Source organism: Trichosurus vulpecula, chromosome 6 (genome assembly GCF_011100635.1).
Source record: "Trichosurus vulpecula isolate mTriVul1 chromosome 6, mTriVul1.pri, whole genome shotgun sequence".
In the NCBI taxonomy this organism is placed as follows: Eukaryota; Metazoa; Chordata; class Mammalia; order Diprotodontia; family Phalangeridae; genus Trichosurus; species Trichosurus vulpecula.
In genome coordinates this window covers 259,722,806-259,866,984 of record NC_050578.1, presented here as the reverse complement: position 1 = coordinate 259,866,984, position 144,179 = coordinate 259,722,806, and the positions used below count along the sequence as shown (strand labels likewise).

General features: G+C 38.4%; 7 protein-coding genes and 5 pseudogenes across 7 annotated transcripts; 2 read left to right on the top strand and 10 right to left on the bottom strand.

The window, feature by feature from the left end:
* The first annotated feature begins 13,241 nt into the window (after positions 1–13,241).
* On the top strand, positions 13,242–14,171 carry LOC118853459 (olfactory receptor 4X2-like). The gene has a single exon (XM_036763566.1). It carries the CDS (start codon positions 13,242–13,244, stop codon positions 14,169–14,171), a length of 930 nt encoding a protein of 309 aa, XP_036619461.1.
* An 8,640-nt stretch (positions 14,172–22,811) lies between these two features.
* LOC118853458 (olfactory receptor 4B1-like) lies at positions 22,812–23,741 on the bottom strand. The gene has a single exon (XM_036763565.1). The coding sequence runs from the start codon at positions 23,739–23,741 to the stop codon at positions 22,812–22,814; it is 930 nt and encodes a 309-aa protein (XP_036619460.1).
* A 26,963-nt stretch (positions 23,742–50,704) lies between these two features.
* LOC118854970 lies at positions 50,705–51,628 on the bottom strand (annotated as a pseudogene).
* Positions 51,629–59,743: 8,115 nt separating this feature from the next.
* Positions 59,744–60,673, bottom strand: LOC118854169 (olfactory receptor 4B1-like). Its single transcript, XM_036764507.1, has one exon. It carries the CDS (start codon positions 60,671–60,673, stop codon positions 59,744–59,746), a length of 930 nt encoding a protein of 309 aa, XP_036620402.1.
* A 9,405-nt stretch (positions 60,674–70,078) lies between these two features.
* Positions 70,079–71,012, top strand: LOC118854557 (annotated as a pseudogene).
* A 6,847-nt stretch (positions 71,013–77,859) lies between these two features.
* On the bottom strand, positions 77,860–78,789 carry LOC118854255 (olfactory receptor 4B1-like). The gene has a single exon (XM_036764605.1). The coding sequence runs from the start codon at positions 78,787–78,789 to the stop codon at positions 77,860–77,862; it is 930 nt and encodes a 309-aa protein (XP_036620500.1).
* A 6,339-nt stretch (positions 78,790–85,128) lies between these two features.
* On the bottom strand, positions 85,129–86,055 carry LOC118854455 (annotated as a pseudogene).
* Positions 86,056–95,594: 9,539 nt separating this feature from the next.
* LOC118854207 (olfactory receptor 4B1-like) lies at positions 95,595–96,524 on the bottom strand. The gene has a single exon (XM_036764551.1). The coding sequence runs from the start codon at positions 96,522–96,524 to the stop codon at positions 95,595–95,597; it is 930 nt and encodes a 309-aa protein (XP_036620446.1).
* A 9,598-nt stretch (positions 96,525–106,122) lies between these two features.
* Positions 106,123–107,344, bottom strand: LOC118854077 (annotated as a pseudogene).
* Positions 107,345–107,574: 230 nt separating this feature from the next.
* On the bottom strand, positions 107,575–108,499 carry LOC118855466 (annotated as a pseudogene).
* Positions 108,500–115,468: 6,969 nt separating this feature from the next.
* On the bottom strand, positions 115,469–116,398 carry LOC118854159 (olfactory receptor 4B1-like). Its single transcript, XM_036764497.1, has one exon. The coding sequence runs from the start codon at positions 116,396–116,398 to the stop codon at positions 115,469–115,471; it is 930 nt and encodes a 309-aa protein (XP_036620392.1).
* A 24,197-nt stretch (positions 116,399–140,595) lies between these two features.
* LOC118854969 (olfactory receptor 4B1-like) lies at positions 140,596–141,525 on the bottom strand. The gene has a single exon (XM_036765133.1). It carries the CDS (start codon positions 141,523–141,525, stop codon positions 140,596–140,598), a length of 930 nt encoding a protein of 309 aa, XP_036621028.1.
* Between the last annotated feature and the right edge of the window lie 2,654 nt (positions 141,526–144,179).

Sequence of the window (144,179 nt, the reverse complement as noted above, 5' to 3'; positions counted from 1 at the left end):
TCCTGTCACTTAGAGTGCCCCTTCCCAGAAAAAGGCTCTGACACTTGACACAGATGAATAGGGTTCAATCCTGGCAGATTGTGACACCTAAAAGGGAGTACCAACCTACTCTTCCTTCTTGTGAGTTTTTATGCCCTCACTCTAGAATGCTACTCCAGGTATAGCTATAAAACAAAGCATACCAGTGTCTCATACCCATAATTTCCTTTGTAGGATGACTGAGGGGCAGCTAGATGGCTCAGTGATTAGAGTTTGAAGCTAGAAAGACCTGAGTTCAAATCCAGCCTCGGATACTTACTAGCTGTGTGACCCTGGGCAAGTCACTTAACCTCTGTTTGCCTTATTCCACTGGAGAAGAAAATGACAAACCACTCCACTATCTTTGCCAGGAAAAAAATAACCATGGACAGGATGGTCACAAAGAGTTGGACAAGGCTGGGTGACTGAACAAGGACTGCCGAACAGATACTTCACATTCACCTCAAATGTGTACTAAATAGGAAATGCACAAGTGCAAATATATTGGGCAGCCAGGCATGGATCTCTAGTCCATTCAGTTTCAAGATGAGTCTATCTGTGGCCATCTCCTCTGAGAAATTGTGTAGTTGCAGAAAACATCTCTCCATGAGGAGCCAGCACCAACTGAGGAACCTAAGAACTCTCAAACACATGAGGTCATGGCCAAGGCTGGAAATGTCTTTTTCTCAAGATCAGTATTTGATGACCTGTGCTCTGGGAAATTACCCCAGTGCAGAAGAGGCAACCAACTACTGGAGGCTCCATCTCAGCCTCATCTAGGCAAGCATAGGTTCTCATTGCCATGTGATAAAGTGGGCCCCACCATTGTTGCTTGGGAGGGGAAGCAGGACAGGAATTTCTTCCTCCTCCTTCTGGAGTCCAAGGGGAAGCTGGCAAAGGGCTTATGCCAAGAAAGGGTAGCCTGAACAACTGAGGTGAAGCCTTTCGATAGTTCTTATAGTCTATTGATGGAAGAGGAGCCTCCAAAAGAGTTTGTTCCCCATGATGCTCAGTGGCCAATACTCATTGACACAATTCTGTGATATGCATTTATATGAGGCCCAATCAGCAGTTTCTGCATCAAACAAAAATGCCTATTCCTCAGAAAGAGGCCAGTAAACACATCCATCTGAATGGAGTCAGAGCATGCTCCATAAGATCACCTCTGTTATATGAAAGAGACTGCTATAAGGCACATTCCATGCTTCCATTTAGAAAAATATTTCCTGAAATATTGACACACTATATCCCACTAGACTAGTGTAGTGTTTTCTTATACTTTTCAAAGTACTTTTACATTTATTAGCTTACATTTAATTCATTTAATTAATACAATTAATTTTATTACATTTAATTAGCCTCTCAGAACAACTCTGTAAGGTGGTATTGTTCATTCTTTTTTCAGACATGTCTAACCCTTCATGACCTCATTTAGGGTTTTCTTGACAAAGATACTGGAGTGGTTTGCCATTTCCATCTCCAGCTCATATTACAAATGAGGAAATTGAGGCAAACAAAGTTAAATGACTTGTCTAGGGTCACACAGGTAGTATCTGAGGCTGGATTTGAACTGATGAGAATAAGTCTTGCTAATTCCAGGCCTAACATTTTATCCACTGTGCCACCTAGCTGCCCCTTGCCCTATAAGTTAGTGGTTTCCAAACTTTATGTAACATCCCTTGTCCTGCCTTTTTAGCAACATAACAACAACAACATGGTGCCTCATGCATATTTTTCATAAAATACGAAATGTAAAAAATTTCTCAGCTAGTATTTTATTCAAATAGAATTTAAACATTAAAATTGTGTAACACAAATATTAAACAAAAACGAAAGGGGATATTTAATATTTTTTAAAATATTAAATCTTAATTTTATTATTAACATGACTAGAAGGATTTTTCAGCCCAAATCTTCCCCAAACACGATATCATTGATGATAACACAATTCATAACCATCTTTTAACCACCGATTGAGATCATTATTTTTGCCTTTCTAGAAGATGCAGTGGTAAACTCCATCTCACATAAAAAAAAGATGTTTTGAAGACAAGTAAAATTTGTCTCAATTTTTTAAGTAAAGAATTCTGTATCCACCCATAGCCAAAACATAAGAAGATTATCAGGCTCAAATGCTGGTTTCAACATGGCAGTCATAAGAAACATCTATTCACTATTCTAGTTCCAGTGGATTGACTCGTACAATCATGTTTCAGTCTACCAACAAGATTCTATTAAGCACCTATTATGTATCAGGCATGACGCTACAACCTGAAATTTGCCCTTGGAAATTTGGCATTCATTTTTTAAAATGCCTTTAAAAATAAAGGAAGAATACTTTCTGTAGACAACTCAAGTGACTAATAAGCAGGTTACATCATTTTTCATCTATTTCATTTTCAGGGCACGTATTTTAAAATGGGGAAGAAAGAACATCAAAATATTATTTTATAAACTTATTCCTGGCCCTAATTTTTTATATAAATTCAGTCTTACCTTTCTGCATTGGAGTATAAACTTGATAACCTTGAATGAATTCGCATAGATTTTCAGGTTTTCAAAATATCCACTCGATATGCAGGTTTCACAGGACATAATGTTGAAAATTGGGGTGATTTCTTCCTTGTTGTCATTACTAAGGAAAGCAGCCATTTCTTTTTTTAGTTCAAATAACCTTTGAAGCACTTTAACATAAGAAAGCCAGCATGTATTTTGTATCCATATCATTACACAGTTTTGCAGTTTTTCTTTTCATGGGATGCTTTGAATACTCTTGCAGCAACCTTTAAAACTCATCTATAACTCACATTTCTCAGTATAAATGATTATCTATGAAGCATGCAATGTATCCAAGTTATAAGAATCATATTTTCAGTTGGTACATAAAGACCTGCATTTCTCCCTGATATCACCTGAACCCACCAATACAAAGTCCATCTCAATTCTCCTATATTACATCATTTTGACTCTCAAATGCATCAATTATATTAGAATTTTCTCTTGATGCAGCATTGCCATCAATGGGTTTACAAAGTAATAGATTTTCCTTAGCACCCTATATTCAAGCTGGCAGTGAGGAGAAGTGAATCTATTTCCCAATAGAGTTATCCCTTCCACACTGTGAGGGTTAAGGCCCTGTCACTCAAGCAATCTGGAAAATCCACATAAAATGTTTTGTCCTCCTTTTGTACAGAAAAGTCTGAATTTTTTCTTTTATGGAGTGTTTACAGTACCTTATCATAAAATTTGGGTTGGTATTATACAATACTATACATATACATTTCATGTATATATTATATATATATATATATTTACAAGTGTATGTGTGTATATGTATATACAATTGTATGAATATATGTATCCACATATATATACACATAAAATATCTTTAATTTAAAATTTGTAAAGCACTTTATGCATATTTTCTCAATTTATTGTATAGAGAAAAGGAAGCCAGAAATATAATATGGTCCAGGTGTACCAGGAAGTGCAGGACATAAAATGCTATACTGTTGCAACAATTTGGCTAGCAGCTGTCATGGGGGTGAAAGACCAACACAAGCCCAACAACAAGAATGCTGCCAGCACAGATTCTTTGATCTGCTTTACTATGGAAAGTAATGTTAAGGGATTAATAATCTCAGTTTAATCAAACATACAAATATCCTTCATTTAGTTCAGGGAAAAAGCCAGCACCCTGAACTTCAGAGAAAATACAGACAAATCACAAACATCAACAGACAGACCCTGTCTAATTCAAATCTCAATGCACAGTCACTAGGGTTTAACAAAGTCCCAACATCCGGGTTCACAAGCTGCAGAGCTCTTAACTATAGCTGCCCAGAGTATCTACATCAACGCACTTCCAAAAATGAGAGCCCCCAAGCAAATAGCTCTGTTCTCTTTTTTTATACGCTCTTTAGCCATCATCAAACATCATCTGGGTGACCAGAACCCGTCCCCTTAGGACACTGAGGGCTTCACGCCCACATAGGCTTAGTACCTAGTAGATAGGGGTGTGGGCCTGGGGTTTAGCACCTAGCAAGACTCAATCAAAGACACCCAACTTAGTTGATATGACATACACCTGAGCCAGGAAGCCCTGACTTTGAATCCTGATGCTGACTCCTGCTATGCAAATCAATTAACCTCTCTCAGCAACAATTCCCTCATCTGTAAAGTGGGGACAGTAATAGCACCTACGTCACAGGTTTGTTGTGAGGTTTAAATGATATTATATATAATGGTATATACAATACATATTAAATGATATAATATATAAAGTATATTCAAGTATACTCATAATAATGAGGATAATAGTGATAGTTGATGTTTATAAAGAATATTAAGATTTTCAAAATGCTTTATCTCATATTTTACATTGTCTCATTTGATATTCACAACTCTAGGAAGTAGATAGTGCCTGTGTTAATTACTACTGTTTTATAGGTGAGAAAACTGCAGTTAGCATGGCTGACTTGTCTGCGGTCTCTCAGTAAGTGCTGGAGATGGGATATGAAGCCAGGTTATCCCCTGGCCCCAAGCACATTACACCACACGGCCACACTATTGCTTATCTTTCTTGATCCATTTGTTTTCACTCAAATACTTCTAAGTACACATCCCCATTCTAGTTCCTGGATTTCCTCACAAGGATGTATCTTCTTAACAGCGCTGTTCCATCTTGTGTACCTTTTATTAGTTCTGTTCCTTTTGAGAAGTATCACCCCACCAGATTGAAATTCTAGACCTAGGTTCTATTCTACCAAGTGCCAGGGATGATCTGTAAGACCAAATTTGTCTTCCTTCATTGGGATCTCTAATTCGCTTTGTTACTCATACTTTGTGCATTTCTACATGAACATCTAAAGCCATGGATTTTATTGCTGGCTTCTTTTTTAGATTTTTCCCTTTAGAATTTCTGACTCTCTCTTCTCCTTACTACATCATAGGTATTTTCTAAAGTATCTACCTTAGTAGATATTTATAGATAATTTTCTCTTCCTCCCTGACTTTCCATCTAAAGCTCTCTAATTCAGGCCTTTAAATTAACTCAATATTTTTCCCCAGCCTTTAGGAGATGCCTTCCATGACTCCATCATTCCTCTGTTTTAAGCCACGGTACAGAAATCCAAACTCTGTGCTAACATCTTTCTTGCCAACTTCCCAGTCCCCAGATCTTATTCTCCTCTCTGAGCAGCAATTATGAAAATGCCGCCTATGCCCCCAAGCTGCCAAGGCAGCTGGGTAATGTCATGGCTAGAGCACAGGGCCTGAAGTCAGGAAGGCCTGAATCCAAATCCAGCCAAAGACCTTTGTTAGTTATATGACCCTGGGCAGATCAGTTCAGTTCAGTTTGCCTTATTTTCATTGATTTTAAAATGGTGCTGCAATATCTCTCCATCGCCTCTCAGATATACAGCCTAAGAAGACTACTAATCTCTATGTTATTGACGGCAGGTCCCAAAATACCAATTTCAGTATTCCCTCAGCAGACTCATTAATGACTACTGCTGTCGTTCCTTCCTCTGGATCATACTGGATGATTTCTCATGCTTTGGCTCTCAACAGGAGTCAACTCTAAGAGCAGAAAAGTGAGAAGTGATGGAGAGCCTCCAAAGACATGTCAGACCAGATAGTTACATTCCACTTCTGGTGACTCATATGGGTACAAATATATATCCAGAAGAAATTTAGGAAGTGTTGTTAGGGACCAGAAATTTCTTGGTAAGAAAAAACATCTTGATTGGGGGAGGAGGGCAAGCTTTCATGAGCCGCCTACTATATGCCAGGTGCTGTATAGATATTTTCTCATTTGATCTTCACAAAAACCCTGGGAGGTAGGTATGAAAAAGGGTTTTTAATGAAAATCACTGTAAAAACAAAATAATATTGATCAGTGACTGAAAAAGAATGGTGAGCAGCAGTGTTATAAATGACACTACATTTTGAGAAACTTTTCACTGAGAACTAAACCTCCCATCATAATGATAATATTGTTTTTATTAATATTACTTTATAAGTCAAATATAAAAATTAATAATTTTACAAATAAATATCTGTACATATCAGATTTTATTACATGATTTAGATTGTTATAAAGATTATAATATTTCTTAAATCTGTTTGAATGAAATATAAGCTAAGAAAATTCTTTGCATAGCTTATTTTATAAAAAGCATTAAGAAGATGCAGTTTTTGAGAGAGAGAGACAGAGACAGAGGCAGACAGAGAGAGAATATCATACCAAAATGTTGGTAAGTGCTGCTTTCTGGGGCTCTGAGTATCCATTAGGATCGTGGATGTGAATGTCCTTTGAAAAGTGAAATAAAGTGTTACATCCATATAATTGGAAATACTGTATCATTATTTCAGGGAACACATTTCTAAAGGAAAGTCTATGGGTAGTGTTCCTTATGAACAATGCTCTCTTATATCAGCATTAGATGGGACCTTAGGGGAGCAGACCTCCATATGTAACTTGACGATGGCAAAGACCAGAAATTTATTAACAAGCAGTAAAAGAACAATGACCTTGGAAGCAAGAGAATAAGGTTCTAGACCCCATACCTGCCACTAACTTTCTGTGTGCCTTGCAAAAGGTCAGTTTACTACTCTGGGTCTCAATCTCCTTCTCTTTACAAAACAGGGCTTAGGGTCAACCATTCCTCAAACAGGAAATCACACCCTCTGGGAACCTAATAAGGACTTGTTTTCCTTATACATTTTCTTCTTGGCATCTAAGGTAATCAAGGGACATGTTTTGATATTTCTTCATAAATTACTAAAATTGTTGAGTCTCTCTCACTAATCAACCAATTAGCTTTGAGCCCCCACTCCTGTTCATTAAGTACTGCTTACTGAAATAGAGAAGCCTTTCCCCATAATTTTTCTTTTTAGCCCTGGCTCTTTTTCTGTGTGTGTCTCTCTCTGGCTCCATCTCTGACTCTCCATCTCTCTGTCTCAGTATCTCTTTCTGTCTCTGTCTCTATGTCTCTCTCTCTCTCTCTCCTTCTCCCTTCCTCTCTCTCTCTCTCTCTCTCTCTCTCTCACACACACACACACACACACACACACACACACACACACACACACACCTACCTCAAACCCCTATAGGAATCCTGGCTTAGGGAATAGAAAACCAGTCACAGAACCAGAAAGGCATGAGTTCAAGTATCTCCTCAAATATAAACTGACTGTGAACATAGACAATTTTCTTAATCTCTCTAAGGGTCAGAGAAGGTGTCAACCTTCACTGGTAGAAGAAGTCTTCTCTTCTGAGAATTTCCTATACCAATGAAATTGTAGGTCTAGCTCCTATCTTTTTAATACTGTTTTTTCCCAATTAAATGTAAAGACAATTTTAACATTTATTTTTTTTAATTTTAAGTTCCAAATTTTTCTCCCTCCCTCCTTCACTTTCCGCCTCCCTAAGATGGTAAGCAATTTGATGTAGGTTATATATGTGCAATCATATAAAAGATATTTCCATATTAGTCATGTGAAAGAAGAAAAAAAGGAAAAAACATGGAAAAATAAAGTAAAAAATAATACTCTTCAATCTGCATTCAGACACCACTAGCTCTTTTTCTGGAGGTGGATAGCATTTTTCATCATTGTTTTGCTGAGAATAACTAAGTCATTCACATATGTTCATCGCACAATATTTCCGTTACTGTGTACAATGTTCTACTGTTTCTGCTCCCTTTATTTTGCATCTATTAATGTAAATCTTTTCTAGTTTTTCTGAAATTTGACTGCTCATCAAAAAGTATTCTATTATTTATATACCACAACTTGTTCAGCCATTCCCCAATTGATGGGCATTCTCTCAATTTCCAGTTCTTTGCCACCACAAAAAAATGCAGCTATAAAAAATTTTGTACAAGAAGGTCATTTTCTCCTTTTTATTGATCCAAACATTCTAGAAAGTAATTTGGAAGTGTGAAAAAAGGCAATCAAATTGTGCATACCCTTGGACCCAGCAATACCACTGCTAAGTCTATATCCCAAAGGGATTAAAGTCTATATCCCAAAGAGGGAGGGAGGGAGAAAAATTTGGAACTCAAAATTTTAGCCCCAAAAAAGGAATGTTTAAAACTATCTTTATGTGTAATTTAAAAAAATACTATTAAGGAAAAAACTAAAATAAAACAGAATAGTTGGATCAATTCACATCTCTACCAACAGTGCATTAGTGTCCCAGTTCTCCAACATCCACTCTAACATTTCTCATTTTTCTTTTCTATAATATTAGCCAATCTGATAGGTATGAGGGGGTACCTCAGAGTTGTTTTAATTTTGCAGCCTCTATTTTAACTTCCTAAGCTTAACGAACCATTAAAATTACTGTCTATACAATTCGTTAACACTGTAGCAAACAAAAGTACAAATACTTATAATGTATCGGGGTGAGGGCCAAAGTCATCTTTCTGTCTCTACAAGTATTAACTTTTCAATTCTGGAAACAGGTTGCCAACATTTGTTTATCTCAAAAATTCTCTTTGTGTTTCTTTTCAAGCCTCACCTTGCAAAGAAACATAAAAAGAATACTTGAGAAGATTTAAACTCATTCTTCTCAAGAAACAAATTGTCTTGGTCCTTGCTCTGTGTTCTCTTATGGTTTCCCTCAAGCCATCACAGTTTGTCCATGTTTACAGCTAAGCTGTGAGTGTCCCAAAACTCCATTAAAGATGTCCTAACAGTCCCATAAGTCTCTATGTCAGAGACTATTGAAACTGGTTTCCATTTAAAATCACCGTGTTGGACTAATCTAGGGGTTCTTAACCTGTGGTCCAAGAACTTTTTTTAATATTTTGCTATTTCAACGTAATTGGTTTCCTTTGTTATGCTACGAATTGTATTTTATTCATTTAAAAACATTCTGAGAAGGGGTCCATGGGCTTTACCAGATTACATAAGAGGTTTGTGAAAAAACAAATTGGTTAGGAACCCCTGAAATAAAAACTCTGCAAGGTACCTTCTCCCCAATCCCCACCAACTTGAGCATTTAGAGTGTCCAGTGAAGATTGTGTGCTGTCACCACTCATTTATGACTAAAGGGCAATATCTACTATGTTTTCTCCAAGTGTTTGTGTTTGTACAAGAATGTGAACGGTGCCTGATAAAAGGCAGGGGTTTTTTATTTGATCAATCAGGCCAAAGGTTCCTACCTCTGAGTTTAGTTTAGTCTACTGGGGAAAGTCCCCTGACAGGAGAGACTAGGAAGCTTCAGGGACCTCAATTCCCTGATTCAGTTTTCCAGCAGATAAACACTGGGCTTCTCAGTTTAGAAGGCTTTTCCCAACCATCCAATTGACTGGTGGGTTGCAGAACAAGGTGGGCCAAAAGTTGGATGACTAACTCCCCTTCACTCCTCACCTTTGATCTCAGAGAAGAAGAAAAGTTGTCTTGGCATAATCCACATACTTTCTCACAATTCTATATGTAGCTGGAACCTTCAGGCATCATAGCAAATTTCCCTGTTGCTTACTAAGAAAAAGAGGAAGCCTATTTTCAACAGAACGCAGGTAATATGGACAATAAGAAAATTGGGGAGGGTTGATTTGTAGCTAACTGGTATCAGCTATTTCTTAAGACCCTTCATTCCCATGAGAAAGTATATTACTTGACTATGTTTATTTTTCATTTTTATTTTATGTTTTTTTTCTTTTTTAGTTGCATGGAAAATGAGAGGGGAAAAACATTTAATAGTCGAAAAACTAAACATTTAAGTATTATAAAAGATCTTTCTTCTAAGAAAATCACTGCACATGACCAGGTGTTCTCAGATCACACATCTCTGAGAAGGATTTTTAAGAGAAAGGAAAGGAAAAAACTCGGGTGGTTCAGTTCATCTGATTCTGGGAAGGTGAAGAGATTGACTCCCTTTCCACTGCTCTGACTAGAAACAATAACCAAGAACATTAATTAAAGCCTTTTTTCTAGTTCTTGGTTTATTAATGACTTAATAGCCAGACATAACATCCTCGTTCTCTATGAAATTAATTTTAAGCCTTCCTGACATCTCAGTAAGGAAACTGGTTTCCCTGGTTCCTGTTTATTGGTATAGGAAAGAAGTTGTGAGACCTGTTCTGTAATTGCTGCTTCATGTAGCATTGGCTATATTATGTGGCTTAGTAGCAAATCATCTGCATTTTGAGGTAGAAGTTCTGGGTTAGAATCCAACCTCTGCACCTTACTACCCATGTGACCTTAGACTTTCACTTCTCTGGGCAGTTTCCTCTCAGTAAAGTGTAAGCTCCCATATGGTAGGGACTGTTTCATCCTTGCTTTGTCTTCCTGGCCCCTAATATAGCAGCATCTTCAACACAACAGGTACTTAGTCAGTTGTGGAATTAAATTGAACCTATGCAATGAGAGGATTGGATGACATGTTCCCTCCTGGTTTGGATTATTCAAATGGTTTACAGATGTTAATAGGTTCATAGATTCAGCCTGAGACACCTCATCTACTTTTTCCAAATTTCCTGACAGCTCCTTAAGCTAAAATGTGATATGAGGTATTTTGAAACTGCCCCTCCTCCAGCCACGATTTCTGTGATTCAGAGAAGGTAGAGAATATGAAGTGAGACTAAGAATTAAGAGCTTCCTGTGCCTGGTCCTCTGAATCACCTATATTTGTTGTTTCTTCTTCTTTGTCTGCCCTTGGCCTTTCTGAGCTCCCACTGGAGTGGGTGGAATCTCATTTGTGTTATGAGCCCAACTGTGATGAAGAATGTAATTAAGGTTTGATGTCAGGAAAAACTTCTTAAATATATAGAAAAGGGATTCTTCATGACGTGTGTGTGTGTGCGTGTGTGTGTGTGTGTGTGTCACAAATCCCTTAGGCAGTCTACTGAAGGCTATAGAAAGCTTCTCAGAATAATGTTTTTAAATACATAAGATTATTATTAAAAATAAAATATTAGGATTGCATTATATTGAAATACAGTTACCAAAGATTCCAGGTTTGAAATACCTACTTTGAAGTGATCTACAAGAATAGTCAACTGTGGCAGGCAGTTGAGGATGGCTCTCCATCACCATAGGTCTTTAAGCAGAGACTTGTTAGGCATTGTTAGTAAGGATTCTTCATCTCAGATGGGTTAGACTAAATAGCCACTGTGCTCCCTTGTAACTATTCAATTCTGTGCTTCTGCAAGGCAGCTCCAGAATAGCCCTGGTTATAAATTTACAGGTCTTGTATTCAACTTCTGGCACTCTGGCTTGCTTCTCTCTACAGCCATTAGACTGTGAACCCCTTGAAAAGAGAGACTGCCTTTTGCCTTTTATTGTATCCGAGCACTTAGCACAGTTCCTGGAACATAGTAGGTGCTTAATAGATACTTAATGACTGACCTCTCTGGGCCTTAGGTTCCTCATGTTTGGTAATGTCCCTTAAAACTCTAAAGCTTACTAGCCTTGAGTTCAGCAAATCTTCTTACCTCTGAGGCATAGCTGAGACCAGAAACAGTCCTTATTAACTCCCAGTGACTGAGTATCAAGAGGAAGAAAATAACTCTAATTTCCAGATGCTCGGGAAGTCAGAAGTTACACCAGGCAGGGTAGACCATGCTGCTTCTTGGGTAGCTAATTAGGAGAAGTGGAGCAAGCTGAGTGGCCAGGTTTAAGGTCAACCTTTCATTGCCTGAATCACTTTACTTTTTTCAGGTGTTTTGCATGGTCAGGACCCAAGAGGCTTTTCTCACTGGGGCTTTGGGGATTGACAGAGAAATCAGCTAGGGGAAAGTTTTCAAAAAAGATCTATTGACATATAATTGTATTGTGTGATCATTTCTACTCAGCTCTGGAAGGAAATTAATCACCAAGCATGTATTAAGCACCTAGGAGGAGTCTGGTTTGTTGCTTTGTTTTTGTTTTAACTTCGCCAAGAATTCAATCTCACCAGCAATGTGTTCCTGGCTAAATGGAGATGTTGACGTATTTGTTTATATAACTGTTCTCTCCCAACTATACTTGGCTCTGTAAAAGCAAAGAGAGTTTTCAGCTCTGAAAAAACCCAGGGGTTCCATGACCTTGAGGAGAGTGAGAAAAAGTAACGTCTTGCTAGGTCCCCCTTGTACACATGGGAACTGAATTGCTTTGGATGAAGTCTTATGTGGATGTGGTTTATCCCAAATCTCATAATAAAAGAGGTCCTACTACATTTATACAATAACAACATTATAATGAAAAGCAACTTTGAAAGACTTGAGATCTCTGACCCATGCAATATCAAACCGTGATTCCAGAGGACCAACAACAAAGCACGTTACATACTTCCTTCCAGAGAGGTGATGGACTCAAGATGCAGAATAAGGTATACATTTTTTGACATAGCCAATATGACTATGTTTGACCATGTAAATTCACTACAAGGAATTCATTTTTCTTTTTAATTGTTCAGTTGGAGGCGAGAGACAATAGATGGGAGAGTAAATAAAATCCTGTTAATTGAAGTATTTTATACATACAAACACACATATATGTATATGTATGTCCCCATATACATATGTGTGTGAATGTATAATCCTCCAGAAGTTCCTTAAGGGCAAGAAATATTTTTTGTTTCTCATGTTTTTTTTTCTGTCTTTACTGCCTAGCGTAATGTATTATACATAGGAGGTCCTTAAGGAATACTTGCTGAATTGAATTTTCTGTGCCTCATTTCTGCTGGTCATAAAATAAGGGATTGAACTAGTTGGTCCCTGAGGTGACTTCCAAATGCTCTGGTTCTATGACAATGGCATTTAATCTCAAAGACTGGATTTCTTCTTTTGTACCATTTCACAGGATCCTCTCCTGGCAAACCATCTGTGCTTTGTGACTACCAGAGGACAGTAGTTCCATCAAAAGGAGCAGGAGAAGAGAATTAAAAGCCATAGACCAGGGTACAGTTAGTAAGTCTCCCAAGTGCTACAGCTCTGGCTGATTCTTCTTCATTTCTTATTCTCTTGAATCTTCCTGACCAACCCCTATCTCAATGATGACATTGCTTTTGGATCTGAAATCAGTACTCCATCTGACCCTGTATTGTTAACGATCATTGGTTGGCTTGGTTTTTATTTATTGCCTGATGAATTTGCCCTTGCACTTACCCTGCTGGCCATTCTATATACAATCAGTGAGATTGCCTTTGACCACAATTCTGATTTAAAGCTTGGACTATTGAGTAATGAGTCTCAAAGAACTCTTGTCCCCGGACCCTTGACCCTGAAATCATGGTACAGACCTGCAATGTGACAGAATTCATTTTTCTAGGACTCTTTCCCAAACAAGAAGTTCAGAGAGTTTGCTTTGTGGTGTTTCTGCTTATGTATGTGGCTATAGTGCTGGGGAATTCCCTCATAGTGTTAACCATCAAAGCCAGCAAAGGCCTTAGCTCCCCTATGTATTTATTCCTCAGTAATCTCTCCTTTGTGGAGATCTGTTATTCCTCCACCACATCCCCCAAACTCATTGTGGATTTGCTTGCTGAAAGGAAAACGATCTCCCTAGAGGGCTGTATCACACAGCTATTCTTCATTCATTTCTTTGGTGGTATTGAGATCTTCCTACTCACAGTGATGGCCTATGACAGGTGTGTGGCCATATGTAAACCTCTACACTATATGACAATCATGAACCAGCGGATGTGTGGCTTCTTGCTGGGGGTGGCCTGGATGGGTGGCTTCCTCCACTCAATTGCCCAAATTCTCCTCATGTTCCATTTACCCTTCTGTGGTCCCAATGTGATTGACCACTATTTTTGTGACTTGCTCCCTCTGCTAGAACTTGCCTGCACTGACACTTACTTAATAGGCCAGCTCATTGTGATTAATGGTGGAAGCCTTTCACTGATCAGTTTTGGGGTTCTCCTTACCTCTTATGTTGTCATCCTGGTACACCTGAGGGGGTACAGCAAGGAGGGACGTCAAAAGGCCCTCTCCACCTGTGCCTCACACATTACTGTGGTTGTCTTATTCTTTGGGCCCTGCATCTTCATCTATATAAGGCCCACCACCACATTTTCTGTTGACAAAATGGTGGCCGTATTCTATACAATCATCACTCCTCTTCTGAATCCAGTGATCTACTCCTTGAGAAATGCTGAAGTGAAGAATGCCATGAGGAAGCTGTGGGTCAGGGCACTGAAACAAGATGAGAAATGAAGGAGGTGAAATAGGACCTGTAGAATTACCTTCTCCTGAATCAGAATGGGAGGAAGTGGAAAAGGTAGCGTGAATTCAGAGCACTAGATAGCAGTTCCTAACAATAACCTTCTAGAAATGCTTTAAATAAAGTATCTGCCTTCCTGTTCTTTATTGTTTCCATCACAATTTCATCCTCTGTATGTCATGACTAGTTGGGGTTTGTTGTGTTGTTGTTGCTGTTTGTTTTATATTTTGGTCTGCACCGCTGCATTCTTCAATGGAGAGCATGATTGATATGGACACCTCCTCCAATAGGGCAGTTGAAAGTTTGATTGACTTTCTCAGAGTCAAAAGTCAGGATATATCCAAGATGACACTTGAAATTACATATTCCTGACTCTGAGGCTGCTTCTCTACCATGTCAAGTGCCTCTAAACTTACATGAAGTTGTGTGTGTACTTAACACTACTTGTACTAGTATCAATTTTCTTGAATATTCTGGTTCCAGTAAAGTCTACTGAGTAGGGTGATCATTTAGGTCAGGGCTGTCCAAAACACAGGCCGTGTGCCCCCATGAGGCCTGCCTGTGTCCACCACAAACACAAAAATTGACACAAATGCTTTAGTTAAAGCATTTATATCAATTTCCAAGCCCATAGTAAACACAGGTGGGCCTCATAAAATCACTCTGTGGGCCCACGGGCTGCACTTTGGACAACTCTGATCTAGTTTATTGAATGTATGGAGTTAGGCAAATCACTTAACCTCCCTAGATCCCACTCCCTTCATCTGTAAAATGGCACACACACACACACACACACACACACACACACACATTTTATTGTGAAGATCAAATGGAATTATATATAAAAGCTTTGAAAAGTGCAATAAAAGTTGCAGGAAGACTATGAACTGATTCAAAGAGAAATAAGAACTTGGAAAATGGTATACCCAATGATTATAGTTGTGTAAATGGAAGAACATCAGCCAAAATAGCTTCAAACTGAACCCTTTGTGACTATAAGGATCAAACGTAGCCCTGAAGAAGAGCCTGGAGAAGGCACCTTCCTCCCTGCTTTAAAGAATCGAGGGATAAAGGGGATGATATACTGCATGTGCTGGGAGACTTGCTTGATGTCTTGCTTAGTTCTGCTCATCTGATGTTTTTTCTTTCTTTTTCATTCTTTGTTATGAGAAATGGCTCTCCAGGTGGGGAAGCTGAGAAAAAATGAGAAATGAAGGGAATGCAAAGAGAAAAGATACCAATAAAAGATTTTATACCATGGAATGTAATTGTTTTTCTTGTGTTAGAGGTATGATAGAAAAGGCTACATCCTGTATACACTCAAAGGATCTGTTATATCTCTAACCAATGGGAGAAACTCAACTCATTAGATGATGCTGTGTGGGATGGATTTTACGAATCCAAAAATTAACAACAGAGGCATCTCAAGGTGAAAGTAGAAAGGAAAATTTATTACGATCCTGCAGGAAAGGGCCACCCGGACATCGAGAGGACTTGGGGGTCCTCTCAGTGTCAGAGCGCACTGGACACAGAAAATTGGGGTGTTTATATAGGTCCCTAATCGCAATTCCCCCTCCCAACCTCCTTCCTCTCAGCTTGCAGACGTAAGCTTTGAGGGTACAATCTAGACGCGATAAATCTACCCAGGGGCAAACAGTATAGTTATTTTTACAAGCAGGCCACAGTCATAAACTTCCCACCATTCTTGCTTCATTCTACTATCAATCTCAAGGTAGTAAATCTGTCTTAAATGACAATGACGATTAAACAAACAGTTCGGTTATCGGTGACAGGCAGGAATTAGTTGTTAGTTACCTAATCCTGCACATCTATATTGCACCTGGCTTTTCGGCTTTCCATCCATTCTTCCCCAAACAGAGGTTCTCTTATCTTGGGGTCAATGTACAGGGGGTGAGTGTCCTGTGTCCTATCCTTATCCTCAGAGAATTTTATAGTTGCTGACTTATTCACCTCAACCCTTCTTTCTTCCAGGCCTCTCGCCATTAGGTAAATACACAGGACCTGTTCTTAACCTCGGGGGCCTACGGTCACTAGCTAAGCTTGTGGAGGGGAAAATATCTAAGTAGAGAAATGGGACTCACTATCCTACTTATTTCTATTTATTTAATTTGTTCCCTTTTATGAGAGGTCTTCACTCGTCCCACACAATGCCACTCATTGTATTATCCCCACTCTTCTTGTAAATGAGCTTCAAAGGCTCCAACAAGTAAAAGTCTATTTGTAGGTCAGAGAAAACAAAGAGTACTCCTATAAAGGGTCAAGGAAAAAGTGGAAACCTGGAAAATAGCAAGCCTTCTCCTGGAGCCTGGTAAAGCCTTTGTATTTTATAGTCATGCCTCCAATCTCAAGCCTCTCCTTTGTTCTATGGATCTTATTGATCTCTGTACCTCATAAGAGTTTAGTCAGCAATCAGAAACACAAATATGACTCTCTCATCCTCATCACTGCATGATGAATTAGATTAAGAAGAATTCATAGAATGATATCCTCTAATCTTCAGTTTTCAAATACTTAACTAAAGTATGTAGCTAGTACGGTAGATGGAGTATTGGACCTGAGTTCAAATCCTGTCTTAAACACAAGCTATATGAACCTGGGCAAGCCACTGCTCTCAGACTCAGTTTCCTTATCTGTAAAATTAGGAATGAAAATAGCACCTACCTCGCAGGTTTGTTTTGAGGATCAAATGAAATGATACAGATAAAGTACTCTGCAAATCTTAAATCACTATGTAAGTGCTAGCTGTCACATTGTCTGCTCTCCACTCTTTTCTAGCATTTTCCATGAGCCTAGAAGTTTGAGAAAATATACCACTTTTCCTTCATTTTTGTGCAACCCACATGAACATCTGAACCTGTTATGCCCTGCCCCCCCTCCACTTTCTCCATCTTGCCCCAGCTCACCCCACTGTTTTTACTCCCATCTCCACGGATCCCACTGTTTGTGTTCCCTTCTCCATGGAAATACCTGCCTCAGCTTGTCCCACTGTTTATGTTCCCATCTCCATGGAAATCAAATTGTATTCTTTCCCTTTAAGTACTCTTTCTCTTCCCTTGCTCAGGGCTGTTCAATTTGAGTAATTACTCAGAACAGTCGCGCATTTGAATAAATCCACATCTAAATTTATATCCTGGTCATACTTGCTTTTTTCGGCACAACAAACCCAAATGGACAGGGTTATTCAAAGTCTTGAGGTTGCTTACAGGTACAATAAGAAGCAGGGAAATTCAAGCAGGCCTCTTGTGTCATCATGCCTTACAAAGAGGAAAAAATTAAAATGTCTTTTTTATACTTCATAATTTTTATCATGATGTCCAAATCTTTAATTTTACTGATAATGAAACTGAAGTTCAGGGTGGTTAGGTGACTTGCCTAACATCACACAAGTAATGTATAAGTGGCAGAACAAGGATCTGAACCCAGATATTGTGACTCCAAATCCATTATGACCACTATATCCACCATTCAATCCACACTGGATCATGCATATCATTGATATCCTGGATCCACTGAAATCAGAATGAGAAAAAAAAATCAAATTTGGGGGAATTCAAGGGTTAATAGAAAGACAAGGGTTAATATAAAGACTAGGGTGTGGTAGGTTTGAGGAGGCAAGGCACATTGTTAATGATGACTTGTAATAAAGTAATGTCATAGGGAGCCTCAGATAGATGACAAGTATAGGTAATGGGCTGATATTGTATTGAAAGTGATGACAAATCAGTAGCCTGAGGATTGTATTCAGATGCACCCATGCAAAGTCAGAATCTTACTCCAATTCCTCATCTCAGGCAGGAGGAAATCATTAGTTCTTTCTTATCAAACATGCCAGTGGAGAATAGATCCTACCAAGCTAGAAAAGTTTAGCATATGGGCTCAGTAATGGATATATTCCATCTAAGGACAAGCCTCACTAATTGTAGAAATATGTATTTCCAGAAGGTTGGGAAATGCATACCATGGGATGGAGAACAGGCCATGAAGACCATCTACTAAAGAATAGGACTGGAGTGTGATTGGTGGGAGGGAGGTCCCTACACTGATGAAATCCCAAATTTTTGATTCACTTCAGTATCTGTCCTGTGAATTTCCCATTCTGCATTGTTAAAAAAATTGCTCCTCTGTGTATACTTAAAGATAGGAGCCAAAGCAACATAGAGAAAACATGTAGCAGAGAGAATTCATTAATCTGTTGGGAGGTTGCCATTTTTATAAGACTCTAATCACTGAATCATGTATTGGGAAAAACTATAGGGGGGTGACTTGGGAAATTTTAAAAAACACACTTAGTTTAAACTAAAGGTATTGTATTATCTTTATTCAGTTCTCTGAATCTTAGAAAGGGACTTTCTTTTCTAGTCATAGATTCCTCATTTATAACATGGGGCAAGTCAGAGAGTATTGGATTTAGAATCAAAGGTTCTGGATTGAAGTCGCCAGGTCTCTGCTTCCTGCCTGTGTGATCTATCACTTAAACCCCTTGGGTCTCAGTTTCCTCATCTGAAAAATGAAGGAATTCAGCTGGATGGCATCTAAGTTCCCATCCGAGCCTAAATCTTTGATCACGAGAATTTAGTATTCTGGATGAACTTGTCAAGTCAGTAATAATTGTTAAGACTCCCATTCACATTAAACATTATAGTTTCAAAAGTTTTCTTGTAGTACCTCTGTCAGGTAGGTAGTAGAATTATAGAAGAGGGATTTTTGATCTGTTTGTCCATGGACAAAGGCAATGTACATGAAATGCAAAACATGGAAGTCGCAGAGATGTGGATTTAGGCTTGATATAAAGAAAAAGCTGCCTAATAAATACAGCTGTTCAAAAATGAAATAGATTACCTAAGGAGATGGTGGGATTGCTTTCTACAGCAGTACCATCTCAGGGAGGTAACAAGGTGGTAGCAGTGGTCACAACTTTAAATAGTAACCTCAGTCTCTGTTTAATGATTGTGTAAGCTATCAATGTGTAAAGTATTATTAGTTAGGGGTAATTTATAAAAAATTTTAAAATGCCTAAAGACTTCTTCACATATTTTTTGTTATACCAGAAGCAAGTGAGACACGCCACAGAGTATAAGTTTTGAATGGAGAAGTTTATTAGCCAGCGGTCATTCGGGGAAATTCCCAAATCAAATGACCACGTTTGAAGCGAGAGGGTAGTTTATATAGATAATACAGGATTCGGTGCTTAATTATCTCTTGAAGTTTACATATGTTATTTTGCAGACTCAGCAAGCCTGTGTTATTTCACTTTTTATGACCATGATACATTAGAGGAACCTCCTGAATAGATTGTAAATACAACATATCAGATAGTTGACAAAGTGTCAATTGGAATTACAACCCAGGATCTCTGTCTCCAACTTTTGCCATAACTCTTGAAGCTAGGAAGGCTCAAGATATGGTAAAAGTCATATAATTCAAGATAATGTCTAGAGCCAAGGCTTCCATCCTTAATGGCCATGGACAGACCAAGAGATGTTTTAGCTCAGTCTGTTGACATAAGATAGAGGCATCTCTGAGCCCACTCTGCCAGAGGAAGGTCGTTAGGCATTAGACCTTTTACCTGGCAATTAGCTCACATTCCTTAAAAGAGTCTTAGGGGCCCAGGCCCCTTGCCAAACGGCAGGAACTCAGTCTGTTTTTTATATGCAGACTGGAGTTTGCAATTAGGGGCTGGGGGCAGGGTTTTTAGCAATAGCTGGCTACTCAGGTATCACATTTGGCATTTCTAAAGCACATGATCCTTTTGTTTTTCTTATTTTAATTGATCTTTTGTTTTTCCCTTGCCTTTATTTCTGACTACTTTATTTCTCTTTACTCAAAAGAGCTGTCTCTTACAGCAAAGATTTTTTTTAAAAAAAAATAAAGAGAAATCTTCAATGTATTGTTCACTCTCCTTACGTTATGGTCGTTGTGGTGCTTATTCTTTTCCTGGTTCTTCTTGCTTTACCTTGTATCAGTTCATATAAGCCTTCCCATACTTCTCTGTATTCTTCATAGTCTTTCAGCACAATAACATTCTATTACATTCATGTGATGACAACTTGTATATACATTCCCTAATTGTTGGACATCAAATTTACTTCCAATTATTTGCTGACACAAAAAGTGCTGGGATGACTATTGTGGTGTATATAAGATATTTCTAAATTTAATCTCCTCTGGTGTATGCCTCGAAGTGGGGTGGTACAGCATTCAGTTCTAAGAGCAAAACAATTTAATATGTCTGACAATCAGAAAGTATTTTAACTTAGGAGGTTGTCAAAGCATTAATTATTTCATTGGAAGTTATTACATCACAAGGAATCTCTTTTCTAGGCTGAAATATTCCAAACAACATTCTGCTGAAAATAGGGCCCACATTTGGGCTCACTGTAGACTCACAATGTTTGAGTTGCATGGGATGCTTGAGATCATCTCCAGTTTACTAGGCTGAGATCCAAGGACAAGAAACAATCTGCCATTCTGAAATCCTTATGTAAAAATATAGGATACTTAAGGTCGGAAGACTGGTTCTCAAAATAGCCTCTCTCTTCTTTTTCTTTAAACATATCTTTAGTTGACTGACCAAAGCATATTTCAGACTGCAGCACAGTGGCTCTGGGAGAGCTCACCAAATCTCCCAAGTATTATCATTGACCCATTCAGCTGAAATGTGACTCTAGACACATTGGTACTGGGGCAGATTTGCGGCAGATACATTAAGTGGAAAAAACTACAAGGTGAAAATATGAGTAAGACCTGGTGAGATGAACACCTGGAAATCTCATTTTGGCTTTCAAATGCAGCCATTTTTACTTGGAATTGGCTGAGAGGGGAAATTTAGACTACTGAGATGCCATTTTAGGTGTCACCTTTCCGAACAGAATGATGTTTTAAAGAGTGGACCATTGTTTTTAAAAATAACACCTTTAAATGTATGTTCTTGCTCTTGTAAGCATTTCAAGGTTTATATGTTAAAACAAATATATTTTATAAAATGGAAGTTGTTTTTTAATTTATTGACTTCATTGGGGGGAAGTGTTGAACCCCATTTTATTATATATTATAAATATATTATATGATAACATATTATTAGTATTATAATATAATATGTACTATTATATATTAAATATTATATATAATTAGGTTTAATATCTGCGGGAGAATGGAGCTTTGTTACCAGTGTCTCACAACAAACAGACTTGTAGAGAAGGGTCACATTTAGTTTCATGTATATTTAATGGCATAATTTCAGAAATTAAAAGACAGCCCAATGTTAAAAATATAGACATCTAATAAGGAATTCATTGTATAAACTATCATTGAACAAAGGTTAAAGTGTTAAGAACATCTGGTCATGAAAGATTCCATGGCCCGAGTGTATTCCAGGATGTGATTATGTCGGTCATTGATATGTCCAAGGCTCCAAAGTTCCTTTGATGTACTGACTTCTGCTTTTGGTCATTGACTCACTGGCCCTGGTGTGACAGCCCCTTCATCTTAAGGAAGGAAAAATAAGTTCCAGAAATGAAACTCTTGTGTAACAAAAATGAGTACTCAAGCAAAACAAATCAATATTTTGATTCTTATTTAGGGGAAAGGATTTTATGGGTAGTGATAAATATGAAGAAACAATGAACATAAAAAATTTTCAAGATGCACAAAAGAAAGCACAAATTAATACAGAAAATACAAAAATAAAGCAGTGCTGCTACCAACTTGTTAAACTGTATATGTGTATATTTAATTTCTATTATGAAATTTTTAAATATATACATTAAAGAATAATTCTACATAATGGAAGTCCACATTTTCTTATGCAATTATCTTTCTTTTTCTTATAATATTGAAATATATGTTTGCTGATAATTGTAAATAATTATAAAGAGAATTTTTTAAAAAAATATATTGATGAAAGAAGTCTAGTCATCAGGAAAAGAATAAAAAAGTACATCTTTGGGGGAAAAGGTGGGGACTTGTAGAGTTTCTGTGTTTCCTCTACATGTAAGACTACCCTAGAGTAGAAGGTAGTTGCCCTCTTCCTACAACATTGCATGAAATTCAAACATCAATCAGTGAAATTCTGCTCTCACTGCAACACTACAAAGGGAGGGAGGTATCCTGATTCCTAACCACTTTAGGTTAGTGACAACTTCAGGGCCTGCATTTATTTTTATGACTGCTATTTACTTCTCTCTAAATATGTATGCACAAAGTGAATTTTGGTCTTTCCGTCTTAGCTTCCTGGATGATGAATGGCACAGAGTAGACTTGTCATAAATGTTTGTTTGTTGAATGATTGAGAGGTCAAGCCTAGATTTAGACCTGGAAATGACCATCTTGCCCAACGTCACTATCTTATAGGTGATAAGATCAAAACTCAGAGAGGTTACATGGATGACGCTGGGTCACTCAAGCAGTCCTGGTTTTGGTCAGGACTCAAAAGAAGAGACTTTGACTCTAAACCCAACTCTCTGTTACCATATCTAGGTTCACACATGATGCTTATAAAGATGCAGACAAATTCCTTGCATAAGTTTGTTTCTGCTTCTTCTGTAGCAACTCCAGAATCAAATTCAAAATAATCACTACCACCAAAGTCACAATTCATTTTTATATACACATCTTCATTCCCCTCCCAAGCTTACTTTCTTCCTCCACAACATCTTCACAGCAATCTTCACTTCTGCATTTCTCAAGGTATAAATAATGGGGTTCAACATTGGAGTAATCATTGTGTAGAACACAGCCACATGTTTGTCTTCACTGAAGGTGGAAGAGGGCCGCAAGTACAGAAAGATTGCAGGACCAAAGAATAAAATGACAACAGTGATGTGGGAGGCACAGGTGGAGAGGGCCTTGCGTCTCCCCTCTGCTGACTGGTTTCTCAAGTGAACCAAGATGACAACATAAGAAGAAATTAAAAAGACAAATAAAATCACACCGATTAAACCACCACTGGCAAACACAATAATTCCTGCGACAAAAGTATCAGTACAGGCAAGCTTGAACAACGGATGGAGGTCACAGAAGTAATGGTCAATCACATGGGGACCACAGAAGGGCAATTGCACAGTGACTAGAAGCTGAACCACAGAGTGGAACACGCCCCCTAGCCAGGAGCTAAACACCAGCACATGACACACAGGACGGCTCATGAGGGTCATGTAGTGCAGAGGTTTACAGATGGCCACATACCGGTCATAGGCCATCACTGTGAGCAGGAGGATCTCAGCAACTCCAAAGAAATGGAAGAAAAAGATCTGAGTCATGCAGCCATCAAAAGAGATGGTTTTATTTTCAACCAACAGGCCAGAAATGAACTTAGGAACAGTAGTAGAGGAGTAACAGATCTCTACTAAGGACAGGTGGCTAAGAAAGAAGTACATGGGGGAGCTCAGGCTCTTGCTAGTGTTGACAGTTAAGATGATGAGGCCATTGCCCAACATTGTGGCCATGTACACAGGAAGAAACACCACAAAAGAAACTATCTGTGCTTCTCGATCCTGGAAGAGTCCTGTGAATATAAACTGGGTCACATTGTTTGTAACAGCCATGGAATCCAATCATGTCATATCAACTCTAAAGAAGTTCAATAGCCCTGAAATAAAACAGAAGCTATTAAGATGGTTTCCTGCAACAAGGACAACAAATGGATGGATGGATGGATGAATGGATGGATGGATGGATGGATCAATGGATAAATTGATACATAAATGCATGGATGCATGAAGGCATAGATTGATGGATGATGAATGGATGGATGGGTGGATGCAGGGATGGATGGACGAAAAGGTATTTACTAAGTGCTTCCTACGTGAAAACATCTGTGGTAAGTTCTAGGATTAGAACAGAATAGCAATACAGTCCCTGCTCTCAAGGAACTCACTTTCTAATATGGTAAGATAACATATAGCAAGTTTTTTAAGGTATTTGAAAGTCAGGTACTTCAAAGTACTAAATGAGAAGGGTGAATAAAATTTATAATATTTCATCTGACTATAAAAATTAAAAAGTTATACTAACATGAAAAAGTTGAATTTGAATCAGGAAATAATAAAAAAGAAACAAAAGCAATTTATATATTTAAAGAAACCATGGTGAGGACCAAAAAAATAAAGAGACCAGTGAGAATGAAAAGTATATGGATAAAAAATAATAGTCACTATTAAAAATGACTTTGTTTAGAAATTGGTTTGCAAAATATATTGCACACACTATCTTGTTTGATCTTCAAAACAACCTTATGAGTTACTACAAGTAACTCATTATGAATTACTAAAGTATTAATTTGTCTATTTTATATCTCAATGAAGCAATAAACATTTATTAAGTACCTTGGTTGTGTCAGGAACATTAGACCTATGAAATCAAAGGATGAAATCTATGAGTAAGGTGAAATTTAGAGAAGTCACACACCTGGTGACTTCTGAAGGCTGACCTTGAACTCAAGCAGCTTCTGACATCAAAGCCAGTGTTCTTTCCATCATATCACACTGAATAAATATATGGACACTCAATGATATGGCAACAAAAATGGAAAAGTTACCTGGACTGCAAAAAGATTGAAAGAGAAAACCCTCCTCAGTGGGACTCTTCAATAACCTGTTAAAGATAATGTGCCAAACAGAAAGATAAAGGAGATATTAGAAACATGAACAGAATATTAGAAAGACTGGTTATTTTTCAGTCATGTCTGACTGTTCATTAGCCCATTTGGGGTTTTCTCAGCAGACACTGGAATAGTTTTTCATTTCCTTCTCCAGCTCATTGTACACATGAGGAAACTGAAGCAAACAGGATAAAGTGACTCCTCCAGGGTCACAAAGCTAGCAAGTATCTGAGACCAGATTTGAATTCAGATCTTTTTAACTCCAGTCCTGGTGCTCTAACCACTGCATCAGTAGAAGAATAACTGACTGGATCATAGGATCATAAATGCAGCGCTGGAAGGGACCACGGAGATCACCCAATCCAACTATTTCATATTATTGTTAGGAAACTAAGACCCAAGGAGACAACGGTAGGTGACTTACCTAATGTCACAATGTCAAATTCAGCTTCTCTCACTCTGGAGAGAGATCTTCCCTAAGTGCAATGCTAAGTGTCAGGGAACTTAGTTTCAATTCAAAAAACACAGGGAACATTTACAAAATTGATCACAGGGGGGCGGAGCCAAGATGGCCTCATGAAAGCAGCATGTTACCGGAACTCTCTCACAAGTTCTGTCAGATTCCTATAAAAAAAAAAGTGAATTTGAGTAGATTTGAGAGAGTTAGAAACTGTGAGCAGTCTGAGTGGGGCAAATTTCCAAGCCAGGAGAGTCTGAAAGGCTGAAGGAATGAATCTGTAGGCTTGAAGAGCACTCGGTGTACGGAGCTGCTCCAGACACCACCAAAGCTGAAGCGGCCAAGAAAATCCATGTGGGAAACAGGCTGGGAGAAAACTGGGGGCCGAAAACTGGCGGAGATCCCCAGGCCTCCCAACACAGGATGGCTGTCTGTGGAAGTGACGAGAGGCAGCACAACGCCACCAGCCATGAGACACAAACTCCCAAGGCTTGCAGCCCAAAGGTATGAAACCTGGATTCTTGATTTTCAGGGAGACATAATGGCCAGGTAAATAGCTCTAATCCCTCCCCTCCCCACCCAGAGAATTTCTCAGAAAAAAAAATACTGGAAGAGAGGAGACAGAAGTGGGGCTTCAGTGGTCGAGTAGTGGGAGATCCTGAGTCCCAGAGGGGCAGAGCCATCAGGGTTCAACACCGGGATCCCAGACGTACTCTTGCTCCCCCAGGGGAAGTGCCAGACACCAGCTCAAACAACAAAGAGCTGAGACCATTGCTGAAGAGCAACAGTGCTGGAGAACAACCCTAGGGGAACAGACTTCAGGCAGGCAGACCCCTCCCCCACACCTCAGGAAACTGAAGGCTATAATTCACAAAGCCAATAACTAGACTCACAATCCCCAGAATAAGAAACCTGGGACAGAGAGCCCTGAGACCCAAATGCAGAAATTTATTGTAAAGCCAGGAAAAGGCTAACCAACATGAAGAAGAACACGAAAAAAACCGGGAACCATTGATTCTTTTTATGGAGACAGACATGATCAAAACACCAATTTGGAAGAGGATAGCAATGACACTATACCCACATCTGATACCTCAAAAGGGAATGTGAACTGATCTCAAGCCCAAAAAGCATTACTGGAAGAGCTAAAAGAGGATTTTAAAAACCAAATTAGGGAGGTAAAAGAAAAATGGAAAAAATGGAAAAAAATCCACTGACGAAATCAAGTCCCTAAAGAATAAAATTGGTGAAATGGCTACAGATATTCAGAATCTAAATAGAAAAAATGACACCCTGAGAGGTAAAATCAACCAATTGGAAAAGGAGACTCAAAAGCAAAATGAAGACAATAACTCATTAAAAATTAGAGTTGAGGAAGTGGAAGCTAATGACTCTATCAGAAATCAAGAAGTAGTAAAACAAAATGTAAAGAATGAAAAAATAGGAAAAAATGTGAAATATCTGATTGGAAAAACAACTGACCTGGAAAATAGATCCAGGAGAGACAATTTAAGAGTTATTGGTCTACCAGAAAACCTCAATGAAAAAAAGAGCCTTGACAGTATCTTCGAAGAAATTATCAAAGATAACTGCCCAGAGGTCCTAGAACCAGAGGGCAAAATAGTTGTTGAAAGAATCCACCAATAACTCCTTGAAAGAGATCCCAAACTGAAAACACCAAGAAATATTATAGCCAAATTTCGGAATTACAAAGTCAAGGAGAAAATACTGCAAGCAGCCAAAAAGAAACAATTCAAATATCGTGGAACCACAGTCAGGATCACACGGGATCTCTCAGCTTCTACATTAAAAGACAGGAGAAATTGGAATATGATATTCCGAAGGGCAAAGGAGCTGGGACTACAACCAAGGATCAACTACCCAGCAAAACTAAGCATAATTTTTCAGGCAAGGAGATAGCCATTCAATGAAATAAGGGAATTCCAGACCTTCCTGATGAAAAGGCCAGAACTCAATGGAAAATTTGATCTCCAAATACAAAACTCAAGAGTGACATAAAAAGGGAAGCAGGGGAAAACCCCAACAAACCTTATTAATCAATAAGGGCAAATTATTTGCATCTTTATATAGGATTATATCATCTTATGTATGTTTATATATATGTCAATCTTGAGAATAGTATAGCTATTATGACAATTTAAAGGGATACACATAGATTGTGAATGTCTGTATAAAATAACTGATATAAGGATAAAAAACATAATTAAAAGATGTAAAGGGAGGGCTATGAGAGACGAGGTAAGGAGGTAGTAAATTACACCAAATGAAGAGGCACAAAAACACATTTTAGTAGAGGGAAAGAAGGGAGGGAGAAGAGCAGTATTTGATCTTTACTCTCATCTGATCTGGTTCAAGAAGAGAATAACATACCCTGATAAATATAGAAATCTAACTCGTCCTACAGGAAGTAGGAGCAGAAAGGGGAAAAAAGGGAGGGGGTGGTCAGAAGGGAGGGGAGAAGTAGCAAGTGGGAAATGGTAAGATAAGGAAGGGGAATAAAGAGGGAGGGTAAACTGAGGAAGGTGGCGGTCAAAAGCAAAACTTTGTTGAGGAGGGGAAGGGGAAAGGGACAAATAAAAGCATAAACAGGGAGAAATAGGATGGAGAAAAACACACAGATAGAAATCATAACTGTGAATGTGAATGGGATGAACTCTCCCATAAAACAGAAGCAGATAGCAGAATGGATTAAAAACCATAATCCTACAATATGCTGTTTACAAGAAACACATTTGAAACAGGGAGATACACACAGGGTAAAGGTAAAAGGCTGGAGTAAAATATATCGCACCTCAGCTAAAGTAAAAAAGCAGATGTAGCAATCCTAATCTCAGACAAAGCAAAAGTAAAGATAGATTTAATTAAAAGAGATAAGGAAGGACACTACATCCTGCTAAAAGGCACCATAAACAATGAAGCAATATCATTGTTTAACATATGTGCACCAAGTGTTATGGCATACAAATTCTTAGAGGAGAGGTTAAGGGAGTTACAGGAAAAAATAGACAGCAAAACTATAATATTGGGAGGACTCAGCCTTCCCCTTTCTGAACTTGATAAATCTAGCCTCAAAATAAATAAGAAAGAAGTTAAGGAGGTGAACAGAATTTTAGAAAAGGCAGATAGGATAGGCCTCTGGAGAAAACTAAACAGGGATAAAAAGGAATATACTTTCTTCTTAGCAGTATATGGCACATACTCAAAAACTGACCATGTACTAGGGCATAAAAACCTCACAATCCAGTGCAGAAAGACAGAAGTAGTCAAAGCATCCTTTTCAGATCATGATGCAATAAAAATTATTGGTAACAAAGAACCATGGAAAAATAAGCTAAAAATTAATCAGAAACTAAATAATCTAATTCTAAAGAATGAGTGGGCCAAAGAACAAATCAGAGAAAAAATTAATAACTTCATTTTCATTATGTTAAATTGAAATTTTTTTGAACAAAAAAGCCAATGCAACAAAGATTAGGAGGGAAGCAGAAAATTGGGAGAAATTCTTTACAACTAGTGTCTCTGATAAAGGCCTCATTTCTAAAATATACAGGGAACTGAGCCAAATATATAGGAATACAAGTCATTCCCCAATTGAGAAATGGTCAAAGGATATGAACAGGAAGTTTTCAGAGGAAGAAATTAAAGATATCTTTAGGCATATGAAAAATTCTCAAAATCACTACTGATCAGAGAAATGCAAATCAAAACAACTCTTAGATACCACATCTCTCCGTTCAGATTGGCTAAAATAACAAAACAGGAAAATGATAAATGCTGGAGAGGATGTGGGAAAATTGGAACATTATTACATTGCTGGTGGAGTTGTGAACTGATCCAGCCATTTTGGAGAGCAATTTGGAACTATGCCCAAAGGGCTATAAAAATGTTCATACCTTTTGACCCAGCAATACCACTTCTAGGGTTGTATCCCAAAGAGATCACACAAGTGGGAAAAGGACCCATATGTACAAAAATATTTATAGTGGCTCTTTTTGTGGTAGCTAAGAATTGGAAATCAAAGGGATGCCCATCAACTGAGGAATGGCTGAACAAGCTGTGGTATATGAAGGTAATAGAATACTATTGTGCTATAAGGAATGGGGATGATATGGACTTCATAACAACCTGGAAAAGCCTACACCACATAATGCTGAGTGAGCAGAGCAAAGCCAGGAGAACATTATACACAACCACAGATATACAGATTCTGTGAGGACTAACCCTGACAGACTTTGCTTTTCTCAGCAACACAAGGTACAAAGACAACACCAAAGGACTCACGATGGAGAATGTTAACTACATCCAGAGAAAGAACTATGAAGTATGAATGCAGATTGAAGCACACTTCATGCTCGCCTTTTTCCCCCCTTTTTTTCCTCTCTTTTGTTTTTGCTTTTGGGTGGATTTTTTTGTTCTGTTTCTTCTTTCTCATGATTCATTCCATTGGTCATGATTCTTCTCCACAACTTGACTAGTGTGTAAATTAATTCTATGTGAAGTTATATGTGGAAGTTATATGGGATTCCATGCTGTCTTGGGGAGGGAGGTGGGGAGGGAGGGAAGAAAATCTGGAACTCAAAATTATGTTGAACCAAGTGTTGTAAACTAAAAATAAAAAAAATTAATATTAAAAAAATATCAAAAATTAAAAAAACAAAATTGATCACACTTTAGTCCAAATAAAGAATTTACCAAAAAAGACAGAAAAGCAAAACTTGAAATGCAACTGTTACTAACCATAATTTAAATTTTAAAAAATAACCAAAAAGTGAATTGTGATCAAAAGGCAGAAGCCCCGATGGAGACTGTTGAGAAAGCTTTGATTTATTTCTAATTACTTTTGTAATACTGAGCTATATTTGAAATCCTCATATAAATTCAACTTGACCATAAAGACTGTGTGTGTGTCTCCCTCTCTCTGTCTCTCTTTCTCTTTCTGTCTTTCTCTCTCTATCTCTCTCTTCACTTTTTCTGATTTGTGGATCAGAACCACATACACTTACAAGTCAATCCTATTGGGTATTTGAAAACAAAAACTCTTCAAACCTAGAGAAGGAAAGTACTTGACCTGAAGATCTAACACCATTAAAGGAGGTAGGGGTGTGCTAGCAAATGTCTAACTGGCTCTCAGAAATCTCTAACGGACTATCTAGCTTAGTATCTACTTTTGACATTTTCTCAATCACTTTCTTAAGTCTAAACATTCAACAAAACAATAAATCAAGTTTTGTAACATTTTGCAGTCTCTACCAACTTCTGAGGTAGAACTGCTCACACTGAAATTTAACAATAGGTTCTTCACAGAGTGAGACCTGGTCATAGCACCCACCTGCAGGAGAGTAAGAACCTTTATCTCCACTTAACAAGTGATCCAAGGATAGGCATGGGCCACTCTTGAACTAGAAGCAAAACTGATCATCTATTATAACAAAAAAAATCCTTCCAATTCTCTAATGATCAGAAAAATGCTAATGAAAATAACCTTGAAATTCTCCCTTTACACGCATCAAAATGCCAAAGGGGATAAAAATGATCAAAGTAAATGCTAGTTTGGCTGTGATTAAAAAACAAATCAGCCACATTGTTCCACTTTTGGCTGACCTCTGGATTGGTTCACACTTTTTGGAAAGCAACAGGACATTGTGCCACAATAGAAGCTACAAATCCAGGTTAGCTACCCAGAAAATGTTTTCAAAAAAGGAAGTAGAAACAAGCAAGACAATGAATATGTCTTGAACACAGATGAGTCCCAATTAGTAGAAGTAATGGATCCCATAATGTGATCTCATTATTCAAATTTGCACTATGTCATAAATACATGTAAAATATAGAGAACGGTTCCAACCTATATATCAAAAACAGTAGTATAACTTCTGTATTGAGTTTAAATGGCAGCAAAAAATAGAAATTGTTGTTCTCATAATAATTTTACAACCTCTTTACCTTTCCTTGTTCATTGTCAATAGCATTTTTTCTTTCCTCTCAACACTAAAATTGAAGGGAGGGAGAATTGGGTTGGAGTTTAACAAAAAAAATGGACTCAAAAAGTATTTGACATATTGAATGACAAAAAAGACTGAATGGAATTTAGAAAGAATTAAGAGTTGTCAGTGGTAGTCAGACTTTTTTAAGGAGTGAGAGACGAGATGGACAGCCAAGAAGATCCTCTGGTGCACTCAAGATTTTTTTAAAGAACTAGAGGAAGATCTTTAGTGCTTCCAGTAGATCCTCCATGGGAAGGGGAGGAGGAAGAGGGAGTGAATTGGGGGATGACAAGAATCACAGGAGATGAGAAAATGAAGGAGACATGAGAGATTCCTTCCTTGTTATGAATCTATTTCTTGTAAATAAATGGTTTTATACCTGACATTCAACAAAAAAGATATTTTACTTTGATACATGCATACACACATTCCCTGCTTACTTGTATTTTGTGTTGATCAATTCTAAAAATGTTGTGATTTAAACTGATACATATATTAATATGTGTTTGTATACATACATGTGTGTGTATATATGTGTGAATAATATATATAGTGCACAGCCTATATACATATATAAACAAAATAAATATATTAGATAATTATAGCCTTTGCAAAGATAAAGCTATAGGGCCATTGGAATAGTAGTAGGTGATTCAATGTAATTAAACTCAAAAAACATTTATTAGGCATCTATTATATGGAGGGACATCATGCCAGGGGTTAAGATTGGAAATTTTATTTTAAAACAGTCCATATTTCCAAGGAGTTTACATTTCATTAGAGGCAATGATACTAGTTTCAGGTGATAGTGCTCTGAGGATTAGAAGACTAAGATCCTCACAATTTCCCTTAACTGGTGGCACAAAGGAGATGGAAAACGAGAAGAGGAAAATGAGGTGACCTGACAGCCCTCTCCTTCTTACTTTATTTTCCCTCCCTTCTCAATCTTCTGTGCGTATAGTTTCTCCCACCACTTCCCCTTTCTTAAAGGATACAAACAGACACTTCTCAACTTTCACAATACATCTTCCCACCAAAGAAAGACCTGGGAATTTAAAATGAGTCAGTGTCTGAGAAGGCTATCTCTAGGGTCATCTTTCCTGGCCTTTAAACTTCAGGTCTCTGAAGAGAGATCACAGGTAGCCACGAAAGAATAAAACCAAGAGACCTTTCAAAGCATATCTAAGATGAACATTTCACATTTCTAACAAAGACCGGGCATGAAAAAGGGCTGTGTGAGAAGTGGTTTTTCCATATTCACCCACTGAGACAGAAGTGAATCAACACTGGCCAACTTAAGAAAATATAACCAACAAAAAGTCCTTATTCTCAGGAATCCTAGCCAGTTGATTCTGAAAGTCCTTTGGACCCAAGGAACATTCAATCCCTAAGAGTCAGCAAGTCTTCTTCAGGCATAATGTTATCTTGAGACAGTGTGGAATTCAAGATAACTTTCCAAAGATGAGGAGAACCAAAGGATGGACTCAGGACTCTACATGATCAGAAAGGATCAAGGGCTTATAGGCAGGCTGTGAAATGCAAACAGTGGAGCACTGGGCTGTGCCTTCCCTCTACTATCATCCCCTGAAAAAGTTGAGAAAAATCTAACCTTTTTAAACATATATGCGATATTATATATTAGACATACATAATATATATTCTGTATGTTATCATTTATCATATGTATTTTTAAATATATTATATATTAGGCTAGACATATATAATAATATATTATGCATAATATATGATGTAATACATTATATTTTAGACACATGTAAGTATTTATTAGCCCACAATAGGCTAAATATGTTAGCCATTATGGAAAGTCAAGGAAGAATCATAGAATAATAGAATTTCAGAGTTGGAATTGATATGAGAACGTACATTGTTAGAACTTAGAAAGAACTGAGAATACACAATGTCAGAGTTGTGATTGTCCTTAAAATGCTGGAAATAGAAAGAGATTTAAGAGTCAGTCAGCCAGTCAACATACATTTACTGAAACTTAATATGCCAAATGTTGCCTTAAGTTCTGGAGATACAAAGAAAGGCCAAAAGAAAACGTACTTACTGGCAAAGAGCTCACGTTCTAACAACGGAAATGATATGAAACAACTATGTATAAATAACCTATATATAAGAGATATCAGAGAAAACCAATAAAGGAAAAGTACTAAAGAGGGGATTAGGAAGGCTTCTTATAAGAGGTGGGATTTATCTGGTATTGAAAGAAAGTCAAGAAATGGAAATGAGGAAGAAGAGAAAACCAAGGAAGGGGGACAGCTTGTGAAAATGTCCATAGTTGGGAAATAGTGTGTCTTGTTTAAGGAATAGTGAGGAGGCCCATATCATTGTAGCAGTGAAGATATGGAAGGGAATGAGATATAGGAAGGAGTGAGGTTACTGAGGACTTTAAAAGACAAGCAGGAGATACTATATTTGATCCTGGAGATACAAGGAACCCTGAGTCAGAGGTGGAGGAGTGACATGATCAGACCTTCACTTTAAGAGGACCAGTTTCATAGCTGAGCAAAAGATGGACTGGGGCAGGGAGGCCCACCAAAAGTTTACTCAATAGTGTAACTATGATGTAATGAGGGACTGCACCATGGAAGTGACTGTGTCAGAGAAGAAAGTGAAGAATATATACAGGAATGTTATAAAGATAGAAGAAATAGGACTTAACAAATGATTGGATATGGGTGGTAAGAGATAATGAGAAGTTAAGGATGGCACCTAGACTATAAGCCTGAGTAACTGAGAGGATGGGGATGCCATCAAGAGAAATGGGAAATTGAACAAGAGAGGAGGGTTTTAAGAGGGAAAATTAGGGGTTCCTCTATGGACATGTTGACTTTAAAGTATCTATTGGATACCCAGGGTGAGATATCCAAGAGGAGGTTGAAGATGCAAAATGGGTGTCATGAGAGATACCAGGGTTGGATACATAAGTATAGGAATCATATGCATAGAGATTAACTTAATGAATTGAAGATGATGAGATCCATAAATGAAGTAGTACAGAGAAGATGAGAGAAGGATGATGGACAAAGCTTTGGGAAAGGCCCATGGTTAATGCTCATGACCTGCATGAAGATCCCACAGTGCAGAATGAGGAATGGACCTTAAAACCTTGACCACAGAATTCAGTGGTGCAGGGGACATATAATATAAAACATTCATTATAATAACTATAAAAACTTGAAGATGACCTAGTCCAATATTTCATTTGACCAAAGAAAATAAATGAGACCCAGAAAGAAGAAACTTGCTCTAGGCCCCCTACCTATTTAGCATCAACAACCATACTAGAACCTGTCTCTCCATTCAATGCTCTTTCCACTACACAGTCTTACCTTCCCCATGGCATCAACTTTGTTATTCTCATTGTTCCATCACAGTTTATAACTTGCCTTCACCCACACCAAATCTCAAGGTAATCCATGATCTCTAAAAACAAGCAAACTGTGTCCTGCTGGCAGGTAAGTCATTCAGAGACCAGTTCAAGATTACATAGCCAATCCTTTTGTCCCTTCCCCTGGAAAGAGAAAAGAATTATGAAAGGCAACAAAGCCACAGTTACTCACATAGTATGACAACAGAGATTCACCTGCATGATTTCAATGCTGAGGTGCTCCTAACCTTATAAAATGCAGTAACCCAGGAGCTAAGATCAGGAAATCAAATTCTCTGGGGTCTTCTTTGGCTCCCTTAGGAGAGAACTGTGCCAAAGAAATAATGACTTGGAGAAAGGTGGAATGCCTGCTTAAATTATTTATTCAGCGGTCTGAGTCTTCACACCTTTCTAGAGGAACACTTGTAGGTGTCTCTGTGGCAGGTAGAGTTGACTGACCAGTACTAGATCCTTTCTACTCCTTCCTCTCAAGTGATTTAATTAGCTATACCCTGTTACACTTACCCTGCTTTTCTAGTTTTTCAGTCATTTCAGTAATGTCTAACTCTTTGTGACCCCATTTGGGGTTTTTCATTAGTTTTCCATTTCCTTCTCCAGCTCATTTTTACAGATGAGGAACTGAGGCAAAGGTAAGTAACTTGTCCAGGATCACACAAATAGTAAGTGTCTGAGACCTGATTTGACCTAAGAAAGATAAGTCTTTCTGACTTCAGACAGGCACTCTTTCCACTGGATGCCTTAGCTTGCTTAACCTGGAGGAAATATAATAGCATTCAAGGCACATGTGGCCCCTTCCTATATTATTTTATGGAATTCGTATTGGACAAAAAGTTGTTAATATTATCACAATGGTTCAGAGCCCTCACTTAGGATAATCCCTAATGATATTTTGTTCTCAACCCTGATTTTAAGTTTTGTTTATTCATTGATCGTTCCTGATTTATATTTATTTGAGACAAAATCAAGATTCAGGAAATACTAAGATAAAGGAAGCAAGTAAAATATATTATAATACCAGTTATAGGATAGGAAAAGGATGGAGGAATAGTGGGTAAAGACAGACCTTATAGAATTTCCTGTAACTTCTTGGAGCCAAAATCTCAGAGTAAGAAATAAGTCATTCCCACCCTCCTTTACTGACCTCTAAAAACACAGAAAATATCACCACAGGAAAATTCCTGCAACAGCTGAGTCAGCAGAAAGACAGGGTGCAACAGTATTGAAACTTGGGAAACTTGTAGGGTTAACAGGAAAGGTCCCTCTCACTCTGGTGGAAAGGGACTAGTACGGGACAGGAACCATCCCAGCAAACCAGTGGCAAGCCCCACATCACCAAACCAGGGGAAGATCTTGAGCCCCAGTGTGGTGGATTAGGCAAGCACCAACACCAGTATCCCCCCATCCCCTGAGTGCCTTGACACAGACAGTAGAATCAGTAGACTCCAGACTGAAATCCACCACATGCACCAGCAGGTGTCCCCCACCAGCCAAACCTCCCAGTCCTTCAGTACCATTCCAGGAGGCACAAATCCAGGCAGACAGGCATCAGGCACTAGCTTCAAAGCAGCCCTGATGAACAGGCATCCTCCAAGGGCCAGAACTTCCACCCCCACCCTGAGAGCCTCAGCATTGCTGTCCTCAGCTAAGCACCAGGGAAGCTGACAGACCCCTTGACCACCTGGTGCCAGCACCTGAATGCCCAACACACAAAGCCATTGACCAGGTCCATGGCCCCCAACACAAGAAGCTTGGGTCAGTGCCGCTTCTGCTCCAGCAGGGGAGCTCAACTTTAAAATCCAAGAAATAAGCAAACACCATGAACAAAAAGCAGAAACAGACAATGAACATATATTCTTACTGTGCGGACAGGGAGGATCAAAGCAAATTCAGAAGAGGAGAACATTGTCAATATACCAACATCTGAAATCTCAAAGAAGAATAGGAACTGGTCTCAAGCCCCAAAAGCCTTCTTGGAAGATCACAAGAAGGATTTTAGAAGTCAAATAAGAGAAGCAGAAGAAAAATTGGGAAAAATGAAAGGAATGCAAAAGAGAGTCAATAACTTGGAAAAGGAAGGACAAAAATGGATTGTAGAAAACAAATCCTTAAAAAATACAATTGGCCAAACGGGAGGAAAAGTACACAGAAGAATATAACTTCTTAAAAGTAATATGCCCACATGGAAAAGGAGGCACAAAAACTCCCTAAAGAGAACTCCTTAAAAGGTAGAATGGGCCACATGCAAAAGGAGGAACAAATTATAATTGAAGAAAACAATTAAAAATTTGAATTGGGCTAGTGGAAGCTAATGACTCTTTGAGACAGCAAGAAACAATCAAACAAAATCAAAAGAATGAAAAAAAAATAGAAGAAAACATAAAATGCCCCATTAGAAAAACAATAAACCTGGAAAATAGATCCAGGAGAGATAATTTTAACATTATTGTTCTACCTGAAAGTCATGACGACAAAAAGAGCCTGGACAACATCTTCCACAAAATAAGCAAGGGAAATGGGCCTTAGGTGCTAGAACCAGAAGGTAGAATAATGATCAAAATAATACACCAATCACTTCCTGAAAGAGATCCCAAACTGGAAATGTCAAGGAATGTTGTAGCCAAATTCCAAAATTTCCAGGTCAAAAAGAAAAGACTGCAAGCAGCCACAAAGAAACAATTTAAATGTCATGGAACCACAGTGAGGATTATGCAGGACTTTCTACAATAAAAAATCAGAGGACTTGGAATACAATATCCCATAAGGCAAAGGAGTTTGGATTGAAAGCAAGGATCAACTACACATCAAAATTGAGCACAATCTTTCAGGAGAGGAGATAGACATTCAGTGAAATAGGGGACTTCCAAACCTTCCTATGGAAAAGAACAGAGCTCAGCAGAAAATTTGATCTTCAAATACAAGACTCAGGAGAGGCATAAAAAGGTAAACAGGAAAGAAGAAAACATGTTATTCAATAAGGGCAAACTGTTTACATCCCTACAGAGAAAGAATATACTTGTAACTCTTGAGAACTGTATCTTTGTTACAACATTTAAAACAGGTGTACATAGACAGAGGGTGTGGGTATAAGTTGACTTTGATGTGATGATAAAAAATCTAATTAAGTGGCAAAAAGGGATTAGTTTGGGACATGAAGAAAACAGGAGGCAGAAGAGGGCAAATTAAACCAAATGAAGAGGCACAAAGACCTATTACAGTAGAGTGAAAGAAGGGTGGGATATGCATATTCTTTGACCCTTACTCTCATCAGATTGGCTAAAAGAGTGAATAACATGATCAGTTAGGTATAGAAACCTAACTTACCCTATAGGAAGTAGGAGGGGAAAGGGGAAAGAAAATGGAGGGCTGGACAGAAGGAAAAGAAGAAGTAGTAAAGGAGAAGGGGAAGAAAAGGGAAGAGGCTTAGAGAAGGGAGGGCAGATTGAGGGAGGTGGTGGTTGACAGCAAAACTCTAGTGAGGGAAAGGGAGAAAAGAAAGAGTAAAATATAAATGGGGTGGGGGGAATAGGATGGAGAGAAAGACAGAGATTGTAATCAAAACTGTGGATGTGAATGGGATGAACTCTTCCATAAAAGACAAGCAGATAGCAGAGTGGATTGAAAACCATAATCCTAAAATTTATTGCTTACAAGAAACACATTTGAAGTGGAGGAATACACACAGAGTGAAAGTAAAAGGCTACAGCAGAATATAGTATGCTTTAGCTAAGGAAAAAAGAGCAGGGGTAGCAGTCCTGATCTCAAACAAATAAAAGGCAAAAGCAGATCTAATTTAAAGAGCTAAGGAAGGAAACTACATCCCGCTAAAAGGTACCATAGAAAATGAAGTAATATCATTAAGAAACATATATGCACCAAATGGTATAGCATCTAGATCCTTAGAAGAGAAGTTAAGGGAGTTTCAGAAAGAAACAGACAGCAAAACTATACTAGTGGGAGACCTCAACCTCCCCCTCTCTAAATTAGACAAATCTAACCACAAAATAAATACGAAGGGAGTTAAAGAGACAAATAGAATTTTTGAAAAGTTACACATGATTGACCTCTAGAGAAAACTGAATGGGGATAGAAAAGAATATACCTTTTTCCAATTGGTATATGGCACCTACACAAAAATTGACCACATATTAGGGCATGAAGAATTCACAATCCCATGCAGAAAGGCAGAAATTTTAAAGGCATTATTTCTACATCATGATGCAATAAAATTTACATGTAAAAAAGTTCCATGGAAAGACAGACTCCAAGTTGATTGGAAACTAAATAAACTAATCCTAAAGAATATGTGGGTCAAACATCAAATCCTAGAAACATAACATCATACAAGAGAATAACAATAACGAGACAACATGCCAAAACTTATGGGCTGTAGCACAAGTGGTTCTTAGGGGAAGTTTTATATCTCTAAATGTTTCCCCGAATAAAAAAAGAGAAAGAGGGGATTGATGAATTGGGCATGCAACTAAAAAAAGCTAGAAAAAGAACAAATTTTAAAATCTTCAATTAAATATCAAATTAGAAATTCTAAAAACCAAAGGAGAGGTTAATAAAATTGAAATTAAGAAAACTATTGAACTAATAAATAAAACTAAGAGCTGGTTTTAGGGAAAAAAATAAACTAGATAAACCTTGGTTTATTTGATCTTAAAAAGAAAGAAGAAAACCAAATTATTACTATCAAAAATTAAAAAGGTGAATTCACAATCAATGAAGAGGAAATCAAAACAATGATTCAGGAGCAATTTTGCCCAACTTTATGCCAATAAATTTGACAATCTAAGTGAATTGGATGAATAGTTACAAAAATATAATTGCCCAGAGTAGCATAGGAGGAAATAAAATACTTAAATAACCCCATTTCAGAAAAAGAAATTGAACAAGTCATCAATGAACTCCCTAAGAAAAAAATCTCCAGAGCCATATGGATTTACAAGTGAATTCTATCAAGCATTTAAGAAGCAATTAATTCTAATACTATATAAACTATTTGGGGAAAATAGGCACATAACCTGTCCTACCAAATTCTTTTTATGATACAGATATGGTGCTGATACCTAAACTGGGAAGATCAAAACAGAGAAGGAAAATTATAGGCCGATTTCCCCAACGAATATAGATGCAAGAATTTTATAGAAAATATTAGCAAAGAGATCACAGCAACTCATCTCAAGTATAATATACTATGACCAGGTAGGATTTATACCAGGAATGCAAAGTTAGTTCAATATTAGGTAAACTATCAGCATAATTGACCGTATCAACAGCAAAACTCACAGAAGTCATACATTTTCTGAATAGACACAGAAAAAGCTTTTGACAAAATACATCTATTCCTGTTAAAAACACTAGAAATCATAGGAATAAAGGAAGTCTTCCTAAAATGATAAGTAGCATCTACCTAAAACCAACAGCAAGCATTATATGTAATGGGAATAAGCCAGAAGCATTTCCAATAAGATTGGGGGTGAAACAAGGATGTCCATTATCACTCTCGTTATTCAACATTGTACTAGAAGTGTTAGCTTTAGCAAAAAGAGAAGGAAAAAATGAAAGAATTAGAATATGCAAAGAAGAAAGAAAGCTATCACTATGTGCAGATGATACAATGGTATATACATAGAGAATTCTAGAGAAGCGAGTAAAAAAATACATGAGATGATAATCAAATTTAGTAAAGTTGCAAGATATAAAATAAAGCCACAAAATCATCAGACTTTCTATATATTACTAACAAAGCCCAACAACAAGAGATAGAAAGAGAAATCCCGTTTAAAGTTGCTGCAGGAGGGGTGGAGCCAAGATGGCGGCTAGAAAGCTGGGACTCACGTGAGCTCCCCCCTCAGGTTCCTCCAAAAACCTATAAAAAATGGCTCTGAACAAATACTAGAGCTGTAGAACCCATGGAATAGCAGAGGGAAACAGGTCTCCAGCCCAGAACAGCCTGGATGGTCGCTGGATGGTCTATCCCACGGAGCTGGGAGTGAAGGGGAACAGAGGCAAGCGTGGGCTCTGCCCGGACAAACCAGACCAGGAGCCAGGAGGAACAGGCCCTAGCACCCTGAAACAGTGAGCAGTGGCACTTACCAGACTTCTCAACCCACAAACACCAAAGATAACAGAGGTTAGTGGGAAAAGCTGCAGGGAGTGAAAGGAGTTCATGGTTGGGCCACAACCCCAGGCCGGGGAGGTGGTGCAGCTCTGAGGACAGAACTACAGCTACAGTTACTTCTGGCCCCAGGACAACCTGGTGGGAGGAATTAAGGGGCAGATCAGAGCGGGAGTGCAGAGCCTGCTTAAGATCTGAGTCCAGTCCGGACTGGCAGTTCTTGAGGGAGGAGAAGTGCTGGTGCAGCAGAACTTGCAGTGTAGCTTGCTGTGTAGAAATAGCTCTGAAAACAACAGCACAGCCCCTCAAGCTTGGGACAAAGTACTCTCTACTCTACAAGCAGTCATACCCCAAAGAAAAACTCAAGAGTCAAGTACTTGCCTGGGCACATGGCCAGGCAGTGAAAACGGACTCAGATTGAGACTCAGACTTTGGAATCTTTCTTTGGTGACAAAGAAGACTAAAACATACAGCCAGAAGAAGTCAAAAAAGTCAAAGAGCCTACATCAAAAGCCTCCAAGAAAAACATGAACTGGCCTCAGGCCATGGAAGAGCTCAAAAAGGAGTTGGAAAAGCAAGTTAGAGAAGTAGAGGAAAAATTGGGAAGAGAAATGAGAGTGCTCTAAGAACACCACGAAAAACAAGTCAATGACTTGCTAAAGGACACCCAAAAAAATACTAAAGAAAATAACACCTTGAACGATAGACTAACTCAAAAGGCAAAAGACTTCCAAAAAGCCAATGAGAAGAATGCCTTGAAAGGCAGAATTAGCCAAATGGAAAAGGGGGTCCAAAAGATCACTGAAGAAAATACTACCTTAAAAATTGAATTGGAGCAAGTGGAAGCCAGTGACTTTATGAGAAATCAAGATATTACAAAACAGAACCAAAGGAATGAAAAAATGGAAGATAATGTGAAATACCTCATTGGAAAAATGACTGACCTGGAAAATGGATGCACGAGAGATAATGTAAAAATTATTGGACTACCTGAAAGCCGTGGTCAAAAAAAGAGCCTAGATATCTCTTTCAAGAAATTATCAAGGAAAACTTCCCTGATATTCTAGAGCCAGAGGGCAAAATAGAAATTGAAAGAATCCACCAATTGCTTCCTGCCAAAGATCCCAAAAAAGGAAACTCCTAGGCATGTTGTCACCAAATTCCAGAGTTCCCAGGTCAAGGAGCAAATACTGCAAGCAGCCAGAAAGAAACAATTTGAGTATTGTGGAAACACAATCAGGATCACACAAGATCTAGCAGCTTCTACATTAAGGAATCAAAGGGGTGTGGAATATGATATTCCGGAGGTCAATGGAGCTAGGATTAAAACCAAGAATCACCTACCCAGCAAAACTGAGTATCGTGCTCCAAGACAAAATACAGATTTTCAATAAAATAGAGGACTTTTAAGCTTTCTCAGTGAAAAGACCAGAGGCGAATAGAAAATTTGACTTTCAAACACAAGAATGAAGGGAAGCATGAAAAGGTAATCAAGAAAGAGAAATCACAAGAGACTTACTAAAGTTGAAATGTTTTGTTTACATTCCTACATGGTAAGATGATGTGTATAATTCATGAGACCTCAGTACTGGGTAGCTGAAGGGAATATACATATACATATATATATATATATATATATATATATATATATATATATATACATATATATACATAGAGACAGAGAGACAGAGAGAAAAAGAGAGGGGGGGGCACAGAGTGAGTTGAATATGAAGGGACAATATCTAAAAAAATAGAATCAAATTAAGGGATGAGATAGAAATATATCAAGGGAGGGAGAAAGGGGGAGACAGAATGGGATTAATTATCTCACATAAAAGTGGCAAGGAAAAGCAGTTCTGTTGGGAGGGTGGGGGGCAGGTGAGAGGGAATGAGTGAATCTTGCTCTTATCGGATTTGACCTGGGGAGGGAATACCATACACACTCATCCGGGTATCTTACCCCACAGGAAAGAAGGAGGAAGGAGATAAAAAGGGGGGACAATAGAAGGGAGGGCAGATAGGGGGAGGAGGTAATCAAAAGCAAGCACTTTTGAAAAGGGACAGGGTCAAGGGACAAAACTGGATAAAGGGGTATAGGATGGGAAGGAGGAAAATATGGTTAGTCTTTCACAACACGAGTATTGTGGAAGGGTTTTGCATAATGATACACATGTGGCCTATGTTGAATTGCTTGTCTTCTTAGAAGGGTGGGTGGAGAGGGAAGAGGGGAGAGAATTTGGAACTCAAAGTTTTAAAAGCAGATGTTCAAAAAAAAAGTTGTTGCATGCAACTAGGAAGTAAGATATACAGGCAATGGGGCATAAAAATCTATCTTGCCCTACAAGAAAGTAAGGGAAAAGGGGATGGGGGGGGGGAGTCAGGTGACAGAAGGGAGGGTTGACTGGGGAACAGGGCAATCAGAATATATTCCATCTTGAAGTGGGGGGAATGATAGAAATGGGGAGAAATTTGTAATTCAAACTCTTGTGAAAATTAATACTGAAAAATAAAAATATTAAATTGATAAAAAAGGAAGGCTATAAATAAAAAAAAATAAAGTTGCTGCAGACATTATAAAATATTTGGGACTCTCCCTGCCAAAACAAACCTAAGAACTATATGAACACAATTACAAAACATTCTTCACACAAACAAAGTCACATCTAAATAATTAGAAAAACACCAGTTGCTCATGGGTAGGCTGAGGTAATATAATAAAAGTGACAACTCTGTCTTAATTAATTTCTTATTCAATGCCATTCAAATCAAACTACCAAAAAATAAATTATAAAACTAGAAAAAATGATCACAAAATTCATCTGGAAGAACAAAAGGGATCATATCAAGGGAACTAATAAAAAGAAATGAAAGGGAAGGTCACCTAGCCATAACAGATCTTAAATTGTATTATAAAGCAGCAATCAAAGAAATAGAATGGTGGATCCATGGAATAGGTTAGGTACACAAGACATAATAGTCAATGACTATAGGAAGCTACTGTTTGATAGGCCCAAAGACTCCAGCTTCTGGGATAGAAACTATTTGACAAAAACTTCTGGGAAAACTGGAAAATAGTATGACAGAAACTAGGCATAGACCAACATCTCACACCCTATACCAAGATAAAGTCCAAATGGGTACATGATTTAGATATAAAACCTGATACTACAAGCAAACTAGGAGAGCAAAGAATAGTTTACCTCTCAGACCTATGGAGAAGTGAAGAATTTATGACCAAACAAGAGATAGAGAACATTATGAAGTACAAAATAGATGATTCTGATTACATTAAATTAAAAAGTTTTTCCACAAAGCCAATGCAATCAAGATTAGAAGGGAAACAGAAAGCTGGGAAACAATTTTTACAGCCACTGTCTCTTATAATGTCCTTATTTCTAAAAAATAGAGAGAAATGAGTCACATTTAGAAAAATACTAGTCATTCCCAGAATGATAAATGGTCAAAGGATATGATTAGGCAGTTTTCAGAAGAAATTAAATTTATCTATAGACGTATGAAAAAATGCTCTGGATCACTTGATGAGAGAAATGCAAATCAAAACAACTCTGAGGTACCACATCACACCTATCAGATTGGCTAACATGACAAAACAGGATAATGATAAATTTTGGAGCAGATGTGGGAAAATTAGAATGCTGATACATTGTTGGTGGAGTGCTGAACTGATCCACCCATTCTGAAGAGCAAATTGGGATTATGCCCAGAGGGCTATAAAACTGCATATCTGTTGCAACAAGTCAGCTAGCAGCTGCTGTGGGGGTGAAAGCCCAAGAAAAGCCCAACAACTAGAACACTGCCAGCACAGGCTCTTTGGATCTGTTTTACTAAGGAAAGCAATGTTAAGGGGTTAACAATCTTATTTCAATCCAACATACAATATACAGAGTGGTTGGCCCCAACCCCAGGTGCAGAGGAGGTGATGCTGTGCTTCAGCTGTTTCCAGAGCTCCAGTTGTGGTTGCTTTGGGCCCCAGGCCCACCAGGTGGGAGTAATTAAGCAGCAAATCAGAGCAGAAGTGCAAAGCCTGCTTTGCCCTGCTTGGATCTGGGTTGCCATCATTGTTGTCAGTTCTTGAGGGTGGGGGAGCACTGCTGTGGCTGAGCTTGCTGTGTAGAAGTAGCTCTAAAAGTAGTACAGCCCCTAAAGCTTAGGACAAAGCACTCTCTACAAGCAGTCATACCCTGACAAAAAGCTCAAAGGTCATGTAGGTGGCTGGGAACATGGCCAGGCAGCAAAAAAGAACACAGACTCAGACTCAGATTCAAACTCTAGGATCTTTTTGGTGACAAAGAAGATAAAAACATACAGCCAGAAGAAGTCAACGAAGTCAAAGAGCCTACATCAAAAACCTCCCAAAAAAATATGAATTGGTCTCAGGCCATGGAAGACCTCAAAAAGGACTTGGAAAAGCAAGTAAGAGAAGTAGAGGAAAAATTGGGAAAAGAAATGAAAGTGATGCAAGAAAATCATGAAAAACAAATCAATGACTTGCTAAAGGAGACCAAAAAAAATACCGAAGAAAATAACACCTTAAAAAATCGACTGACTCAAATGGCAAAAGAGCTCCAAAAAGCCAATGAGGAGAAGAATGCCTTGAAAGGCAGAATTAGCCAAATGGAAAAGGAGGTCCAAAAGAACACTGAAGAAAATACTACATTAAAAATTAGATTGGAGCAAGTGGAAGCTAGTGACTTTATGAGAAATCAAGATATTATAAAAAAGAACCAAAGGAATGAAAAAAATGGAAGAAAATGTGAAATATCTCATTGGAAAAACCACTGACCTGGAAAAAAGATCCAGGAGAGAGAATTTAAAAATTATACCTGAAAGCCATGTTCAAAAAAATAGCCTAGACATCATCTTTCAAGAAATTATCAAGAAAAACTGCCCTAGTACTCTAGAACCAGGGGATAAAATAGTAATTGAAAGAACCCACTGATTGCCTCCTGGAAAAGATCCCAAAAAGAAAACCCCTAGGAATATTGTTGCCAAATTCCAGAGTTCCCAGGTCAAGGAGCAAATACTGCAAGCAGCCAGAAAGAAACAATTTGAGTATTGTGGAAACACAATCAAAATCACACAAGATCTAGCAGCTTCCCTATTAAGGGATCAAAGGGCTTGGAATATGATATTCTGGAGGTCAATGGAGCTAGGATTAAAACCAAGAATCACCTACCCAGCAAAACTGAGTATAATGCCCCAAGGCAAAAAATGGATTTTCAATAAAATAGAAGACTTTCAAGCTTTCTCAGTGAAAAGAGCAGAGCTGAATAGAAAATCTGACTTTCAAATACACAAATCAAGGGCAGCTCAGCAGCGCAGCACATACAGCACTGGCCCTGGAGACAGGATGACCTGAGTTCAAATCCAGCCTCAGATATTTGACACACTTACTAGCTGTGTGACCTTGGGCAAGTCACTTAACCCCAATTGTCCTGCCTTCCCCCACTCAAAAAAAAAAAAGAGAAGCATGAAAAGGTAAACAAGAAAGAGAAATCATAAGGGAATCACAAAAGTTGAACAGTTTTCTTTACATTCCTACGTGAAAACATAATGTGTGTAATTCATGAGACCTTTCTCACTATTAGGGGAGTTGAAGGGAATATGGACAGAGGGCACAAGATGAGCTGAATATGAAGGGATGATATCTTAAAAAATGAAATAAATTTAAAGGGTGAGAGAGGAATATACTGAGAGAGGGAGAATGGATGAGATATAATGGGGTAAATTATCTCACATAAAAATGGCAAGAAGAAGCCGTTCAGTTGGAAGGGAAGAGGAGGCAGTTGAGGGGGAATGAGTGAATCCTGCTTTCATCAGATTTGACTTGAGGAGGGAATAACATACACACTCAACTGGTTATCTTACCCCACAGGAAAGGAGGGTGAAGGAGATAAAAAAGGGGGGGATGATAGAAGGGAGGGCAGATGGGGGAGGAGGTAATCAAAAGCAAACACTTTTGAAAAGGGACAGGGTCAAGGGAGAAAATTGAATAAAGGAGGACAGGATAGGAGGGAGCAAAATAAAGTTAGTCTTTCACAACATGACTGTTATGGAAGGGTTTGGCATAATGATGCATGTGTTTCCTATGTTGAACTGCTTGCCTTCTTAGGGAGGGTGGGTAGGAAGGAAAAGGGGGAGAGAATTTGGAACTCAAAGTTTTAAAAGCAGATGCTCAAAAAAAATGTTGTTTTTGCATGCAACTGGGAAATAGATATACAGGTAATGGGGCATAGAAATGTATCTTGCCATACAAGAAAATAAGGGAAGAGAGGATGGGGTGGGGGAGTGGGGTAATAGAAGGAGGGCTGACTGGGGAATGGGCAATCAGAATATATGCCATCTTGGAGTGGTGGGGAGGATAGAAATGGGGGGAAATTTATAACTCAAAATCTTGTGGAAATCAGTGCTGAAAACTAAAAATATATAATAATAGAAAAAGGAGGAGGAAGAGGAGGAGGAGGAGGTGGAGGAGGAGGGAAGAAGAAGAAGAAGAAGAAGAAGAAGAAGAAGAAGAAGAAGAAGAAGAAGAAGAAGAAGAAGAAGAAGAAGAAGAAGAAGAAGAAGAAGAAGAAGAAGAAGAAGAAGAAGAAGAAGAAGAAGAAGAAGAAGAAGAGAAATGAGCAGATGAACTTCAGAAAAACATGGAAAGACTTGTATGAACCGATATTGAGAGAAATGAGCAAAACCAGAAGAATATTGCACAGAGTAACAGCATCATTGTGCAATGACTAAATTTCATAGACTTGGCTCTTCTCAGCAATGCAAGGGTCTAAGACAACTACAAAAGATTCATGACAGAAAATGCTGTCCAAATCCAGAGAAAGAACTGTGAAGTCTGAATGCAGATCGAAACACACTATCTCATCTCTTTTTGTTGTAGGTTTGTTTTCTGTCTTCTTTCTTATAGTTCCTCCCATTGGTTGTAATACTTCTTTACAATATGACTAATGTGAAAATATGTTTGATATTAATGTATGGGTAGAGCCTATACCAAACTGCATGCCATCTTGGGGAGGGGGAGGGGAGAAAATTGAAAACTCAAAAGCTGGTGGAAGTGAATGTTGAAAACTAAAAGATAATTAATTTTAAAAAATGTTTAAGCATCCCTGGATGGGTGGAAAAAAAGAAAGCACCTGCCATTCTGAAATCATTATTATGTAAAAATACAGTATACTTAAGAAAATGGGTTCTGAAAATAGAACCTCTCTTGGGGAATGGCTGAACAAGTCATGGTATATGACTGTAATAGAATACTATTGTTCCAGAAGAAATGGCAAGCAGGTGGATTTCAGAAAAACCTGGAAAGACTTAGATGAACTGATGCTGAGTGAAATGAGCGGAACCAGAACTGTTGTACACAGTAAGAGTAACATTGTGCAATGAGTTACTCTTTTAGACTTAGCTCTTCTGAGCAATGCAAGGATCAAAGACAATTCCAAAAGATGTATGATGAGAAATACCCTATGCCATCCACATCCGGAGAAAGGAATGTGGAGTCTGAGTGAAGATAGAAGCATACTATTTTCTCTTTTTAATTTTTTGCTTTTTCTTTCTCATGGTTTTTCTCTTTTGCTCTGATTCTTCTTTTACAACATGACAAAGCTGGAAATATGTTTAAGATAATTGAATATGTATAGCCTGTATGAGATTGCATGCCAACTTGGAAATGGGGGATGGAAAGGAGGAGGACAAAATTTAGAACTTAAAATCTTGTAAAAGTCAATGTGGAAAACTAAAACTAAGTAAATAAATTTAAAATAATTTTTTAAATAGCCTCTAAATCTTTTTTTGAAACATATCTTTACTTGACTAACCAAAGCATGTTTCAGGGTGCAGTGAAGGGACTCTAGGAGAGCTCATTGGGTCTCCCAGGTATTGTTATTGACACACTCAACTGAGATGTGACTCTACATACCTTGGTATTGGGGCAGATTTGGGACAGATGCATTAAGTGAAATAAAGCACAGGATGCAAATATGAGTAGGACCTTGTGAGATGAGCAGCTAGAAACCTCATTTTGCCTTTCAAAGGCAGCCATATTACTTGACTGAGAGGGGAAATTTAGACTACTGTGATGCCATTGTAGCTGTCACTTTTCTCACCATAACTATGTTTTAAAGAGTGGATGTTTGAGTTTAAAAATAATACTTTTAACTGTATTTTCTGGTTTTTGGAAGCATTTCAAAATTCATAAGAAGATGAAATTTTTTTATAAACTTAAAAGTTTTTTAATTTATTGACTTCATTTGGGGAAAAGAACTCTGTTATATTATAAAATTGCATAATATATAATAATGCATTACACATTATAAACATATTATATAATATGTTAGAAGTATTATAAATATTATGTTATGTTACATTATATATTGAATATTATCAATAATGGGGTTCAAGATCTGAGTGGGTGTGGAGCTCTGGTACCAGTGTCTCACAACAAACAGACTTACAAAGAAAGATTGCATTTAGTTTCATGTATATTTAATGGCATAATTTCAGAAATACAAAGAAAGAACCATGTTTTAAAAAATAATTTTATCTAATAAGATAATCATTGTGTAAACTATCACTGAACAGAAATTGAATAACTAAGAACATCTGGCCATGAAAGAATTCATGGCCCAAGTGTATTCTAAAACCTGACTGTGCTGGTCATTGAAAAGTCCAAGGCTCTAAAATTCCTTTGCTGTACTGACTTCTGCTTTTGGTGACTCACTCACTCACTCACTCACTCACTGGCCCTGGGATGACAGCCTCTTAACTTTGAGGAAGGAAAAATAAGTTCCAGAAAAAAACTCTTGTGTAACAAAAATGAGTAGTCAAGAAAAAAATAAACATATTAATTTTTATTTAGGGGCAGGGGTTTATGGGTAGTGATAGATATGAAGAAACAAAAAAACATCAATAAAGTATTTTGTGCACAAAAGAAAGCAAAATGAATACAGAAAAATACGAAACTAAAGCAACCATGTTACTATCTTGTTAAATTATATATGTATATAGGTGTGTTTAATTTCAGTTATGGAATTTTTTCATATTCATATTAAAGAATAATTCTACGTAATGGAAATCCACATTTTCTTATACAATCCTCGTCCTTTTTCTTTAAATATTGAAATATGTTTGGTGATAATTATAAAGTTCACAATAAAAAAAGGTAATTTTTTATAAGATTGATGAAAGAAGTCCAAACAACAGGAAAATACCATCAAAGTATATCTTCTGCGGAGAAGATGGGGACTTCCTAGTGTCTCTAGAACTACACCATGGTAGCATTTGTTTTTTTTTCCTCTAAATGTAAGACCAGCCCACAATAGGAGGAAATTGACCTCTTTCTAAAACATTGCACGAAATTCGTACAGTGGGGGGTGAGGAGAGGCTCATACTGCAGTACTATGAAGGGAGGAGAGCATCCTGGTTCCTCCACTCTTAATGACCGATTCAATGCCTGCATTTATTTCCATATCTTGTGTTTACATCTCCATAAACATGTATGAAGCAAGGGAATTTTGGTCTCGCATGCTAGCTTCCAGGATGATGACTGGCACAGAGCAGACGTCATAAATGTTTGTTTGTTGAATGATTGAAAGGTCAGGCCTAGATTCAGAGTTGGATAAAACCATCTTCCCCAAAGCCAATATCTTATAGGTGATAAAACTGAAATCCATACAGGTTACATACACATACTCAAGTAGTCCAGGTTTTTGTCATGACTCTAAATCCAAGACTGTTACAGTGTCCAATTTCACACATGCCAATTTTAAAGACACAGATGAACTCCTTGAATAAGTTTATTTCTGCTTCTTCTGCAGCCATTCCAGAATCAAATTCAAAATAACCACTATCACCAAGCTCACAATTCACTTTTATATGCACATCTTCATTAACCTCCCAAGCCCACTTTCTTCCTCCACAACCTCTTCAAAGCAATTTTCACTATTGCATTTCTCAAAGCATGAGTAATAGGGTTCAACATTGGAGTAATCATTGTGTAGAACACAGCCACAAGTCTGTCTTCACTGAAGGTGGAAGAGGGCCGCAAGTACAGAAAGGTGGCAGGACCAAAGAATAAGAGGACAACAGTGATGTGGGACGCACAAGTGGAGAGGGCCTTGCATCTCCCCTCTGCTGACTGGTTTCTCAAGTGAACCAAGATGACAACATAAGGAGAAATTAAAAAGACGAATAAAATCACACCGATTAAACCACTAATGACAAACACAAAAATCCCTGCCACAAAAATATCAGTACAGGTAAGCTTGAACGAGGGATGGAGGTCACAGAAATAATGGTCAATCACATGGGAACCACAGAAGGGCAATTGCACAGTGATGAGAATCTGAACCACAGAATGGAACATGCCCCCTAGCCAGGAGCTAAACACCAGCACATGACACACAGGACAGCTCATGAGGGTCATGTAGTGGAGGGGTTTACAGATGGCCACATACCGGTCATAGGCCATCACTGTGAGCAGGAGGATCTCAGCACCTCCAAAGAAATGGAAGAAAAAGATCTGGGTCATGCAGACGTCCAAAGAGATGATTTTATTCTCAGCCAATAAACCAGAAATGAACTTAAGAACAATAGTAGAGGAGAAAAAATCTCTACTAAGGACAGGTAGCTAAGGAAGAAGTACGTAGTGGAGCTCAGGCTCTTGCTAGTGTTGACAATTAAGATGATGAGGCCATTGCCCAACATCATGGCCATGTACATGGAAAGAAACACCAAAAAAAAGTCTCTGTATTTCTTGATCCTGGAAAAGACCCGTGAATATAAACTGGGTCACGTTGTTTGTAACAGCCATGGAATCCAACCACGTCATATCAACTCTAAAGTAGTTCAATAGCCCTGAAATAAGACAAAAGAAGATAAGGCCACTGTAACTATTAACATTGTTTACTATTAAAAGAACAACAAATGGCTGGATGGATGGATGGACAGATGGATGGATGATCAATGGAATGATGGATCAATGGATCAATGGATAGATAAAAAGATAGATACATTTATGCATGGATGCATTGATGCATGAAAGCATGGATTAATGCATGCATGGGTAGATGAACTAATGGATGGATGGGTCAAAAGCTACCTATTAAGTGCTTACTGTGTGCAAATTTCTGCGGTAAATTCTAGGACAAGAATAAAATAGAAAAACAGTCCCTGCTCTCAAGGAACTCACATTGTAGTCAGGGGAGATAAGATATAGCAAACTCTTTTGTGTTTAATTTAATTTATTTAATACATTTAGTTTTCAGCATTGATTTTCACAAGAGTTTGAATTACAATTTTTCTCCCCATTTCTACCCTCCCCTCCACTCCAAGATGGTGTATATTCTGGTTGCCCCATTACCCAGTCAGCCCTCCCTTCTGTCACCCCACTCCCCTCCCATCCCTTTTTCCCTTACTTTCTTGTAGGGCAAGATAAATTTCTAGGCCCCATTGCCTGTGTATCCTATTTTCTAGCTGCATGCAAAAACATTTTTTTGTTTTTAAAACTTTGAATTCCAAATTCTCTCCCCTCTTCCCTTCCCACCCATCCTCCCTAAGAGGTCAAGCAATTCAACATAGGCCACATGCGTATCACTATGTATAACCCTTCCACAATACTCATGTTGTGAAAGACTAACTATATTTTGCTTCTTCCTAACCTCTCCCCCTTTATTGAATTTTCTCCCTTGACCCTGTACCTTTTCAAAAGTGCTTGTTTTTATAACCTCCTCCCCCATCTGCCCTCCCTTCTATCATCCGCCCTTTTTTATCTTCTTCCTCCTTCTTTCCTGTGGGGTAAGATACCCAACCGAGTGTGTATGGTATTCCCTCCTAAGGTCAAATCTGATGAGAGCAAGATTCACTCATTCCCCTTCACCTGCCTTCTCTTCTCCTCCTACAGAACTGCTTTTTCTTGCCACTTTTATGTGAGATAATTTACCCCATTCTATCTCTCCCTTTCTCCTTCTGTCAATATATTCCTTTCTCATCCCTTAATTTGATTTATTTCTTTTGGATATCATCCCTTCATCTTCAACTCACCCTGTGCCCACTCTCTCTCTCTCTCTCTCTCTCTCTCTCTCTCTCTCTCTCTCTCCCTCTCTCTGTATATATATATATATATATATATATATATATATACACACACACACATATGTGTATATATATATATATATATATATACACGCATATTCCCTTCAGCTACCCTAATACTGAGGTCTCACGAATCAAACACATCATCTTTCCATGTAGGAATGTAAAGAAAACAGTTCAACTTTAGTAAGTCCGTTGAGATTTCTTTTTCTTGTTCTTTTTCCATGCTTCTCTTGATTCTTGTGTTTGAAAGTCAAATTTTCTATTCAGTTCTGGTCTTTTCACTGAGAAAGCTTGAAAGTCCTCTATCTTATTGAAAATCCATTTTTTGCCTTGGAGCATGATACTCAGTTTTGCTGGGTAGGTGATTCTTGGTTTTAATCCTAGCTCCATTGACCTCCAGAATATCGTATTCCAAGCCCTTCGATCTCTTAAGGTAGAAGCTACTAGATCTTGGCTTATTCTGAGTGTGTTTCCAGAATACTCAAATTGTTTCTTTCTGGCTGCTTGCAGTATTTTCTCCTTGATCTGGGAGCTCTGGAATTTGGTGACAATATTCCTAGGAGATTTCTTTTTGGGATCTATTTGAGGAGGCGATCGGTGGAATCTTTCAAATTTATTTTGCCCTGTGGCTCTAGAATATCAGGCCAGTTCTCCTTGATAATTTCTTGAAAGATGATATCTAGGCTCTTTTTTTGATCATGGCTTTCAGGTAGTCCAATGATTTTTAAATTATCTCTCCTGGATCTATTTTCCAGGTCAGGGGTTTTTCCAATGAGATATTTCACATTGTCTTCCACTTTTTCATTCCTTTGGTTCTGTTTTATAATATCTTGATTTCTCATCAAGTCACTAGCTTCCACTTGCTCCAATTTAATTTTTAAGGTGGTATTTTCTCCAGTGGTCTTTTGGACCTCCTTTTCCATTTGGCTAATTCTGCCTTTCAAGGCATTCTTCTCCTCATTGGCTTTTTGGAGCTCTTTTGCCATTTGAGTTAGTCGATTTTTTAAGCTGTTGTTTTCTTCAATATTTTTTTCAATTTCTGGGGTGTCTCCTTTAGCAAGTCATTGACTTGTTTTTCGTGGTTTTCTCACATCCTTCTCATTTCTCTTCCCGATCTTTCCTCTACTTCTCTAACTTGCTTTTCCAAATCCTTTTTGAGCTCTTCCATGGCCTGGGACCAGTTCATGTTTTTCTTGGAGGCTTTTGTTGTAGGCTCTTTGGCTTTGTTGACTTCTTCCAGCTGTATGTTTTGGTCTTCTTTGTCACCAAAGAAAGATTCCAAAGTATGAGACTGAATCTGAGTGCGTTTTCACTGCCTGACCGTGTTCCCAGCCAACTTACTTGACCCTTGAGTTTTTCAGCGGGGTATGACTGCTTGTAGAGTAAAGAGTACTATGTTCCAAGCTTGGCAGGATGTGCTGTTGATTTCAGAGCTATTACAGCCAGCTCTGCCACCCCAGCCCTCCTCCTTCCCCAAGAGCCCCCAACCCAGACTGGACTTAGATTTTCAGCAGGCTCTGCACTCCTGCTCTGATTCACCATTTAATTCCTCCCACCAGGTGGGCCTGGGGCCAGAAGCAACTGCAGCTGTGGTTTTGTAGCTGCCCCACCTCCAAAGCCCCCCAGGGCAGTGGCTGAACGGGAACTCTATCCCCCTGTCCCCAGCAGCTTTTCCCACTAACATTCTCTGTTGTCTTTGGTGTTTGTGGGTTGAGAAGTCTGGTAACTGCCACTGCTTACTGATTCATGTTCCACAGGCTCCTGGTCTGATTGGTCCACGCTGCCCATGCTGGGCTCTGCTCCGCTCCGCTCCCAGCTCCGTGCACGATAGACCTCACCCAGCAATCATCCAGGATGTCATGGGCTGGAACCCTGCTTCCCTCTGCTATTTTGTGGGTTCTGCTGTTCTCGAATTGGTTCAGAGCCATTTTTTATAGGTTTTTGGAGGGACTTGGCGGGGAGTTTACACTAGTCCCTGCTTTCCAGATGCCATTTTGACTCTGCCCCCTATAGCAAACTTTTTGAAGTTTCTGCAATCAGGTACTTCAAAATGTTAAATGAGAAGGGTGAATTAAAATTTATAATATTGATACTGATCTGACTCCGAAATTAAAAAGTTTCAGTCACACAAAAAAGTTGAATTTAAATCAAGAAGTAATAAAGTACAGAAACATGAGCATGTTATGCTTAAAGAAAAAATTTCAAGGATCAAAATAATAAAGGGATCACTGAGAATGGAAATCATATCAACAAAAAATAATAATAGTACCAATTAAAACCAATTTTATTTAGAACTTTAAGGTTTGCAAAACATATACGTGAATGTTTGATCTTCAAAACAACCTTATGAATCACTACAAGTAATTCATTACAAATTACTAGAAGTATTAATATCCATATTTTATAACTAAATTAATCAATAAGAATTTATTGAGTGCCTTCTTTGTGCCAAGAACATTAGGAATATGAATCCAAAGAATGAGATCTATGAGTAAACTGAAATTTAGAGAAATCACACAGCTGGTGAAGTCTGGAGGCTGACCTTGAACTTAAGCATCTCCTGATCCCAAAGCCAGTGCTCTTTCTATCACATCACACTGAATAAATATATGGACCCTCAATGATATAGCAACTAAAATGGAAAAGTCACCTGAATTGCAAAAGACTGAAAGAGAAAACCATCCACACTGTGACTCTTCAGTACTCTACTTAAGAAAGATGATGTGCCAAACAGAAAGATAAATGAGATGTTAGAGACAACAACAAAACAAACAAAAAAAGGCTTTGCTGTCGTTCAGTCCTTTCAGTCATGTCTAACCATTCATGACACCCTTGGAGGTTTTCTCAGCAAAGATACTGGAGTGGTTTGCTATTTCCTTCTCTAGCTTATATTATACATGAGGAAACTGAGGCAAAAAGGTGAAGTGACATTTCCAGGGTCACATAGTGTCTAAGACCAGATGTGAATTCAGGTCTTCCTAACTCCATGCCTTGAACTCTAACCACTGCACCAATAGATGAATAACTGACTGGATCAAAGTATCATAAATCCGGTGCTAGAAGGGACCACAGAGATCATCCAATCCAACTCTCTCATTTTATTGTTGAGGAAACTGAAACCCAAGCAGACAATGGTAAGTGACTTACCTAAGGTTACAAAGGTAATAAGTATCTCAGGTAGGGTTCAAACTGAGCTTCTCTGACTCTGCAGAGAGATCTTCCCTATGTACAATGTGGAGTGTCAAAGAACTTAGTCTCTATTTTAAAAACATGGGGAACATCTACCAAAATTGATCACACTTTAGGCCAAATAAAGAATTTACCAATAAAGAAAAAGACAGAAAAGTGAAACTTGAAATGCAACTGTTATTAATCATAATTTAAATTTTAAAAAATAACCAAAAAGTGAATTGTGATCAGAAGGAAGAACCCCATGTGTAAACTGTTAATAAGGCATGATTATTTCTAATTGCTTTTCAAATGTTAAGCTATTCTTGAAATCCTGGTATAAACTCAACATGACCATAAAGACTACTTTTCTGATATGTTGCAGTTTTTATTTCTTTATATTTTACTTGATCTTTTTCTTGATCCCATAATATTCTGTCTCTCTCTCTGTCTCTGTCTCTGTCTCTCTTACTGAAGTTGAACTGTTTTGTTTACATTCCTACATGGAAAGATGATGTGTATAATTCATGAGACCTCAGTATTAGGGTAGCTGAAGGGAATATACATATATAGAGAGACAAAGGGCACAGGGCGACTTGAGTATGAAGGGATGATATCTAAAAAAATAAAATCAAATTAAGGAATGAGAGAGGAACATATTGAGAGAGGGAGAAAGGAAGAGATAGAATAGGGTAAATTATCTCTCATAAAAGTGGCAAGAAAAAGCAGTTCTGTTGGGAGGGAAAAGGGGGCAGGTGAGGGGGAATGAGTGAATTTTGCTCTCATCAGAACTGACCTCAGGAGGGAATAACATACACACTCAATTTGGTATCTTACTCTACAGGAAAGTAAGGGGAAGGGGATAAAAAGGGGGTATGATAGAAGGGAGGGCAGATGGGGGAGGAGGTAATCAAAAGCAAATACTTTTGAAAAGGGACAGGGTCAAGGGAGAAAATCACATAAAGGGAGATGGGATAGGATGGAAGGAAATATAGTTAGCCTTTCACAACATAAGTATTTTGGAAGTATTTTCCATATGATACATGTGTGACCTATGTTGAATTGCTTGCTTTCCTAGGGAGGGTGGGTGGAGAGGGAAGAGGGGAGAGAATTTCCATCTCAAATTATTAAAGCAGATGCTTAAAAAAAAGCTGTTTTAGCATGAAGCTGGCAAACAAGATATATAGGGAATAGGGCATAGAAATCTATCCTCCCCTACAAGAAAGTAAGGGGAAATGGGATGGGGGGGGTGATGTGAAAGAAGGGAGGCCTGACTGGGGAATGGGGCAATCAGAATATATGCCATCTTGGAATGGGGGGATGGTAGAAATGGGGAGAAAATTTGTAACTCAAAACCTTTTGGAAATCAATGTTGAAAAATAAATATTAAATAAAAATGATAAAATTCAAAAAAAATATGGCCCACATTTGAGCTCAGTGTAGACTCATAATGTTTGAGTTGCATGGGATGCTTGAGATCATCTCCAGTTTACTTGGCTGAGACCCAAAGACAAGAAGCAATCTACCTTTCTGAAACCCTTATTATGTAAAAATAAAGGACGCTTAAGGGCAGAAAACTGGTTCTAAAAATAGCCTCACTCTTTTTTTTAAACACATCTTTAGTTGACTGACCAAAGCATATTTCAGACTGCAGCACAGGGGCTCTGGGAGAGCTCACCAAATCTCCCAAGTATTATCATTGACCCATTCAGCTGAAATGTGACTCTAGACACATTGGTACTGGGGCAGATTTGGGGCAGATGCATTAAGTGGGAAAAAAAGTACAAGGTGAAAATATGAGTAAGACCTTGTGAGATGAACACCTGGAAATCTCATTTTGGTTTTCAAAAGCAGCCATTTTTAATTGGAATTGGCTGAGAGGGGAAATTTAGACTACTGAGGTGCCATTTTAGGTGTCACTTTTCTGACCAGAATGATGTTTTAAAGATTGGACCTTTTTTTAAAAAAATAACACCTCTGAGTGTATATTCTTGCTCTTGTAAGCATTTCAAGATTTATAAGTTAAAACAAATATATTTTATAAAATGGAAGCTGTTTTTTAATTTATTGACTTCATTGGAGAGGAGTGTTGAACCCTACTATATTACATATTATAAATATCTTACATGATAACATATTACTAGTATCATAATATGATATAAACTATTATATATTAAATATTATAAACAATGAGGTTCAGTATCTGAGGGAGAATGGAGCTTTGTTACCAGTGTCTCACAACAAACAGACTTGTACATAAGGGTCACATTTAGTTCCATGTATATTTAATGGCATAATTTCAGAAATTAAAAGAAAGTTCACTGTTAAAAAATATAGATATCTAAGAAGGAAATCATGGTATAAACTATCATTGGACAAAGGTTAAAGAGTTAAGAACATCTGGTCATAAAAGATTTCATGGCCCAAGTGTATTACAAGATCTGACTATGTTGGTCATTGATATGTCCAAGGCTGCAAAATTCCTTTGATGTACTGACTTCTTCTTTTGGTCACTTACTCACTGGCCCTGGGATGACAGCCCCTTCATCTTGAGGAAGGAAAAATAAGTGCCAGAAATAAAAATCTTGTGTAACAAAAATGAGTACTCAAGTAAAACAAATTAATATTTTTTTTCTTATTTAAGGGCAAGGGTTTATGGGTATTGATAGGTATGAAGAAACAACAAACATCAAAAAAATATTTTCAAGACACACAAAGGAAAGCACAAATGAATACATAAAATGCAAAAATAAAGCAATGCTATCACCATCTTGTTAAATTGTATATGTGTGTTGCATATCTATTATGAAATTTTAAATACATACATTAAAGAATAATTCCACATACTGGAAGTCCACACTTTCTTATGCAATTGTCTTTCTTTTTCTTATAATATTGAAATATATGTTTGCTGATAATTATAAATAATTATATGGAGCATTTTTTAAAAATATTGATGAAAGAAGTCCAGACATCAGGAAGAGATGAGCAAAATACATCTTTTGGGGAAAAAGTGGAGACTTGTAGAGTTTCTTTGTTTCCTCTACATGTAAGACCAGTCTAGAGTAGAAGGTAGTTGGCCACTTCCTATGACTTTCATGAAATTCACACATTAATCAATGAGTTTCTGCTCTTACTGCATACTACAAAGGGAGGGAGAGATCCCAATTCCTGAAGTCTTAGTGAGCCCTTCAGGGCCTGCGTTTATTTTTATACCTTCTATTTGCTTCTCTCTAAATATGTATGAACCAAGTGAATTTTGGTCTTTATGTCCCAGCTTTCTGGATGATGAGTGGCACAGAGTAGTCTTGTCATAAATGTTTATTTGTTGAATGATGGAGGGGTCAAGCCCAGATTTAGACCTGGAAATGACCATCTCACCCAATGTCATTATCTTATAGGTGATAAAATCAAAACCCAGAGAGGTTGCATGGATAACCCTGGGACACAGAAGTAGTCCTGTTTTGTGTTAGGACTCAAAAGAAGAGGCTTTGACTCTAAATCCAAGTCTCTGTTACCATGTCTAGCTTTTCACATGCTGCTTATAAAGACATGCATGAATTCCTTGCATAAGTTTGTTTCTGCTTCTTCTGTAGCAAATCCAGAATCAAATTCAAAATAACCACTATCACCAAAGTCACAATTCATTTTTATATACACAATTTCATTCCCCTCCCAAGCTCACTTTCTTCCTCCACAACATCTTCATGGCATTCTTCACTTCTGCATTTCTCAAGCTATAAATAATGGGGTTCAACATTGGAGTGATCATTGTGTAGAATACAGCCACATGTTTGTCTTCAGTGAAGGTGGAAGAGGTCCGCAAGTACAGAAAGATTGCAGGACCAAAGAATAAGAGGACAACAGTGATGTGGGAGGCACAAGTGGAGAGGGCCTTGCGTCTCCCCTCTGCTGACTGGTTTCTCAAGTGAACCAAGATGACAACATAAGAAGAAATCAAGAATAAAAAGGAAATCATGCAGAATAAACCACCACTGGCAAACACAATAATCCCTGCCACAAAAGTATCAGTACAGGCAAGCTTGAACAACGGATGGAGGTCACAGAAGTAATGGTCAATCACATTGGGACCACAGAAGGGCAGTTGCACAGTGATGAGAATCAGAACCACAGAATGCAACATGCCCCCTAGCCAGGAGCTAAACACCAACACATGACACACAGGACGGCTCATGATGGTCATGTAGTGCAGAGGTTTACAGATGGCCACGTACCGGTCATAGGCCATCACTGTGAGCAGGAGGATCTCAGCAACTCCAAATAAATGGAAGAAAAAGAGCTGGGTCATGCAGCCATCAAAAGAGATGGTTTTATTCTCAGCCAATATGCCAGAAATGAATTTAGGAACAGTAGAAGAGGAGTAACAGATCTCTACTAAGGACAGGTGGCTAAGGAAGAAGTACATGGGGGAGCTCAGGCTCTTACTAGTGTTGACAATTAAGATGATGAGGCCATTGCCCAGCATTGTGGCCATGTACACAGGAAGAAAAACCACAAAAGAAACTATCTGTGCTTCTCGATCCTGGAAGAGCCCTGTGAATATAAACTGGGTCACATTGTTTGTAACAGCCATGGAATCCAATCATGTCATGTCAACTCTAAAGTAGTTCAATAGCCCTGAAATAAGACAAAAGAAGATAAGGCCACTGTAACTATTAATATGGTTTCGTGCAACAAGGACAACAAATACATGGATGGGTGGATCAATGGATCGATGGATCAATGGATACATTGATGCGTACATGCATGGATGCATGAAGACATGGATTAATGGAGGATGAATGGGTAGATGAATGAATGGATGGATGAATGCATGGATGGATGGATCAAAAGGTATTTACTAAGTGCTTCCTATGTGCAAAATTGTGTGGTAAGTTCTAAGAATTAGTACAGAATAGCAATACAGTCAATGCTCTCAAGGAACTCACATTCTAATACAGTAAGACAACATATAGCAAGTTTTGTTAAAGTATCTGCAAGTCAGGTACTTCAAAATGCTAAATGAGAAGGGTGAATAAAAATTAATATATTTAATCTGACTATGTAAATTAAGGTTATAATCACATGAAAAGTTGAATTTGAATCAGGAAATAATAAAAAAGAAAGGCAAGCAATTTATATATTTAAAGAAACCATGGCAATGATCAAGAAAATAAAAAGACCACTGAGAATGAAAAGTATATGAATAAAAATAATAGTCACTATGAAAAATGACTTTATTTAGAAATTTAAGGCTTGCAAAACATATTATACACATTATCTTGTTTGATATTCAAAACAACCTTATGAGTTACTACAAGTAACTCCTTATGAATTACTGTGAGTATTAATATCTCTGTATCTCAATGAAGCCATAAACATTTGTTAAGTTCTTTAAGTACAAGGGATATGAAATCTAAGGATGAAATCTATGAGTAAGCTGAAATTTAGAGAAGTCACACACCTGGTGACTTCTGAAGGCTGACCTTGAACTCAAGCACCTCCTCACTTCAAAGCCAGTGCACTTTCCATCACATTACACTGAATAAATATATGGACACTCAATGACATGGCAACAAAAATGGAAAAGTTACCTGAACTGCAAAAAGATTGAAAGAGAAAACCATCCTCAGTGGGACTCTTCAATAACCTGTTAAAGAAAGACGACGAGCCAAACAGAAAGATAAATGAGATGTTACAAACATGAACAGAATACTAAAAATATTTGTTGTTTTTCAGTCATGTCTGACTCTTCATGAGCCCATTTGGGGTTTTCTCAGGAAACATACTGGAGTATTTTGTCATTTCCTTCTCCAACTCATTGTACACTTGAGGAAACTGAAGCAAATGGGATAAAGTGACTTCTCCAGGGTCACAAAGCTAGCAAAGTATCTGAGACCAGATTTGAATTCAGGTCTTTTTAACTCCAGTCCTGGTGCTCTAACCACTGCATCAGTAGAAGAATAACTGACTGGATCATAGGATCATAAAGGCAGTGCTGGAAGGGACCAACCACAGAGATCATCCAATCCAACTATTTCATATTATTGTTAGGAAACTGAGACGCAAGGAAACAATGGTAAGTGACTTACCTAATGTCACACAGGTAGTAAGCATCTCAAGTACTGTTCAAACTCAGCTTCTCTGACTCTGGAGAGGGATCTTCCTAAGTGCAATGCTGAGTGTCAGGGAACATACTTTCTATTCAAAAAATACGGGGAACATTTACCAAAATTGATCACACTTTACTCCAAATAAAGAATTTCCAAAAAAAAGACAGAAAAGCAAAACTTGAAATGCAACTGTTATTAACCATCATTTAAATTTTAAAAAATAATCGAAAAGTGAATTGTGATCAAAAGGCAGAAGCCCCGATGGAGACTGTTGAGAAAGCTTTGATTTATTTCTAATTACTTCTGTAATACTGAGCTATATTTGAAATCCTCGTATAAATTCAACTTGACCATAAAGACTGTGTGTGTGTGTCTCCCTCTGTCTCTCTTTCTCTTTCTGTCTTTCTCTCTTTATCTCTCTCTTCACTTTTTCTGATTTGTGGATCAGAACCACATACACTTACAAGTCAATCCTATTGGGTATTTGAAAACAAAAACTCTTCAAACCTAGAGAAGGAAAATACTTGACCTGAAGATCTAACACCATTAAAGGAGGTAGGGGTGTGCTAGCAAATGTCTAACTGGCTCTCTAAGTGACTATCTAGCTTAGTATCTACTTTTAACATTTTCTCAATCACTTTCTTAAGTCTAAACATTCAACAAAACAATAAATCAAGTTTTGTAACATTTTGCAGTCTCTACCAACTTCTGAGGTAGAACTGCTCACGCTGAAATTTAACAATAGGTTCTTCACAGAGTGAGACCTGGTCATAGCACCCACCTGCAGGAGAGTAAGAACCTTTATCCCCACTCAACAAGTGATCCAAGGATAGGCATGGGCCACTCTTGAACTAGAAGCAAAACTGATCATCTATTATAACAAAAAAAAACTTTCCAATTCTCTAATGATCAGAAAAATGCTAATGAAAATAACCTTGAAATTCTCCCTTTACATGCATCAAAATGCCAAAGGGGATAAAAATGATCAAAGTAAATGCTAGTTTGGCTGTGATTAAAAAACAAATCAGCCACATTGTTCCACTTTTGGCTGACCTCTGGATTGGTTCACACTTTTTGGAAAGCAACAGGACATTGTGCCACAACAGAAGCTACAAATCCAGGTTAGCTACCCAGAAAATGTTTTCAAAAAAGGAAGTAGAAACAAGCAAGACAATGAATATGTCTTGAACACAGATGAGTCCCAATTAGTAGAAGTAATGGATCCCATAATGTGATCTCATTATTCAAATTTGCACTATGTCATAAATACATGTAAAATATAGAGAACGGTTCCAACCTATATATCAAAAACAGTAGTATAACTTCTGTATTGAGTTTAAATGGCAGCAAAAATAGAAATTGTTGGTCTCATAATAATTTTACAACCTCTTTACCTTTCCTTGTTCATTGTCAATAGCATTTTTTCTTTCCTCTCAACACTAAAATTGAAGGGAGGGAGAATTGGGTTGGAGTTTAACAAAAAAAATGGACTCAAAAAGTATTTGACATACTGAATGACAAAAAAAGACTGAATGGAATTTAGAAAGAATTAAGAGTTGTCAGTGGTAGTCAGACTTTTTTTAAGGAGTGAGAGATGAGATGGACAGCCAAGAAGATCCTCTGGTGCACTCAAGATTTTTTTAAAGAACTAGAGGAAGATCTTTAGTGCTTCCAGTAGATCCTCCATGGGAAGGGGAGGAGGAAGAGGGAGTGAATTGGGAGATGACAAGAATCACAGGAGATGAGAAAATGAAGGAGACATGAGAGATTCCTTCCTTGTTATGAAACTATTTCTTGTAAATAAATGGTTTTATACCTGACATTCAACAAAAAAGATATTTTACTTTGATACATGCATACACACATTCCCTGCTTACCTGTATTTTGTGTTGATCAATTCTAAAAATGTTGTGATTTAAACTGATACATATATTAATATGTGTTTGTATACATACATGTGTGTGTATATATGTGTGAATAATATATATAGTGCACATCCTATATACATATATAAACAAAATAAATATATTAGATAATTATAGCCTTTGCAAAGATAAAGCTATAGGGCCATTGGAATAGTAGTAGGTGATTCAATTTAATTAAACTCAAAAAACATTTATTAGGCATCTATTATATGGAGGGACATCATGCCAGGGGTTAAGATTGGAAATTTTATTTTAAAACAGTCCATATTTCCAAGGAGTTTATATTTCATTAGAGGCAATGATACTAGTTTCAGGTGATAGTGCTCTGAGGATTAGAAGACTAAGATCCTCACAATTTCCCTTAACTGGTGGCACAAAGGAGATGGAAAATGAGAAGAGGAAAATGAGGTGACCTGACAGCCCTCTCCTTCTTACTTTATTTTCCCTCCCTTCTCAATCTTCTGTGCGTATAGTTTCTCCCACCACTTCCCCTTTCTTAAAGGATACAAACAGACACTTCTCAACTTTCACAATACATCTTCCCACCAAAGAAAGACCTGGGAATTTAAAATGAGTCAGTGTCTGAGAAGGCTATCTCTAGGGTCATCTTTCCTGGCCTTTAAACTTCAGGTCTCTGAAGAGAGATCACAGGTAGCCACGAAAGAATAAAACCAAGAGACCTTTCAAAGCATATCTAAGACGAACATTTCACATTTCTAACAAAGACCGGGCATGAAAAAGGGCTGTGTGAGAAGTGGTTTTTCCATATTCACCCACTGAGACAGAAGTGAATCAACACTGGCCAACTTAAGAAAATATAACCAACAAAAAGTCCTTATTCTCAGGAATCCTAGCCAGTTGATTCTGAAAGTCCTTTGGACCCAAGGAACATTCAATCCCTAAGAGTCAGCAAGTCTTCTTCAGGCATAATGTTATCTTGAGACAGCGTGGAATTCAAGATAACTTTCCAAAGATGAGGAGCACCAAAGGATAAACTCAGAACTCTGTAAATGATCAGAAAGGATCAAGGGCTTGTAGGCAAGCTATGGGATGTAAAGACTGGAGCACTGGGCTGTGCCTTCCCTCTGATTATCATCCTTTGAAAAAGCTGGGAAAAATCTAACCTTTTTAAACATACATATTCCATATTAGACATATACATGTTTTATATTTTATTATGTATTAAATTAATTTGTGATAGGTTAAATATTATACTAGATATATAATAATAGATTATGTATAATATATGATATTTTAGACATATATAGTATTTATTAGCCCACAATAGTCTAAGTGTGTTGGCCATCATGGAAAGTAAAGGAAGAATCATAGAATAATAGAACTTCAGGGTTCGAATTGACATGAGAATGTACATCATAGAAAGAACTGAGAATACAAAATGTCAGAGTTCTGAGTGTGCTTAGAACAGTGGAAATAGAATTAGAGATTTAAGAGTCAGTCAGCAAGTAAACACACATTTATTAAAACTTAATATGTGCCAAAAACTGCATTGAGTTCTGGAGATAGATAGAAAGGACAAAAGAAAAAGCACTTCCCTACAAAGAGCTCACAATCTAATAATGTAAATGACATGAAATCAACCATGTATAAATAACCTATGTATCAGACAAATCAGAGAAAATGAATAGAAGGAAAGTACTAAAAAGGGAAATGGGAAGGCTTCCTTTAAAAGGTGAGATTTTTATCTGGGATTCAAAGGAAGTCAAGAAATGGAAATGAGGAAGAAGAGAGTACCAAGGAAGGGGGATAGTCCATAAAAATGCCCACAGTTTAAAAATAGTGTGTTTTGTTTGAGGAATTCCAAGGAGGCCCATGTCATTGTGTCACTGGGAATTAGGAAGAGAATGAGATATACGAAGGAGTAAGGTTACTGAGGACATTAAAACACAAGCAGGAGATATTGTATTTGATCCTGGAGATAAGAGGGACCCATGGACAAATACTGAGTCACGAGTAGGGGAGTGACATGATAAGACCTTTACTTTAGGAAGACCTGAGTGGCAGCTAAGCAAAGGATGGACTGGAGTGAGAAGAAGGTTGAGGCAGGGAGGCCAACCCAAAAAGCTACACAATAGTGCAAGTATGATGCAATGAGGGCCTGCAGCATAGAGGTGACCCTGTCAGAGAAGAAAAGGGAGACTGTAAACAGGGATATTATAAAGGTAGAAGCAATAGGACTTGAATATGGGTGGTGAGAGAGAGTTAAGGATGACACCTAGATTATAAGCTTGAGTAACTGAGAGGAAGGGGATGCCCTCAACAGAAATGGGAAATTGAAGAAGAGAGAAGGGTTTCAGGGAGGAAGATTGGGGGTTCTGCTATGGACATGTTGGGTTTCAGGTGTCTATTAGACATCCAGTGTGAGATATCCAAGAAAAGGTTGAAGATGCAAAATGGGTGCCAGAAGAGATACCAGGGCTGGATACATAAGTATGGGAATCATAGCCATAGAGATTAAATTAACAAAATGGAGCTGATGAGATCAATAAATGAAGTAGTACAGAGGAGATGAGAGAAGGATGCTGGACAAAGCCTTGGTAAAAGCGTGTGGTTAATGCTCATGACCTGGATGAAGTTCATCTGATTCTGGGAAGGTGCAGAGATTGACTCCCTTTCCATGGCTCTGACTAGAAACAATAACCAAGAAGATTAATTAAAGCCATTTTTCTAATTCTTGGCTTACTAATGTCTTAATAGCCAGCAATAAGATCCTGGTTTTCTATGAAATTAATTTTAAGTCTTCCTGACATCTCAGTAGGGAAACTGTTTTCTCTACTTCCCATTTATTGGTATATTTCATAGAAAAGAGGTTGTGCGACCTGTTCTGTAATTGTTGCTGCATGTAGCATTGGCTATATTATGTGACTTAGTAGAAAGTCATCTGCATTTTGAGGTAGAAGTTCTAGATTAGAATCCTGCTTCTGCAACTTACTACCCCTTTCACCTTGGATTTTCACTTCTCTGGGCAGTTTCCTCTCAGTAAAGTGTAAGCTCCCAGGGGGTAGGGACTGTTTTGTCCTTTCTTGGTATTCCTGGCCCCTAATATAGCAGTGTCTTCAACACAACAGGTACTTAGTCAGTTGTGGAATTAAATTGAACCTATGCAATGAGAGGGTTGGATGACATGTTTCCTCCCAGTTAGGATTATTCAAATGTTTTACAGATGTTAGTAGGTTCACAGATTCAGCCCGAGACACCTCATCTACTTTTTCCAAACTTCCTGACAGCTCTTTAAGCTAAAGTGTCAGATGAGGTATTTTGGAACTGCCCTTCCTCCATCCATGATTTCTATGTTTCAGAGAAGGTAGAGAATATTGAGTGAGGCTAAGAATTGAGAGCTTCCTGTGCCTGGTCCTCTGAATCACCTGTATTCATTGTTTCTTCTTTGTTTGCCCTTGGTTTTTCTTGGCTCCCATTGGAATGGGTGGAATCTCATTTGAGCCCAAATGTGATGGAGAATGTAATTAAGGTTTGATGTCAGGAAAAACTTCTTAAATATATAGAAAAGGGGTTCTTCATGATGTGTGTGTTTGTCTGTGTGTGTGTGTGTGTGTGTGTGTGTGTGTGTCATGAACACCTTGGATAGTCTAGAAAAGGCTATAGAATGCTTCTCAGATAAAATTTTTAAATACATAAGATTATTATTAAAATATATATATATATATATATATAGGTTTGCATTATATTGAAATACAGTTACCAAAGATTCCAGGTTTGAAAGACCTACTATGAAGTGATCTAAAAGAAGAATAGTCAACCTTGGCAGGCAGTTGAGGGTGGCTCTCCATCACCATAGGTCTTTAAGCAGAGACTTGTTAGGCATTGTTAGTAAGGTTCTTCATCTCGGATGGGTTGGAGTAAAATGGCCACTGTGCTCCCTTGTAACTATGAAATTCTGTGCTTCTGCAAGGCAGCTCCAGAATAGCCCTGCTTATAAATTTACAGGTCTTGTATTTAACTTCTGGCACTGTGGCTTGCTTCCCTCTACAACCATCAGACTGTGAACCCCTAGAAAAGAGAGACTGCCTTTTGTCTTTCTTTGTATCCAAGCACTTAGCACAGTTCCTGGAACCTAGTAGGTGCTTAGTAGATACTTACTGACTGGGCACTCTGGGCCTTAAGTTCCTCATGTTTGGTAATTAAAACTCTAACACTTACTAGCCTTGAGTTCAGCAAAACTTCTTACCTCTGAGGCATAGCTGAGACCAGAAACAGTCCTTATTAACTCCCAGTGACTAAGTATCAGGAGGAAAAAAATAAATAATTTCCAGATGCTTGGGGAGTCAGAAGTTACAATGGGTAGGGTAGACCATGCTGCTTCTTGGGTAGCTAATTAGGAGAAGTGGAGCAAGCTGAGTGGCCAGGTTTAAGGTCAACCTTTCATTGCCTGAATCACTTTACTTTTTTCAGGTGTTTTGCATGGTCAGGACCCAAGAGGCTTTTCTCACTGGGGCTTTGGGGATTGACAGAGAAATCAGCCAGGGGAAAGTTTTCAAAAAAGATCTATTGACATATAATTGTATTGTGTGATCATTTCTACTCAGCTCTGGAAGTAAATTAATCACCAAGCATGTATTAAGCACCTAGGAGGAGTCTGGTTTGTTGCTTTGTTTTTGTTTTAACTTCGACAAAAACTCAATCTCACCAGCAATGTGTTCCTGGCTAAATGGAGATGTTGACGTGTTTGTTTAACTATTGTCTCTGTACTTGGCTCTGTAAAAGCAAAGAGGGTTTTAGCTCTGAAAAAACCCAGGGGTTCCACGACCTTGAGGAGAGTGAGAAAAAGTAACGTCTTGCTAGGTCCCCCTTGTACACATGGTAACTGAATTGCTTTGGATGAAGTCTTATGTGGATGTGGTTTATCCCACATGCCATAATAAAATAGGTTCTGCTATATTTATACAACAACAACATTATAATGAAAAGCAAATTTGAAAGACTTCAGATCTCTGACCCATGCAATATCAAACATGATTCCAGAGGAGCAAAAATGAAGCACACTACCTACTTCCTTCCAGACAGGTGTTGGACTCAAGATGCAAAATAAGGTATACATTTTTTGACATGGCCTATGTGACTATGTTTGACCATGCAAATTGGCTACAAGGAATTCATTTTTCTTTTTAATTATTCAATTGGAGTGGAGAGAGAATAGATGGGAGAGAAAATAAAATCCTGTTAATTGAAGTGTTTTATATACACACACATATATGTATATGTATGTCCCCATATACATATGTGTGTGAATGTGTGAATGTATAATCCTCCAGAAGTTCCTTAAGGGCAAGAAATATTTTTTGTTTCTCATGGTTTTTTTTCTGTCTTTACTGCCTAGCGTAATGTATTATACATAGGAGGTCCTTAAGGAATACGTGTTGAACTGAATTTTCTGTGCCTCATTTCTGCTGGTCATAAAATAAGGGATTGAACTAGTTGGTCCCTAAGGTGACTTCCAAATGCTCTGTTTCTATGACAATGGCATTTAATCTCAAAGACTGGATTTCTTCTTTTGTACCATTTCACAGGATCCTCTCCTGGCAAACCATCTGTGCTTTGTGACTACCAGAGGACAGTAGTTCCATCAAAAGGAGCAGGAGAATTAAAAGCCATAAATTGGGGTGTAGTTAGTAAGTCTCCCAAGTTCTACAGCTCTGGCTGATTCTTCTTTATTTCTTATTCTCTTAGATCTTCCTGACCAACCCCTATCTCAATGATGAGACTGCCTTTGGATCTGAAATCAGTACTCCATCTGGCCCAGTATTGTTAATGGTCCTTAGGTTGGCTTGGTTTTTATTATTGCCTGATGAATTTGCCCTTGCACTTACCCTGTTGACCATTCTATATACAATAGGTGAGATTGCCTTTGACCAACCTTCTGATTTAAAGCTTGGACTACTGAGTAATAAGTCTCAAAGAACTCTTGACCCCTGACCAGAAAGCATGGTACAGACCTGCAATGTGGCAGAATTCATTTTTTCTAGGACTCTTTCCCAAACAAGAAGTTCAGAGAGCTTGCTTTGTGGTGTTTCTGCTCATGTATGTGGCTATAGTGCTGGGGAATTCCCTCATAGTGTTAACCATCAAAGCCAGCAAAAGCCTCGGCTCCCCTATGCATTTTTTCCTCAGTCATCTCTCCTTTGTAGAGATCTGTTATTCTTCCACCATATCCACCAAACTCATTGTGGATTTACTTGCTGAAAGAAAAACCATCTCTCTAGACAGCTGTATCACACAGCTATTCTTTTATTCATATCTTTGGTGGTATTGAGATCTTCCTACTCACAGTGATAGCCTATGACAGGTGTGTGGCCATATGTAAACCTCTACATTATATGACAATCATGAACAAGCAGGTGTGTGGCTTCTTGCTGGGGGTGGGCTGGATGGGCACCTTCCTCCACTCAATCACCTAAATTCTCCTCATATTCCATTTACCCTTCTGTGGTCCCAAGGTGATTGACCACAATTTATGTGACCTGCTCCTCCGTCTGCTGGAATTTGCCAGAACTGACACTTACTTAATAGGCCAGCTCACTGTGGTTAATGGTGGAAGCCTTTCACTGATCAGTTTGGGGTTCTCCTTACCTCTTATGTTGTCATCTTGGTACACCTGAGGGGGTACAGCAAGGAGGGACATAAAAAGGCCCTCTCCATCTGTGCCTCACACATTACTGTGGTAGTCTTATTCTTTGGGCCCTGCATCTTCATCTATATGAGGCCCACCACCACATTTTCTGTTGACAAAATGGTGGCTGTATTCTATACAATCATCACTCCTCTTCTGAATCCAGTGATCTACTCCTTGAGAAATGCTGAAGTGAAGAATGCCATGAGGAAGCTGTGGGTCAGGGCACTGAAACAAGATGAGAAATGAAGGGGGTGAAATAGGACCTGTAGAATTACCTTCTCCTGAATCAGAATGGGAGGAAGTGGAAAAGGTAGCATGAATCCAGAGCACTAGTTAGCTGTTCCTAACAATAATCATCTAGAAATGCTTTAAATAAATTATCTGCCTTCCTCTTCTTTGTCATTTCCATCACAATTTCGTCCTCTGTATTCCATGACTAGTTAGTTGGGGTTTCTTGTGTTGTTGTTGTTGTTGTTGTTGTTGTTTGTTTTGTATTTTTGTCTGGACCACTGCATTCTTCAATGGAGAGCATGATTGATATGGACACCTCCTCCATTAGGGCAGTTGAAAGTTTAATTGACTTTCTCAGAGTCAAAAGTCAGGATGTATCCAAGATGACACTTGAAATTATATATTCCTGACTCTGAGGCTGCCTCTGTATTATATCATCTGCCTCTGAATGTTTATGAAGTTGTGTGTGTATTTACACTGCTTGGACTAGTATCTGTTTCCATGAATATCTTGGTTCCAGTAAAGTGTAACAAGAAGGGTGCTCATCTAGTTCAGGGCTGTCCAAAACACAGGCCGTGTGCCCCCATAAGGCCGGCCTGTGTCCACCACAAGCACAGAAATTGATACAAATACTTTGGGTAAAGCATGTATGGAGTTAAGCAAACCACTTAACCTCCCTAGATCCCACTCTCCTCATTTGCAAAATGGCACGCGCGCACGCACACACACACACACACACACACACACACACACATTTTATTGTGAAAATCGAATGGAATTAAACATAAAAGCTTTGAAAAGTCCAATAAAAGTTGCAAGAAGATGACGAACTGATTCAAAGAGAAATAAGAACCTGGAAAATGGAATACCCAGTGATTACAGTTGTGTAAATGGAAGAACACCAACCAAAATAACTTCAAACTGAACCCTGTGTGACTATAACGATTAAGCTTAACCCTAAAGAAGATCCTGGAGAAGGCACCTTCCTGCCTGCTTTACAGAATCGAGGGATAAAGGGGATGACACACTGGGAGACTTGATTGATGTGATGTAAGAATTATTTTTTGCTCATCTGATTTTTTTTCTTTCTTTTTATTCTTTCTTATGGGAAATGGCTTCCCCAGGTGGGGAAGCTGAGAAAAATTGAGAAATGAGGGGAACACAAAGAGAAAAGATACCAATAAAAGATTTTAAAGATCAATAAAACATACTGCCTATATCATGGAATGTAATTGTTACTCTTGGGTTGGACGTAGAACAGAAAAGGCCACATCATGTGTACACTCAAGGGATGTGTTATATCTCTAACCAATGGGAGAAACTCAACTCATTAGAAAATAATCGGATGATGCCACTCATTTTATTATCCCCACTTTTCTCATAGATGAGCTTCAAAGGCTCCAAGAAGTAAAAGTCTATTTGTGGGTCAGAGAAAACAAATAGTACTCCTATAAAAGGTCAAGGAAAAAGTGGAAACCTGGAAAAAAGCAAGCCTTCTCCTGGAGCCTGGTAAAGCCTTTGTATTTTGTAGTCATGCCTCCAATCTCAAGCCTCTCCTTTGTTCTATGGGTCTTATTGATCTCTACACGTCATAAGAGTTTAGTCAGCAATCAGAAACACAAATATAACTCTCTCATCCTCATCACTGCATGATGAATTAGATTAAGAAGAATTCATAGTATGATATCTTCTAATCTTCAGTTTTCAAATGCTTTACTAAAGTATCGAGCTAGTACAGTTGATGGAGTATTGGACTTAGAGTCAGGAAGACCTGAGTTTAAATCCCATCTTAAACACAAGCTATACAAACCTGAGCAAGCCAATGCTCTCAGTGTCAGTTTCCTTATCTGTAAAATTAGGATTGAAAACAGAACCTTCCTCACAGGTTTGTTTTGAGGATCAAATGAAATGATATAAAGTGCTCTGCAAATCTTAAATCACTATATAAGTGCTAGCTGTCATATTGTCTGCTCCCCACCTTTTTCTACCATTTTCCAAGAGCCTAGATGGTTGAGCAAATATACCACTTTTCCTTCGTTTTTAGTGCAACTGAACATCTGAACTCAATTGGGCAGGGTTATTTAAAGTCCTGAGGTTGCTACCAGGTAGAATAAGAAGCAGGGGAATTCAAGCATGCCCCTTGTGTCATCATGCCTTGCAAACAGGAAAAAAATTAAAATGTCTTTTTCATACTTCACAATTTTGATCATTTGGTCCAACTCCTTAATTTTACTGATAATGAAACTAAGATTCAGGGTTGTTATGTGACTTGCATAACACCACACAAGTAATGTATAACTGGCAGGACCAGGATATGAATCCGGATATTCTAAATCCAAATCCATTATGTCCACTATGTCCACCATTCCATCCACACTGGATCATGCATATCATTGATATCCAGGATCCACTAAAACAACTCCCTGTTACTGTAAATCATGGGGCAGAATGAGAATGAGAATGAAAGAAGAATCAAAGTTAGGGGAATTCAAGAGTAAATAGAAAGACAAGGGCATCACTAATAATGACTTGTATTAAAGTAATGTCATAGAGAACCTCATATAGATGACAAGCATGACCAGAATAGGTAATGGACTGATCTTGTATTGAAAGTGATGACAAATCAGTAGCCTGAGGATTGTATTCAGATGCACCCATGCAAAGTCAGAATCTTCCTCCAATTCCTCATCTCAGGCAGGAGGAAATCATTAGTTCTTTCTTATCAAACATGCCAGTGGAGAATAGATCCTACCAAGCTAGAAAAGTTTAGCATATGGGCTCAGTAATGGATATATTCCATCTAAGGACAAGCCTCACTAATTGTAGAAATATGTATTTCCAGAAGTTTGGGAAATGCATAGCATGGGATGGAGAACAGGCCATGAAGACCGTCTACTAAAGAATACGACTGGAGTGTGATTGGTGGGAGGGAGGTCCCTACACTGATGAAATCCCAAATTTTTGATTCACTTCAGTATCTGTTCTGTAAATTTCCTGTTCTGCATTGTTAAAAATGCTATCCTCCCTGACCCATGCAGACTTTCCCTCAATACCACTGTTTGCTCCTCTGTGTATAATTAAAGATAGGAGCCAAAGCAACATGGAGAAAACATGTAGCACAGAGACTTTATTAATCTGTTGGGAGGTGGCCATTTTTACAAGTCTCTAATCACTGAATCGTGTATTGGGGAAAACTATATGGGGGTGACTTGGGAAATTTTAAAAAACACATGTAGTTTCAGTCAAAAGGTATCATATTATCTTTATTCAGTTCCCTGAATCTTAGAGAGGTACTTTCTTTATTAGTCATAGACTCCTCACATATAACATTGGGCAAGTCAGAGAGTATTGGATTTAGAATCAAAGGTTCTGGATTGAAGTCCCCAGTTCTCTGCTTCCTGTCTGTGTGATCTATCACTTACACTACTTGGGTCTCAGTTTCGTCACCTGAAAAATGAAGGGATTCAGCTGGATGGCATCTAAGTTCCCATCTCAGCCTCAATCTTTGATCACGAGAATTTAGTATTCTGGATGAATTTGCCAAGTCAGTAATAATTGTTAAGACTCCCATTCACATTAAATATTATAGTTTCAAAAGTTTTCTTGTAGTACCTCTGTCAGATAGGTAGTAATTATAGAAGAGGGATTTTTTATTTGTTTGCCCATGGACAAAGGCAATATACATGGAATAAAATACATGGAAGTAGCAGAGATGTGGATTTAGGCTTGATATAAAGAAAAAAGCTGCCTAATAAATAGAGCTGCTCAAAAATGAAATGGATTACCTAAGGAGACGGTGGGATTGCTTTCTTCAGCAGTACCATCTCAGGGAGGTAACAAGATGGTGGTAGTGATCACAACTTTGAATATTAACCTCAGTCCCTGTTTAATGATTGTGTAATCTGCCAGTGTGTAAACTACCATTAGGTAGGGGTAATTTATAAAAAGAAAAAAATGCCTAAAGACTTCTTCACATATTTTTAGCATTTCTAAAGCAGGTGATCCTTTTGTCTATCTTGTTTTAATCGATCTTTTGTTTTTGCATTACCTTTATTTCTGACTACTCTGACTCTCCCCTACCCAAAGAGCTGTCTCTTACAGCAAAGATTTAAAAAAAAAAATAAAGAGAAATGTTCAATGTGTTGTTCACTCTCCTTACATTATGGTTGTTGTGGTGCTTATTCTTTTCCTCGTTCTTCTTGCTTTACCTTGTTTCAGTTCATCTAAGGCTTCCCATACTTCTCTGTATTCTTCAGGCTCTTTCAGCACAATAATATTCCACTATGTTCTTGTGATAGCAACTTGTTTATCCATTCCCTAATTGTTGGACATCAAATTTACTTCCAATTATTTGCTGACACAAAAAGTGCTGGGATGAATATTATGGTGTATACGAGATATTTCTAAATTTGATCTCGTCTCGCATATGCCTAGAATTGGGGTGGTTCAGCATTCAGTTCTAACAACAAAACAATTTAATATGTCTGACATTCAGAAAGTATTTTAGCTTAGAAGATTATCAAAGCATTAATTATTTCATTGGAATTCATTAAATCACAAAGAATCTCTTTTCTAGGCTGCAATATTCCAAACAACATTCTGCTTAAAATAGGGCCCACATTTGGACTCCCTGTAGACTCATAATCATAATGTTTGAGTTGCATGGGATGCTTGAGATCATCTCCAGTTTACTAGGCTGAGATCCATGGACAAAACACAATCTGCCATTCTGAAATCCTTATTATGTAAAATATAGGATACTTAAGGTCAGAAAACTGGTTCTCAAAATAGCCTCTCTCTTCTTTTTCTTGAAACATATCTTTAGTTGACTGACCAAAGCATATTTCAGACTGCAGCACAGTGGCTCTCGGAGAGCTCACCATATCTCCCAAGTATTATCATTGACCCATTCAGCTAAAATGTGACTCTAGACACATTGGTACTGGGGCAGATTTGGGGCAGATGCATTAAGTGGAAAAAACTACAAGGTGAAAATATGAGTAAGACCTGGTGAGATGAACACCTAGAAATCTCATTTTGGTTTTCAAATGCACCCATTTTTGCTTGGAATTAGCTGAGAGTGGAAATTTAGACTACTGAGATGCCATTTTAGGTGTCACTTTTCTGACCAGAATGATGTTTGAAAGGGTGGACCTTTGTTTTCAAAAATAACACCTCTGAGTGCATATTCTTGCTCTTGTAAGCATTTCAAGATTCATAAGAAAAAACAAACACATTTTATAAAAAGGAAGTTGGTTTTTTTTAATTTATTGACTTCATTGGGGGAAAGTGTTGAACCCCATTTTATTATATATTATAAATATATTTTATGATAACATATTATTAGTGTCACAATATAATATATACTATTACATATTAAATATTATAAATAATGATGTTCAATATCTGAGGGGGAATGGAGCTTTGTTACCAGTGTCTCACAACAAACAGACTTGTAGAGAAGGGTCACATTTAGTTTCATGTATATTTAATGGCATAATTTCAGAAATTAATAGAAAGCCCACTGTTAAGAAATATAGATATCTCATAGGGAAATCATTGAATGAACTATCATTGAGCAAAGGTTAAAGAGTTAAGAACATCTGGTCATAAAGAACTCATGGCTCAAGTGTATTTCAGGATCTCTGTTGGTCATTGATGTGTCCAAGGCTCCAAAATTCCTTTGATGTACTGACTTCTGATTTTGGTCACTTACTCACTGGCCCTGGCATGACAGCCCCTTCATCTTGAGGAAGGAAAAATAAGTTACAGAAATGAAACTCTTGTATAACAAAAATGAGTAGTCAAGCAAAACAAATTAATATTTTGATTCTTATTTAGGGGCAATGGTTTATGGGTAGTGATAGACATGAAGAAACAATGAACATCAAAAAAAATATTTTCAAGATGCACTAAAGAAAGCACAAATGAATACAGAAAATGCAGAAATAAAGCAATGCTGCTACCAACTTGTTAAATTGTATAGGTGTGCATTTAATTTCTATTGTGAAATTTTTAAATATATATATTAAAGAATAATTCTACATACTGGAAGTCAACATTTTCTTATACAATCCTTTTCTTTTTCTTTTAATATTGAAATATATGTTTGCTGATAATTATAATTATAAAGAGAATTCTTAAAAAATATTGATGAAAGAAGTCCAGACATCAGGAAAAGATTGGCAAAGTACATCTATAGGGGAAAGGGTGAGGACTTGTAGAGCTCGTTTGTTTCCTGTACATGTAAGACCAGCCTGGAGTAGAAGGTGGTTGGCCTCTTCCTACAACATTGCATGAAATTCAAACATTGATCAGTGACCTTCTGCTCTTACTGCAGCACTACAAAGGGAGGGAGAGATCCTGGTTGCTGAAGTCTTACTGACTCCTTCATGGCCTGCATTTGTTTCTAAACTTTCTATTTACTTTTCTCTAAATGTGTACAAACCAAATGAGTTTTAGTCTTTATGTCCCAGCTTCCTGGATGATGAGTGACACAGAGTAGACTTGTCATAAACGTTTGTTTGTTGAATGATTGAGAGGTCAAGCCTAGATTTCGACCTGGAAATGACCATCTTGCCCAATGCCATTATCTTACAGGTGATAAAATCAAAACCCAGAGAGGTTACATGGATGACCCTGGGTCACTCAAGTAGTCCTGGTTTTTGTCAGGACTCGAAAGAAGAGGTTTTGACTCTAAATCCAAGTCTCTGTTACCATATCTAGGTTCACACATGCTGCTTATAAAGACATGCATGAATTCCTTGCATAAGTTTGTTTCTGCTTCTTCTGTACCATTCCAGAATGAAACTCAAAATAAGCACTATCACCAAAGTCACAATTCATTTTTATATACATATTTTCATTCCACTCCCAAGTTCACTTTCTTCCTCCACAGTCTCTTCGTAGCAATCTTCACTTCTGCATTTCTCAAGCTATAAATAATGGGGTTCAACATTGGAGTGATCATTGTATAGAACACAGCCACAAGTTTGTCTTCAGTGAAGGTAGAAGAGGTCCGCAAGTACACAAAGATGCCAGGAACAAAGAATAAGAGGACAACAGTGATGTGGGAGGCACAAGTGGAGAGGGCCTTGTGTCTCCCCTCTGCTGACTGGTTTCTCAAGTGAACCAAGATGACAACATAAGAAGAAATCAAGAAGAGAAGGGAAATCACAGTGAATAAACCACTATCAACAAACACGATAAAACCTGCCACAAAAGTATCAGTACAGGCAAGCTTGAACAAGGGTTCAAGGTCGCAGAAATAATGGTCAATCACATTGGGACCACAGAAGGGCAATTGCACAGTGACAAGAAGCTGAACCACAGAATGGAACATGCCCCCCATCCAGGAGCTAAACACCAACACATGACACACAGGACGGCTCATGATGGTCATGTAGTGCAGAGGTTTACAGATGGCCACATACCGGTCATAGGCCATCACTGTGAGCAGGAGGATCTCAGCAACTCCAAAGACATGGAAGAAAAAGAGCTGGGTCATGCAGCCATCAAAAGAGATGGTTTTATTCTCAGCCAATATGCCAGAAATGAATTTAGGAACAGTAGAAGAGGAGTAACAGATCTCTACTAAGGACAGGTGGCTAAGGAAGAAGTACATGGGGGAGTTCAGACTCTTGGTAGTGTTCACAATTAAGATGATGAGGCCATTGCCCAGCATTGTGGCCATGTACACAGGAAGAAACACCACAAAAGAAACTATCTGTGCTTCTCGATCCTGGAAGAGCCCTGTGAATATAAACTGGGTCACATTGTTTGTAACAGCCATGGAATCCAATCATGTCATGTCACCTCTAAAGAAGTTCAATAGCCCTGAAATAAGACAAAAGAAGATAAAGCCACTGTAATTATTAATATGGTTTCCTGCCACAAGGACTGCAAATACATGGATGGATGGATCAATGGATCGATGGATCAATGGATACATTGATGTGTACATGCATGGATGCATGAAGGCATGGATTAATGGAGGATGAATGAGTAGATGAATGGATGGATGGATGGATCAATGGATAAATTGATGCATAAATGTATGGATGCATGAAGGCATAGATTGATGGATGATGAATGGATGGATGGGTGGATGCAGGGATGGATGGATGAAAAGGTATTTACTAAGTGCTTCCTATGTGAAAACATCTGTGGTAAGTTCTAGGATTAGAACAGAATAGCAATACAGTCCCTGCTCTCAAGGAACTCACTTGCTAATATGGTAAGATAACATATAGCAAGTTTTTTAAGGTATTTGAAAGTCAGGTACTTCAAAGTACTAAATGAGAAGGGTGAATAAAAATTAATAATATTTCATCTGACTATAAAAATTAAAAAGTTATACTAACATGAAAAAGTTGAATTTGAATCAGGAAATAATAAAAAAGAAACACAAGCAATTTATATATTTAAAGAAACCATGGTGAGGACCAAAAAAACAAAGAGACCAGTGAGAATGAAAAGTATATGGATAAAAAATAATAGTCACTATTAAAAATGACTTTGTTTAGAAATTGGTTTGCAAAATATATTGCACACACTATCTTGTTTGATATTCAAAACAACCTTATGAGTTACTACAAGTAACTCATTATGAATTACTAAAGTATTAATATCTCTATTTTATATCTCAATGAAGCAATAAACAGTTATTAAATACCTTAGGTGTGTCAGGAACATTAGACCTATGAAATCAAAGGATGAAATCTATGAGTAAGGTGAAATTTAGAGAAGTCACACACCTGGTGACTTCTGAAGGCTGACCTTGAACTCAAGCACCTCCTCACTTCAAAGCCAGTGCACTTTCCATCACATTACACTGAATAAATATATGGACACTCAATGACATGGCAACAAAAATGGAAAAGTTACCTGAACTGCAAAAAGATTGAAAGAGAAAACCATCCTCAGTGGGACTCTTCAATAACCTGTTAAAGAAAGACGACGAGCCAAACAGAAAGATAAATGAGATGTTACAAACATGAACAGAATACTAAAAATATTTGTTGTTTTTCAGTCATGTCTGACTCTTCATGAGCCCATTTGGGGTTTTCTCAGGAAACATACTGGAGTATTTTGTCATTTCCTTCTCCAACTCATTGTACACTTGAGGAAACTGAAGCAACCGGGATAAAGTGACTTCTCCAGGGTCACAAAGCTAGCAAAGTATCTGAGACCAGATTTGAATTCAGATCTTTTTAACTCCAGTCCTGGTGCTCTAACCACTGCATCAGTAGAAGAATAACTGGCTGGATCATAGGATCATAAAGGCAGTGCTGGAAGGGACCACAGAGATCATCCAAACCAACTATTTGATATTATTGTTAGGAAACTGAGACGCAAGGAAACAATGGTAAGTGACTTACCTAATGTCACACAGGTAGTAAGCATCTCAAGTACTGTTCAAACTCAGCTTCTCTGACTCTGGAGAGGGATCTTCCCTAAGTGCAATGCTGAGTGTCAGGGAACATACTTTCTATTCAAAAAATACGGGGAACATTTACCAAAATTGATCACACTTTACTCCAAATAAAGAATTTCCAAAAAAAAAAAGACAGAAAAGCAAAACTTGAAATGCAACTGTTCCTAACCATAATTTAAATTTTGAAAAATAACCAAAGAGTGAACTGTGATCAAAAGGCAGAAGCCCAGATGGAAACTGTTGAGAAAACTTTGCCTTATTTCTAATTACTTTTGTAATACTAAGCTATCCTTGAAATCCTGGTATAAATGCCACTTGACCATAAAGACTATTTTTTGGTATATTGCAGGTTTTATTTCCTTATGATTTACTTAATCTTTTTCTTGATCCCATAATAGGTCATTGAGAACTTTAAAAGACAAGCAGGAGATATTATATTTGATCCTGGAGATAAGAGGGACCCACGGAAAAATACTGAGTCACAGGTGGAGGGGTGACATGATCAGATCTTTGCTTTAGGAAGATCTGAGTAGCAGCAGAGCAAAGGATGGACTGGAGTGAGAAGAAGCTTTAGGCAGGGAGGCCAACCAAACGGTTACACAATAGTGTCAGTATGATGTAATAAGGGCCTGAACCATGGAGGTGACCATGTCAGAGAAGAAAGGGGGGACAATAAAGAAAGATATTATAGAGGTAGTTGTAATAGGCCTTAATAAACGATTGGACATGGGTGGCAAGAGAAAATGAGAAGTTGAGGATGACACATAGATTATAAGCCTGAGTAACTGAGAGGAAGGGGATGCCCTCAACAGACACGGGAAATTGAAGAAGACAGGTGGGTTTCAGAGTGGAAGTTTGGGGGTTCTCCTACAGACATGTTGAGTTTCACATCCAGTGTAAGATGTCCAAGAAAAGATTGAAGATGCAAATTGGGTGGTGCCACAAAAGATACCAGGGCTGGATATATAAGTATGGGAATCATATGCATAGAGTTTAAATCAACAAAATGGAGCTGATGAGATCAATAAATGAAGTAGTACAGAAGAGTGAGAGAAGGACGCTAGACAAACCCTTGGCAAAAGCCCATGTCTAATACTTATGACGTAGTTAAAGATCCCACAGTGAAGAACAAGAAATGGACTTTAAAATATTGAACGCAGAATTCAGAGGTGGAGGTGACTTATAATATAAAACATTCAGTGTCATAACTACAAGGGACCTAGAGATCATCTAGTCAAACTTTTTCATTTGACCAAACAGAATAAATGAGACCCCAGAAAGAAGAGACTCCCTCACGGCCACCCAACTACTTAGCATCAACACCCATACTAGAACCTGTCTCTCCATTCAAAACTCTTTCCACTACACAATCATACCTTCCCCATGGCATCAACTTTGTTATTCTCATTGTTCAATCACAGCTTATAACTTGCCTTCACCCACACCAAATCTCAAGATAATCCATGATCTCTAAAAACAAGCAAACTGTGTCCTGCTGGCAGGTAAATCATTCAGAGCCCAGTTCAAGAGTACATGGCTAATCCTTTTGTCCCTTTCCCTAGAAAGAGAAAAGAATTATGAAAGGCAACAAAGCCACAGTTACTCACATTGTGTGACATCAGAGACTCACCTGCATGATTTCAATTCTGTGGTGCCCTAACCTTATAAAATGCAGTAACCCAGGAGCTAAGATCAGGACATCGAATTCTCTGGGGTCTTTTTTGGCTCCCTTGGGAGAGAACTTTGCCAAAGAAATAATGACATGGAGAAAGGGTGAATGCCTGCTTCAATTATTTGTTTACTGTTCTGAGTCTTCACACATTTCTAGTGGAACACTGGTAGGTGTCTCTGTGGAAGGTAGAGTTAGCTGACCAGTACTAGATCCTTTCTACTCCTTCCTCTCAGGTGATTTAATTAGCTATACCCTGTTACAGTTAGCTTGCTTTTCTAGTTCTGCAGTCATTTCAGTCATGTCCAACTCTTTGTGACCCCTTTTGGGGTTTTTCTTTAGTTTGCCATCTCCTTCTCCAGCTCACTTTTACAGATGAAGAACTGAGACAAAGTTAAATAACTTGTCCAGGGTCACACAAATAGTAAGTGTCTGAGAATAGATTTGACCTCCAAAAGATGAGTCTTTCTGACTTCACACCAAGCACGCTTTCCACTGGCTGCTATAGCTTGCTTTTAACCTAGAGGAAATATAATGGCATGCAAGGTCCACGTGCCCCTTCCTCTGCTATCATGTGGAGTTTATATCAGACAAAAAAGTTATTAATATTATCATAATAGTTCAGAGCCCTCACTTAGGAAAATATCTAATGATATTTTGGTCTCAGCCATAATTTAAATTTTGTTTATTCAGAGACCACCCCTTTTTTATATTTATTTGAGACAAAATCAAGATTTAGGAAATTCTAACAAAAAAGAAGCAAGCAAAATGTAGTAACAGTACCAGTTATAGGATAGGGAAAGGATGGAGAAATAGTGGGTAAAGACAGACATTATAGAATTTCCTGTAACTTCTGGTACCCAAAATCTCAGAGTGAGAAATAATTCATTGCTGACTTTTGAAATCACAGAAAATATCACTCCAGGAAAAACCCCAGAGCAGCTATGCCATCAGAAAGACAGGGGGCTGCAGTCTTGTAGCCCAGGAATCTTGGGGGATTAACAGGATTAACAGGAAGGGAGTAGTACAGAACAAGAGGCATCCCTGCAATCCAGAGGCAAGCCACACATCACCAAACCAGGGGAAGATCTTCAGCTCCAAGGTGGTGGAGGAGACAAGCACCAACACCAGGATCCCCTTCCCCCCTGAGTGCCTTGACATAGGCAGTGGAACCAGTAGATTCCATGTTGAAACTAACATGTGCACTGCCAGCAGTCCTACAGCAGCCAATCCTCCAAGTCCTTTAGTACAACTCCAGGACGAACAAATCCAGGCAGGCAGGCATCAGCCAGTAGCCAAACATTCCAGTGCTTCAAAGCAGTCCTAGTTAACAGGCATCCTTCAGGGGCCAGTACCCCACCACCACCACCACCCTGAGAGCTTCAGTGTTGCTTAGTTGCCAGACCCCTACAGCCAGGCAAGCTGCCAGACCCCTACAGCCTCCAGCTACCATCAAAACTCGAAATGCAACAGTTCTTAACTACAATTTAAATTTAAAAAAAAAAACAAAAAGTGAATTGCAATCAAAAGGCAGAAGCCCAGATGGAGACTGTTGAGAAAACTGTGATTTATTTCTAATTATGTTTGTAATACTGAGCTATACTTGAAATCCTGGTATAAATTCAACTTGACCATAAAGACTATTTTTTGATATATTGCAGGTTTTATTTCCTTATATTTTAATCTTTTTCTAGATCCCATAATATACTCTCTCTCTCTCTCTCTCTCTCTCTCTCTCTCTCTCTCTCTCTCTCTCTCTCTCTCCCGCTCTCTGTTTGTGTCTGCCTCTCTCTGTCTCTCTTTCTCTTTCTGTCTTTCTCTCTCTGTCTCTCTCTTCACTTTTTCTGATTTGTGGATCAGAACCACATACACTTACAAGTCAATGCTATTGAGCATTTGAAAACAAAAACTCTTCAAACCTAGAGAAGGAAGGTACTTGACCTGAAGATCTAACACCATTAAAAGAAGTAGGAGGGTGCTAGCAAATGTCTAACTGGCTCTCAGAAACCTCTGATGGACTATCAAGCTTAATCTCTACTTTTAACATTTTCTTAATCACTTTCTTAAGTCTAAACATTCAACAAAACAATAAATCAAGTTTCGTAACATTTTGTAGTATCTACCAATTTCTGAGGTGAAAATGCTCACACTGAGAATGGGTTCTTCAGAGAGTGAGAGCGGGCCCCAGCACCCACTGGCAGGAGAGTAAGAACCTTTATGTCCTCTAAACAAGTGGTCCAAGGATATGCATGGGTCATTCTTGAACTAGAAGCAAAACTGATCATCTATTACAACAAAAAAAACCTTCCAATTCTCTAACGATCAGAAAAATGCTAATGAAAATAACCTTGAAATTCTCCCTTTGCATCCATCAAAATGCCAAAGGTGATAAAAATGATCAAAGTAAATGCTGGTTTGGCTGTGATTAAAAAACAAATCAGCCACATTGTTCCACTGTTGGCTGACCTCTGGATTGGTTCAAACTTTTTGGGAAACAACAGGACATTATGCATCAATAAAAGCTACAAATCCAGGTTAGCTACCCAGAAAATGTTTTCAAAAAAGGAAGTAGAAACAAGCAAGACAATGAATATGTCTTGAACACAGATGAGTCCCAATTAGTAGAAGTAATGGATCCCATAATGTGATCTCATTATTCAAATTTGCACTATTCCATGCTATAAATACATGTAAAATATAGATAAAAGTTCCAACCTATATATCAAAAACTGTATGTATATCTTCTGTATTGAGCTTAAATGTCAGCAAACAATAGAAATTGATGGTCTCATAATAATTACATACATATACTCAAGTAGTCCTGGTTTTTGTCGCGACTCAAAAGAAGAGGCTTTGACTCTAAATCCAAGACTCTGTTACAATATCCAATTTCACACATGCCACTTTTAAAGACACAGATGAACACCTTGCATAAGTTTGTTTTTGCTTCTTCTGTAGGCATTCCAGAATCATATTGAAAATAACCACTATCACCAAAGTCACAATCCATTTTTACATACACATCTTCATTCCACTCTCGAGTTCACTTTCTTCCTCCGCAACCTCTGCATAGCGTTCTTAACTTCTGCATTTCTCAAAATATAAATAATGTGGTTCAAGGTTGGAGTAATCATTGCGTAGAACACAGCCACAACTTTGTCTTCAGTGAAGGTGGAAGAGGGCTGCAAGTACAGAAAGATGGCAGGACCAAAGAATAAGAGGACAACAGTGATGTGGGAGGCACAAGTGGAGAGGGCCTTGCGTCTCCCCTCTGTTGACTGGTTTCTCAAATGAACCAAGATGACAATATAAGAAGAAATTAAAAAGATAAGGAAAACCACACAGAATAAACCACTATTGGCAAACACAATAATTCCTGCCACAAAAGTATCAGCACAGGCAAGCTTGAACAAGGGGTGGAGGTCACAGAAATAATGGTCAATCACATTGGGACCACAGAAGGGCAATTGCACAGTGATGAGGATCTGAACCACAGAATGGAACATGCCCCCTAACCAGGAGCTAAACACCAGCACATGACACACAGGACAGCTCATGAGGGTCATGTAGTGCAGGGGTTTACAGATGGCCACATACTGGTCATAGGCCATCACTGTGAGCAGGAGGATCTCATCACCTTCAAAGAAATGGAAGAAAAAGAGCTGGGTCATGCAGCCATCAAGAGATGGTTTTATTCTCAGCCAATAAGCCAGAAATGAACTTAAGAACAATAGTAGAGGAGAACAGATCTCTACTAAAGACGGGTGGCTAAGGAAGAAGTACATGGGGGAGCTCAGGTTCTTGCTAGTGTTGACAGTTAAGATGACGAGGCCATTGCCGAACATTGTGGCCATGTACGTGGGAAGAAACACCATAAAAGAAAGTCTCTGTGCTTCTTGATCCTGGGAAAGACCCGTGAATATAAACTGGGTCACATTGTTTGTAACAGCCATGGAATCCAATCATGTCTTATCAACTCTAAAGAAGTTCAATAGCCCTGAAATAAGACAAAAGAAGATAAGGACACTGTAACTATTCACATAGTTTACTGTAAAAAGAACAACAAATGTCTAGATGGATGGATGGATGGATGGATGATCAATGGAATGATGGATGGATGAATCAATGGATAGATAAAAAGATAGATACATTTATGCATGGATGCATTGATACATGAAAGCATGGATTAATACATGCATGGGTAGATGAACTGGTGGATGGATGGGTCAAAAGCTACTTATTAAGTGCTTACTGTGTGCAAATTTCTGTGGTAAATTCTAGGATAAGAATATAATAGCAAAACAGTCCCTGCTCTCAAGGAACTCACATTGTAATCAGGGGTGATAACACGTAGCAAACTTGTTAAAGTTTCGGCAATCAGGTACTTCAAAATGTTAAATGAGAAGGGTGAATTACAATTTATAATACTGATACTGATCTGACTCCAGAAATTAAAAAGTTTCAGTCACACAAAAAAGTTGAATTTAAATCAAGAAGTAATAAAGTACAGAAACATGAGCATGTTATGCTTAAAGAAAAAAATTGCAAGGATCAAAATAATAAAGAGATCACTGAGAATGAATATCATATCAACAAAAAATAATAATAGTTCCTATTAAAACTGATTTTATCTAGAACTTTAAGGTTTGCAAAACATATTACATGAATGTTTGATCTTCAAAACAACCTTATGAATCACTACAAGTAAATCACTACTAATTACTAGGAGTATTAATACCCGTATTTTATAACTAAATCAATCAATAAGAATTTATTGAGTGCCTTCTTTGTGCCAAGAACATTAGGAATATGAATCCAAAGAATGGGATCTATATGTAAACTGAAATTTAGAGAAATCACACACCTGGTGAAGTCTGGAGGCTGACCTTCAGCTTCATCGTCTCCTGATTCCAAAGCCAGTGTCCTTTCCATCACATCACAATGAATAAATATATGGACCCTCAATGATATAACAACTAAAATAGAAAAGTCACCTGAATTGCAAAAAGACTAAAAGAGAAAACCATCTGCAGTGTGACTCTTCAATACTCTACTAAAGAAAGATGATGTGCCAAACAGAAAGATAAATGAGATGTTAGAGACAACAACAAAACAAACAAAAAAAGGCTTTGCTGTCGTTCAGTCCTTTCAGTCATGTCTAACCATTCATGACACCCTTGGAGGTTTTCTCAGCAAAGATACTGGAGTGGTTTGCTATTTCCTTCTCTAGCTCATTTTACACATGAGGAAACTGAGGCAAAAAAGGTGAAGTGACATTTCCAGGGTCACATAGTGTCTAAGACCAGATGTGAATTCAAGTCATTCTAACTCGAGGTCTTGACCTCTAACCACTGCACCAATAGACTAATAACTGACTGGACCAAAGGATCATAAATCCGGTGCTAGAAGGGACCACAGAGATCATCCAATCCAACTCTCTCATTTTATTGTTGAGGAAACTGAAACCCAAGCAGACAATGGTAAGTGACTTACCTAAGGTCACACAGGTAGTAAACATCTCAGGTAGGGTTCAAACTGAGCTTCTCTGACTCTGCAGAGAGTTCTTCCCTATGTACAATGTGGAGTGTCAAGGAATTTAGTCTCTATTTAAAAAACACGGAGAACATTTACCAAAATTGATCACACTTTAGGTCAAATAAATAATTTAGCAAAAAAAAAAAAAGACAAAAGCTAAACTTGAAATGCAACTGTTATTAATCATAATTTAAATTTTAAAAAATAACCAAAAAGTGAATTGTGATCAGAAGGAAGAAGCCCATATGGAAACTATTTAAAAAAACCATGATTATTTCTAATTACTTTTCAAATATTAAGTTATTCTTGAAATCCTTGTGTAAATTCAACTTGACCATAAAGACTACTTTTGTAATATGTTGTTTTTATTTCTTTATATTTTACTTGATGTATTTCTTGATCCCATAATATTCTCTCTCTCTCTCTCTCTCTCTCTGTATCCCCGTCTCTGACTCTCTTTCTCTCTCTGTCTCTCTCTTCACTTTTTCTGATTTGTGGATCAGAACCACATACACTTACAAGTCAATCCTATTGAGCATTTGAAAATAAAATCACTTCAAACCTACAGAAGGAAGGTATTTGTCCTGTGGATCTAACACCACTAAAGGAAGTAGGGGCAGCTACAGCTGAAGTTGCTTCTGGCCCCAGGCCCACCTGGTGGGAGGAATTAAGTGGCAGATCTTAGCGGGAGTGCAGAGCCAGCTTAGTTAGATTTGAGTCCTGTCTGGGTTGGTATTTCTTGGGAGAGGAATAGCACTGCTGTGCAGAGCTTGCTGGGTACCTCTGAAAACAACAGTGCAGCCACTCAAACTTGGGACAAAGTACTCTATACTCTATAAGCATTCATACCTATTTCTAGACTTCTATAAGCATTCACTGATTGGTTTTGGGATTCTCCTTACCTCTTATGTTATCGTCTTGGTACACCTGAGGGGGTACATCAAGGAGGGACGTCAGAAGGCCCTCTCCACCTGTGCCTCACACATTACTGTGGTTGTCTTATTCTTTGGGCCCTGCATCTTCATATATGTGAGGCCCTCCACCACATTTTCTGTTGACAAAATGGTGGCCATATTCCATACAGTGATCGCTCCTCTTAGGAATCCAGTTATCTACTCCTTGAGAAATGCTGAAGTGAAGAATGCCATGAGGAAGCTGTGGGTCAGGGCACTGAAACAAGATGAGAAATGAAGGGGGTGAAATAGGACCTGTAGAATTACCTTCTCCTGAATCAGAATGGGAGGAAGTGGAAAAGGTAGCATGAATCCAGAGCACTTGATAGCTGGTCTAAACAATAATGTTGTAGAAATTTTTTAAATAAATTATCTGCCTTCCTCTTCTTTGTTGTTTCCATCACAATTTCTCCTCTGTATTCCATGACTAGTTAGTTGGGGTTTGTTGTGTTGTTGTTGTTGTTGTTTGTTTTGTATTTTTGTCTGGACCACTGCATTCTTCAATGGAGAGCATGATTGATATGGACACCTCCTCCAATAGGGCAGTTGAAAGTTTGATTGACTTTCACAGAGTCAAAAGTCAGGATACATCAAAGATGACACTTGAAATTACATATTCTTGACTCTGAGGCTGCCTCTCTATTATATCATCTGCCTCTAAATGTATATGAAGTTGTGTGTGTATTTACACTGTTTGGACTAGTATCTGTTTCCTTGAATATCTTGGTTCCAGTAAAGTGTAACAAGAAGGGTGCTCATCTAGTTCAGGGCTGTCCAAAACACAGGCCGTGTGCCCCCATAAGGCCGGCCTGTGTCCCCCACAAGCGCAGAAATTGATACAAATGCTTTGGGTAAAGCATGTATGGAGTTAAGCAAACCACTTAACCTCCCTAGACCCCACTCTCCTCATCTGTAAAATGGCACACACACACACACACACACACACACACACACACACACACACACACACACATTTTATTGTGAAAATCTAATGGAATTAAACATAAAAGCTTTGAAAAGTCCAATAAAAGTTGCAGGAAGACGTTGAACTGATTCAAAGAGAAATAAGAACCTGGAAAATGGAATACCCAGTGATTACAGTTGTGTAAATGGAAGAACACCAACCAAAATAACTTCAAACTGAACCCTGTGTGACTATAATGATCAAGGTCAACCCTGAGGAAGATCCCGGAGAAGACACCTTCCTGCCTGCTTTACAGAATCAAGGGATAAAGGGGGTGATATACTGGGAGACTTGATTGATGTGATGTAAGCATTTTTTTTTCCATATCTGGTTTTTTTTTCTTTCTTTTTATTCTTTCTTATGGGAAATGGCTCTCCAGGTGGGGAAGCTGAGAAAAATTCAGAAATGAGGGGAATGCAAAGAGAAAAGTTACCAATAAAAGATTTTAAAGCTCAATAAAGCATACTACCTATACCATGGAATGTAATTGTTACTCTAGTGTTAGATGTATGACAGAAAAGGTCACATCATGTATACACTCAAAGGATGTGTTATATCTCTAACCAATGGGAGAAAATCAACTCATTAGAAAATAATCAGATGATGCCACTCATTGTATTATCCCCACTTTTCTCATAAATGAGCTTCAAAGGCTCCAAGAAGTAAAAGTTTATTTGTGGGTCAGAGAAAACAAATAGTACTCCTATAAAAGGTCTGGGAAAAAGTGGAAACCAAGAAAAAAAGCAAGCCTTCTCCTGGAGACTGGTAAAGCCTTTGTATTTTGTAGTCATGCCTCCAATCTCAAGCCTCTCCTTTGTTCTATGGGTCTTATTGATCTCTGTACCTCATTAGAGTCTGGTCAGCAATCAGAAACACAAATATAACTCTCTCATCCTCATCACTGCATGATGAATTAGATCAAGAAGAATACATCACATTAGATCAAGAAGAATATCCTCTAATCTTCAATTTTCAATTGCTTTACTAAAGTATTGAGCTAGTACAATAGATAGAGTATTGGATTTAGAGTCAGGAAGACCTGAGTTCAAATCCCATCTTAAACACAAGCTATACAAACCTGAGCAAGCCAATGCTCTCAGGGTCAGTTTCCTAATCTGTAATATTAAGAATGAAAACAGCACCTTCCTCACAGGTTTGTTTTGAGGATCAAATGAAATAATATAAAGTGCTCTGCAAAGCTTAAATCACTATATAAGTGCTAGCTGTCATATTGTCTGCTCCCCACCCTTTTCTACCATTTTCCATGAGCCTAGAAGGTTGAGAAAATATACCACTTTTCCTTCGTTTTTAGTGCAACCCACATGGACATCTGAACTCAATTGGGAAGGGTTATTTAAAGTCTTGAGGTTTCTACCAGGTAGAATAAGAAGCAGGGGAATTCAAGCATGCCCCTTGTGTCATCATGCCTTACAAAGAGGAAAAAAATTAAAATGTCTTTTTCATACTTCATAATTTTGATCATTTAGCCCAACTCCTTAATTTTACTGATAATGAAACTGAGGTTCAGGGTGGTTAGGTAACTTGCCTAACATCACACAAGTAATGTATAGGTGGCAGAACCAAGATATGAACACAGATATTCTGAATCCAAATCCAACTGAAACAACTCCACATTACTGTAAATCACAGGGCAGAATGAGAAAAAAATCAAAGTTAGGGGAATTCAAGAGTAAATAGAAAGACAAGGGCATCACTAATAATGACTTGTATTAAAGTAATGTCATAGAGAACCTCATATAGATGACAAGCATGACCAGAATAGGTAATGGACTGATCTTGTATTGAAAGTGATGACAAATCAGTAGCCTGATATTGTATTCAGATGTACCCATGCAAAGTCAGAATCTTACTCCAATTCCTCATCTCAGGCAGGAGGAAATCATTAGTTCTTTCTTATCAAACATGCCAGTGGAGAATAGATCCTACCAAGCTAGAAAAGTTTAGCATATGGGCTCAGTAATGGATATATTCCATCTAAGGACAAGCCTCGCTAATTGTAGAAATACTTGTTTCCAGAAGGTTGGGGAATGCATAGCATGGGATGGAGAACAGGCCATGAAGACCGTCTACTAAAGAATAGGACTGGAGTGTGCTTCAGCACTTGGTGGGAGGGAGGTCCCTACACTGATGAAATCCCAAATTTTTGATTCACTTCAGTATCTGTTCTGTAAATTTCCTGTTCTGCATTGTTAAAAATGCTATCCTCCCTGACCCATGCAGACTTTCCCTGAATACCACTGTTTGCTCCTCTGTGTATAATTAAAGATAGGAGCCAAAGCAACATGGAGAAAACATGTAGCACAGAGACTTTATTAATCTGTTGGGAGGTGGCCATTTTTACAAGTCTCTAATCACTGAATCATGTATTGGGGAAAACTATGGGGGGGGTGACTTGGGAAATTTTAAAAAACACATGTAGTTTCAGTCAAAAGGTATCATATTATCTTTATTCAGTTCCCTGAATCTTAGAGAGGTACTTTCTTTATCAGTCATAGACTCCTCACATATAACATTGGGCAAGTCAGAGAGTATTGGATTTAGAATCAAAGGTTCTGGATTGAAGTCCTCAGTTCTCTGCTTCCTGTCTGTGTGATCTATCACTTACACTACTTGGGTCTCAGTTTCGTCACCTGAAAAATGAAGGGATTCAGCTGGATGGCATCTAAGTTCCCATCTCAGCCTCAATCTTTGATCACGAGAATTTAGTATTCTGAATGAATTTGTCAAGTCAGTAATAATTGTTAAGACTCCCATTTACATTAAATATTATAGTTTCAAAAGTTTTCTTGTAGTACCTCTGCCAGATAGGTAGTAATTATAGAAGATGGATTTTTGATCTGTTTGTCCATGGACAAAGGCAATATACATGGAATAGAAAACATGGAAGTCACAGAGATGTGGATTTAGGCTTGATATAAAGAAAAAGCTGCCTAATAAATAGAGCTGTTCAAAAATGAAATGGATTACCTAAGGAGATGGTGGGATTGCTTTCTTCAGCATTACCATCTCAGGGAGGTAACAAGATGGTGGCAGTGGTCACAACTTTAAATATTAACCTCAGTCTCTGTTTAATAATTGTGTAATCTATCAGTGTGTAAACTACCATTAGGTAGGGATAATTTATAAAAAGAAAAAAATGCCTAAAGACTTCTTCACATATTTTTAGCATTTCTAAAGCAGGTGATCCTTTTGTCTATCTTGTTTTAATTGATCTTTTGTTTTTGTATTACCTTTATTTCTGACTTCTCTGACTCTCCCCTACCCAAAGAGCTGTCTCGTACAGCAAAGATTTTTAAAAAAATAAAGAGAAATGTTCAATGTGTTGTTCACTCTCCTTGTTGTGGTGCTTATTCTTTTCCTCATTCTTCTTGCTTTACATTGTATCAGTTCATATAAGACTTCCCATACTTCTCTGTATTCTTCATGTTCTTTCAGCACAATAATATTCCATTATGTTCATGTGATAGCAACTTGTTTATCCATTCCCTAATTGTTGGGCATCAAATTTACTTTCAATTATATGCTGGCACAAAAAGTGCTGGGATGACTATTGTGGTGTATATATTTCTAAATTTTATCTCTTCTGGCATACGACTAGAATTGGGTTGGTATAGCATTCAGTTCTAACAACAAAACAATTTAATATGTCTGACATTGAGAAAGTATTTTAGCTTAGAAGATTATCAAAGCATTAATTATTTCATTGGAAGTCATTAAATCACAAGGAATCTCTTTTCTAGGCTACAATATTCCAAAAAACATTCTGCTTAAAATAGGGCCCACATTTGGACTCAGTGTAGACTCATAATGTTTCAGTTGCATGGGATGCTTGAGATCATCTCCAGTTTACTAGACTGAGATCCAAGGACAAAAAGCAATCGGCCATTCTGAAATCCTTATTATGTAAAAATATAGGTTACTTAAGGTCAGAAAACTGGTTCTCAAAATAGCCTCTCTCTTCCTTTTCTTGAAACATATCTTTAGTTGACTGACCAAAGCATATTTCAGACTGCAGCACAGTGGCTCTGGGAGAGCTCACCATATCTCCCAAGTATTATCATTGACTCATTCAGCTGAAATGTGACTAGACACATTGGTACTGGGGCAGATTTGGGGCAGATGCATTAAGTGGAAAAAACTACAAGGTGAAAATATGAGTAAGACCTTGTGAGATGAACACCTGGAAATCTCATTTTGTTTTTCAGATGCAGCCATTTTTGCTTGGAATTGGCTGAGAGGGGAAATTTAGACTACTGAGATGCCATTTTAGGTGTCACTTTTCTGACCAGAATGATGTTTGAAAGGGTGGACCTTTATTTTTAAAAATACCACCTCTGAGTGTATGTTCTTACTCTTGTATGCATTTCAAGATTCATAAGATAAAACAAATACATTTTACAGAAAGGAAGTTGTTTTTTAATTTATTGACTTCATTGGGGGAAAGTGTTGAACCCCATTTTATTATATATTATAAATATATTTTATGATAACATATTATTAGTATCATAATATAATATATACTATTATATATTAAATATTATAAATAATGATGTTCAATATCTGAGGGGGAATGGAGCTTTGTTACCAGTATCTCACAACAAACAGACTTATAGAGAAGGGTCACATTTAGTTTCATGTATATATAATGGCATAATTTCAGAAATTAATAGAAAGCCCACTGTTAAGAAATATAGATATCTCATAGGGAAATCATTGAATGAACTATCATTGAGCAAAGGTTAAAGAGTTAAGAACATCTGGTCATAAAGAACTCATGGCTCAAGTGTATTCCAGGATCTCTGTTGGTCATTGATGTGTCCAAGGCTCCAAAATTCCTTTGATGTACTGACTTCTGATTTTGGTCACTTACTCACTGACCCTGGCATGACAGCCCCTTCATCTTGAGGAAGGAAAAATAAGTTACAGAAATGAAACTCTTGTGTAAGAAAAATGAGTAGTCAAGCAAAACAAATCAATATTTTGATTCTTATTTAGGGGCAATGGTTTATGGGTAGTGATAGATATGAAGAAACAATGAACATCAAAAAAAATATTTTCAAGATGCACAAAAGAAAGCACAAATGAATACAGAAAATGCAAAAATAAAGCAATGCTGCCACCAACTTGTTAAATTGTATATGTGCATTTTTAATTTCTATTATGAAATTTTTAAATATATACATTAAAGAATAATTCTACATAGTGGAAGTCAACATTTTCTTATACAATCCTTTTCTTTTTCTTTTAATATTGAGATATATGTTTTCTGATAATTATAATTATAAAAAGAGAATTTTTTAAAAATATTGATGAAAGAAGTCCAGACATCAGGAAAAGATTGGCAAAGTACATCTATTGGGGAAAAGGTGGGGACTTGTACAGCTCCTTTGTTTCCTCTATATATAAGACCAGCCTGGAGTAGAAGGTGGTTGGCCTCTTCCTACAACATTGCATGAAATTCAAACATTGATCAGTGACCTTCTGCTCTTACTGCAGCACTACAAAGGGAGGGAGATATCCTGATTCCTGAAGTCTTACTGACTCCTTCATGGCCTGCATTTGTTTCTAAACTTTCTATTTACTTTGCTCTAAATATGTACGAACCAAGTGAGTTTTAGTCTTTATGACCCAGGTTCCTGGATGATGAGTGGTACAGAGCAGACTTGTCATAAATGTTTGTTTGTTGAATGATTGAGAGGTTAAGCCTAGATTTCGACCTGGAAATGACCATCTTGCCCAATGCCATTATGTTACAGGTGATAAAATCAAAACCCAGAGAGGTTACATGGATAACACTGGGTCACTCAAGTAGTCCTGGTTTTTGTCAGGACTCAAAAGAAGAGGCTTTGATTCTAAACCCAAGTGTCTGTTATCATATCTAGGTTCACACATGCTGCTTATAAAGACATGCATGAATTCCTTGCATAAGTTTGTTTCTGCTTCTTCTGTTACCATTCCAGAATGAAACTCAAAATAAGCACTATCACCAAAGTCACAATTCATTTTTATATACATATTTTCATTCCACTCCCAAGTTCACTTCCTTCCTCCACAGTCTCTTCATAGCAATCTTCACTTCTGCATTTCTCAAGCTATAAATAATGGGGTTCAACATTGGAGTGATCATCGTGTAGAACACAGCCACAAGTTTGTCTTCAGTGAAGGTGGAAGAGGTCCGCAAGTACACAAAGATGCCAGGAACAAAGAATAAGAGGACAACAGTGATGTGGGAGGCACAAGTGGAGAGGGCCTTGCGTCTCCCCTCTGCTGACTGGTTTCTCAAGTGAACCAAGATGACAACATAAGAAGAAATCAAGAAGAGAAGGGAAATCACCATGAATAAACCACTATCAACAAACACAACAAACCCTGCCACAAAAGTATCAGTACAGGCAAGCTTGAACAAGGGATGGAGGTCACAGAAATAATGGTCAATCACATTGGGACCACAGAAGGGCAATTGCACAGTGACTAGAAGCTGAACCACAGAGTGGAACATACCCCCTAGCCAGGAGCTAAACACCAACACATGACACACAGGACGGCTCATGATGGTCATGTAGTGCAGGGGTTTGCAGATGGCCACGTACCGGTCATAGGCCATCACTGTGAGCAGGAGGATCTCAGCAACTCCAAAGACATGGAAGAAAAAGAGCTGGGTCATGCAGCCATCAAAAGAGATGGTTTTATTCTCAGCCAATATGCCAGAAATGAATTTAGGAACAGTAGAAGAGGAGTAACAGATCTCTACTAGGGACAGGTGGCTAAGGAAGAAGTACATGGGGGAGTTCAGACTCTTGCTAGTGTTGACAATTAAGATGATGAGGCCATTGCCCAGCATTGTGGTCATGTACACAGGAAGAAACACCACAAAAGAAAGTATCTGTGCTTCTCGATCCTGGAAGAGCCCTGTGAATATAAACTGGGTCACATTGTTTGTAACAGCCATGGAATCCAATCATGTCATGTCAACTCTAAAGAAGTTCAATAGCCCTGAAATAAGACAAAAGAAGATAAGGCCAATGTAACTATTAGTATGTTTTCCTGCAACACGGACAACAAATACATTGATGATGGATCAATGGATTGATAGATCAATAGATACATTGATGTGTAAATGCATGGATGCATGAAGGCATGGATTAATGGAGGATGAATGGGTAGATGAATGGATGGATGGATGGATGCATGGATGGATGGATCAAAAGGTATTTACTAAGTGCTTCCTATGTGCAAACTCTGTGGTAAGTTCTAGGATTAGAACAGAATAGCAATACAGTTCCTGCTCTCACATTCTAATGGGGTAACATAACATATAGCAAGTTTTTTTTTAAAGTTTCTGTAAGTAAGGTACTTCAAAATGTTAAATCAAAAGAGTGAATAAAAATTTATAATATTTGATCTGACTATAGAAATTAAAAAGTTATACTCACATGAAAAAGTTGAATTTGAATCAGGAAATAATAAAAAAGAAACACAAATACTTTATATATTTAAAGAAACCAGGGTGGTGATCAAAAAAATAAAGAGACCATTGAAAATGAAAAGTATATGAATAAAAAACAATAGTCACTATTAAAATGACTTCATTTACAAATTTAAGGTTTTCAAAACATATTACACATTAACTTCTTTGATCTTCAAAACAACCTTATGAGTTACTACAAGTAACGCATTATGAATTAGTATAAGTATTAATATCTCTATTTTATATCTCAATGAAGCAATAAACATTTATTAAGTGCTTTCTGTGTGCCAAGAACATTAGGGATATGAAATCTAAGGATGAAATCTATGAGTAAGCTGAAATTTAGAGACGTCACACACCTGGTGACTTCTGAAGGCTGACCTTGAACTCAAGCAGCTTCTGACATCAAAGCCAGTGCTCTTTCCATCACATTACACTGAATAAATATATGGACAATCAATGATATGGCAACTAAAATTGAAAAGTTACCTGAACTGCAAAAAAGATTAAAAGAGAAAACCATCCTCAGTGGGACTCTTCAATAGCCTGTTAAAGAAAGACGACGAGCCGAACAGAAAGATAAATGAGATGTTAGACACATGAACAGAATACCAGAAAGATGTGTTGTTTTTCAGTCATGTCTGACTCTTCATGAGCCCATTTGGGGTTTTCTCAGCAAAGACACTGGAGTAGTTTTTCATTTGCTTCTCCAGCTCATTGTATACATGAGGAAACTGAAGCAACCAGGATAAAGTGACTTCTCCAGGGTCACAAAGCTAGCAAGTATCTGAGACCAGATTTGAATTCAGGTCTTTTTGACTCCAGTCCTGGTGCTCTAACCACTGCATCAGTAGAAGAATAACTGACTGGATCTTAGGATTATAAATGCAGTGCTGGAAGGGACCACAGAGATCATCCAATCCAACTATTTCATATTATTGTTAGGAAACTGAGACCCAAGGAGACAATGGTAAGTGACTTACCTAACGTCACACAGGTAGTAAGCATCTCAATTAGTGTTCAAACTCAGCTTCTCTGACTCTGGAGAGAGTTCTTCCCTATGTACACTGTTGACTATCAGGGAACTTAGTTTCTATTCAAAACACACAGGAAACATTTACCAAAACTGATCACACTTTACTCCAAATAAAGAATTTACCAAAAAAGACAGAAAAACAAAACTTGAAATGCAACTGTTATTAACATAATTTAAATTTTAAAAAATAACCAAAAAGTGAATTGTGTCAAAAGGCAGAAGACCAGATAGAGACTGTTGAGAAAACTGTGATTTATTTCTAATTACTTTTGTGATACAAAGCTATCCTTGAAATACTGGTATAAATTCAACTTGACCATAAAGAATATTTTTGATACATTGCAGGTTTTATTTCCTTATATTTTTCTTAATCTTTTCTTGATACCATAATATTCTCTCTTTCTCTTTCTTTCTCTCTCTCTCTCTCCGTGTGTGTGTGTGTGTGTACATCTCTCTGTCTCTCTTTCTCTTTCTGTCTTTCTCTCTCTGTCCCTCTCTTCACTTTTTCTGATTTGTGGATCAGAACCACATACACTTACAAGTCAATCCTATTGAGCATTTGAAAACAAAAACTCTTCAAACCTAGAGAAGGAAGGTACTTGACCTGAAGATCTAACACCATTAAAGGAAGTAGGAGGGTGCTAGCAAATGTCTAACTGGCTCTCAAAAATCTCTGATGGACTATCAAGCTTAATCTCTACTTTTAACATTTTCTTAATCAATTTCTTAAGTCTAAACATTCAACAAAACAGTAAATCAAGTTTCGTAACACTTTGTAGTGTCTACCAATTTCTGAGGTGAAAATGCTCACACTGAAAATGGGCTCTTCAGAGAGTGAGAGCTGGCCCCAGCACCCACTTGCAGGAGAGTAAGAACCTTTATCTCCATTGAACAAGTGATCCAAGGATATGCATGGGCCATTCTTGAACTAGAAGCAAAACTGATCATCTATTACAACAAAAAAACCTTCCAATTCTCTAATGATCAGAAAAATGCTAATGAAAATAACCTTGAAATTCTCCTTTTTCACCCATCAAAATGCCAAAGGTGATGAAAATGATCAAATTAAATGCTGGTTTGGCTGTGATTAAAAAACAAATCAACCACATTGTTCCACTCTTGGCTGACCTCTGGATTGGTTCAGACTTTCTGGAAAGCAACAGGACATTATGCCACAATAGAAGCTACAAATCCAGCTTAGCTACCCAGAAAATGTTTTCAAAAAAGGAAGTAGAAACAAGCAAGACAATGACTATGTTTTGAACACAGATAAGTCCCAATTAGTAAAAGTAATGGATCCCATAAAGTGATCTCATTATGCAAATTTGCCTTATTGTATGCAATAAATACATGTAAATATAGAGATCAGTTCCAATCTATATATCAAGAATAGTATGTATAATCTCTGTATTGATCTTAAAGGTCAACAAATGATAAAAATTAGTGGTCTCATGATAATTTACAATCTCTTTTCCTTTCCTAATTTATTTTAAATAGTATTTTTTCTTTACTCTCAGCACAAAAATTGAAGGGAGGGAGAATTGGGTAGGAGTTTGAAAAAATTTGGACTCCAAAAGCATTTGACATGTTGAATAACCAAAAAGATTGAACAGAATTTTAAAAGAATTAAGAGTTGTCAATGGTAGTCAGACATTTTCAAGGAATGAGAGACAGCAGATGGACAGCCAAGAAGATGCCCTGGTATACACAAGATCTTTTTAAAGAACTAGTGAAAGATTCTTAGTGCTTCCAATGGATCCTCCATGGGAAGGGGAGGAGAAAGAGGGAGTGAATGAGAAGATGACAAGAATCACAGCAGATGAGAAAACGGAGAAGGAGACATAAGAGATTCCTTCCTTGTTATGATTCTATTTCTCATAAAATAAATGCTTTTATACCTGATGTTCTACTTCAATACATGCATACACACATAGCTCCACTTCCCCATATTCTTGGGTTGATCAGGTCTAAAAATATTGTGACTTAAACTGATGCATATGTCGATATGTGTGTATACATGCATATGTATATATATGTGTGTGTGTGTGTGTGTGTGTGTGCGTGTGCTATATATGTATATCATATATACATGTTTAAACAAAATAAATATATTAGATGCTTCTAGCCTTTGCAAAGACTTCATAATAGGACTTCATAAATGATTGGGTATGCGTGGTGAGAGAAAGTTAAGGATGACACCTAGATTATAAGCCTGAGTAACTGAGAGGAAGGGGATGCCCTCAACAGAAATGGGAAATTGAAGAAGAAAGGAGGGTTTCAGGGAGGAAGATTCGGGGTTCTGCTATGGACATGTTGGGTTTCAGGTGCCTGTTGCACATCCAGTGTGAGATATCCAAGAAAAGATTGAAGATGCAAAATGGGTGCCAGAAGAGATACCAGGGCTGGATACATAAGTATGGGAATCATAGGCATAAAGATTAAATTAACAAAATGGAGCTGATGAGATCAATAAATGAAGTAGTACAGAAGAGTGAGAGAAGGATGCTAGACAAACCCTTGGCAAAAGCCCATGGTTAATGCTCATGACCTGGATGAAGAGCTCACAGTGAAGAATGAGGAATGGACCTTAAAATATTGAACATAGAATTCACAGGTGTAGAGGATTTATAATATAAAATATTCAGGGTCATAACTATAAAGGACCTAGAGATCATCTAGTCCAACTTTTTCATTTGACCAAAGAGAATAAATGAGACCCAGAAAGAAGAGACTTGCTCAAGGCCCCCCTACTACTGAGCATCAACACCCTACTAGAACCTGTCTCTCCATTCAATGCTCTTTCCACTACACAGTCTTCCCTTCCCTATGACCTCAACTTTGTTATTGATATTGCTCAATCACAGTTTATAACTTGCCTTCACCTACACCAATTCTCAAGATAATCCATGATCTCTAAAAACAAGCAAACTGTGTCCTGCTGGCAGGTAAATCATTGAGAGCCCAGTTGAAGATTACACGGCCAAACCTTTTGTCCCTTCCCCTAGAAAGAGAAAAGAATTATGAAAGGCAACAAAGCCACAGTTACTCACATTGTGTGACATCAGAGATTCACCTGCATAATTTCAATGCTGAGGTGCCCTAACCTTATAAAATGCAGTAACCCAAGAGTTAAGATCAGGAGATAAAATTCTCTGAGGTCTCTTTTGGTTCCCTTGGGAGAGAACTTTGCCAAAGAAATAATGACTTGGAGAAAGGTTGAATGCTTGCTTCAATTATTTATTTATTATTCTGAGTCTTTACCCATTTCTAGAGGAACAGTGGTAGTTGTCTCCGTGGCAGGTAGTGTTGGCTGACCAGTATTACATCCTTTCTACTACTTCCTTTCTAGTGATTTAATTAGTTGCACTATGTTACAGTTAGCTTGCTTTTCAGTTGTTCAGTCATTTCAGTCATGTCTGACTCTTTCTGACACCATTTGGCATTTTTCTTTAGTTTGCCATTCCCTTCTCCAGCTCATTTGTACAGATGAAGAACTGAAACAAAGTTAAATAACTTGTCCAGGGTCACACAAACAGTAAGTGTTTGAGATGAGATTTGACCTCCAAAAGATGAGTCTTTCTGACTTCACACCGAGCACTCTTTCCACTGGCTGCCATAGCTTGCTTTTAACCTAGAGGAAATATAATGTCATGTATGTTCCATGTGCCCCATTCCTCTGCTACTTTGTGGAGTTTATACCAGAGAAAAAGTTATTAATATTATCATAATAGTTCAGAGCCCTCACTTAGGAAAATATCTAATGATATTTTGTTCTCAGCCTTAATTTAAATTTTATTTATTCACAGATCATTCATGGTTTACATTTATTTGAGACAAAATCAAGATTCAGGAAATACTAAAGTAAAAGAAGCAAGTAAAACATATTACAGTACCAGTTGTAGGATAGGGAAAGGATGGAGAAACAGTGGGTAAAGAGAGACATTATAGAATTTCCTCTAACCTCTGGGAGCCAAAATCTCAGAGTAAGAAATAAGTCATTCCCACCCTCCCTTACTGATCTCTAAAAACACAGAAAATTTTACCCCAGGAAAAACCCTGGAACAGCTTAGCCAGCAGAAAGACAGGGTACAGTAGTCTTGTAGCCCAGGAAGCTTTGGGGATTAACAGGAAAGGTCCCTCTCACTCTGGTGGAAGGGGAGTAGTACAGAACAAGAGGCATTCCTGCAAGCCAGAGGCAAGCCACACATCACCAAACCAGGGGAATATCTTCAACTCCAAGGTGGTGGAGGAGGCAAGCACCAACACCAGGATCCCCCTCCCCCCTGAGTGCCTTGACAAAGGCAGTGGAACCAGTAGACTCCATATTGAAAACTAACGTGCACTGGCAGCAGTCCTTCGGCAGCCAATCCTCCAAGTCCTTTCGTACAACTCCAGTAGGCAGGCATCAGTCAGTAGCCAAACATTCCAGTGCTTCGAAGAATTCCTGGTCAACAGCCATCCTCCAGGCGCCAGAAGCCCCAGGCCCACCCTGAGAGCTTCAGTGTTGCTGACTACATCTTAGCACCAGGCAACCTGCCATACCCCTACAGCCTCCAGCTGAGGCCTCAGCACCTGAGGCCTCAGCACACAAAGCCAGTGACCAGGCCACTAGCCCCCAGAACAAGAGGCCAGTACCCCTTCTGCTCCAGCAGGAGACCCCAACTTTATAAGCCAGGAAATAGGCAAACACCATGAACAAAAAGCAGAAACAGACAATGACCATGGATTCTTACTATGGGGACAGGGAAGATCAAAACACAAATTCAGAAGAGTACAACATTGTCAATATACCAACATCTGAAATCTCAAAGAAGAATATGAACTGGTCTCAAGCTCAAAAAGACTTCTTGGAAGATCTCAAGAAGGATTTTAAAAGTCAAATAAGAGAGGCAGAAGAAAAATTGGGAAAAGAAATGAGATGTATGCAAAAGAGTCAATAGCTTGGAAAAGAAAGGACAAAAATGGATTGTAGAAAACAAGTTCTTAAAAAATACAATTGACAAAAGGGAGGAAAAAAGTACACTGAACAAAAGTAGAATTGGACAAATGGAAAAAAAGGCACAAAAACTCACGAAAGAGAACTCCTTAAAAAGTTTAATGGGCCAAATTGAAAAGGATGTACAAATTCTAATTGAAGAAGACAATTCATTAAAAATTAGAATTGGGCAAGTGGAAGCTAATGACTCTATGAAACAGCAAGAATCAGTCAAACAAAATCAAAATAATGAAAAAATAGAAGAAAACATAAAGTGCCTCATTAGAAAAACTACAGACCTGGAAAATATATCCAGGAGAGATAATTTTAAAATTATGGTCTATGTGAAAGTCATGATGAGAAAAAGAGCCTGAACAACATTTTCCACAAACTCAGCAAGGGGAACTTCCCTGAGGTCCTAGAACCAGAGGGTAAAATAATCATCAAAACAATACACCAATCACCTCCTGAAAGAGATGTCAAACTGAAAATATCAAGGACTGTTATAGCCAAATTCCAAAATTTCCATGTCAAAAAGAAAATACTGCAAGCAGCCACAAAGAAATGATTTCAATCTCATGGAACCACAGTGAGGATTATGCAGGACTTTCTACAATAAAAGATCAGAGGACTTGGAATATGATATGCCATAAGGCAAAGGAGCTTGGATTCAAACCAAGGATCAACTACACATCAAAACTGAGGATAATCTTTCACTGGAGCGGATACACATTCAGTGAAATAGGGGACTTCCAAACTTTCCTATGGAAAAGACCAGAGCTCACCAGAAAATTTGATCTTCAAATACAAAACTCAGGAGAGGCATAAAAAGGTAAACAGGAAAGAAAAAAACATGTTATTCAATAAGGGCAAACTGTTTACATCCCTACAAGGGAAGATTATACTTGTAACTCCTGAGAACTGAATCTTTGTTATGACATTTAAAACAGGCATACGTAGACAGAGGGTGTGGGTATAAGTTGACTTTGATGTGATGATAAAAAATCTAATTAAGTGGCAAAAAGGGATTATTTTGGGACATGAGGAAAACAGGAGGCAGAAGAGGGCAAATTAAATCAAATGAAGAAGCACAAAGACCTATTACAGTAGAGTGAAAGAAGGGAGGGGCATGCATATTCTTTGAACCTTACTCTCATCAGATTGGTGTTGTGCTCTGGCCCCCCCTTAGTTTCTCCATCCTGCCCCAGCTCACCCCACTGTTTGTACTCCCATCTCCACGGACCCCACTGTTTGTGTTCCCTTCTCCACGGAAATAATCCTGCCTCAGCTTGTCCCACTGTTTGTGTTCCCATCTCCACAGAAATCAAATTGTGTTCTTTCCCTTTGAGTACCCTGACCATACCCCTGCTCTGGGCTGTTTGTTTTGAGTCTTTACTCCAAACAGTCCCTAGCTTGAATAAATCCACATCCAAATTTATATCCGGGTCTCGCTTGCTTTTCTTCGGCACAACATTTCTGGAGGCCCCAGCGAGATTTGGGGGTGGCCTGTGGCACCCACCGAGACCTGGGCCAGGTGGGGTCTCGTCCTCAGGTAGTGGGTGTCTCCTCATCCCGACCTTTAGGGGAGCCAGCCTCTGAGACTAACTGTTATTGAACAGAAGTTAAAGATTTAAGAACATCTGATCATGAATGAATTCATGGCCCAAGTGTATTCTACCACCTCACTCTGTTGGTCATTGAAATGTCCAAGTCTCCAAAATTCTTTTGATGTGCTGACTTCTGCTTTTGGTGACTCGCTCATTCACTCACTGACCCTGGGATGACAGCCTCTTTACCTTGAGGAAAGAAAAATAAGTTCCAGAAATAAAGCTCTTGTGTAACATAAATGAGTAGTCAAGAAAAACAAATCAACATATTAATTTTTATTTAGGGGCAGGGGTTTATGAGTAGTGAGAGATATGAGAAACAAAGAACATCAATAAAATATTTTATGCACAAAAGAAAGCAAAATTAATACAGGAAAATGCAAAAGTAAAGCAACCATGTTACCAGCTTGTTAAATTATATGCATTTATAGGTGTGTTTAACTTCTGTTATGGAATTTTTTAATATTCACATTAAAGAATAATTCTACATAATGGAAGTCCACATTTCTTACACAATCCTCTCCTTTTTCTTTTAATATTGAAATATATGTTTGTTGATAATTATAAAATTCACAATAAAAAAGATAATTTAAAAAAAAAGGTTGATGAAAGAAGTGCAGACATCAGGAAAAGACCAGCAAAGTACATCATTTGGGGAGAAAGTGGGGACTTCCTAGTGTCTCTTTAACTACACCACAGTAGAGTTTGTTTTTTTCCTCTAAATGTAAGACCAGCCCAGAATAGGAGGAAATTGGCCTCTTTCTACAACACTGCAAGAAATTCATACAGTGATGTGTGAGGAGAGGCTCATGCTGGAGTACTATGAAGGGAGGAGAGCATCCTGAGTCCACCACACTTAGTGACCCATTCAATGACTGTATTAATTTTTATATCTTGTATCTACTTCTCTATAAAGATGTATGAATCAAGGGAATTTTGGTCTTTGCATCCTAGCTTCCAGGATGATGACTGGCACAGAGTAGACTTGTCATAAATGTTTGTTGAATGGTTGAGAGGTCAAGCCTAGATTTAGAGTTGGAAAAGATCATCTTGCCCAATGTCACTATCTTATAGGTGATAAAACTGAAACCCATAGGGGTTACATGGATGACCCTGGGTCACTCAAGTAGTCCTGGTTTTTGTCAGGACTCAAAAGAAGAGACTTTGACTCTAAATCCAAGACGTTGTTACAATATCCAGTTTCTTTTTTTTATGCAACAAATTTTATTCAGCATAATCAGTCCCAACACTCAGCACAAAAAGTTTACAGAGAATAGAAAGTGCGTTATTAATAACATCCAGTCTTTTTACTAAAAGAAAACAGAAAATGTATTATTGATTCCAAATATCTTACATTTGAGTGACACTGCAATAACTTATTCTGGGCACCTACTGACAGAGAGAGAAGAGAAGACAAGACTTGTCAAAGGAAAGCTCATTGCCCAGCTGACACCTGCAAATTCAGTAGAGATCACTGAGGCCCGCAGTCTTTCTTGCTTACTGCATTAATGCCCTTAGCTGAAACTGTTTCCGGGATAGAAGTCGAACATGCTTCAGAAAGACATCTAGGTCTATCACTCCCCTTCTTAAGGCTTCCCCCAGGTAAAAGATGGTGTCCTCAATTGCATTTTCCTCTGCATACAAGTTCAGGCTCTGCCTGTAGAGTGGGGCTGTGGGAATGATAACCTCATCAATGTCATTGTTCTCAGACTGATTTTCCATTTTCTCCAAAGCAGAACTGAGCTCTTCATCCTTCTTTTTCAGTAATTCAATGTTTTTATCAACTTCGGCCACTTCTTGGTCCAAGCGGGTTACCGTCTCTTCCAGTTTCTGATGACCTTTCTTCAGGTCCTCCTCTGTATGCTTTAAGGCATTGAGCTCTGCATGGGCACGATCTATTTCCTCTTTCATTCACCATCTCAGCTTGTCACTAACTGCTGAAATGAGAGATGCTCGGACAGTGTCCTCACTGATTGTGCCATCCCTGCTGGGACCAACAATGGTCACAGGAGGCTGGGAAGGGTATTGAGAACTTGTGGTTGGAGGGTACTCTCCACCTGGTGGTGGGTAAGGATAACCTGGGAAACCACTGGGATTGGGAGGGTGTCCAGGCGGGTATGAAGTTGTTCCACTTGAAATACCTGGCATATAGGAAGTATTTGGTGGTCCTGCTGCTTGGTATGGTGGATAGGAGGCTGAAACAGTAGGACGTGGAAACACTAGAGGCTCGTCTCCAAATACCACAATCATTACTTGAATCAGACCCAGTAAGTCAGACTGTGGATGCTTCCACTCATGTAAACAAGGAAGATAGATCTTTCCATTTGCATCAACATGCTTCCCTGTTTTAATGGTCATCGAAGTGGTAGGCTTAACAAAACAGATAGGGGGATTATACGGATATGTGTCCAGAAGCCACAGGCATATTATGATATTGTATATGTTATCTCTATAAGGCACAGGAATTGTTCCAGTAAGGCTTAATGATGGCTAGAATTGCCATCATTAAAGACATAAGAATCCAGTACCGGTTTGAGATCCTTGTACAGTGTAATAACATTGACAGTTTCCTGTACAGTTAGGTCTCGGTACTTGTACTTGCTCAGCATTTTCTTCAGCTGGCTCTCCGGCACCGCCATGATGGCCACCTCGCACCCCCAAGCCCACAAGCTCAGCCGCTCGGGCGCTGTGCCAGGCCACCCTACACAATCGACTCACCCAGCCTCAGCCACCCCACCCTCTTCACCCCCCTTCGGCTTCCTCTGCCACAATATCCAGTTTCACACATGCTACTTTTAAAGACACAGATGAATTCCTTGCATAAGTTTATTTCTGCTTTTTCTGTAGCCATTCCAGAATCAAATTCAAAATAAGCACTATCACCTATCACAATTCATTTTTATATACACATTTTCATTCCCTTCCCAAGCTCACTTTCTTCCTCCACAACCTCTTCATAGCAATCTTTACTTCTCCATTACTCAAAGTATAAATAATGGAGTTCAACATTGGAGTAACAATCATGTAGAACACAGCCACAACTTTGTCTTCATTGATGGTGGAAGAGGGCTGCAAGTACAGAAAGATGGCAAGAACAAATAATAAGAGGACAACAGTGATGTGGGAGGCACAAGTGGAGAGGGCCTTGCGTCTCCCCTCTGCTGACTGGTTTCTCAAGTGAACCAAGATGACAACATAAGAAGACATTAAAAAGACAAAGAAAATCACACAGAATAAACCACCACTGGCAAACACAATAATTCCTGCCACAAAAGTATCAGTACAGGCAAGCTCGAACAAGGGATGGAGGATGCAGAAATAATGGCTACCCACATGGGGACCAAAGAAGGGCAATTGGACAGTGATATGAATCTGAAAGACAGAATGGTTTAGCCCCTAGCCAGGAGCTAAACACCAGCACATGACACACAGGACGGCTTATGGTGGTCATGTAGTGCAGAGATTTACAAATAGCCACATACCAGTCATGGGCCATCACTGTGAGGAGGATCTCAGAAACTCCAAATAAATGGAAGAAAAAGATCTGGGTCATGCAGCCATCCAAGGAGATGGTTTTATTCTCAGCCAATAAACCAGAAATGAATTTAGGAACAATAGTAGAGGAGTAACAGATCTCTACTAAGGACAGGTGGCTAAGGAAGAAGTACATGGGGGAATTCAGGCTCTTGCTAGTGTTGACAGTTAAGATTATGAGGCCATTGCCCAACACTGTGGTCACGTATAAAGGAAGAAACACCACAAATAAAACTCTCTGTACTTCTCAATCCTGAAAGAGCCCCATGAATATTAACTGGGTCACTTTGTTTTTAACAGCCATGGAATCCAATGACACAATATCAACTCTAAAGAAGCTCAACAGCCCTGAAATATGAATCCAGTCATCTACTCCTTGAGAATGGTGAAGTGAAGAATGCCATGAGGAAGCTGTGGGTCAAGGCACTGAAACAAGATGAGAAATGAAGGGGGTGAAATAGGACCTGTAGAATTACCCTCTTCTGAATCAGAATGGGAGGAAGTGGAAAAGGTAGCATGAATCCAGAGCACTAAATAGCTGTTCCTAACAATAATCTTTTAGAAATTTTTTAAACAAATTATCTGCCTTCCCCTTCTTTGTCATTTCCCTAATATTTTCGTCCTCTGTATTTCATGACTAATTGGGGTTTGTTGTGTTGTTGTTGTTGTTCGTTTTGTATTTTGGTCTGGACCACTGCATTCCTCAATGGAGAGCATGATTGATATGGACACCTCCTCCATTAGGGCAGGTGAAAGTTTAATTGACTTTCTCAGAGTCAAAAGTCAGGATGTATCCAAGATGACACTTGAAATTACATATTCCTGACTCTGAGGCTGACTCTCAACCGTGTCAAGTGCCTCTAAATGTACATAAAGTTGCGTATGTACTTACACTACTTGGACTAGTATCTGTTTTCTTGAATACCCTGGTTCTAGTAAAGTGTAACAAGAAGGGTGCTCATTTGGTTCAGGGCTGTCCAAAACACAGGCTGTGTGCCCCCATGAGCCCAGCCTGTGTCCACCACAAACAGAAATTGATACAAATGCTTTACTTAGAGCATGTATGGAGTTAAGCAAATCACTTAACCTCCCTAGATCCTACTCTCCTCGTCTGTAAAATGGCACACACACACACACACACACACACACACACACACACACACACACACACACACACTTTATTGTGAAAATTGAATGGAATTAAATGTAAAAGCTTTGAAAAGTACAATAAAAGTTGCAGGAAGACTATGAACAGATTCAAAGAGAAATAAGAAGCTGGAAAACGGTATACGCAATGACTACAGTTGTGTAAATGGAAGAACATCAGCCAAAATCACTTCAAACTGAACTCTGTGTGACTATAATGATCAAACTTAACCCTGAAGAAGAGATAGAAGAAGGCACCTTCCTCCCTGCTTTACAGAACTGAGGGATAAAGGGGATGATACACTGCATGTGCTGGGAGACTTGCTTGATGTCCGGCTTACTTCTGCTCATCTGATTTTTTTCTTTCTTTTCTTATTCTTTGTTATGGGAAATGGCTTTCCAGGTGGGGAAGGCGAGAAAAATTGATAAATGAGGGGAATGCAAAGAGAAAAGTTACCAATAAAAGATTTTAAAGCTCAATAAAACATACTACCTATACCATGGAATGTAATTGTTACTCTTGTGTTAGAAGTATGACAAAAAAGGCCCTATCATGTATACACTCAAGGGATATGTTATATCTCTAACCAATGGGAGAAACTCAACTCATTAGATGATGCCACTCACTGTATTATCCCCACTCTTCTCGTAAATGAGCTTCAAAGGCTCCAAGAAGTAAAAGCCTATTTGTAGGTCAGAGAAAACTAATAGTACTACTGTAAAAGGTCAGGGAAAAAGTGGAAACCTAGAAAAAAGCAAGGCTTCTCCTGGAGCCTGGTAAAGCCTTTGTATTTTATAGTCATGCCTCCAATCTCAAGCCTCTCCTTTGTTCTACAGGTCTTATAGATCTCTGCACCTCTTAAGAGTTTAGTCAGCAATCAGAAACACAAATATGACTCTCTCATCCTCATCACTGCATGACGAATTAGATCAAGAAGAATTCACAGTCTGATATCCTCTAATCTTCAGTTTTCAATTGCTTTACTAAAGTATCGAGCTAGTACAGTAGATAGAGTATTGGACTTAGAGTCAGGAAGACCTAAGTTCAAATCCGATCTTAAACACAAGCTATATAAACCTGGGCAACCCACTGCTCTCAGGCTCAGTTTCCTTATCTGTAAAATTAGGAATGAAAACAGCATCTACCTCACAGGTTTGTTTTGAGGATCAAATGATATGATACAGATAAGGTGCTCTGCAAATCATAAATCACTATATAAGTGCTAGCTGTCATATTGTCTGCTCCCCACACTTTTCTAGCATTTTCCATGAGCCTAGAAGTTTGAGAAAATATACCATTTTGTTTTCATATTTAGTGCAACCCACATGAACATCTGAACCCAATTGGACAGGGTTATTTAAAGTCTTGAGGTTGCTACCAGGTAGAATAAGAAGCAGGGGAATTAGAGCATGCCCCTTGTGTCATTATGCTTGCAAAGAGGAAAAAAATTAAAATGTCTTTTTCATACTTCATAATTTTAATCATCTAGTTCAACACTTTAACCTTACTGATAATGAAACTGAGGTTCAGGGTGGTTAGGTGACTTGCCTAACATCATACAAGTAATGTGTAAGTGGCAGAAGCAGGATCTGAATCCACATATTCTGAATCCTAATCCATTAAGTCCACTATGTCCACCATTCAATCCACACTGGATCATGCATATCATTAATATCCAGGATCCACTGAAACAGCTCCCCATTACTGTAAATTATGTGGCAGGAAGAGAAAAAAATCAAATATGGGGGGATTCAAGGGTTAGTAGAAATACAAGGACATGGTAGGTTTGAGGAGTCAAGGCACATTGCTAATTATGACTTGTATTAAAGTAATGTCATAGGGAGCCTCATATAGATGACAAGCATGACCAGAATAGGTAATGGACTGATCTTGTATTGAAAGTGATGACAAATCAGCAGCCTAAGGATTGTATTCAGATGCACCCATGCAAAGTCAGAATCTTACTCCAATTCCTCATCTCAGGCAGGAGGAAATCATTAGTTCTTTCTTATCAAACATGCCAGTGGAGAATAGATCCTACCAAGCTAGAAAAGTTTAGCATATGGGCTCAGTAATGGATATATTCCATCTAAGGACAAGCCTCACTAATTGTAGAAATACTTGTTTCCAGAAGGTTGGGAAATGCATAGCATGGGATGGAGAACAGACCATGAAGACCATCTACTAAAGAATAGTACTGGAGTGTGCTTCAGCACATGGTGGGAGGGAGGTCCCTACACTGATGAAATCCCAAATTTTGGATTCACTTCAGTATCTGTTCTGTGAATTTCCTGTTCTGCATTGTTAAAAATGCTATCCTTCCTGACCCATGCAGACTTTCCCTGAATACCACTGTTTGCTCCTCTGTGTATAATTAAAGATAGGAGCCAAAGCAACATGGAGAAAACATGTAGCACAGAGACTTTATTAATCTGTTGGGAGGTGGCCATTTTTACAAGTCTCTAATCACTGAATCATGTATTGGGGAAAACTATGGGGGGGTGGCTTGGGAAATTTTAAAAAACACATGTAGTTTCAGTCAAAAGGTATCATAATGTCTTCATTCAGTTCCCTGAATCTTAGAGAGGTACTTTCTTTGTTAGTCATAGATGCCTCACGTATAACATTGGGCAAGTCAGAGAGTGTTGGTTTTAGAATCAAAGGTTCTGGATTGAAGTCCTCAGTTCTCTGCTTCCTGTCTGTGTGATCTATCACTTACATTACTTGGGTCTCAGGTCCTCCTCTGAAAAATGAAGGGATTCAGCTGGATGGCATCTAAGTTCCCATCTCAGCCTCAATCTTTGATCATGAGAATTTAGTATTCTGGATGAATTTGTCAAGTCAGTAATAATTGTTAAGACTCCCATTTACATTAAATATTATAGTTTCAAAAGTTTTCTTGTAGTACCTCTGTCAGGTAGGTTGTAGAATTATAGAAGAGGGATTTTTGATCTGTTTGTCCATGGACAAAGGCAATATACATGGAATAGAAAACATGGAAGTCACAGAGATGTGGATTTAGGCTTGATATAAAGAAAAAGCTGCCTAATAAATAGAGCTGTTCAAAAATAAAATGGATTACCTAAGGAGATGGTGGGATTGCTTTCTTCAGCAGTACCATCTCAGGGAGGTAACAAGATGGTGGCAGTGGTCACAACTTTAAATATTAACCTCAGTCTCTGTTTAATGATTGTGTAAGCTATTGATGTGTAAACTATCATTAGGTAGGGGTAATTTATAAAAAGAAAAAAATGCCTAAAGACTTCTTCACATATTTTTAGCATTTCTAAAGCAGATGGTCCTTTTGTTTATCTTATTTTAATTAATTGATCTTTTGTTTTTGCATTACCTTTATTTCTGACTACTTTATTTCTCCCTACTCCCGTGCCCAAAAAGCTATCTCTTACAGCAAAGATTTTTTTAAAAAAATAAAGAGAAATGTTCAACGTGTTGTTCACTCTCCTTATGTTATGGTCGTTGTGGTGCTTATTCTTTTCCTGGTTCTTCTTGCTTTACCTTGTGTCAGTTCCTATAAGCCTTCCCATACTTCTCTGTATTCTTCATATTCTTTCAGCGCAATAACATTCTATTACATTCATGTGATGACAACTTGTTTATCCATTCCCTAATTGTTGGGCATCAACTTTACTTCAAGTTATTTACTAGCACAAAAAGTGCTGGTATGACTATTATTGTGTATATAAGATATTTCTAAATTTGATCCCTTCTGGCGTATGCCTCAAAGTGGGATGGTACAGCATTCAGTTCTAACAACAACACAATTTAATATGTCTGACAATCAGAAAGTATTTTAACTTAGGAAGTTGTCAAAGCATTAATTATTTCATTGGAAGTTATTACATTATCAAGAATCTCTTTTCTAGGCTGCAATATTCCAAAAAACATTCTGCTTAAAATAGGGCCCACATTTGGACTCAGTGTAGACTCATAATGTTTCAGTTGCATGGGATGCTTGAGATCATCTCCAGTTTACTAGGCTGAGAATCAAGGACAAAAAAAAAAATCTACCATTCTGAAATCCTTATTATGTAAAAATACAGGATACTTAAGGTCAGAAAACTGGTTCTAAAAATAGCCTCTCTCTTCTTTTTCTCGAAACATATCTTTAGTTGACTGACCAAAGCATATTTCAGACTGCAGCACAGTGACTCTGGGAGAGCTCACCATATCTCCCAAGTATTATCATTGACCCATTCAGCTGAAACATGACTCTAGACACTTTGGTACTGGGGCAGATTTGGGCAGATGCATTAAGTGGAAAAAAGTACAAGATGAAAATATGAGTAAGACCTAGTGAGATGAGCCCCTGGAAATCTCATTTTGGCTTTCAAATGCAGCCATTTTTGCTTGGAATTGGCTGAGAGGGGAAATTGGGACTACTGAGATGCCATTTTAGGTGTCACATTTCTGACCAGAATGATGTTTTAAAGGGTGGATGTTTATTTTTAAAAATAACACCTCTGAGTGTATTTTTGTGCTCTTGTAAGCATTTCATAAGATTCATAAGATGAAACAAATATATTTTATAAAATGGAAGCTGTTTTTTAATTTATTGACTTCATTGGGGGAAAGTTTTGAACCCCATTTTATTATATATTATAAATATATTTTATGATAACATATTATTAGTATTATGATATATACTATTATGTATTAAACATTATAAATAATGATGTTCAATATCTGAGAGGGAATGGAGCTTTGTTACCAGTGTCTCACAACAAACAGACTTGTAGAGAAGGGTCATATTTAGTTTCATGTATATGTAATGGCATAATTTCAGAAATTAATAGAAAGCCCACTGTTTAAAAATATAGATATGTCATAGGGAAATCATTGTATGAACTATCATTGAGCAAAGGTTAAAGAGTTAAGAACATCTGGTCATAAAGAACTCATGGCTCAAGTGTATTCCAGGATCTCTGTTGGTCATTGATGTGTCCAAGGCTCCAAAATTCCTTTGATGTACTGACTTCTGGTTTTGGTCACTTGCTCACCATCCCTGACATGACAGCCCCTTCATCTTGAGGAAGGAAAAATAAGTTCCAGAAATGAAATTCTTCTGTAACAAAATGAGTAGTCAAGCAAAACAAATCAATATTTTGATTCTTATTTAGGGGCCAGGGTTTATGGGTAGTGATAGACATGAAGAAACAATGAATATCAAAAAAAAAATATTTTCAAGATGCACAAGAGAAAGCACAAATGAATACAGAAAATTCAAAAATAAAGCAATGCTGCTATTACCTTGTTAAATTGTATATGTGTGCATTTAATTTCCATTATAAAATGTTTAAATATATACATTAAAGAATGATTCTACATAATGGAAGTCCACATTTTCTTATACAATCCGATTCTTTTTTTAGTATTGAAATATATGTTTGCTGATAATTATAAATATAAAGAGAATTTTTAAGGAAAAGATTAGCAAGATACATCTATTGGGAAAATATGGGGACTTGTAGAGTTTCTTTGTTTCCTCTACATGTAAGATCAGCCTAGAGTAGAAGGTAGTTGGCCTCTTCCTATGACATTGCATGAAATTCAAACATTAATCAGTGAGCTTCTGAACTCACTGTAGCACTACAAAGGGAGGGAGAGATCCTGATTCCTGAAGTCTTACTGACTCCTTCATGGCCTGCATTTATTTCTAAACTTTCTATTTAATTTGGTCTAAATATGTACAAACCAAATGAGTTTTGGTCTTTACGTCCCAGCTTCCTGGAGAATGAGTGGTACAGAGTAGACTTGTCATAAATGTTTATTTGCTGAATGATTGAGAGGTCAAGCCTAGATTTAGACCTGGAAATGACCATCTTGCCAATGTCACCATCTCATAGGCGATAAAATCAAAACCCAGAGAGGTTACATGGATAACACTGGGTCACTCAAGTAGTCCTGGTTTTTGTCAGGACTCAAAAGAAGAGACTTTGACTCTAAATCCAAGTCTCTGTTACCATATCTAGGTTCACACATGCTGCTTATAAAGACATGCATGAATTCCTTGCATAAGTTTGTTTCTGCTTCTTCTGTACCATTCCAGAATGAAACTCAAAATAAGCACTATCACCAAAGTCACAATTCATTTTTATATACATATTTTCATTCCACTCCCAAGTTCACTTCCTTCCTCCACAGTCTCTTCATAGCAATCTTCACTTCTGCATTTCTCAAGCTATAAATAATGGGGTTCAACATTGGAGTGATCATCGTGTAGAACACAGCCACAAGTTTGTCTTCAGTGAAGGTGGAAGAGGGCCGCAAGTACACAAAGATCGCAGGACCAAAGAATAAGAGGACGACAGTGATGTGGGAGGCACAAGTGGAGAGGGCCTTGTGTCTCCCCTTTGCTGACTGGTTTCTCAAGTGAACCAAGATGACAACATAAGAAGAAATCAAGAAGAGAAGGGAAATCACAGAGAATAAACCACTATCAGCAAACACAACAAACCCTGCCACAAAAGTTTCAGTACATGCAAGCTTGAACAAGGGATGGAGGTCACAGAAATAATGGTCAATCACATTGGGACCACAGAAGGGCAATTGCACAGTGACAAGAAACTGAACCACAGAGTGGAACACGCCCCCTAACCAGGAGCTAAGCACCAATACATGACACACGGGACGGCTCATGATGGTCATGTAGTGCAGAGGTTTACAGATGGCCACGTACCGGTCATAGGCCATCACTGTGAGCAGGAGAATCTCAGCAACTCCAAAGACATGGAAGAAAAAGAGCTGGGTCATGCACCCATCAAAAGAGATGGTTTTATTCTCAGCCAATATGCCAGAAATGAATTTAGGAACAGTAGTAGAGGAGTAACAGATCTCTACTAAGGACAGGTGGCTAAGGAAGAAGTGCATGGGGGAGCTCAGACTCTTGGTAGTGTTGACAATTAAGATGATGAGGCCATTGCCCAACATTGTGGCCACGTACACAAGAACAAACACCACAAAAGAAACTCTCTGTGCTTCTCGATCCTGGAAGAGCCCTGTGAATATAAACTGGGTCACATTGTTTCTAACAGCCATGGAATCCAATCATGTCATATCAACTCTAAAGAAGTTCAACAGCCCTGAAATAAGACAAAAGAAGATACGGCCACTGTAACTATTAAGATGTTCTCCTGCAACAAAGACAACAAATGGATGGATAGATGGATGGATCAATGGATCAATGGATACATTGATGCATAAATGCATGGATGCATGAATGCATTGATTAATGGAGGATGAATGGGTAGATGAATGGATGGATGAATGTATGGATGGATCAAAAGGTATTTACTAAGTGCTTCCTACGTGCAAAACTCTGTGGTGAATTCTAGGATTTGAACAGAATAACAATACAGTCCCCGCTCTCAAGGAACTCACATTCTAATAGGGTAAGATAACATATAGCAAGTTTTTTTAATGTTTCTGTAAGTCAGGTCCTTCAAAATGTTAAATGATAAGGGTGAATAAAAATTTATAATATTTGATCTGACTATAGAAATTAAAAAGTTATAATCACATGAAAAAGTTGAATTTGAATCAGGAAATAATAAAAAAGAAACACAAACATTTTATATATTTAAAGAAACCATGATTAGGATCAAAAAAAAATAAAGAGACCACTGAAAATGAAAGGTATATGAATAAAAAACAATAGTCACTATTAAAATGACTTTATTTACAAATTTAAGATTTCCAAAACATATTACACACATTATCTTGTTGAATCTTCAAAACTCCTTTATGAGGTATTACGAGTACCTCATTATGAATTACTACAAGTATAATATCTCTATTTTATATCACAATGAAGCAATAAACATTTATTAAGTGCCTTCTGTGTGCCAGGAACATTAGAGCTATGAAATCAAACGATGAAATCTATGAGTAAGGTGAAATTTAGAGAAATCACATACCTGGTGATTTCTGAAGGCTGACCTTGAACTCAAGCATCTTCTGACATCAAAGTCAGTGCTCTTTCCATCACATTACACTGAATAAACATATGGACGGTGAATGATACAGCAATTAAAATTGAAAATTTACCTGAACTGCAAAAAGATTGAAAGAGAAAACCATCCTCAGTGGGACTCTTCAATAGCCTGTTAAAGAAAGACGATGTGCCGAACAGAAAGATAAATGAGATGTTAGAAACATGAAAAGAATATTAGAAAGATATGTTGTTTTTCAGTCATGTCTGACACTTCATGAACCCATTTGCGGTTTTCTCAGGAAAGATACTGGAGTAGTTTGTCATTTCCTTTTCCAGCTCATTGTACACATGAAGAAACTGAAGCAACCAGGATAAAGTGACTTCTCCACGGTCACAAAGCTAGCAAGTATCTGAGACCAGATTTGAATTCAGGTCTTTTTAACTCCAATCCTGGTGCTCTAACCACTGCATCAGTAGAAGAATAACTGACTGGATCATAGGATCATAAATGCAGTGCTGGAAGGGACCACAGAGATCATCCAATCCAACTATTTCATATTATTGTTAGGAAACTGAGACCCAAGGAGACAATGGTAAGTGACTTACGTAATATCACACAGGTAGTAAGCATCCCAATTAGTGTTCAAACTCAGCTTCTCTGACTCTGGATAGAATTCTTCCCTATGTACAATGCTGAGTGTCAGGGAACATAGTTTCTATTCAAAAAACACAGGGAACATTTACGAAAATCGATCACACTTTACTCCAAATAAAGAATTTCCCAAAAAAACAGAGAAAAGCAAAACTTGAAATGTAACTGTTCCTAACGATAATTTAAATTTTGAAAAATAACCAAAGAGTGAATTGTGACCAACAGGTGGAAGCCCAGATGGAGATTGTTGAGAAAACTGACTTATTTCTAATTACTCATGTAATACTAAGCTATCCTTGAAATCCTGGTATAAATTCCACTTGACCATAAAAAATATTTTTTGATATATTGCAGGTTTTATTTCATTATATTTTACTTGATCTTTTTCTTGATCCCATAATAGGTTATTGAGAACTTTAAAAGACAAGCAGGAGATATTATATTTGATCCTGGAGATAAGAGGGACCCATGGACAAATACTGAGTCACAGGTGGAGGGGTGACATGATCCTTTGCTTTAGGAAGATCTGAGTGGCAGCGGAGCAAAGGATGGACTGGAGTGAGAAGAAGCTTTAGGCAGGGAGGCCAACCAAACGGTTACACAATAGTGTCAGTATGATGTAATAAGGGCCTGCACCATGGAGGTGGCCATGTCAGAAAAGAAAGAGGAGACAATAAAGAAAGATATTATAGAGGTAGAAACAATACGACTTAATAAATGATTGGACATGGGTGGCAAGAGAAAATGAGAAGTTGAGGATGACACGTAAATTATAAGCCTGAGTAACTGAGAGGAAGGGGATGCCCTCAACAGACATGGGAAATTGAAGAAGAGAGGAGCTTTTCAGGGTGGAAGATTGGGGGCTCTGCTATGGACATATTGACTTTCAGGTGTCTATTGGACATCCAGTGTCAGATATCCAAGAAAAGATTCAAGATGCCAAATAGGTGCCACAAGAGATACCAGAGCTGGATATATAAGAATGGAAATTATATGCATAGAGATTAAATTAACAAAATGGAGCTGAAGAGATGAATAAATGAAGTAGTACAGAGGAGATGATAGAAGGATGCTGGAAAAGCCTGGGTTAAAGCCAATGGTTAATACTTATGACGTAGTTAAAGATCCCACAGTGAAGACTAAGGAATGGACTTTAAAATATTGAATGCAGAAGTCAGAGATGGAGGACCCTTATAATATAAAACATTCAGTATCATAACTACAAGGGACCTAGAGATCAACTAGTCAAACTTTTTCATTTGACCAAATAGGATAAATGAGACCCAGAAAGAAGAGACTTGCTCATGGCCACCCAACTACTTAGCACCAACACCCATGCTAGAACCTGTCTCTCCATTCAAAACTCTTTCCACTACACAACCATACCTTCCCCATGGCATCAGCTTTGTTATTCTCATTGTTCAATCACAGTTTATAACTTGCCTTCACCCACACCAAATCTCAGGATAATCCATGATCTCTGAAAACAAGCAAAGTTTGTCTTGCTGGCAGGCCCAGTTGAAGATTACATGGCCAAACCTTTTGTCCCTTCCCCTAGAAAGAGAAAAGAATTATGAAAGGCAACAAAGCCACAGTTACTCACATTGTGTGACATCAGAGACTCACCTGCGTGATTTCAATGCTGAGGTCCCCTAACCTTATAAAACGCAGTAACCCAGGAGCTAAGATCAGGAGATCAAATTCTCTGGGGTCTTCTTTGGCTCCCTTGGGAGAGAACTTTGCCAAAGAAATAATGAGTTGGAGAAAGGGTGAAAGTTGGCTTCAATTATTTGTTTAGTGTTCTGAGTCTTTATCCATTTCTAGAGGAACACATGTAGGTGTCTCTATGGAAGGTAAAGTTGGCTGACCAGTACTAGATCCTTTCTACTCCTTCCTCTCAAGTGATTTAATTAGCTACACCATGTTACAGTTAGCTTGCTTTTCTAGTTGTTCAGTCATTTCAGTCATGTCTAACTCTTTGTGAAACCATTTGGGGTTTTTCTATAGTTTGCCATTTCCTACTTCAGCTCATTTTTACAAATGAAGAACTGAGACAAATTTAAATAACTTGTCCACGGTCACACAAATAGTAAGTGTCTGAAAATAGATTTGAACTCCAAAAGATGAGTCTTTCTAACTTGAGACCTGGCACACTTTCCACTGGCTGCCATAGCTTCCTATTACCCTAGAGGAAATATAATGGCATACAAGGTCCATGTGCCCCTTCCTCTGCTATCATATGGAATTTATATCGGACAAAAAGTTATTAATATTATCATAATAGTTCAGAGCCCTCACTTAGGAAAATATCTAATGATATTTTGATCTCATCCACAATTTAAATTTTGTTTATTCACAGACCATTCCTGGTTTATATTTATTTGATACAAAATCAAGATTCAGGAAATTCTAAGAAAAAAAAGGAAGCAAAATATAATAACTGTACCAGTTATAAGATAGGGAAAGGACGAAGAAATAGTGGGTAAAGACAGACATTACAGAATTTCCTGTAACTTCTGGTACCCAAAATTTCAGAGTGAGAAATAATTCATTCCCACCCTCCCTTACTGACCTCTAAAAACACAGAAAATATCACCCCAGGAAAACCCTGGAACAGCTAAGCCATCAGAAAGACAGGCGGCTGCAGTCTTGTAGCCCAGGAATCTTGGGGGATTAACAGGAAAAGTCTCTGTCACTCTGGTGGAAGGGGAGTAGTGCAGAACAAGAGGTATCCCTGGAATCCAGAGGCAAGCCACACATCACCAAACCAGGGGAGGATCTTCAGCCACAAGGTAGTGGAACAGGCAAGCACCAATGCCAGGATCCCCTTCCCCCCGAGTGCCTTGACACAGGCAATGAAACCAGTAGACTCCAGATTGAAAACCAACATGTGCACTGGCAGCAGTCCTACAGCAGCCAATCCTCCAGGTCCTTTAGTACAACTTCAGGAAGCACAAATCCAGGCAGGCAGCCATCAGCCAGTAGCCAAACATTCCAGTGCTTCAAAGCAGTCCTAGTTAACAGGCATCCTCCAAGAGCCAAGACACCCACCACCACCATCACCCTGAGAGCTTCTGTGTTGCTTAGCTGCCAGACCCCTACAGCCAGGCAAACTTCCAGACCCCTACAGCCTCCAGCTCCCAGCACCTGAGGCCCCAGCACACAAAGCCAGTGACCAGGCCACTAGGCCCCAGAACAAGGGGCCAGGGCCCCTTCTACTCCAGCAGGAGAATTCAACTTTAAAATCCAGGAAATAGGCAAACACCACGAACAAAAGCAGAAACAGACAATGACCTTGGATTCTTACTTTGGGGACAAGAAAGATCAAAACACAAATTCAGAAGAGTACAACATTGTCAATATACCAACCAGCACAAAAATTCACTAAAGAGAACTCCTTAAAAAGTTAAATCGGACAAATGAAAAAGGAGGAACAAATTCTAATTGAAGAAAACAATTCATTAAAAATTAGAATTGGGCAAGTTCAAGCTGATGACTTTTAAACAGCAAGAATCAGTCAAATAAAATCAAAAGAATGAAAAAAAGAAGAAAACATAAAATCCCTCATTAGGAAAACAACAAACTGTGGCTTTGTTGCCTTTCATAATTCTTTTCTCTTTCTAGGAGAAGGGACAAAAGGTTTGGCCATGTAATCTTCAACTGCGCCTGCCAGCAAGACAAACTTTGCTTGTTTTCAGAGATCATGGATTATCCTGGAAAATATATGCAGGACAGATAATTTTAAAATTACTGGTCTACCTGAAAGCCATGATGAAAAAAAGAGCCTGAACAACATTTTCCACAAAATCAGCAAGGGAAATTTCCCTGAGGTCCTAGAACCAGAGGATAAAATAATCATCAAAAGAATATACCAATAACCTCCTCTAAGAGATCCTAAACTGAAAATGTCAAGGAATGTTGTGGCCAAATTCCAAAATTTCCAGGTCAAAAAGAAAATACTTCAAGCAGCCACAAAGACACCATTTAAATCTCATGGAACCACAGTCAGGATTATGCAGAACTTTCTACAATAAAAAATCAGAGGACTTGGAATATGATATGTCATAAGGCAAAGGAGCTTATATTGAAACCAAGGATCAACTACCCATCCAAATTGAGCATAACCTTTCACAGGAGGAGATAGACATTCAGTGAAATAGGGGACGTCCAAACCTTCCTATAGAAAAAACCAGAGCTCACCAGAAAATTTGATCTTCAAATACAAGACTCAAGAGAGACACAAAAAGGTAAACATGAAAGGAAAAAAAAAAACTTGTTATTCAATAAGGGCAAACTGTTTACATCCCTACAAGGGAAGATGATATTTGTAACTTGAGAACTGTATCTTTGTTATAACATTTAAAACAGGTATACTTAGACAGAAGGTGTGGGTATAAGTTGACTTTGATGTGATGATAAAAAATCTAATTAAGTGGCAAAAAGGGATTGTATTGGGAGAAGAGGAAAGAAGGAAGCAGAAGAGTGTAAATTACATCAAATGAAGAGGCACAAAGACCTATTACAGTAGAGTTTAAAAAAGGGAGGGACATAAATATTGTTTGAAACTTACTTTCTTCAGATTGGCTCAAAGAGTAAATAACATAATCAGTTAGGTATAGAAATCTAACTTACCCTATAGGAAGTGGGAGGGGAAAGGGGAAAGAAAAGGGAGGGGTGGACAGAAAGAAGGAAAGAAGTAGTAAAGGAAAGGGGGAAGAAAAGGGAGGGGGCTTACAGAAGGGAGGCAGATTAAGGGAGGTAGTGGTTGACAGCAAAACTCTAGTGAGGGAAAGGGAGAAAAGAAAGAGTAAAACATAAACGGGAGGGGGGGGAATAGGATGGAGAGAAAGACATAGATAATAATCATAACTGTGAGTGTGAATGGAATGAACTCTCCCACAAAAGAGAATAAGATAGCAGAGTGGATTTAAAACTATACTCCTACAGTATATTGCTTACAAGAAACAAATTGGGAGCAGAGGAATACACACAGAGTACAAGTCAAAGGCTAGAGCAAAATACAGTATGCTTTATCTAAGAAAAAGTGGGGGTAGCAATCCTGATTTCAGACAAAGAAAAAGCAAAAATAGATCTAATTAAAAGAGCTAAGGAAAGAAACTACATCCTGCTAAAAGGTACCATAGAAAATGAAGTAATATCATTAGGAAATGTATATTCACCAAATGGTATAGCATCTAGATTCTTAGAGAAGTTAAGGGAGTTACAGAAAGAAACAGACAGCAAAACTATACTAGTGGGGGACCTCAACCTCCTCCTCTCTAAACTAGATAAATCTAATGACAAAATAAGCAAGAAAGAACTTAAGTAGACAAATAGAATTTTTGAAAAGTTGCATGATTGACCTCTGGAAAAAACTGAATGGGGATAGAAAAGAATATAACTTTTTCTCGTTGGTATATTGCACCTACACAAAAATTGACCATGTATAAGGGCATGAAGAATTCACAATCCAGTTCAGGAAGGCAGAAATTTTAAATGCATTATTTTCACACCATGATGCAATAAAAATTACATGTAAAAAAGGGCCAAGGAAAGATAGACTCAAAGATGATTGGAAACTAAATAATCTAATCCTAAAGAATGAGTGGTTCAAACATCAAATCTTAGAAACATAGCTTCATACAAGAGAATGACAATAATGAGACAACATACCACAACTTATGGGCTGCAACACAAGTGGATCTTAGGGGAAGTTTTATATCTCTAAATGCTTACATGAATAAACTAGAGAAAGGGGAAAGCAATGAATTAGGCATGCAACTAAAAAAAGCCAGAAAAAAGAACAAATTTTTAAAGCCCCAATTAAATACCAAATTAAAATTCTGAAAACCAAAGGAGAGATTAATAAAATTGAAATCAAGAAAACTATTGAACTAATAAATAAAACTAAGAGCTGGTTTTATGAAAAAAAACAATAAAATAGATAAAACTTTGGTTAATTTGATTGGAAAAAGAAGAAAACCAAATTACCACTATCAAAATGAAAAAGGTGAATTCACAACCAGTGAAGAGGAAATGAAAACAATAATTAGGAGCTATTTTGCCCAACCATATGCCAATAAATTTGACAATCTTAGTGAACTGGATGAATAGTTACAGAACGTATAGTTTCCCAGAGTAACAGATGAGGAAAAAAACACTTAAATAACCCCATTTCACAAAAAGAAATTGAACAATTCATCAATGAACTCCTTAAGAAAAAATCTCCAGAGCCAGGTGGATTTACAAGTGAATTCTATGAAACATTTTAAAAACAATTAATTCCAATACTACATAAACTATGTGGGGAAAATAGACACAGACGTTGTCCTACCAAATTCTTTTTATGGTACAAATAGGTTACTGATACCTAAACTAGGAAGATCAAAACAGAGAAAGAAAATTATAGGCCAATTTCCCTAGTGAATATAGATACAAAAATTTATATAAAATATTAGCAGAGATTACAGCAACTTATATCAAGGATAGTATACTATGACCAGGTAGGATGTATATGAGCAATGCAGGGCTAGTTCAATATTAGGAAAACTCTCAGCATAATTGACCATATCAACAACAAAACTTACAGAAGTCATACCATTATCTCAATAGGTGCAGAAAAAACTTTTGACAAAATACAAAATCCATTCTCATTAAAAACTCTAGAGATCATAGGAATAAATGGAATGTTCCTTAAAATGATAGGTAGCATCTACCTAAAACCATCAGCAAGTATTATATGTAATGGAGATAAGCTAGAAGCATTTCCAATAAAATTGGGGGTGAAACAAGGATGTCCATTTTCACCTTTGCTATTCCATATTGTACTAGAAGGGTTAACTTTAGCAATAAGAGAAGAAAAACAAGTGAAGGAATTAGAATAGGCAAAGAAGAAACAAATCTATCACTCTGTGCAGATGATACAATGGTATACATAGAGAATCCTAGAGAATCAAATAAAACATGCTTCAAATGATAATGAACTTTAGCAAAGTTGCAAGATATAAAATAAACCCACATAAATCATCAGCCTTTCTATATACTACTAACAAAGCCAACAGCAAGAGACACAAAGAGAAATTCCATTTCAAGTTACTGTAGACCTTGTAAAATATTTGGGACTCTACCTGCCAAAACAAACCCAAGAGTTATATGAGCAAAATTACAAAACACTCTTCATACAAATAAAGTCACATCTAAATAATCGGGAAAACATCAGTTGCTCATGAGTAGGCTGACTTAATATGATTAAAATGACAACTATAGCTTAATTGACTTACTTATTCAATGCCATTCAAATCAAACTACCAAAAAATTAAATTATAGAGCTAGAAAAAATAATCACAAAATTCCTCTGGAAGAACAAAAGGTCCAGAATATCAAGGGAATTAATAAAACGAAATGAAAGGGAAGGCAGCCTAGCCATACCAGATCTTAAATGGTATTATAAAGTAGCAATCAAAGACTACAGGAATCTACTGTTTGATAAACCTCCAGCTTCTGGGGTAAGAACTCACTATTTAACAAAAATTTCTGGGAAAACTGGAAAATAGAATGGCAGAAACTAGGCATAGACCAACATGTTGCAGTCTATACCAAGATAAAGTCCAAATGGGTACATGATTTAGATATAAAATCTGATACTATAAGCAAACTAGGAGAGTAAAGAATAGTATACCTCTCAGAACTATGTAGAAGGGGAGAAACAGAGAACATTATGAAGTGCAAAATGGATGATTTTGATTACATTAAATTGAAAAGTTTTTGCACAAAACCAATGCAACCAAGTTTAGAAGAGAAACAGAAAGCTGGGAAACATTTTTATAGCCATTATCTCTGATAAAGACCTTATTTCTAAAATATATAGAGAACTGAGTCAAATTTATAAAAATACAAGTCATTTTCGCAATTGATAAATGGTCAAAGGATATGATTTGGCAGTTTTCAGAGGAAGAAATTAGAGTTATCTATAGACATGTGAACAAAATGCTCTACATCACTTGATGAGAGAAATGCAAATAAAAACAACTCTGATGTATGAAGCAGTAAGCCAAAAAAACCTTGACAATAATCATGAATACACCTATGTAGTTCTGTATCGCAAAGTATGAGAGACTCTCCATAAAGAAGATAAAAGAAGTATAACATTTATTCAGACACCAGAAAACCATATCACATAACCAAATGTTCAGCTCCCGCAGCCAGTCAGCCTACTTTATCACCACAGCAAGGAACTTAAAACACCGTATCTGAGCCTGGAGCCTGGCCATCTCAAAACCTCCCTGACCCTCTGCTGGAGTCTTCCCCAAAACAAACTCACAGGACAGCTAAGTCAGCCTGTTCAGTTCTAACAATCAGGAAGGTGGCCATTAGCAGCTATAACAACTCTCTCTCTCTCTCTCTCTCTCTCTCTCTCTCTCTCTCTCTCTCTCAGAATTTCCTGTGAGAGGACTTCCTTTTCCCATCAGTAAGCTCCTCCCACTGTGTAATTTGGGCTTCCTGTGATGTAAGAAGGTCACATGGCCTATTAAAGGGTGGGAAAGATCTTCAAATCTAATTGCTACTAAATTCAGCCACAATATCTTTCTTATCCAGTACATAGGGCATAGGGATAAGTGGTGTCAACAGAACTTTACAAAATAATATAACAGGGATAACACAAAATAAGTATATAAAACAATGCCATTATTCCCCCCTAGAATGAATGGGGATCAAAATCTTGGGGTAAGAGGTGAAGGTCTCATCCTCCAAAGCTTCTTCCTGCTGAAATTGGATGTAGAGCTTTCCCCGCCTAAAAAGATAAAGAGTACTATTCAAGAGGTCAGTTGTTTACCAAGCTGGAATCTGGAGTTCAGTTGACGCCAGGTCCAGGGATGATACGTCATAATAATGGACAGTTCCAGAGGTGACATCTGAACACATCAGAGAGTGATATCTGGCTTAAGCAATCAGGCATTGGCAGGTAGATGGCACTAAGCCTGCAGGAAACAAATCTCACAAACAAATTTAAGAGACAAAAGCCAAAAAGAAACAAAGAGACTATCATAGCCTCATTAATGATAGAATACATGAGTCAAAGATACAGTTTCACAACCATTTTTTCCTGGGTAAATCACTGTATCAAAATATCATCTATGTAGTGGTTAGCTGTACACCAGGTAACTTCAGTTCATCCAAAGGTTCAGCCACAATCCTACGACAAATAGTTGGGCTATGCAGTTATCCTCGTGCCAATCATGTAATAGTATATTGTCGGCCCTGGCACAAGAAAGAAAACTGGTCCCATTGTTTGGAGTCTATTGGAATCATAAAGAAAGCATTGGCCAAATTGTTGTGTCCTATCTCCAAGTTTACCCTCCATCTTGCCCCAGCTCGCCCCACAGTTTGTGCCCCCATCTCCACCAAAATAATCCTGCCCCAGCTTGCTCCACAGTTTGTGCTCCCATCTCCACGGGAATCAGTTTGTGTTTTTTCCCTTTAAATACCCTGACCCTACCCCTGCTCGGGGGCTGTTCAATTTGAGTCTTTACTCCGAACAGTTGCGAGCTTGAATAAATCCACGTCAAAATTTATATCTGGATCTCGCTCACTTTTTTTCGGCATAACATTTCTGGAGGCCCCAGCGAGATTTGGGGGTGGCCTGTATCACCCCCCAAGACCCAAGCCAGGAGGGGTCTCGTCCTCCGGCGGCGGGTGTTTGCTCATCCCGACCTCCGGGGAGCTGGCCTCTGAGACATTCCAGAGCCCTGGAGGTAAGTCAGGTTTCTGGTGGGAATTCCCTTCTGGTTCTGGTGGGGATTCAGAGCCAGACACAGCTTACGTGTTCAGTGGGAATACACCGATTCCCCGGGCGCCCATGAGACGTCAGGTCCCCACCCATTTCTGGTTTCTGTCCCGGGGTGTCTCTCCATTTTGTGTTTGTGTGTTTCTGTGTGTCTCTGTGAATGAGTTAGTGTAATCTGTCAGAAGCAGCAGCAACAACAACAGCAGCAGTAAACTCCCCCCTTGCCCCTCCCTATCCCACTGGCATTCCTGAGGAAACAGGTTGGGGGGAGCAGAGCAGGCAATTCAGCTTTGTTCTATGTGTCCAGTGGTCTGGTTAAAGTTTACCATCGTAAGGAGAAATACCCACAAGTTAAAGTAAAGTTGTGGGGGGGAAGATTGATTTATGTTGCAAACCGGGAGAAAACAGGGTATGTGAGAAAGAAAGCCTGAGAAAAGTTAGACCGAGTTCTCAGGACTTTGGTATAACCTCCACTCAAAAGGCAGAGTTATCTGAGGTGGAGAAAGACTTAAAGCTACATGGGAAAAGTTCTTTTTTAACTTCTCTGCACTAAAAAGCAAAGAAAAAGTTTCAAGATAAGAAAGGGTTACAGAAAGAAGGAAGAAAGAAAGGGGAGAACTTTTCCCTCAGATCAAAGGGAGGCAGGCTTTTCTGCCTACATTAAGGAAAAAAGTTTTTGTGTAATGGGACCCAACCAGAAAAGAACTGAACTAAATGTGAAAAGTGAAGATGTGTCATTCCTAATTTAATGCTTAAGATAAATTAGAGTTCATTTTACTGCTTGTCACTAAAGTTTAAGGGGAAAAGGAAAGGAGAGACTGTGATAAAAGTGGAAGATTAGTAAATTAAAATATTGAGAAAGCAGCTTAGAGTAAAAGGCTTGATAGCCTGAGTTAAAAACCCAATAGATGAAGTTATAGGGAAATGGAAGGGATTATGTCCACCCATCTTTTGGACTAGATCTGTGAGTGGGTTCTATTAAATTTAATATGAATATTGGTCCTGTACGTCACTTTAAACTGACCTGGTCATAACAGATGATTCAAAATTGTTTGTAAAACAATATGGGAATCACATAATTGTAAAAGTATTTGTTTGAGTTAAATATAATTGCTTCATATGTGAATTTTCTCAGATGTGAAGTTTATGTCAATGGTGATAAGATGAAGGTGGAAACACATCCAGCCAGATTGGTAATTAGTTAACTATGGTTTTAAAAAGTTTAAATACATGACATCTGTTTATGGTATTGTATTTCTAAAAATTTTGTTATATTGTTGTGGTGGTAAGCAAAATGGGCTCCTTAGCACTTAGTTCAACAAGTGCCCTTGAAAAGTTTGGTTTGTTTCCTTTGAGTAATTCAGTGTATTTCGTTGAGCCTTACTAGGTGCTAAGCCCCAGCCCCAAACCTCTGTTAGGTATAAAACCTATGTGGGTGTGGATTGGTAACCAAGGTGGGGCCCAAAGTGGGGCTAACTCAGGGGAGGGCCTAGTTTACAAATGAGTTTGAGTGATAGGTTTGGGACATCAGAGGCTCTTAGACCACTTGGGTTTAAGTCGCCTCTTTGTGAGGATTTTAGGTCACATGGGTGAGTCGCATGTGTGACTCACCCCTGATGCTGAAAAAGATATAAAACCAGGGGTTGGCCTTCTATTCTTTGGAGCTCTTTCCCACAGCAGTGGTGTCTCGAGTGACTCTGGGCCAACCCTTGTTCTGAGCTCCCAGGCTGAACCTAGAGGTTGGTAACTATGAATTGTATTGGGTCCGTCTGTTTGTAATTTGTTTAGGGCTCTCACTCATGATGGTGCTGATGCAGAGACTCTGAACAGCTGTAGCTAAGGAGCTGAGACTTTGTTGAACTCTGGTAACTATGTATTGGGATTTGAATCAGACAAGGTCTGTCTGTTGATGTTTGTAATTTGTTTGTATTTTGTTCTGAAGTTCAGTATGCTGGTCTTTTTCCTCTGAACTAAGTGAATGATATTTGTATGCTGAATTAAAGTAAGCTTGTCAACCCCTTCAAGTAGCTTTCCTTAGTTAAGCGGATCAAAAGAACCTGTGCTGGTAGCATTCTTGTTGTTGGGCTTTCACCCCCACAACAGCTGCTAGCCAGATTGTGGAAACAATTGTTTGGTTAACAACTGCATCATCTGCGTTGTTAGAGAGGCAATTTCTCCAAGTTGTTAGGTTGACAATTGTACTGTTAAAATAATGAAGGGATTAGGAAACTAAGTTATTTTATATGACCATGTCTTTTAAAGAAGTTTAATTTAAGAAATTATAAATTTCCAGGTTTTGTAGAAGCAGTAATGGGATCCCTATTTGTACAACATGTTGGGAAAGCCTGGAAGTAGACGTTTTACCAAAAGAGACAGAACAGTGGGGTCAGAAACTAGCTGACATCCGAACGTGGCTTTTAAAGTCAGTAAGACTAATTTTTGGTAACTGGCTTTTAGGACATTCTTTTAAAAATTAAAATTTGATTGTGAAGTCCTGGTAAAGCTTTAAAAGGAAAAGTATTTGTCATAAAATGCTATTATTGTGAAGTTGTGATACCCAAAGACCTAGAAGGTTTTATGCCGGGAAACGGAAAAAAATTTGATTAATGCAAATATGTGAAATTCTTCTTTTTGTTTCAGAACCCCTCCCCTCTGCCACCCCTCCTCCCTCCTATTCACCCTCAGATGATGCCTTCACAGCCAGAAAAGGGAGGAAGAAGGAATCCGGGTGGTGGGTTTTGGGAGATGGCCGGACTTTTCTGCCTGAAGCCTTGGGGAGAGATTGGGTGGGAAGACTCCATCAAATCACACACCTGGGGTCGAGAAAGCTTGGGGAGCTACTCAGGGACAGATATTACATCCCCCACCTAGGTAACATCCTTACCAGCACAGTCAAGCAGATGTGCATCCTGCACCCAAGTAAACTCTAAACAAGCAAAGACAACTCTGCTGGGGGTAAGGCTTCGGGGGACGTAACCGGGGAACATTGGGAAGTAGATTTTACTGAAGTCAAACCATCAGCAGCAGGTTTTAAATATCTCTTAGTCTTTGCTGAGACCTTCTTGGGTTGGGTGGAAGCCTTCCCTTCTAAGAAAGAGACAGCCCTGGTGGTTGTAAAGAAACTCTTGAATGAATTGATCCCCCGTTTCGGCCTTCTACTTAGCATTGGCTCAGATAATGGTACTAGCTTTGTTGCCAAAGTTTCTCAGGGTGTGGCCAGAGCTTTAGGGGTGGAATGGAAATTGCATTGTGCCTACAGGCTTCAGAGCTTGGGCCAGGTTGAATGAGGAAACTGCACCCTTAAAGAGTTTCTGTCTAAACTTATCCTGGAAACCCAGGAGAACTGGGTCACTCTGCTCCTTCTGGCCTTGCTCCACAGCTGATGCACCCCTAATAAACTTGGTTTGATCCCTTTTGAAATTCTTTTTGGGCGGCCCCCTCCTATTAACGCTTCCCTCATTAAGTTCCTACAGGGTCTGCAACATACCCAGTCTCAGCTTCATAAATCTGTCCGGGAAGCCCCGCCTATTCCCACTTCTGACCACCTCCACCGCTTCCAGCCTGGGGACTCTGTCCTAATCCAGAAACATACAACCTCTGGTCTCCAGCCTAGGTGGAAGGGCCCTTATACTGTTATACTGACCACCCCATCTGCAATCAATGTTGACTCCATTCCTGCCTGGCTCTACCACAGCTGTGTGAAGGCAGCTGCATGAGCACAATGGAAGGCAGAGCCCCTTGAGGACCCCCAAAAGGCTAAGACTGTCCCGAACCTCTTCTTGATTTTCCTATTAACCCCTTGTGTGGTCCCTCGCAATCCCCATGCCCCCAAGCTAAGCTCTACTTGGGTAATCACTACAGGGAACAGACAGTCCTGGACTTTCCAAAATCCCGGAAGACATACATCTCCCCCTCAATACCCTTTTTCCCTGGCCGGGCCTGTTTGGGGACCCACTGGTAGATGCAGGCTACCTGCTCTGTTCTACTTCAGGATGCCCAACCATGTGTGCCTGCCCTTGTGTCATGGCCTACAACCTCCCCTCCACCAACCCTAGTGGCTCCCTGTGCATCCAGGCAGGCAGTATTGGGGGCTTGGATCCATTACTCCATATCCGTACAATCAATTCCTACCCCTGGCACCCCGAACTTGATCTTAAAGTCCAAGACCCTTTTGCCCTGCCTGGAGAGCCCGGTCTCTCAGGTACTGGGACTCATTATCATCCCTTGGGATGGCATAGGGTTGGCATACCTGGGAGAGATGGTGGCCCTGACTGTGACCAAGATGCCTTTACCAGGCCCCCATCCCATTGGCCCAATAGGGGACTTGGCCATCCCTGCCCCAATAGGGAACCTAGCCATCCCTGCCCCAACACCTATTATCACCCCCCCCAAGCCTTCATCATGCCACACACTCCCCCAACACCTATTACTCAGGAGCCCCACACCTATCAGGTCCCCTTGCTTGCCCTTTTGTCGGCTGTTCATAAGACATTTGACAGTTCTAACCCCATGCTGGGCAAAATCGTTGAATCTGTGTTAAGGCCCAGCCTCCTCACTATGTAGGGGTGGCACTAAATGCTTCCATCACCCCTACCTCCAACACGGAGAACTGCGAGTAGGACCAACCACGGTTCACCCTTGGGGATGTGCAGGGAACAGGCCTTTGCCTCACATTATCTAGCACCACTTTATCCAGTTCTCAGTATGGCTCCATTTGCAAACAAACTCAAGATATTCACGCCTCCAGCTCAGACTACTTCCCAGCCCCTCCAGGAACCTGGTGGGTGTGTCACGATGGCATTACTCAATGTGTCTCTGCTACTGTGTTCTTCAGGCACCAACAACACCCAGAGGTCCCCCTGTGCATCTTGGTGGCCATAATTCCCCGGGTCTCCCTCCTTCCGGGTGAGGAAGGCTGGCCCTATTTTTCCCCCAAAGGGCAACTGATTTACCATCAAAGGTGAGCAGTACCTCTCCTCATCCCCATCTTAGTGGACCTGGGGCTTGTGGGCTCCACCGCCACCGGGATGGCAGCCCTAGTCAAAGGGGATCTCAACTATAAGGCCTTAAGTGCACAGGTAAACGTTGACCACTCCCACATAGAGCAGTCCATCTCGGTCCTAGAGAAACAAGTGGACTCTTTGGTGGAGGTGGTCCTCCAGAACCACAGAGGCCTTACCTTCTTTTTCTCAAGCAGGGTGGCCTATGCACAGCTTGTTGTTTCTATGCTAACAACTCTGGGGTGGTTCGGAAAAGCCTGAGGTTAGTATGCCAAAATACTGCTAATAGACACAGGGAACTGGAAAACTCTGAGAACTGCTATCAGTCCCTGTTCCGTACATCCCCTTGGCTCACTACCCTGGTAATGGCCCTGGCTGGCCCCCTCCTCCTCCTCATTATAGCTCTGGTTGTGGGCCCCTGCCTCATTAATCATTTTCTTCAATTTGTTAAGTCTTGCATAAACTGTGTTAAGCTGCTATTGGTCCAGGATCCCCACTGTCAGTTTGCAAATTCCAGTCCCCCTGATTCTTGTGATGGATCCCCTGAGAATGTGTCAGGGGACTGACACACTTTGAAAAAGAATTGGGGAATGTTGTGCTGTGTCTACCAGGTTACATTCCATCTTGCCCCAGCTCGCCCCACAGTTTGTGCCCCCATCTCCATGGAAATAATCCTGCCCCAGCTTGCTCCACAGTTTGTGCTCCCATCTCCATGGAAATCAGTTTGCGTTTTTTCCCTTTAAACACCCTGACCCTACTCCTGCTTGAGGTTGTTCAATTTGAGTCTTTAATCTGAACAGTGGCGCGCTTGAATAAATCCACATCAAAATTTATATCCAGGTCTCGCTCGCTTTTTTTGGCACAACAAAATCAATAACTGCATACCAAGATATAGCATTTAGGCAAAATTCATGACTTTGACAAAATCATGAATATGCCTGAATGGTTCAGAATTGCAGGATATAAGGAATTCTCTTAGTAGAAGGCAGAGTAATTAAAGCATTTATTCAAGCTCCAAAGTAGCAGACCCACGGACCAATGTCCCCAATTTGATATTGTGGCCAAAACCTTCCAGATCCAATAAGCCTCCCTCACAATAGTAACCAGGAGGTTACAGAAAAATATTAGAGCAGTAAGCAAAACCATACTTGTGCTTCCCCCCAATGCTAGTGCCTCCTGTAAGAAGATTACCCACTGGTCTCAAGCCCTTGCTCAGCACTCTCCAGAAGCCGGTTCTCAGGTCAGTCCTCTTCTCAGTAGTGCATGCTGTGTCAGCTTCTTCTGCTCCTCAGCTTCTACTGTTACGGTTTCTGCTGGTTCTGCTTCCACTTCTCCTTCTTCTCCTGTTTCTGCCATGTCTGCCTCTCCAAGCTCTGCTCTCTCTTTTTATACAGTCCTTAGATGTTATCCAATTGACTAGAATGTAATCTGAGCCACCAGAACTATTGACTCTGGTCTTACCAACTTCCCTTAGGACGCTGGGGGCTTCACACCCACATGAGCATAGCACCTAGTAGCTAGGGGTTAGGGCCTACTTAGGAGCCAAGATCTAATCAGACCTCCCTTCGTTGGCCCCACCCGGAGCCCCCCCTGAAGCCAATTCAAATGGGTGGGAAAGATCTCACTTACTGATTGCCTGCACTTTAGGCCCCAAGATCTTTCACATCCATTACATAGGCAACTTGTGTCTGAATAGGTACAAACTCTTTTTTTTCAAGTACAATAGAATCCCCTCAAAATGAACACAACACATCTGCAAAATACTTAACATAACATCTCATCATCAGAGTGGCCACATGGCTCACTACTCGGCGACCCCTAGATCTTTGCATCCATTACATGGGTCAATGGGAACCTGGCATCAATAATACCATAACAATATAACACTACAAGGATAACACAAAATAAGTACACAGAACAATATAATCATTCCCCTCCTCAAACAAATGAGGCTTAAAATCTTGGGGTAAGGGGTGAAGGTCTCATTCTCCATAGCTTCTTCTTGCTGAAATTGGACATAGAGCTGTCCCTGCCCCAAGAGGTCAAGAGTCCCATTCCAGAGGTCAGTTCTTTAGCAAGCTGGCAGGAACTCCAGGAATGCCAGGTGCTTAGGCAGTCAGTCATCTGAAAGTGTAGGGTACTTAGGGTACTTAAGCCTAAAGGAGACAAGACTAGCAACAAACTTAACCGAAACAAAGAACAAAAAGAGTTGGTAAGTATGGGCTATTATCCTTCAAATAAAATCATCTCCATTTTGATTGAGACTCCAATTATGCAAAGATTCAATCTCATAGCCAAACTCAGGTGGGAAATGTTTCTTTTCAAAAGGAACACAATAAGGAAACTAACTCAGGAGGATCCCATCCTAGACAAAGATTGTCCTCCCATCCTTTCCCCAGATGTACCAGGGAACACAATGGGAAGCCAAATCAGGAGGATCCCATCCTAGATAGAGACTAGAATTGCCCTTGAGACTTTTCCCCCCAGATACAAACTTTCATCTGTTAATCACACAAGATCACATTCCTTTTGAGTGGCTTGTGGCATTTATCAACATCAGCCATGCTTCTAGAGCCCATGAATCTATTATTGTAGCCTTATTCGTGGTAAAATACGTGGGTCAGGGGTATGATTGGGTCATAATCTTCCCCTGAATAGACAACTGTTGCAGTATTGTCCTTCCCATGGGCTATGACTTCTGTAGCCTTTGGAACATCATCTCGCTTCCACTTTACCCATACCTCAGCTCCCAATTTTATTCTATCAATAGAGTCAAACCCTTTCATTCCTCTGTTAGTTATTTTGGGAGGAGGGTCAGTTTTCACAATGGGTATTTTTTTCACAGGGGATAATAATCACTTGAACTATCCTATCATTTCTACAAAACTGTATAGGTAAAATTCTGGAGCATCACAACAATTTCTCTTTGATAATTAGAATTTATCACTCCAGCCAATACATATATTCCTTGAGCTGCTAATCCTGGTTTAGGTAATATCCATCCAAAATGATTCTTGGGGATTCTCATACATATCCCAGTAGAGCTTTTTCTTATCTCTTTCCTATTCAACCTAAAATTCTCTATGCAATGTAAATCATATCCTGCCAAACCTCCAGCCTTGTGCAAGGGTTATAGGCTATTACTTTCCAATGTCTCTTGTGTCCCAAATATTTTGCTGTCCCATCAGTAAACCAAGCATGTTTCTTCTCTTCCTCAGTTAGACCATCATGTCCATCATTCCATTTCACTATGTATGGTACCAACTGTTGCTTAGGTTTAGAGGCTTTTTCATTCCCCTCAGTGTCAATGTTCACCACAGATTCATGTAGAGCAGAAATTCCACTTTTGCCTACTCTCAACCTATCCTGAATATAGCACTTCCATTTGATTATGCTCACCTCTTGTGCATGTTCAATTCTGTGGGAATCTGGGTTACTCATTACTCAAGTCATAATTGGAATTTGAGGCCTTAATACCACTTCACACCCCAGAGTCAGTTGCTCAGTTTCTACCAAAGCCCAATATGCAGCTAACAGCTGCTTCTCAAAAGGTGTATATTGCATCCCAGATGAAGGTAGTTTCCTTGATCAAAATCCTAAAGGTACACTTCAGCTTTGTTGTTTTTGCCGTAAACTCCAATTCACATAGTCATCTTGCACAGTCACTTGTTTTTCCACTGGCCCATTTTGCATAGGCCACAAATTTAGGGCTAATTGTATAACAGCCTTTGCTTCCTCAAAAGCTCTACTTTGTTCAAGTGCCCAATCAAATTCGTATTTCTTCCTGGTGACTTTATACAAGGGTTTCAAAATCTGCCCCACATGTGGGATGTGGTATCTCCAATAACCAAATAGCCCTATGAACTTTGGGGCCTCTTTCTTATTAGTAAGGGTGGGAAAATCCTGGATTTTTTGTTGAGCTTGTGGGAGAATTTCTTGCAGTCCTTTATTCCACTGTATCCCCCAAAATCTTACAGTTCGACCTGGCCCTTGAAACTTTGCAGGGTTAATTTCCCATCCTTTGCTTTTTATATGGTCAATTAATAGTGTCAAACTCTTCTCCACTTCTTTTACATTTTCTCCCTGTATCATGATGTCATCTATGTAGTGGGTAAGCTGTACATCAGGTAACTTTAATTCATCTAAATGCTCAGCTACAATCCTGTGGCAAATAGTTGGGCTATGAAGATATCCTTGTGGCAGGCATGTAAATGTATACTGTCGGCTTTGCCAAGTAAAAGCAAACTGGTCCCTTTGTTTGGGGTCTATTGGGATTGTAAAGAAGGCATTGGCCAAGTCAATAACTGCATACCAAGTCCCTTCATATTTCTGTATCCTCTCTATTAAAGTAACAGTGTCAGGAACAGCAGCATACAGGGGAGGAGACACTCTGTTCAACGGTCTATGATCTACTGTCATTCTCCATGTTCTATTTGACTTTGGAACTGGCCAGACAGAGTTGTTCCATTGAGTGGTTGTAGTGACTAACACTCCAGCTTCAACATATTCTTTTATAGTACCGGCAATTTCATCTTGCCCACCTGGCACATAACATTGCCTCAAAGTAATTACTTCGGAAGGCTCAGGCAAAGTGATAGGATCTGTCTTTATTTTACCCACTAAAACTGCATTAATACTTGTTTTCCTAATGGCAAATTGGTATTTCCCTTCAGGTAAATTCAAGGTCCTACCCTTCAATACATCTATTCCAATGATGTATTCAGGAATAGGCACAATAACCACAGTATATTCTTTCTTGGGTAATCGTCCAATTTTCATCATCAATTTAACTTGTCTGGCTGATATTTCAGCCCCTCCTAATCCAGTGATGGTAATAGGAGTTCCATGCCTGAACTTGTCTACATTTCCATAGATAAGGGTGGCCTCTGCCCCAGTGTCTATTAATGCCCTAGTTACCGTACTTGACCCATTTTTCCAAAATATGGTCAAGTTGATGTGGGGTCTGCAATCCAGCCAGAATATTTCCTTAGTTTGGACTGGGGCTAGGCCTGTTTCCTAGTGTCCTAGAACATGTGACACACTTGGGTCCAATATATAGTCAGATTAATATGGGATATGTATTCCTGTCTGTGTGTTTCTTTAATCTGACCTGAGGTTCGGCGTATTCCCTAGTCTCCTTGAAGGTGTGACTCACTTGGATACAAGGGTTCAAGATCTGTAGGATTTGTAGGGGAAGTTTTTACTTCTATATTCCATTTGCTATTAAGCCCCTTGTCTCAGTACATTTTGTATGGCTCATTAGTTGGGATACCATCTATTCTTTGAAAATCTACCCCTGCTTTCAATAGAGCAGTAAACATCTCTTTCCTTGTCATTCTATTCCAATGTTGAATCTGTTGGTTATGTACCCTTCTTTCCCAAGGAAACTTATTATTTCCCCAGTCTCCTAAGTCACTTAACTGTGAAATCTTATATAGGACCTCTGAAAGAGGGTTCCCTACTTCTGCAATCAGAAACACATGTTTATAAGTAGGTGGGGGGTGCACATCTTAACTATCAAATTCCTATGAGAGACTCCCAAGAGAGTTTCATATTAAACTTAAGCATTCCTCAACATAATAGCAGTCTTCATTACCTCCTTCTTTAACATTTTTATACAGTCCCTAATTGAATACCACAGTCTATCTGCAGAAGGCCACATGGTATCAGCAGGATATTTCTCTTTACAGCCTGTCACAGCCAAAGCCAACAAATTGGTGGCTTGATTAGTTCTTTGCAAATGATAATCCCTAAAAGCTTGCTGTACAAAAGAATTCTGATTAATACTTATGAATCTCATACAATTCACAGAATCTACTGACACTCCTATGGCCCCTTCATCACTGATTCTCTCCAGCCAAGATAGAAACTTATATGAATGTAATGGAATATTATTGTGCTATAAGAAATGAGCCAGTGCAATTGAGAAAAACCTGGAAAGACTTATATGAAGTGATGCTGCGTGAAGTGAGCAGAAACAGGAGAACATTGCACAGAGTGATAACATCATTGTGCAATGACTAACTTTCATAGACTTGGCTCTTTTCAGCAATGCAAGGATCTAAGACGACTCCAAAAGATTCACGACGGAAAATGCTATCCAAATCCAGAGAAAGAACTATGAAGTCTGAATGCAGATCGAGGCATACGATTTCATCTCCTTTTTTCTTTTGTTGGTTTGCTTTCTTCTTTCTTGTGGTTCCTCCCATTGGTTGTAATGCTTCTTTACAATACGGCTAATGTGAAAATACGCTTGATATTAATGTATAGGTAGAGCCTATATCAAACTGCATGCCATCTTGGGGAGGGGGAGGGGAGAAAAGATATGTCATAGGTATAATAAATATTATGTTAAGTTAAATTATATATTGAATATTCTCAATAATGGGATTCAACATCTGAGTAGGGCTCTGTTACCAGTGTCTCACAACAAACAGACTTATAGAAAAGGATTGCATTTAGTTTCATATATATTTAATGGCATAATTTCTGAAATGCAAAGAAAGAACCATGTTTAAAAAAATAATTATATCTAATGAAGTAATCATTGAGCAAACTATCATTGAACAGAAGTTAAAGGGTTAAGAACATCTGGTCATGGAAGAATGCATGGCCCAAGTGTATTCCAACACCTCACTCTGTTGGACATGGAAATGTCCAAGGTTCCAAAATTCCTTTGATGTGCTGACTTCTCCTTTTGGTGACTCACTCACTCACTCATTCACTGGCCCTGGGATGACAGCCTCTTTACCTTGGAGAAGGGAAAGTAAGTTTCAGAAATAAAATTCTTGTGTAACAAAAATGAGTAGTCAAGACAAACCAATCAACACATTAATTTTTATATGAGGACAGGGGTTTATGGACAGTGATAGATATAAAGAAACAAAAAACATCAATAAAATATTTTATGCACAAAAGAAAGCAAAATGAATACAGAAAAATGCAAAACTAAAGCAACCATGTTACTAGCTTGTTAAATTATATACGTATAAAGGCACATTTAATTTCTATTATGGAATTTTTTAATATTCACATTAAAGAATAATTCTACATAATGGAAGTCCACATTTTCTTATACAATCTTCTTCCTTTCTCTTTTAATATTGAAATAAATGTTTGTTGATAATTATAAAGCTCACAATAAAAAAGAGAATTTTTTTAAAAAGATTGATGAAAGAAGTGCATACATCAGGAAAAGACCAGGAAAGAAAGTCTTTTGGAGAGAAGACGGGGACTTCCTAGCATCTCTTGAACTACACTACGGTAGAGTTTGTTTTTTTCCTCTATATGTAAGACCAGCCCAGAATAGGAGGAAGTTGGCCTCTTTCTGCAACATTGCATGAGATTCGTACAGTGATGGATGAGGTGAGGCTCATACTGCAGTACTATGAACGGAGGAGAACATCCTGATTCCTCCAGTCTTAGTGACCCATTTAATACCTGCATTTATTTTTATATCTTCTACTTACTTCTCTATACACATGTATGAACCAAGGGAATTTTGGTCTTTCCATCCTAGGTTCCAGGATGATGATGGGCACAGAGTAGACTTGTCATGAGTGTTTGCTTGTTGGAAAGATGGAAAAGACCATCTTGCCCAATGTCACTATCTTATAGGTGATAAAACTGAAACCCATAGAGGTTACATGGATGACCCTGGGTCACTCAAGTAGTCCTGGTTTTTGTCAGGACACAAAAGAAGAGGCTTTCATTCTCAATCCAAGACTCTGTTACAATATCCAGTTTCACAGATGCTACTTTTAAAGATACAGACAAATTCCTTGAGTAAGTTTCTTTCTGCCACTTCTGTAGCCATTCCAGAATCAAATTCAAAATAAGTACTATCACCAAAGTCACAGTTCATCTTCATCCCACTCTCAAATTCACTTTCTTCCTCCACAGCCCCTTCATAGCATTCTTTACTTCTGCATTTCTCAAAGTATAAATTATGGGGTTCAACATTGGAGTCACCACTGTGTAGAACACAGCCACAAGTTTGTCTTCAGTGAAGGTGGAAGAGGGCCGCAAGTACAGAAAGATGGCAGGACCAAAGAATAAGAGGACAACAGTGATGTGGGACGCACAAGTGGAGAGGGCCTTGCGTCTCCCCTCTGCTGACTGGTTTCTCAAGTGAACCAAGATGACAACATAAGAAGAAATCAGGAAGAGAAAGGAAATCACAGAGAATAAACCACTATTGGCAAACACAATAATTCCTGCCACAAAAGTATCAGCACAGGCAAGCTTGAACAAGGGGTGGAGGTCACAGAAATAATGGTCAATCACATTGGGACCACAGAAGGGCAATTGCACAGTGATGAGGATCTGAACCACAGAATGGAACATGCCCCCTAGCCAGGAGCTAAACACCAGCACATGACACACAGGACGGCTCATGATGGTCATGTAGTGCAGGGGTTTACAGATGGCCACATACCGGTCATAGGCCATCACTGTGAGCAGGAGGATCTCAGCAACTCCAAAGAAGTGGAAGAAAAAGATCTGGGTCATGCAGACGTCCAAAGAGATGATTTTATTCTCAGCCAACAAGCCAGAAATGAACTTAGGAACAATAGTAGAGGAGTAACAGATCTCTACTAAGGACAGGTGGCTAAGGAAGAAGTACATGGGGGAGCTCAGGCTCTTGCTAGTGTTAACAGTTAAGATGATGAGGCCATTGCCCAACATTGTGGCCATGTACATGGGAAGAAACACCACAAAAGAAATGCTCTGTGTGTCTCGATCCTGGAAGAGCCCCGTGAATATTAACTGGTTCACATTGTTTGTAACAGCCATGGAATCCAATGATGTCATATCAACTCCTAAGAAGCTCAATAGCCCTGAAATAAGACAAAAGAAGATAAGGCCACTGTAACTGTTGACATGGTTTACTATTACAAGAACAGCAAATGGACGGATGGATGGACGATCAATGGAAGGGTGGATGGATGGATCAATGGACAGATAAAAAGATAGATACGTTGATGCATGTATGTGTGCATGAAGGTGTGGATTAATACATGCATGGGTAGATGAATTGATGGATGGATGTGTCAAAAGGTATTTATTAAGTGCTATCTATGTGCAAAATTCTGTGATAAATGCTAGGATGAGAATAGAATAGCAATACATTCCCTACTCTCAAAGAACTCACATTCTAATCAGGGAAGATAGCATATAACAACATCTTTAAAGTTTCTGCAAGTCAGGTACTTCAAAATGTTACATGAGGAGGGTGAATTACAATTTATAATACTGATCTGAGTCCAGAAATTAAGAAGTTACAGTCACATAAAAAAGTTGAATTTAAATCAAGAAATAATAAAGTAGAGAAACATGAACATGTTATGCTTAAAGAGAAAATTGCAAGGATCAAAATAATTAAGAGATCACTGAGAATGGATATCATATGAATAAAAAATAATAATAGTTCCTATTAAAACTGATTTTAGAACTTTAAGGTTGGCAAAACATATTATGCGATTGTTTGATCTTCAAAACAACCTTATAAATCCCTACAAGTAGTTCATTACTAATTACTACAAATATTAGTGTCTATATTTTATAACTAAATCAATCAATAAGAATTTATTGAGTACGTTAGGAGTATGAATCCAAAGAATGAGATCTATGAGTAAACTGAAATTTAGAGAAGTCACACACCTGGTGATTTCTGAAGGCTGACCTTGAATTCAAACATCTCCTCACTTCAAAGCCAGGGCTCTTTCCATCACATCACACTGAATAAATATATGGACACTCAATAATATGGTAACTAAAATGAAAAAGTTACCTGGATTTCACAAAGATTGAAAGAGGAAACCTTCCAAAGTGTGACTCTTCAGTACTCTACTGAAGAAAGATTATGTGCCAAACAGAAAGATAAATGATATGTTGCGGATATCAATAAAACAAAAAAAAAGGATTTGTTGTTGTTCAGTCATTTCAGTCATGTCTGACCATTCATGACCCCATTTGGGTTTTTCTCAGCAAAGATACTGGAGGGCTTTGCTATTTCCTTCTCTAGCTCATTTTACACATGAGGAAACTGAGGCAAAAAGGGTGAAGTGCCTCCTCCAGGGTCACAGTGTCTAACACCAGATATGAATTGAGGTCATCCTACCTCCAGGCCTTGAGCTCTAACCACTGCACCAATAGAAGAATGACTGACTGGATCAAAGGATCATAAATCCAGTGCTAGAAGGGACCACAGAGATCATCCAATCCAACTCCCTCATTTTATTGTTGAGGAAACTGAAACCCAAGCAGGCAATGGTAAGTGACTTACCTAAGGTCACACAGATAGTAAGCAACTCAGGTAGGGTTCAAACTCAGCTTCTCTGACTCTGGGGACAATGTACAATGTACAATGTCCCCTATGTACAATGATGAGTGTCAGTGAACTTAAGTCTCTCTTAAAAAAACACAGGGAACATTTACCAAAATTGATCACACTTTAGGCCAAATGAAGAATTTACCCCCAAAAAATAATATAAAGCAGAACTCGAAATGCAACTGTTATTAACTATAATTTAAATTTTAAAAAATAACCAAAAAGTGAATTGTGGTCAGAAGGCAGAATCCCAAACAGAAACTGTTCAAAAGCCTTGATTATTTCTAATTACTTTTCAAATATTAAGTTATTCTTGAAATCCTGGTATAAATTCAACTTAACCATAAAGACTACATTTGTGATATGTTGCCGTTTTTATTTCCTTATATTTTACTTGATCTTTTTCTTGATCACATAATTTCCTCTCTCTCTCTCTCTCTCTCTCTCTCTCTCTCTCTCTCTCTCTCTCTCTCTCTCCCCCTCACTCCCTCCCTCCCTCTGTGTGTATGTGTGTGTGACTCCCTCTCTCTGTCTCTCTCTTCACTTTTTCTGATTTGTGGATCAGAACCACATACACTTATAAGTCAAACCTATTGAGCATTTAAAAAAAAAACTCTTCAAACCTAGAGAAGGAAGGTACTTGACCAGAAGATCTAACACCATTAAAGGAAGTAGGAGTGTGGTAGCAAATGTCTAACAGGATCTCAGAAATCCCTGATGAACTATCAAGCTTAATCTGTACTTTTAACATTTTTCAATCATTTTCTTAAGTCTAAACATTCAACAATAAATCAAATTTTGTAACATTTTGTAGTGTCTGCCAATTTCAGAGGTAGAAATACTCACACTGAAAATGTAACAATGGGTTCTTCACAGAGTGATAGATGGTCCCAGGACCCACATGCAAGAGAGTAAGAACCTTTATCTCCACTGAACAAGTGATCCAAGGATATGCATGGGCCATTCTTGAACTAGAAGCAAAACTGATCATCTATTACAACAAAAAAACCTTCCAATTCTCTAATGATCAGAAAAATGCTAATGAAAATAACCTTGAAATTCTCCCTTTACACTCATCAAAATGCCAAAGGTGATAAAAATGATCAAAGTAAATGCT

Bases quoted from the DNA above. Each gene is read 5' to 3' on its own strand.
- LOC118853458 (XM_036763565.1), bottom strand. From the start codon at position 23,741: ATGGCTGTTACAAACAATGTGACCCAGTTTATATTCACAGGACTCTTC.
- LOC118854159 (XM_036764497.1), bottom strand. From the start codon at position 116,398: ATGGCTGTTAGAAACAATGTGACCCAGTTTATATTCACAGGGCTCTTC.
- LOC118854255 (XM_036764605.1), bottom strand. From the start codon at position 78,789: ATGGCTGTTACAAACAATGTGACCCAGTTTATATTCACAGGGCTCTTC.
- LOC118854207 (XM_036764551.1), bottom strand. From the start codon at position 96,524: ATGGCTGTTACAAACAATGTGACCCAGTTTATATTCACAGGGCTCTTC.
- LOC118853459 (XM_036763566.1), top strand. From the start codon at position 13,242: ATGGTACAGACCTGCAATGTGACAGAATTCATTTTTCTAGGACTCTTT.
- LOC118854169 (XM_036764507.1), bottom strand. From the start codon at position 60,673: ATGGCTGTTACAAACAATGTGACCCAGTTTATATTCACAGGGCTCTTC.
- LOC118854969 (XM_036765133.1), bottom strand. From the start codon at position 141,525: ATGGCTGTTACAAACAATGTGAACCAGTTAATATTCACGGGGCTCTTC.